This window comes from Humulus lupulus, chromosome 4 (assembly GCF_963169125.1).
Source record: "Humulus lupulus chromosome 4, drHumLupu1.1, whole genome shotgun sequence".
Lineage (NCBI taxonomy): Eukaryota > Viridiplantae > Streptophyta > Magnoliopsida > Rosales > Cannabaceae > Humulus > Humulus lupulus.
The window spans coordinates 249,976,165-250,108,429 of record NC_084796.1 but is presented as its reverse complement, the minus strand read 5'-3'; the positions used below and the strand labels follow the sequence as shown (position 1 = coordinate 250,108,429).

Sequence of the window (132,265 nt, the reverse complement as noted above, 5' to 3'; positions counted from 1 at the left end):
TAAGTGGTAGAAAACTATGAGAAGAAATGAGTTCATTAGAGCACTTACATTGGGTGCTCTACTCTATTATTTAAAATACATCATCAAAACACACTTTTTTCTATTTTACCTCTAAGTTTTACATTATACCATATATCAGCTTCTTTATATATTTCTTTACATCATTTAAATATTATATCTTTAATCATATTTTATTACTTAAAGTAAAATAAAAAAATTAAAAAAATAATAATAATAAATATATACTAAATAGAAAAAAAAAAGTTATAAAAAAAATATTAAAATATTATATAAAATATATGTAAATATTATATAATATAGGTATAAAGGAGCTGATGGAAGATGTTTTTATAAGTTTTAGCTAAATATTATAAGGAAAATGTATTATAAAATATATCACAAAAACATACATTTTTATAATTTAACTCAAAACTTTTATATTATACCATACATCTGCTTCTTTACATTATTTATATATTATATTTTTAAAAATATTTTATTCATGTTAAGAAATAAAATAATTAAACATAATAGTATCAACTCATATATATATATAAATTTATAAAAAAATAATAAAATATTTATAACTTGATAAATAATATTTTACTACATATAAAAAAATACTATTTATTTAGATAAAAAAATATAATTTTACTTCTGTCATCAGGCTACTTAATTATTTTTCAGTATATTATAAAGAATAACACAGATAAATAAAGATGTACACGAATGTAAATGGGATATTCCCGTAAATAAATAGTGAACTGACACGTGTCGCAATGGCTGGGTTTAGAACTAATAAATACTAGACTTGCCTTGCACGTTGAGCTGAGCCAAGCCAAGAATCAGACTCAGTCCGAAGAGAGATCCGAACAAGAATCCCAAGAAAGAGAGAAAGAAGATTTCGAACTCCGAAGAAGGACGGTAATGGCGCTTCAATGGATGATTCTGACCTACGTGGTGGCAGCGGAGGCCGTTTTGGCCATTCTCTTAACTCTTCCTTATCCTAAGCTCCTCAAGAACCGCTTCGTCTCTTTGATCTCTCTCATACTCCAACCTTGCCTCTTCATCGTTCCCTTCGCCGGTTTCCAGCTCCTAGGTATCTCTTTTTCATTTCTCTGGAAAACCTCTTGCACTATTTTACTCTGTTTGGCATCCGAGAAAATTTTGGAATTTGATTGGATCTATTTGCTTTAAGGCAATTGTAGGGTTAGGAATTGAGGTCTGTGTGCTTTTTTGTTTTTGAGTGCAGATATCTATTGGAAGCAAGAGCATCGCTTGATGTGCACATCTGATATCTGTACGGCTACTGAGAGAGATCGCTTCGAAAAAACTGTGAGTTTTACGACATTTCTCTGACATCCAATTTTTGTTTGAAGTTTCAATTTTAGTTTAGTAACCTTGAACTAGAGAATGTTTGTACCCAATTTTGATAGGAGAATCAAGGTAGAGGAAGTTACGAGTGGTTTAATTGATTTAGTGGAAAAGGGACTCTGAGATTGTCTAAAAGTGTTAAATAAGGGAAAAAAAAAGTTTGATGTTTTAACAACTTTATGATTTGAGCTTGTCTTAAGTTTTGTTGAAAGTTCTGTAAAAAGAAATTCATATTTATAACTCTTGTTTAATTAATTGATGCCTGTGCATGAACAAAATTATTGATGTAAAATGATTATAGAAGATCACTGTCACCTCAATTACTACAAAATACACCGATCTCTTCACTGATCAGAAAATAAAATATTTTGTTTTAAGGATCCAAAGTAATAAACAGCTAAGACACCAGAAACAGAAACATTCCATAGATTCCTCTTTCTTCCATTAGTACCATTAAATCCCAATCCTTCCTGACAAATCTCCTAGCAATTGTGAGGCCTAACCTTGGATACACCAAATTGCTTAAGCATTCAATATCAAATATGTGTAGCAAAGAGACAGTGCAAGAATAGATTCCATTATTCGAACTGGAGAGACTGTTAAATGGTTTATGCTTTTGTAGAATCATCTGACTATTCAACTTGCTCAAAACCTGCAGCCAACTAAAAAATTTTAACCTTCAAGGAGTAATTCATTTCCAAATAAAAGAATTAGATGGAAAAGGAAGAGGACCTTCAATTGCAACAAGCTTTGTAAAGACAGAGACAAGAGAACAATTCAGACCCTTCTATCTTCTTAATTCTGTTATCAACAGCTGAAATACAAAAATGAACCCAATCTGACAGCATAATGGGACCTGACACCTGCACCAGTTCCCTTGTTTAGATTCCTGAATTCTGAGAAGTCTAGGATCCCAACAAAAGCCACCATTTCTGAGGAAAGAGTTGCAATGTCTAGGATGAAAGGCTGGCATTATGGGAAGCCATCACTCTATAGGTTAAGAGGAAATCAATCAACGAGAGCAGGCTCTCTGACCCAAAATGCTTTCACAAACTATGAATCTTGCTTTAAAATTCATCAATGCAGCATGAAATAAGTCTTCTAGGAGCCTCAAGGTATCCCGACCATTTGGTTTAAGGCCAGAGGTACTTTTAGTGACCATAACCTTAGACTACTATGTTGCTTAGGTGATCTTCACAACAACTCCATAATCAAAGCCTTGTTATGATTTATTATGTGATAAACCTTTCATTAAATACACATATTAGGCATAGAAAAGAAAGTGGGTGACATGGACAGTCAGCCCTTAGTTTTTTAGAGGACTTTGTTGTGTAATTTACTTGTAGTTTTGGTGGCTGATTAGTATAAATAGGACAGACACATGTTGGGGAGGATTATTGGGGTTCGGGAAGTGAGTTGGGGAGAAAGACCAGGCTCTCGAAATCCTGGACTGTTGGAATTTAGTTGAAGGTTCTTGGACAGTTTGGGTGTTCTTGTACAGGAGCTACTATTTTTAATAAAACAGTGATTATTTACTAAGGCCCTCTTTGGTTGGGGGAAAGGAAAGTAATGGAATGGAAATGAATCCATTTTCATTCCTTTCCTTTGTTTGGTTACAAACTAAAGTGTTGGAATGGAAGGAAAGGGCATTCCAATACATCACAAAAAAAAAAAATTTATCAATTTTTTTTATTAATTTTAAATTTTATTCCATTCTCATTCTTATTTCCCTGTTTTCATTATTCCCAACCAAACGGGTCTTAAGTTTCTTTTTCTTTTTCTTATTATTCTGGTGTGTGTGTCTTGATCCTAGCACTGTGTTACTGATGTCTAAATCACCAAGCCTTTTGGTTTAGAAACAATATCCCACCCAACATGATGATCACTACTAAACTCATCACAACTCGCAAAAAATTATCATCCTCCTTTCAATTTTTTTTTTTTTTCAAGAGAGTGAATACAATTCTTCACATTTATTTTGTGAGCATCTTTACACAAAGAGCTGGTGGTCTCTATCAATTTTCTTTTTAAATTTTTTTATTTATTTTATGAAAACTAGTAGGATGTTATTTAGCTCATTTAAGGGGTTTTTTTTAATGAATAGTTTGCTTGTTTTGGCCTCTTGTATTTGCTGGTCTTTTCTTTTCTCTCATAAAATTATGTTTATTATTTGAATCATTTGCAAGAATGGTCTAATTACAACCGTGAGGTTATGATTAGAAAGTAGGATAAAATTGGATAATTTTTGTCATATGAATTGTTGACCTAATTCAACCACCTAATTAATCTACTTAACATATGATTATTTAGTTCCATTGAGAAACTTGAGATAATTCTATGATCCCATCCAAATCTCTTATCTTCGTATACATCACTGACAAGGCTAAAATTTTCCTTTTATATCCAACTTTCCCATAATTTATTGTTCACAATTGATAATTTCTCATATTTTTTCCCATTAGTTTTTTTTAATCCAATCCAATACTATCCTCCCCATCAAACGAAGCTTCAAAGTGCAATATTGGGTATTAGGAATAGGAGGCAGTAGATGGGGTTTCTTATCTTAGTATACAACCTATAACTTTTTCTTACAAGTTTTTATTTTCGATTACTCCTAACGGCGGTCCTCATAATGCACAGACCTACAAAGCTCAAAGGAACGTAATTCTCTGCGCCGCTGCAGTTATTCTTTATTGGTATGTCAAAGAGCATTCTACTGCTGCTCTCTTGAAAAACTTTGTTCACTTTGTTGTAAAATCCAATGCTTTAATGATGTTTGTTTCCGGGTGTCGTCGCAGGTGCCTTTACCGCATTTGCAAGTATAACAAAGATATTCAAGCCTTGGAGCAGGTGGAGAAGAGGTACAAGGATCAGTAAGGTTCCTGAGTTATATTATAAATTAGATGCAGTTGATTAAACTCTGTTTTTTTGGATAGAGCTGCGTAGGGTGTACTATCTACAGTCTACTTTTGTGTTTAAGCTCCTCAAAGTTTATGATTTCCTTTCTTGGTCTAGACTGTGATACAACTCCGATTGAGTAGAGATCTGCTTTTGTAATTTGATATAACTTTTATTGACATTTAAATATAAAACTACTTTTCAGAATTCTTTTTTTGATAGAATTCCATACCATAACAGATTTTCCAACAAAAACCGGGCTTCTTTTTAGAGCTCAGTATTGAAAATATGTGGATCTAGAAATTCATTTATAACAATTGAACATTTTCAAATTATTTCTTTTTAAGAACCAAAAATATTTGTGCCAAAATAATCGATGACAGGTTTTTTTTTTTTTTTTTTATTCCTGTCACTACAACTAAATTGGTAATTGTCCTATTTATTTCTAGGTTTTAACATATATGCCTTTGAATTTTACCATGTTTAACAATTTAGTTCCTAAGATTTATTTTTTATTTTTTTGGGAATGAAGTCGTTGAATTTCATAAACAGAAACAATTGAATACTTATTGTTTAATTTTTCACAAAATTATTAATTTTTTTAATACAATATAATGTCAAAAAAATTCATAAAAAATTTGAATTTTGTTAAACAATTAAACTCAAAGGACTTAATTACTTTTGTTTCTGGAATTCAAAGACTTATTTGCCATATTTTTTCCTCTAGACAAACTATTGATGCTAATTTTCTTTTCAATCTCAAATAATAATAATAATAATAAGCATTGTTTTCATGTACTAGTGATAATCTCCAATGGAGTCCAAATCTTTATACAACATGAGTAAAATACATCAATTCTCAAGCAGAAATTGATCTATCCATCCATCTTTCAATCTCTTGATTAGATGGAAAAGGAAAAATGGGCCACTCACTACCTCCTTCACATTTGCAATTTTCATCAAGAATCCTGAGAAAATTCAATTTTTCAACATTCAATTTTTTTTTTCTTTCCATTTTTGGGAGAAAACCATGAAAAAGAAAAAGGAAATAAACGTTCAACCAAAATAAATAAGTTGTCGTTTTCCAATTCTCCCGCTGGTTAGAGAAACTCCCAAACAATGTTTTTATTTTCATTTAGTTTTTTTGTTTTTTATTTAATGTTTTTTTTCTCCTCCTTCCTAACTGCACTGCCTAGAGTTTTTGAAGTCTCTGATTCAACCACTCAATTATATCCTCCATTATTTCTTGCCTCTCTGGTTCGAAAAGGAGATCGTGTAATAGGCCGTCGAACAACTTGATGTCTTTGTCTGCTGAGGCAGCTTCTTCGTACAGTTTCTGAGAAGCTTCAGGGTCGGTAATGGTGTCGGCTTTGCCATGGAGAACTAGAAAGGGCACTCTCAGTTTTCTCAGATTCTGCTGCAAGTAAGAAGTAATTTTGAGAATCTCGTAACCGGTTCGCACCCTAATGGACCCGGTGTACACCAATGGATCCGAATACTTGGCCTCTAAAGCCTCGGGATCACGAGAGACTGGCGTGCCCTTTTTGTTTGCTGCACTAACTTGGTATCTAGGTAGCAAAAATGAGACAATGGGAGCAAGAATCTGCCATATGTTTTGAATTTAAGATCAGACGAGAGACAGCATTGCAAATTTGATCTAATGACTTTTTTTTAGGTATTTGGTTTTGTAATTTGACACTGAAAAGTCTTTTAATGCAATGACTATAACTGATCATTGCGGATTCTCACCACGAAAATTGGATGGGATGGCTGTACTCCAACCGCAGGCGATGTCAGCACGACGCCAGCTACATTGGCTTCCACTTTAGGGTCAAGCATTGCCTAAAATCACACATGCAAAGTAACGTAAGTTGTTGAATAGCATAACTGAAGGTTCTATTTTTATAATTTACCAAATGATTACAAGTTGTTGGAACAAAAGCACAATCTGTTATAATAGTTTTTATCTCAGTTGAGACAGATTAACCAACTGTTATAACAGAATGTATCACAACGATAAATAAAACTGATAATCACAACCGACAACCGACTTGTGTAGTGTGAATGGTAACAACAAAATTTACCTTAAGTAGAATGGCTCCGCCAGTCGAATGTCCAAAGCAGAAACACCGTAGCCCGTGATTTTCAGCTACAACCTTCTCAATGAAAGATTTCTGCATAAAATAATAAGATATTATTAGTGAATGAAATTATACAAAAATGACATTTTTTTATTTATTTATTTTTTTTTTTTTGTAATTTTGCATTCTGGACTACTTTTTATAATTTTGTGCAAAATAACATTTATCTAAAATTCGACCAGTTGTCTAAAGTTTTCGACCAGATGTTTAAAATTTTCGACCGGCTGTTTGAATTTTTCGACCACATGTGTAAATTATGAGAGATTATATTGTAAAATATTATTAAAACTAAGCTAGAATGCAAAATGATTTTAAAAAATAGGTCATTTTGCCGAGAGACTCGTTATTAATTAGCTAGTTTATATCTCAGTGTGAACCTTGAGTAATACATACCGAATCGGCAACAGCATAGTCAAGAGAAGGAACATATGCATGAAGTCCATCACTCCCACCATGACCTACATGAGAATGTAAAGATAAATTGATTAGATGAGAAGTAATATTTTGATTGCTGACTAACAATGAAACTATTGAGTGAAATATGAATAACTGAAAGTTCACTACTTTCTTGTTGCAAGTAGCATTAGAATTTTCACTCAACCACACTCTCTTTTTCAAAACAAAACATAATCACTCATTTACATCCTTTTTCAAAGCAAAGTAAGAAAAGTATTCCTTAATGCAAACAAAACCATGCTTAGGTTTTCTATATTGTCCGAAGCCAAAAAAGCTATAATCGAAAGCCAGCTTACTTATTAACAGGAGCTTGGCAAGTTACTTTTATTTAGCACCAATGCAGCCCAAATATTGAATCCCTGCAACATCCAAATCTAGATGTTGGAGAATATTGATTTATGAACTATGTCATTACTCTAAACAAAAATAAATTCTCTCTTCTATAATAAAATCTGTGACTAAAGGAGACAATAAAGTGATTTCAACATAAAATGCAGTTACATGATATTTTATGCAGTTACATGATATTTTATGTATGCAGATTCTTGTTAAGAAACTGCAAATATTTAGCTGATTCTTTCTATCTGTGTTTTGCATGATTTTCTACTCTTTCTGGTTATTAACTCTCATACGGATCCCATTAACATACTAACCTACAAAAGCAATTCAGACTCAAAATACTTGGAATACCACATGTAATGAATTTGACCAAACAATAACTAAATATCTTGAATTCAACTTTGGCTAATAAAACATATCCCCAATCCCCCGATTTCTTCATGTCGAAACACAAAATTCATAATGAAAGCTCGATATGAAATGAATCTTGTTGTTGAGCTTTGGCTAAATGAGAAAAGTTGACTGAAGAAGTATACTTCTCTTTCTCAGCCTGCATATAATGCCAAGACAGAAAATATAGTCTCTTTTTCTTGTCTTTCCTAAATTTTCTATTTCAGTTTCTTTTGTCTTTCCTGAATTTTCTATTTGAGTTTATCTTTACTTTATAGGGTATCATCAAGACTCCATGACTCCTATTTTTGCTCCTTTGCAAAGGATTAAATAATAAAACTTCAAAGTTGAGTGAAAAGGAGACTCAAAAACTGACAAGCTATAAAGCATGATCGTAGTAGTTAATGAATCTGTGATTCCTCCTAAAATATTGGAAGTTAAATTTACAATTTAGCCCATGAAGTAGGAACAACACTAATGGTAAGCTAGTCAAAATGGCTACAACCTCAGTGGGAGCTAGATGGAAATGGAATATATAGAACTCGATGATCGATATACTAAGTAGTCTAGGGCGGTTAGCATACTCAACGGGCACATTGCACAAATAGCAGGCTAGTCAAAATGGCTACAACCTCAGTGGGAGCTAGATGGAAATGGAATATATAGAACTCGATGATCGACATGCTAAGTAGTCTAGGGCGGTTAGCATACTCAACGGGCACATTGCACAAATAGCAGGCTAGTCAAAATGGCTACAACCTCAGTGGGAGCTAGATGGAAATGGAATATATAGAACTCGATGATCGATATACTAAGTAGTCTAGGGCGGTTAGCATACTCAACGGGCACATTGCACAAATAGCAGGCTAGTCAAAATGGCTACAACCTCAGTGGGAGCTAGATGGAAATGGAATATATAGAACTCGATGATCGATATACTAAGTAGTCTAGGGCGGTTAGCATACTCAACGGGCACATTGCACAAATAGCAGGCTAGTCAAAATGGCTACAACCTCAGTGGGAGCTAGATGGAAATGGAATATATAGAACTCGATGATCGATATACTAAGTAGTCTAGGGCGGTTAGCATACTCAACAAGCACATTGCACAAATAGCAGGCTAGTCAAAATGGCTACAACCTCAGTGGGAGCTAGATGGAAATGGAATATATAGAACTCGATGATCGATATACTAAGTAGTCTAGGGCGGTTAGCATACTCAACGGGCACATTGCACAAATAGCAGGCTAGTCAAAATGGCTACAACCTCAGTGGGAGCTAGATGGAAATGGAATATATAGAACACGATGATCGATATGCTAAGTAGTCTAGGGTGGTTAGCATACTCAACGAGCACATTGCACAAATAGTAGGCTAGTCAAAATGGCTACAACCTCGGTGAGAGCTAGATGGAAATGGAATATATAGAACACGATGATCGATATGCTAAGTAGTCTAGGGCGGTTAGCATACTCAACGAGCACATTGCACAAATAGTAGGCTAGTCAAAATGGCTACAACCTCGGTGAGAGCTAGATGGAAATGGAATATATAGAACACGATGATCGATATGCTAAGTAGTCTAGGGCGGTTAGCATACTCAACCAGCACATACAGACAAGTCTGGCTTAGTAGCAACTAACAATTAGCAAGTGAAAATGATTTCAAAAACTTACCAATCCAGTCCATTCCATAGACCTTGTAGCCATGGGAATTCAGCTGCTTTGCAAAATCACTGTATCTACCACTGTTGAAGAAAATGTAGAAGACTATTAACAAACAAATCATCAAATATAAAATCAACTGAAAATATATATATGGTCAACCGACAAACCTGTGCTCATTCAGGCCGTGCAAAATAATAACCAGGCCCCTGCAAAAGGTAGATATATATATTCAGAAAAATGTTAGATGAAGAAGAATTTCCAAATTGGCGTGCCAAATGAACTAATTTATTTAAGAAGTTGAAATGCACATTAAGTTTTCTTTTAGTACTTAATGCTGGACCCAAGCATTTTAGTTATCTCTAGACTCTAGGACTGTTGTTGAACTAGATTGTACACATTAATTAAGTTCCAACCATGTCAGTGGAGACTTTACTAATAAATGCCCAACATTATCATTTTATATAAAATTTAAATGCCAACCCAGAAAATAAGATCTTGTACTCTGTAATAAAAGTAAGAGCTTTGATTGAAGCATTAAAGAAAATTAGAGCTGAAAGTATTTTTCTTTCTCCACACGTTCTTACCTTTTTTAGTTAATAAGTTTGTTCAAAAGTCAAAGTAACATAATATGCATCATAAAATAGAAATTTTTTTTTGCCTAGTCCTAGTATTTTTTTTGTTTAGACATATTTAATTTGCTCTAACAATTCAAGACAGAAGCCTAATAAAACTAGCAAAGAACAGTAGAGACTAGATAGAGGGGACCCAACCATGAAATTATGACTTAAGATATATAGCTAAGAAGAAAGAAAGAAAGAAATGGCTCAATTTACTAGTGATTTCAAAATCTTGGGGCTCGGTCCTGTAACAGGAACTTGGATATGATATGTGCCAAGTATGCACGTTGGTATCTTATGCGAATATCGTGTCATTGATGATAGAAACAAAAATCATATGTACTGATACTTTGTCTCTGATAAGACCCTAGTATATGTTAAAATATGTTTTTATATGTATATAAATATATCTGTATATATGAATATTGAGTGAATATAGACCATTTTTTAACTTTACCTTGGAATAACTTTTTGATTTTTTTTTGTTTGTAAAATAATGATATCTCTATGTAAATGTTTAGAGTGAGACAAAATTGATGAATTAGGACACAAACTTCATTGATAGATGTACATATTAATAGGTAAACTACTTAAATATACAAACGGATAATGAACTAAATATACAAATTGGTAACTATATTTGGTAGGATGGATGGAGAGTTGAAGAAGAACAAGAAGTATTATGATAATTGTTTTCTTTTATGTTGTTCGGTATTAAAGATTGAGTTCAAAAGATGGAGAACAAATTAATAGTTAAAATTAATATTTTATTTTTTTAATATAAATATTTATTATTTTTTATAAAGGACATATATATACCATTTATATAGTATTTTTTGTCTTTTTCTTTGATATTTTAAAAGTATTGGATTTTTAAGCTTGAGAGAGACTATTCTTTTCCTTGCTCTTTTCTTTATATCAAACAAAAAAAAACATACACGAGAGCAACTATCATTTTCATTCTTCTTAAACTCTCCAATCTTAATCTCTTTCTTTTTGACCAATTAATTTCTTCGCTATGAATGATTAACTCTTATATAATATGAGAAGAGATGAAGAGAGCATCAAGAATTTAAATTTATGAATGGGAAAAATTATCAAAACAAATAGTAAAGACAACCTAATCTTAGGACATGACTAAAGGTGAAGATAAACTTAAATTAAAATATTAAAATATGTCAAACCTAATATTAATCAAAACTATAAGTCCTTCTAGATATGCTTCCACAGTAGAAACTATTTTGCTTCACACTCATCTGTATATAAAAAATTATAAATAAAATTATATTAAATTGCTAAAGTCCTTTTCAGGATGGGAATATTAGTTAGCTTAAACCTTAAGAAGAAGAAATTGAGTTTGAGAAAACCTTATTCTTTAACATAAATAAAATAAAAAAAGAAAACTTTTAGGTTAAGCTTTGTCTGAAATTTCTTGATTTTTTTTGTTATTCCCAAAAAAATATCAAAGCTACGATTCTATTCCTATTTCCTACATTTCTGGACATTAAACCTAATTTAATTAACTAATTAAAACAACAATGGTGGTGGTCGGTGGTGACTAACCTGATCTTAACCGGAGCCGGCGGAGACCACGACTGAGTAAAAACTGTATCACCTCTCGCGGTGACAAAAAGCGAAAAATCCCTAATCGAAACCTCATCATCGTCCTCCTGAAGAACACGCCGAATGGATAAAGCTCTCCTGGCGGCCACCTCGTGGTCCACCGCCACCGCCGTAGCCGCCGCTCGCCTCCACGACACCATCGCCGCCGGAACCCTCACCACCGCCGTCCCCTTCCGATGCGATCCACCGCCAATCTCCTGCTTCTCGTCGTCCTTCTCCGGAGAAGACGACGTCGTTCGCCTCCGACCGCGGAACGGCAAAAGCAAGAGCAAAACAAAAGCGTTGATCAACATCAGAAGGCTCCGCAAGGCGCGTGCGGAGAATATCGCCCTGATCCTACCGCTCGCTCCCGACGTCAGGATCAACGCCGGCGGTGAGCTCGACGCGCCGCTGCCCCTGAACATCAACTCCGCCGCCATTGATTTGCTCTGCTCCTTATTACAGCTAATCCGAGAAAACAAAACAAAGCCAAATTTTCCTTTTTTTTTTTTTTTTTTGTAGTGTCTTAACTTAGCTAATTGCTCTTCTCTTTACTAAAATTAGTTCATAAATATAGAAAATCCAATACGAAAACGATTCTAATTCTAAACAAATTCTCCAACTTTCTTGAGTTTTCAGTCGCTTTCTTCTTTTTCTTTTTCGAAAAATACACACCTTTCGTTCGATTCAATCCAATGTGGTCTTGTTTTTTTCTTTTTCTTTCCAGGCAAACAAACACTAGAAAATATTACATATATATATATACACAGTAGCGTGATGTTCGAGTCTCGCGAAAGATCGGTACGGAAACTCATTTTGTGATTGACACGTGTAATTTGGAAACGATAAAAAGAATTCAGTAATTTTATGTGTGGACACGTGTCTTTTTACTGTAGTTCCACGTGGCCGTATGCGGCGACATAACGTTTTTTTCGTTTGAAAAAGTCGAATCGGATTCCCTTCCCTGATATGACGTATTGTATTATTTTTGGATATGTTTTCGTGATTTGAGGCTCTACCTGCTGCCACGTGTTCGTTGTGGGCCGTTGGATTGTGATTTGTTGACGTGTACGGCCCAACTCAAATATGGGCTGACTTCTGTAATTTGGGCTCATTATGGTCTGTTTTGAATTTTAAGACAATTTAGGAAAATTACAAAAATACCATTTATTTAAAAGAATAATTAAATATTGATATTGATTTACAAAAAATATTAAGTATACATCTTATTTTACAAAGAAATGGATTTAGGCCTTAAAATACATTACTAAAATTCTACTTTCTCTATCTTACATCAAAATTTTACTGATACCGTATATCAACTTCTCTATATATTTTTTTTACATCATTTAAATATTAATAATAAAAAACTAATAAATTGGGAAAGAGAAAGAAAAGAAAGTGAATAAAAAATATTAAAAAAAAATGTTTAAAGGAGCTCCTAAAAATGGGTAGGTGACCATTTGGTACCTTGTGTTTTTGTAAAATATCATTTTGGTACTGTATTTACAATAATGCTCATTTAGTACCTTATATATTTATAACGGATATATTTGGTACTTTGTATTTTTAAATTTGACATATTTGGTACCTTATATATTGAAATCGTACATATTTGTTACTCTACACTTGTCAACTTAAAATGTAGAACGAATAAACAATAGGAACTATGGCACAGATGAATAATATAGTCAAACAACATGAATTTTACGTGGTTCAGCAGTTAACTCTGCCTAGTCCACGAGTCAATTTTATTTAGACTTGGGAGCTTTCTGGTTTCTTCTCAGAGAATAATTGCTCAGAGATTATTTGCAGAAAATATCTTTCCATCCCCTACAAAATGATGCTTTCTTCTCTAGTTATAGAGGAGATCTCAGAATCCAATCCCACACGTTTTGGGAAGTTATTCTGTAAATTAATAAATTTAATTACATTAAATTTTGTAACTCCTATATACAAAGAAACGTCCCCTGAAGACCAGAAGGCGTATAATAGACTTGCTAATATCCCTTTAATGTTGGGATGTTACAATAATAAATATCTGTAATTGTAGGAGACACGTTACTTCAGATGACTCATCAAGCCTTCGAGGTCATCAACCAACATTCTATCAACCAAGGTCTACAGGCAAGTTGCAAAGTGACCTTCTTACTCCGAGACTTGTTTGGAGCAAACAAATTCCATCGAGGCTGTAACATTTCGAGCTCGTAGCCCTTTAAGCTCGGGTCGCCCAGTCTGAAGGCACTCGACAACGGATGTATCCCGGTGCTATGTTCCTTCGAGCTTAAAAACAATTTCGAACTTATGTGTCTTCGAGCTTGCCGTCTTGCCTCGAGGGTTTTACAATCGGACCTTGAATATGCTTTTATATTCCGAGCTCACACTTGACGAGATCAGATTTCGAGGTCATAATCTCACATCTCAAAATTTGGGAGTAACAACACTCAAATTTGATAAATTAAAATTTGCCAATTTAATAAAACCGTTCTCAATTATATGAGTTCCAAATTCAAATTTAATTATTAAATTTCATATAATTGATAGCAGTTTGGTCATATTGTGAAAATTTTATTTATCAAATCTGAGTCTAGGGTACTAAAAATATATAATTTTAAAATATAGGGTATCATATAAGCATTATTAAAAAAATAGGGTACTAAAACAATACTTTACAAAAACACGTAGTACCAAATGAGTCAATTCCCCTTAAAAATCTATAAATGTTGAGATGAAAATAAAAAATATAAATAAACTTTGTATTAGAGAATTGATTTAAATGAGCTATTGGATGACAATTTTAACTATTATCTCTATAATTATAGAGAATTCTCCATTTTAGATGAGCTATTGGGAATGCTCTTAGTTAACAAAGAAAAAAAAATTAAAGCTGCACTTTTTTTTTCTTCATGTTTTTGTAAATGACATTTTTGAAAACAATTACCTCCTAATGTTTTTGTAAATAACATTTCTATAATTAGTTTTTAACTAAGAATAATTTTTGCAAGCAAAATTTATAGAACTAAATTTCTTAATTAAAAATATATTTTAGAAACTAACATTTACAAAATATTAATTTTGAAACTTAGAAATATATTTGTAAGTAATATTTATAGATCTAATTTATAGAGTGTCGATGGCCAACATTGAACTAGGCATGGCAAAATGGGATGGGGCGGGGCCTCGACCCGACGGAGCATCTTTGCCCTGGTAAAAATGGGGCCCCGCCTCGAAAACTTTTGTTTTTATACTCTAACCAAATTATCTCATGCTACTTATATACATAGTACGTAAAATTGACATTTTATATGTGGTTTAGAATATCATTAATTATATATAAACTAAAAAAAATTATAAATATTGAAAAATATATTTTATATAATTCATCCTTATTTTTGTATTTATTTTGTAAATTTTAAAATAAAAAAATATAATATAATATTTGATGGTGTAGTTGATATGAAGTGTAAAATATAAAGATTACAATAAAAATAATAATATTTAGGCTCAGAGAAAATTCTAAAATTATAATTTAATATTTCTAAAAAAAAGTTAAATGGGGCGTGGCAGATCCGCCCCGATTAAGCCGGGGCGGAGCAGGGCAAAATGTTTACGGGGTGGGGTAGACGCCCCATTTACATGCCTGTATTGATCCTGTGATGATTGTTCATGAAAATGATTGGAAAAAAAATTGTATTATTTGTATATTTTATTTTTAAATTAATATTTCATAAATTTGATACTTGGGATTGTATTACACCTACGTGTCTTTTATTTGATTATTTATTTTAATTTTTTAACAAATTTAATATTAATTGTTTCTTTTATTAAAACATTCAAATTTTTAATGAGGTGCATATTTATAATTTTTTTTACTTTTTTAATATAAAAGAGTGTACAAATCAAACCTAATATAGAAAATATATGAAGTGGTTATAAAGAAATGTATTTTATTTATTTATGAAATATGATGCATTTAATTTGGGATGTATTTATATACTTAAGGGTGTAAAATATAATCTAGTAATATGATACTAAAATAATATATTCTTTTAAAAATTGATTAAAAAAACATTTGTTTGGTAATTTGTGAAATAAATAGATTAAATTAAAATGTTAATACTATAAAACAAACGAATATTTAATTTAACCAAAAATATATTGGACTATTGTTAAATATTCTATCTCTCTTGATATTTTATTGAGGTTGTCTTAAATAAAGCTGTAATTTAGCTGCTCTGGTACAACAATTGATGTAAACGGGATAGGAAATTAGCGAGGAGTACTCTCTTGTCCCCATTCTCGTTTACTATTTTAATCACCCTCCTCACCCATCCTTACTTATTTCCCATAGAGAGGAGGCGGGGATTCCCTATTGGGACGAGGAATCTTCACGAGGCTCAATTTAATTTTTATAAAACAAATAGAAAAAGTATATGACATAACAAATTAGTATATTAGATATTATCTAAAAAGGAATTAAAATCTTTAAAAGTTACTAATATGATACAAAAACATACATAGAATTAGAAATATGTAAATAAATAAAAAATATTATAAACTATATAAATAATTAAATGGGGCATTGTTTGGGTAGGGAGTGTTATCTTCATTCCCCGTTTAACATTCAGGGATGAGAGATGATCCCTATCTCCTCCTCGTTCCCCAATTAGACAAAGACTCTATGCCCTCACAGGAAAAATTGCCATCCCTAGGTACAGTCTATATTATCGTACATACTGTTTGGATCGTGCCCGCCCACATTTGGGAGAGGTAAGCCCAACACGGCACATTTAGGTCGTGCTTTGGGGCGTCCCGTGCCCTATTCAAGCCCACTTCCAATACTACCAAAAAAATATGTAATCCCCATATTTTTTTTTAATAGTTTTTGTACAGTGTTACATCGGGTCGTAACTTCATGCTTGATATCTAAACCCGATACGACCCACAAAATTCCTGCCTAACGGGTCATATGGAACTCGTTTTGTGTCAAAAGCCTCACTCACCGCATTTATAGCATTGATGTAAGTGGCCCCCTTGAATGGTATAGTGGAAGATATCATGTGAAAGTGTTATAGTATACATTTTATAACATTTACTTTGAATAATAATAACATGTATCAATAAATATCGAAATGACTTACATGTCCCACACGCTAGAACTTAGAACGCTACGCGTTTCTTTAGAAAATAATGATAATTTATTTTGCAAGTTGCTATTTGATGCTCTTCAAAATTAAACAATTGCCAAGAAGAATATCATGAGTAGGTGTCGAATAACTATAGCAATTATAAAATAGAAACAAAAATAATAAGAAAAATATATATTAGAGTCAGTGAGTCAACTAAATTGAAAAAGTCAAGTAAGAAAAAACCAAGTCAAGTCAAGTAAGTAATGCAAAATAAAATAAAAAGAAATAATTATTATCTTATTATTTTAGATCTTATATTTTATTAAAGGGGTTATACTTTTTTTTTGTATTTTGTATTTTGATTCATTATTAGTTTATACCGTGTATTTTGATAAATTATTTTTTAGATTATTTATTTTGTACATGGTTCAAATGAACTCCTAAAACATCATTTTGATGAAAAAAAAATTTAAATATAATAATAAAATTGTTTGTTAGAATGGTTGTGATTTTGTTCTTAGTAGTTAATTTGGTGAAATATTTGTGATTTTAGGAGTTAATTTAAACTATTTGACTAAATATAGAGCCTACAAAAATAATTTATCAAAATACAAAATCTACAAAGATAATATGATAAAATATATTGTCCAAAAAAGTATAAATCATTTATTAAATACTCCTTTAAACTCTATATGTTATAAATTGGTTCGAATAATTTTTCGAACTCAATTTCGATAAACATATTTTAAAATATCGATGTGAGGTTTATGTGTTTTTTTTTTTGCCGAAATCGGTTTCAAGGGATTATTTTGAATCAATTTACAAAATACAGGTTCAAAATATATTTTTTAAAACTTCAAATCTAAAAAAAAATTTAGCAAAAAATAAATGGTAAAAAAGTAGTATTATTATTTTTAAAAAGAAAAGAAAAGAAAAATCGTGTTTTTTCCGTTTAAAATACTTTGATCAAAATCAAGTTTATGAGTCTATTTAAACTATTTTACAAAAATTAATTTGTCAAAATATAAGATCTACAAAGATAATAGGATAAAACACAATGTCCAAAATAATATAAATCTTTTACTAAATACTCCTTTAAACTCTATATGTTATAGATTAGTTTGAATAATTTTTCGAACTCGATTTTGGTAAATATATTTTTAAATATCGATGTGAGGTCTATGTGTTTCCTTTTTGGCCGAAATCGGTTTCAAGGGATTATTTTGAATCAACTTACAAAATACAGGTTCAAAATGTATTTTTCAAAACTACAAATCTAAAAAAAATATTTAGCAAAAAATAGTATATTATTATTTAGAAAAGAAAAAAACAGTGCTCTCTCAGTTTAAAATGGAGAGTTTGCTCTGCTTTTTCTGCAATTCAAGATAAGAAGAAGAGAGTGTCTTTATTCTCAAACACAAAGAAGAAAACAGTAACCAGCAACAACGATGTCCACGCTTACCATTCCTCCAGTTCTCTCCTCACCTCGTGACGATGCTGTTCAGCTCTACCGTGCTTTTAAGGGTATTTTCTCTTTCTTTTTTTTTTTTTTTGGTTTTGGAAAATATTGAGCAAATTTTAAGTTTTTTGGTAGATCTTTCTCATGGGTTTTCTTGCAATAAAGAGTAGTTTGGATCGAACAAAAAAAAGGGTACCACTTTATGATGTAATGCAACAACTTTGTTCATATTTTCTGGTGATATATTATGTAGTTTAGAAGGGATTAGGTTGTGAATTTGGAAGTATAATATGAATAGAAGAAAGTTTGTTGTCTTTCTTTCATATTTTCTACTTAGCAAAGACACGTTTAATTGAAAACTTCACAAAGTCTCTAGCAATTCCCTTTATCAAACACTTTCTTCAAGAAGATATTTTTGGATTGAATTTGTGTTTATTGAAAAAACTGGTTGGTTTCATCAAAGTGCTATTACCACAATGAAATGCATTTTTAGTAATTCTGTGTTTTATTGGAGGCAACTTTGAATGATTAAAGCTAAGTATTATGGCTTGTGTTCATGGAGAAAATGCATAATATCTTAGTCAGTCAGTCAGTCAGTCAACCATTTGGACTAAGTACTGGCTAAAGAACATCTAATCATTGGTATTAGGAAAACCCATGTGCTTTGATGTTCTTCTCACCCGGAATAAGAGTTCTTGGTTGGTGAACTTTTAGTTCTGGCATACAATTTTAGGAGTTTACTCAAGAAAGAATATACTTCAACATGATTCCTTGAAATTGTTCATTAATTCTTTTTTTTTTTACTGTTCTTTCTTTTAACTTTTTGGCCTCTCTTTTTCTAGGTTTTGGTTGTGATTCAGCAGCAGTAATTAATGTTCTTGCTCATAGAGATCAAACACAGCGTGCTCTTATCCAACAAGAGTACAAAGCAATGTATTCTGAGGAACTTTCAAAACGCTTAACATCAGAACTTAGTGGCAAATTGGAGGTACCAATATGAAGTTTCTTCAAGATTGTGTGATTTTTAGAGATATATATATATATATATATATCTATTTCACCACTTTTAAACTAATAAACGAAAAAGAGGGTTATGTAAATCTTGTGTGTTTGAACATAATGAAATAGTCTGCAATTCATTTAGCTTTAGATTTGAGTTGACTTACAGTATTGACTTGATTCGTCACTGTTCAGACTGCAGTTCTTCTCTGGATGCATGATCCGGCTGGACGTGATGCGCTGATCGTCAAGCAGGCACTGAATCCAGACATACCTGATCTGACAGCTGCTACTGAAGTTATATGTTCACGCACCCCATCTCAGATACAGCATTTTAAACATATATACTATTCAAGATTTGGAGTGTACCTTGAAAATGATATTGAAATTTACACTTCTGGGGATCATCAAAAAGTAAGTTCTTTGCCATATGGTCCATTCCTCTTGACTTTGTGAAGTTCAGTAATCAGTAATTACATGATATCTGTTATAGATAATTGTGAACTAACTTTTCTCTTTTTGTTTCCCTTGTGTAATTTTTGCTTAACTAACTAGTATTATCTATATACATATATCTATACATATAGATATCTTGTTTCATGGTCATAGTCAGAAAAGAAAAAGGCTCAAATGTCTTTCCTAAAATGGTTGCAGCTCTTACTAGCATATGTGAGCACACAGCGATACGAAGGACTGGAAGTTGATAGAGAAATGGCAATGAAGGATGCAAAGCATTTGTACAAAGCAGGGGAGAAGAAATTAGGAACTGATGAGAAGACTTTCATCCACATATTCAGTGAACGAAGCAGATCGAATTTGCATGCTGTTGCTTCGGCTTATCGTGACATGTATGGCTCACTTAAAAAGGTACGGTTTCTGTTAGAATCGATTGTGGAATGGAAGTTTAGATAGTAAGATGAAGGTTTAGACAGTAGGAAAATAGATAGTATACATAGTATAGTGGAAAGAATGGTATGGTTTGATAAAAGGGGTTCGGTGGAATAACCCATGCTCTTATAAATAGTATAATGTTCGCACACACATTTTCCATGTGGGATACTCTAACCAGTTCTATTTTTGTTTTTTCTTCTTCTAATGTGTAACTACTGGTATTAAATAATTTCAGGCAATAAAGAGTGAAACATCTGGACATTTTGAGCAAGGTCTTTTGACAATACTCCGTTGCTCTGAGAATCCTGCAAAGTATTTTGCAAAGGTAAACTGCTACAAGCTGTAATTTAGGTGTTCAATGAAATTAAGACAGAACTTTTGTTTCTGTCAAATCTTCTTCTTCTTTTTTTTTTTTGTTTAGTTTATTTAAGTAGCAACATTTCATGGGAAAATATAGATGAGGAAAATTGTAGCAGTGTAACATGTCTCAAGAAATGTAAACATGAGTGAGCTATTCTATCAAAAGGGAAAACAGGAAAAAAAAAACATGAACTAGTCTAACAAATATGCTCGATTTCAAATATTTGGCAGATTCGATTTCATCATCTCACGACAAAGTTTTTCATCATAGTTAACATATTTGGCTTGATTAATGAATGATTATCATCTTTGTCTTCATGAAGGGTGGAACTTAATTTACATCTTTACATGTGTTTGAAAGAAAATATGCTCGATTTCAAATATTTGGCGGATTCCATTTCATCATCTCATGACAAGGTTTTTCATCATAGTTAACATAATTGGCTTGATTAATGAATGATTATCATCTTTGTCTTCATGAAAGATGGAACTTGATTTACATTTCTTTGCTACATTACAGGTTTTGTACAAGGCAATGAAAGGTCTGGGAACCAATGACTCCACACTGATTAGGGTAATTGTGACTAGGACTGAAATAGATATGCAGTACATCAAGGCTGAATATCTCAAGAAGTACAGGAAGACATTGAACGATGCTGTTCATTCTGAAACATCAAGTCATTACAGGACCTTTCTGCTCTCCCTTTTGGGTCCCAACCATTAGCCAAACTATAGGCTGGTTAGTTTGTGTGCATGGGTGAAGATCACTAAACTCTTTCAAGTTGTAGCTAAAAATAGCACAGCTTTGATTTACTATTATGTAATGTTGTATTAGCTTACAAAGCTTTGTGTTTGTTTGTTTAAGAACTTGTTAACCTGGTAGAATGGACCAATTCGCTCACTAGAACTGAAGTTTTGAAATCTAAATTTGATTGGAATCCAATACTGCTGAACAATCAAATTATATCTCTTCTATATAATAAGTGTGTAGATAACAAAATTTTTTGGTTTTTTATTTTTTTAATATTAACTTTAACGAAATATTCTTATAATTAACGTTAGTTTGTAAATACTTAAATAAAATAAATAAAAAAAAGAGATTTTTAAGATATTTTTACAATAATAATTATTTAAAAATAATAAATAATTAAATAAATTAAAATATGATATTTTTGAGATATTTTACAATGATAACTATTTAAAAATAATAAAATCATATTTTTATAATTTAAATAAAATTTAATTAAACTTAAACTCACTTATTAGAATAATATCATATTAAACATATAATATAATCTATTGTGAATTAGCAACAAATTATTTAAAAAAAAAAAATTAGAAAGAAACTTAAATTTAAAATAACGTATAATATTTAATATTACATTAAACATATAATATATAATCTATTTTTGTCACTCCCAAATTAAAAAACTAGAACAAACATAAATTTAAACAAAAATAAATAAATTATTTAATTAAAATTTATATGATATTAATATAAATTTAATAAAAATAATTAATAAATTCTATAAATAAAACTAAACAAACATGTATATTGCACGTTACTTGTATCTAGTATATATATATATAATATAAATATTTAAAAAAAATTATTAGTCATTATTGTAATATTATCAGAAAAAATATTCTAATATAATAGATTAATTGGGTTAGTTATGGGGTTTTATTGTAATTTAAAATGTATTATGATTAATGATTATGATGGAATTGTATGATTTTGAACTAATTAGGATTTTTGTTTATGTTGTTTCTAGTGTGAATTATTAATTGTTTATATAAAAATTGGGTAAAAAAATTCTTAATGATTACTAAAATGATAATAATTAACTATAATTTGATAAAATATTGATAAAATATTGATTGTCAAAACTAGAGAAAGGGAGCTAGAAAAAGCAAATTGAGCTTAAAGTTCACATCACATGCTTAAACTCAATTAAGTCCACCTAGAAAAGCTGAGGCTCTTGCTTGAAAATTGATAGGTTATTTGAAAACAACAAATTTACGAGTTACATAATGCAAAAAAAAAAAAAAAAAAAGCAAATATAAATATTTTAAGGTGTGGGCATCTCAACCTTTGGTAAGTTTATAACTAATGCTACTTAAAATAAAATTATTAGAGGTACAAATGAGATAATTAATACTAAACATGTTAATACTAATAATGGAAACCACATGGCTTATATACTCCTTAATCAACGCACAATTTTGTATAAATTTCAAATGACGCGATGCTAAACGTGATTAGGGAGAAAAAGTTGAGCTTTGATATAAAAATCATTGACTCATTTGTGTAGATTTTGAATATAATTATTTTTTTATATTAGAAATAATCAACATGTGTGTATAGATTACTCGATATCTTTATAGTGTGAAGATTAATCAAGGGATGCTAAGCTCAATGTAATTTTTTTAAAAATGAGTTAATACTATTAAGACTTACATATCTCTAATTTTTAATTAAGATCATAGTTAATATTGAACCCCATACATGACACTTAGCAATTAATAAGGACCTAAAGTAGCATTATTCCCATAAACTTACTGTAGATTATGATGATATATGAATATATTCAATGGAATAAGGGGAATTCCAACTTCTTGTACTACTGAAATTTCTTCTATTATTTTAAGAAATGTAATACTTAAAATCACCAAGATTCATTGTACTAATTTATATATCACCATGTTTGGGAGGAAATTAAACACAATTAGATCCTTCAAAAAAACCTAAAATAACATAACGAGTTGAAGCCATGTTATGGCACAAAATACAAAACATAATAAGACCAGCTCCACCTCTGACACATGAACATGTGATCTTCATCTCTTCTCGTTAGGGCTGAGAATAAAATCCGAAAAATCAAAAAAACCGTATACACCGACCTTTCGAACACTGAAAAAACCGAAACCGATTAAACCGAACACCGAAAAAACCGCCAACGGCGCAAACCGCCACTGTTCGGTCGGTTTGAAAAATTTTTCCGGACCGACCGGCGGAACCGAAACCGACCGAACAATATAATATTATATAATATAATATTATATAATTCTTAATTATTAAAATTATTAAGTAAAAATAAAAAAATATAAAATTATGTTCTATATATTTATGTTTTAAAAATGCACTAAAATGGATTCCAACAATCCAAAATTTTTAGTTTTTTAACTAAAACATTCAAAAAAAAAAAAAAAAATCGGTTTGGTCGGTTAAACCGACCAAACCGCGGTCCAAAACGGTCGGTTTTTTCTTTTAACTGGTTTGATCGGTCGGTTTTTGGATTGCACCAATCCGGACCAAAAACCGAATTCTGGATTTTATGTTATAAAAAAACCGCCCAAACCGACCGATGCTCACCCCTACTTCTCGTGTTAAATAATAATAATTAAAAAAAAAAACTCCATCCCTCGTACAAAACACATATAACATAACAAAACCAACCTCATATTTGGCACATGATATAACATAATATGACAGCCTTGGTCAGAGACTGACCCCTCTCAATAAAATTGAGAGCAGAGTAATACCGTGGTTACAAAACAAAAACAAAAAAAAAAACCACCAAAACCCCACAACAGGCACCCACCCCCAAAAATTAAAGCCAAAAATTGCCCCAATCTCTAATAAGATCGAAAAAGGAAACCCCCGCAGAACACTTGGTTCTATACACCCAAGTGGCAACCAAATAATTGTAGAAGTTTGGTTTCTATTCAACCTTGATTAGGACTACAAACTTATTCCTAAACATCTCAAAAGATCTTCAATAGGTAGAGACATAAAGTAAAAACAGACTATTTAAGTTTTGAAGAAATGCAAGAGAATATCATAATTTCTTTGTGAGAGAAGGGAAAGTACAAAATCCAATTTTCCTTTTCCTTTTTATAATATATCTGTAAATACTAGTTAAATAAAAATTGTGTAGACTTCAAATAAACAAATTGAAAACAGAACTATAGGAAAACATAGCTAAAGGATCAAACAAACTATAATGAATAGTCATACAAAAATTAGTGACTGATTAAGAGAAAAAAAAGAGGAGTTAATTAGATATGAACCTGGAATTCTCAAGCAACAGGATTGGCTGCTGTTTAGGTTGGTCAATACCCTTCTTTGTCTGATCGAATTAGTGAGCTTGGGAGGTCTGAACTTTGCAACTTTTTTCTTTTTTTCATTCATACAAACATGTAAAAATGAATTGACTAAGTTGTCACAGCTGTTCAACTTACCTGAGTGACCAAATCTCAGCCAAATTTTAAAAGGGTTTTCACAAAGTGAAAGTCCCTTTAGTTCGGCAAAACTAATAATATTTCACAAATTTTGAAATAAGATCAACAAGCATATTGAATATTAATAACGTACCTGAAGCTGAGAAAGAATCACCATCACCAGCATCACCATTTTATCCAATGGAGGAACACAATACTAATATTCAGTTGGGGAACATTGTTATACAGAATGTCAAATAATTATCTAACTCTAACAAAATATACAAGGAAAGCAAACAACCAACAAGGTCAAATATATTGCTAAGTTTTCTAGTTCAGGAAAAAGGTTCTGAAGACTCGTAGTCGTACACTAATTTTGATGTTTAGTCATGGACACAAATTGGGTGTATAGATCAAAGTCACCTTGCCATTTTGAGAATTGTTTCTTCAGTAATTTGTATGCCTTCAACTCCTTCGACTCGAACTTCATTGCAGAAGCATCATCAAACCTCAGCTTAATAGGGCAAACACTATCGAACAGTTCTAACCCAACGGTTTCCATAGTCTCAACAGAAGCATGCTCCTCACTTACTTTGGAAATCAAGGTACCATATACCTCATCCTTGTAAGCAGATTGCTCCTCTGTATGGTTGATGGCTCCGGTGTTAAATGCGCTTGGGTGGTGTAAAAAGAACGGTTTCGCTGTTTCAGAGACAAGCTCTTCCCTGTCATCAGCAAGGGATACGACGTGATCTTTGTGAAGCTCAGAAGCAAAATCTGAATTAGCCACTTCGCGTGCTACCTGCATGACCTCATCACAACAATGTCTGAGTTCTGCTTCTGCTGCAAAACTACTGGATTGCTCTTCCGAACTTCGACAACCATTATGAAACTCGTGAAGGGCAAGTAAAATAGGAAGAGGCAGCAGTGGACCCACAAGGACATCAGGAGGTTGAACTTTCTGTGACCACTTATTGCTGCGCAATGAAGGGTTCCTCAAAATGAAAGGAGGCAATTGAGGTTGGTCTGGTACAGCCAAAAATTCCAAACACATCCGGTGACGACCCACGAGCACTTCAAGGAATTCAGAATAGTTTGAAAATGCCATCTGTAAAAAATCCACAGGCAAGTCTGCCCACAATCTCCTCAAAGCAACCTCATGAATGCTTGATGGCAAGCTGATATCATTGAAAACAACAGTAACTGCAGGAGACGATCGCGATCGACTAAGCCCACACGCATTCAACTTTTCACACAATATTTCATGAAACTCTAGAGTAAAAGATTCTTTTACCTGAGAGCCTGTGTATGGAAGTTTCATTTTCGAAACTATGATTTCATCAAGATTATCATTCAAATAGCTATTAAGGTAGCCAAGATCAAGGTAATTATAAATTTTTGGAAATTTGTATTCCTCATCGAATGGTGGGAACATTAAATAATCTTTAAACTGTGACAACTTTTTGTGGGGTTCTTCTACAAGTTCTATGGATTCCCATGAGGCAGAGTATCTTTGTAATTCAAGCTTTCCAGAAGACAAAAGCCTTACCAGCATAAAACCACCAAATTCATCTGGTTTGGAAACCAAGGAAAATAAATCTTTGTTTATGATCCCAAATCCCAAAATTACTTCTTTCTTCCGTTGCCAGTCAATCCATGCAGGAAGGTCATCCTTTAAGAACTCTTCTTTCACAAGACAACTTCCACAGGGACACTCGTGACCTGACAACAAGAGATTTGACGGGTATCCCCATGCATAATAAGATTTGTCAAATTTAGCTGTTGTAGCGACTCTTGATCCATTTAGAGCTTGAGAAGGAGGTCCATAACAAAAGAGATTAAATTCACAATTCCAAAATGATCCCACTATAATACAAAACCCAGAGTCTGAAGCCCACCTATACATGTCATCCTGTAAGTTGGATCTCAAATCAGACAATCTAAATACATCAATGTAGCATGGTTTAGAAACACGATGAGCCCATTGCAAAACGGGCGTTAATGGCTTGCGCACATCACAAAGAAGTAACAAACTATTAGATGCTAGAGCAAAATGGAAACCGTCAGGCCCTGCCTTTTTCACAGCTAGAAATCGTTCATTTCCAATTGATGAATACGTACGCAACATCTCAATCTTTGCCAAGCAATTCACACTGCATTGATCAAGTCTAAAATCAACTATGTAGACCGCATCAGAACGTGCAACAATAAAAATTCTAGGATGCCAACTAAATTCACAACTCAACCACTTGTGATCTCCAAAATGACTTGAATCATCCCAGGATACTTTCAATCTAGTTCCTTTGCAATTAGCATTCATGCCATCGGTTTTCAAGGAACATTCCATATCAAACAAGAATAATGCACCATTCTCTAACAGTATTATGCTTTCTTCTGGTAAATGTGGACTCCAACATGCATGAACAATGCAACAAGTTTTAAAGACCTTAGAACCCAGATGAGTTAAAGTTGGAACCTCTGTATTTGAACCAATTTCTTTGACTTTTATAACATACCAATGAATAGAGTACAATGTACAAGCCAACAAATATCCAATAGTGCAAAATGAATTTTCCCTCAAAGTTGAAAACTCAGAACTAGAATCCAGGACAGGGTTCACTGAGATCCTCAAAATCTGATGCTTTAAGTTTAAACTGGCCACAAAAACATCACCATTGTCACAAACTTTAAAGCATGAATTTTTCACTTGCAAAAGAAGAAATCCAATTTGGTCTGAGTTTTCACCAGTAGGAAAAAAGATAATGAGGTTGTTTGTACCTGGGCAACGAAGTAACTCAAGGCGATTGTTTAAGAAATTAGAAGCAACATTAGTTTGGTGATGGTTAGGGCCAAAGACTGAAATAATGGAGGAAGAAGTGGAGGGTGGTAGAGAGGAGTCAAAAGAAGATGTGAGAAGGAATTGAGGGAAAGAGAGTTGGGGAAAAGGATGGCAAGGAGGCAAAAGAGAAGAAGAGAAGAAAAGGCAGGATATAGTATTGGGTATGGGGTTAAAGACGAGAGGACCCAAAATGGGTTTAGTGGAAGGGCTTGAGAGAAGGAGTGGAGACCTAAAGACTGCTGAGATTGGAAACAAGGACTTCCACTCCTCCGACAAGTCCATTGTTGGCAGTCAAGCAATCTAAAGCCTGTGAAATCCAAAGCAAAGTTATGAATGTAAGATTTAGGAAGAAAAGATTTGCATCACATTCAATAACAGCCGTAAAAAACATGCAGAGTAAACAGCTGCTCTACATATTATTAGCTAACCCTATCTGACTCCTACAAACTAGGAACATTCAAATTCAAAAATAAATCACAAAATCTTCTATAACCAAATCAAAGCTGCAGTAATACAGCATAAACACCCTATCCTGGATTTTCTACAATGAATCCAATAATCATACATATTTAAAGTATTCTGGGAAGGTAAGCCCAGAAGTAATAGCAATGGGCTGGTTATAATTTGAGCCAATTTCATGTATCCTATAAATGTTCTAGTTGTACATTGCACCTGACTGGATTAGATCAGTCATTTTCTTTCCAAATTTTTGGAGCAGTCAAATCTTGTAGAACTTGTTCATGAAATTAAAACAATGAAATTGCGAGTTCTTTTTAATATAATAAAATATAATAAAAGTGCCAATTAAAATTACACAAACCCATGAAAAAGTTTGAATAACAAAAAGGCAATATGAAAAGAAAACCATTAGTTTCTAATGTAACAATGTCCAAAATGACACAAATTTTAATTGACATAGTTACAAACACAGAATGATTTATAAGAACGAAATAAAAGAAATTTAAGTCACCTAAAAGTTGCAAGAGCAGAAGCTTGCTAGCGACCTCCTGCAGCTAACCATTCTCTGTCAAAGAATAAATTATAAAATCAAGCCAGCAACAATACTTCAGCTGAAAAACAAAAAACAACAAAATTAACGAAAGAGAAAGATAGAGAAAAGAGCAAAAAAGGGAATCAACGAAAGCAAAACAAAGGAAATGATCAGTTTGTAACCAAGTGACAAAAAACCAAGAAATTTATTAGAAGTGATAATTCTCAAGTTATAACCACTGCAATTGGTAGCGGAAGAGAGCTCTAGGTAATTAAGTTTTCACACCACCTTTCTTGCCATAAAATCAAAATATTAAATGGAGCAAGGAAAAGGATCTCATTTTCCTCTAGTCTATAAAGTAAATACAGCAATACAAGAATAAGAAAGAGGAGCAACAATATCCGTTTTTGATGAATTTAATTTGAAAAGCTGGCAAGGAAAGAGTATGGTATACCAAATCTACAAAATTAAGCAAAAACAACTTTAGAATCTGTCCTTAATAAATTGACAAAATTCAAATCATCTCATCGTTTACTTTACATACTCTTTTACTTGTTAAAATATCACAACATTCAAAAATAGAAAAAGAAAAAAAGTGTAGGGATGGGCCTTTACATTATATATACATGAAAAACAAACTAATGCATAATCTTGGAAGTAAACGTATAATTTTCAGCAGCAAAGGATCTGTCATATAAAAAAAGAGACCAAACGAATAATCTTATCATTCATAATGAAAGAAATCTTTGGGAAACCAATTCTACAAAAAAAATTGATTTCATTTTTCCAACCAAATATAATTTTCACTTACAAGATAAGTTAGTGTTGTGATTAAAAGGAGTTAGATCTACTGCAGAAACAACAACTGAGATTCTAATTGCAAGCAATGAAAACTGTGATTGGTGGAAATAGTAATGGCAAATTTAAAAAGATTTCCAGCCCAATCTCATGCTAAGTAACTAAATGAGATTGGTATATTTCCTGAAACAGAAATAGTTGTCTCAAAAGGTGAAAAATATAAAAGACAAAGATGAAAGTTATTCAATCTATCGACTATTGATAGGTGTTGATACATAACCTATACACTATGGTTTATTTAGAACAAAAAACCCCTGCTTATCCTACTAATGAGTCCATAGCCACTAAATTCAATCCTCTGTTTCTAATAACATTGAACAATAAACACGAAGAGCTATAACTTTCATAAAAGTAAAGAAAATTAGCTTGATCACTAGCCCTTACAATAACCAATTCTTCACACAGACATTTTATCAAACACTACACATACAACTGCGACACTATCACACAATATCAAAATTCAGAGAGCTATAAAATGGAACGAAATTCAGAACCCACGAAAAAGAAAACAGAAAGAGAAAGAAGAGATATTTACCGTGATAGCTGAGTGGAGGAGCAGAAATTGGAGGAACGATGAGTTGGTGACTGAGGCGAAGTGTTGCCGACAATCCGTTTAGGTGTAGCAGCTGCTTGGGGTGCGATGATGAACAACAATGGAGGAGTAGCGAGCTTGAGGTGTTCTCAGAGGTAAGGTCGAGTTGTTCTCAGAGGTAAGGTTGAGGTGTTCTCAGAAGAAGAAGGAGGCAACGTTGGGCGAGGTAACGGGAAGAGAATGGCCGTTTTTTTTGGGTTTATATCTTTTTCACACTATGTTTTGTCCAAACTATGTGTTTGAAAAATGTGATTTGATAAATGTATTTTTTCTGCGCTTTGTTTTAAAAAAAAAAAAAAATTAAAATAGAATCCTAATAGATTTTGTTTAAAGATTTTTGATCTAAAATTATAAATAATTCATTAAATTAATAATTTAAAATAAAAACAAAATTATTTTGTTTAACAACTGTGTAATTATATTTAATTCAATAAAAGAACAATATTTATGAATTATGATTCAACGCTGTGTTCTCGGTAATCTATGAGAAATTAGAGCGTTACACTACCCTTTGGGCTGGGGAGGAATCTATTACAATCAGCTCGGGTGTATGAACTGGGTTAAGCACGACCTCCAACTCTTGGATTAATGGAGGGGAGGGGGAATCTAAGGCTACAATCTCTGGGATCCTAGGGGGTTCAGGTCCCTCCTCGGGGCCGGATTCATTTACATATTGCCTGAACTCAGGAGCAAATGCACCCTAGAGCAGAGAGGGCCAAGTCCTACGGTTAGTCCCATATTCTTCGAAAATAGAGGATCTAAAGTTTAGCGTGTTGTCGACTACAACAGTGTTTCTAGGTAACTATGATTGTAGCGCATCACCAAATGATCCACGCACTGGAAAAGGGTTACATTTAGATCCGGATCAGTCGGATGGCGACTAACGAGCTGGTTGGTATTAAAACGTACTAACCTAAAACTAGCAGCAGCCCGATCTAACTCTCTAAATAGGTATGGGTTACCTTGGCCGGAGGGGCCGGCTGCTGCCCCTGACGCAGCTTGGACAAGGTCGGGCCCCCGATCAGCTTCGGGAGCCTGCCTTTTTCGGACAAGAGGCACCTCGGTCTCTTCCTCGTCGGTGTTCTCAGTGGCTGGCAAGGCCTTTTGAGAAGAGGGAAGCTCGAGGATAACCGGAAGCGGAGATCGGGTCCTCAGAGATAGTGTTTGACCCTCACTGATCAATTTACAGGCCAACATCGTGGCATCATTCATGAGTTGGAGATAATATTTCTCCCCGGGGGGAAGACTGGACAATGTCTCGTGCTGACCCCCGAGGGTCATAGATTTTCCTGTCCTTGCGAATATAGTTGCACGAGGAACAAACTTAGTTCGAACATATGTGAAAAAAAAATTATTTACAATGAAAGGGACAAAATTCATATGATAAGATTACAAAGAACGAGGACGGTTGAAGTACCGATATTCGCAGTTCTTGAACCCATTTGACATAAAGAATAAATCTTTATAGTCGTTCAGGTGGTTGGGCTTGCTTTAAGGCAGAAGAAGTATAAAATATTTGCTGGAGTGGGGACCTCCCACTCATGCCTCAGAAACAGATACTTTAGTCCCGCTAGAAGTCTATAGGAATTTGGGGTGAGCTGGAAGGGGGCCAATTTCACGTAGTTTAAAAAATCTACGAAATATTGGTCTAGAGGGAGGAAATAACCAGCCTCCAGGTGCTCATCACTCCAGGCCCCAATGTCATCTTAGAAGAGGGCAAAACTCTTTTCCCCTTTGAACGTAGGTCGGGCGAGCAGACTGTCGGCTCCTATCTCGATGTTGTGACTCAGCATGATTTTGTTCACCTTTCCTTGAGTCGTTATTGTTATCCAAAGAGCAGACGTGGATGACGTGACAAGCATTTTTAACACGTGGCTAACACCTGGCAGATGTTCTGTTCGATCATCGACCAGGGAGATTCCCCTGACACAGCATTTGGATTTTATATACGACCAGCTTGGTCGTGTACTCCATATATTATGAGATAATCATGTACAGTTGTAATCATATCCAAGATTATCTCCCATGATACCTGATGATCCAATTATTTAAGAAAGAATATCTGTAACTAATTCATGTAATCCTCCTTGAGCCTATAAATAAAGAAGAAATAGCTCAGGGGAGGGACTTTTGACTGATTTTTTACTTTATGCTTTAGAAGAGAATTTCAGCAATTAGCTTTCAGTTGTATTATTCATCCCTCTAAGGCTTGTGAAACTTGAAGAACCCTAGTTCTTTGATCACTCCTTTGAGAATCAAGATCAATAATAGCTTAAGTGGACGTAGGTCATTACCAATTCGTGGGGCCGAACCACTATAATTTGTTGTGTCATTTACTTTTCTTTCCATTAGATCTATTTCAATACTTTCTGTCACATCAAGCATTTGACTCCGTGTCAGTTGACCAAAACGAGGTTCAACATCCTGGTGCTTTCATTGAGAGCTTGAGACGAGGTTGTTGAAGAACTAATGGCAAAGACAACAAGGAAGACTGGGCAGGCTGCTGACGCTGCACCATCTCAACCTCCTCCTCCGAACATGGCTGAGAATGAGCCACACTTGGAGTTTGATGAGGAGGTATTGGACTCCAAAACACTAAGAACTACTCTGGGAGTAATACAAGATGAATTAGCCAATCTGAGGGCCAGTCAAGAAAGTGCTGCGGAGACCATGGCGCGGCAACAACAAGAAATAGAGCGCCAGTGCCAAGAGCTGAGTGAAAGACAGGCGGAGATGGACCTTCGTCAGAGGGATGCCATGGCAGCCCTCGAAGTAACCCTCCGATTGGCTAGGAATCAGGTTGCGCCTACCTCGCAGCCTGACCAACCCCCAAATGGGCCACCTCAAAGAGGTCCCAATCCTAGCTCTTCGCTTCAGCCAACAAGCCCTCAAAGGCCGGAGCAGCCACCAATACCTCAGGATGATGTCCCACCTAGGGACCCTGAGACGCAGTGTAATATCCAACATTTTTCATTATACATTTTTATTATAAATCAGAGTTTTAATACATAAAATGTACAAGTTTACAAATTTAAGAAATAGTAATGGAAAAATAGTGTTTAAAATATCATTTTATGTTTTTAATGAGATTAAAGAGAGAGAAACTTGAGTAGTCAAGTATTGGACCCAAATGTCATATAATTTTAATTGGGGATTTTTATAAAATTAAGAAAGTTTTGCTAAAGGGCTTATTTGAAAAGAATTTTAGTATTTTGGGTCCAAGTGTAATTTAAATAAATAAATAAATTAAAAAAAAATAAAGGCTTCAGCCTTTTAACCGAGTCTTTCTTTCTCTCTCCTCAGAAAATATCTTTCTCTCTCTCTCCTGAGAAAATCTCTTTCTCTCTCTCTCTCTCGCGTGCGTGCGTCTGCCCGACCACCAAACGTCTACCGGCGGTCACCAATTATAGCCACGCGCCGGACCGTTGGATTCAGAGGCCTCCGAACTATCGACCATGAGGGAATCTAGAGCTCACTCGCCGATTAAACTCCTCAACTGGTCGATTTAAGTTCGGCCATCCCGCGACTTCAAAGTTGCGATTCAGCCACCTCGGGCATCCGTTTGCCGATCCGTCACCACCATCGTGTTCCTCGTGTTGTGGGCTTTAAAACCCAATAACTGGTTCCTACATCTACCATAGTTGGGTGGTGGGCCCACCACGAGCCACCGCTATCCACCGTAGACCGACGGTCGAAACTTAGTGTTCGAGGTTCCGAAGTACGTTTTGAGTTTCAAAAAATCACCGTTTGACTTGTTGTGGAACTCGATCATTGTGGTATAATTTCTTTGACCTATATTGTGATTTAATTATGATTGATTAGAGTAATTGTTATTATGTGTATTTATAGTATATAATTATATATTATTGATATATGGAATATTTTCTGTAATTTATTGGCTGTCTGTGATTATATGTATTTTTTATACAGGTTTTGATTTTGGGATTGTCCACTTTATAGCCGTTGTGCTGTCCAATTTTCTAGAAAATATTAGATATTAAATAAAGTATAAAAATACATATTTAATTGATTTTATATTAATATGGAAATTTTTATGATTAAGTAATTTTAATTATTATTGTTATTATTTTGTTAAGTAAATCAAGAATATAGTTTCATATATATATATATATATGAAAAGTGTGATTTATAGTAAAACTATTATTTAACAATTATTCTTATATATTAATATTTTGTTAATATTTGAATATCAAAATAATATCAGTATTAGTTTCTTACAGTTATTGATATTTGTAAGACCAGTAAATTTTGGATAAAGTATATTTATTATATCACTGGAATTGATGTTATGACTAATTAATAATAATAATATAAATATTTATATTTATATTATTATCATTATATCGATTATTACAACTTTATGTTAAAAATATGATTTCTTTTATAAAATGACTATTTGAATATATACATTCATATATGTATTGTTATTGAAGTATTTTTGTTATTAATATTGAAGTAAGTTTATTTATAGACGATACTTATTATTCTTGTTATTATTATCATAAGAGTACATTATCTTATGAGCAAGGTTTAAAGCATGGTTTTATATGAAGAGTTATTTGCATTACGTTGATAATAATTATTATTATCATTTATATAGTTTCTGGTATTGTTAATATACACTATCAATAGTGTATATTTACGATTTTGATAGAATTTAATAAATGATGTGCCTTGAATAGGATTTGTATGGATTTGATTGATTGACTATTACTGAGCAATTTTAAAATAAGCTAAGGACCTAAGGTAAGTAAATCTCACCTTTTGTGCTTAAGTGTAAGATGCATGACTACATTGATTGTGTACATCTGATGAGTTAAGTATGGTATGATGATGATGCATATGATAAGTATGTGAAGACTGGTTATATGAACACCATAAGGGTGTTGTGTGATATGTAATTGATGAATTCCGTGATATGTGAAAGATGTCTTACTTGGTTAAGAATGATATGAATTATGTGCAAGTATGTGTTCTTATGTTGATGGATATGTGGATTACTTTATGTTCATGATTTGTTATATGTTATGATATATGAAGCGTTTAAGTTTTTAGGCTGGAAACCTTAGACCTGAGCCATAGCTCTACGTTAAGGTATAACAACGCCACCAACCCAAAGCTTCATGTATTATGACTAAAGATGTTTTGAGTTATATGAGATGTGATACAATGCCTTGATTGAATACCATCAACATGAATCATGAACATGAACATTGGCATTTCAGCATCAGCATGTATGCATGGCATGTACAGTTATGTGATACATTATTATGTGATATAAGACCATGCATATGAATATGAGAAAAGTTATGAAATGCCTTGAAAAGTCTTATGTAAAATTTAACATTTTAATGACACAAGACTTAAGCAAAGTGATAATAATATGTTTAAAAAGGGTGCCACTGTTTTGATGAAGCAATTAAGTAAGTTCAGCAAAGAAGACGGAGGTCTATAAGACTAATAGTGGCTGCCCACTAGTATGGGCTAGGTTAGAGTTGACCATTCAGACATGCTTGCCATGTTCTCGTCTTTCTCCTCCATATGTGTAATAAGTATGGCAGCTATGGCGACGATGAAATGAGTGTTATGATGAGCCTAGCTGAGATGATGGCTAGCCAGAGGAGAACCCATGGGATTCTATATGATATGTGTAACAAGCCCTGCAGGCATTGGCCGAATCAAACAGTGTGCACAAGTGATATTGGGCCCATAAAAATGTGAAACTAAAAGAAAGAGCATAAAAGTAAAGTTTGAAAGTGCATGAGCAATAAATGAAATGCATAAGTATATAAGTCAGCATATTAGTATATGTGCACTACAAACTCACGACATTCATGTGTATGTGTATGCATGAGATTTTCTTACTGAGCGTTAGCTCATTATGTTATTTTCCAACATTTTTCCAGGTGTGGCTTTAGCTGTTGAGCAACTTGTGGAGCACGGACTCAGTAGCAATGCAATAATGGTTTATAGTTTTCATATGGGTGCCTTAAATTTAAAGTATTCATACGTGTAATAATTTCTTCTAATAAGTTTATATAAAAGTTTTAAATTTTTCTGTATTTCTTCGTATCATTTTATTTAATTCTTTTGGTCAAGTGCCTTACATACTCGTAAACCCTAGAATTACGAGTATGTGACAGATGTACCCTACCTTAGGGACGTTATACGCAGTCTCCATCCCAGGCTGGTTGAGGCAATCTCCCGCATCCAAGGCAGAGTAGGGCTGGGCAGCAACCCCGCAACCCTAGATGCCCGAGAGGAGAAGAGCCGCACCCACCGAGCATGGGGTAGCGTCCTTTTGGAAACAGAAGGAACTCAGAGACAGGCTCTGCGGTCAAGGGCCCCCCACGGCATGATAATTCACGGGGACCTACCGACCAGCGCAGGCCTCCCCCTAACCCTCGGGATGTTCCAGCCCAAGGAGGCAACCGAGGAAACAGTCGGTCCCACCATAGCCAATCGAGGTTCAGAGATGGCCACGACTACAATGAGGCCGACTCGGGCAGAGGGAACGCTGGTCAAAGGAACGAGGGGAGAGGTGGAGGTAGAAGCCCTCCACCAAGAGAAAATCTTCATGAAAGACATAATGCTGGGGGGCAGCCCAGACAAAACAACGTCTTTAGCTGGCTCGGAGCCAGTGAGCAGCGGCGAAGGGATGACGATTTAAGGGATGTACTCAACGACCACCGTGAACGGCACGACGAGTACATTCCCCTGGCACCAGAAGCCCCGGCAATTCCTGAGGCCGTTCAGGCCCAAATAGATGCCAAGCAGTGCAACAGCTGGTCGGGGGAAGAACATCTCATATCGAGTACGACAGGAGAAGGGGCACTCCTTTCATACAAAGGATTGCAATGGCTGAAACCCCCAATAAGTTTAAAATGCCCACACTTCCAAAATTTGACGGGTATGGTGACCTAGTATCTCACGTCAACAAATTTGAGATACAAATAGACATTTAGAAGGTGTCCGAAGACGCTTGATGGAGGATCTTCCCTGCAACACTTTCTGATGCGGCACAAGATTGGTTCTTTAAGTTCCCTCCTGCAAGTATTGTATCTTGGGAGATGTTCGTAAAGGAGTTTTACGGACAATTCTAAGCAGGTCGTGTGCACCCAATTGAGGCAAACCAACTGGTCGAGATACGCCAGCAAGAAGGAGAACCACGGAAAGATTATGTCCAGTGCTTCATGCGAGCAGCGGCTGGGGCCAAAACAGTGGGAGACGAAGGCAAAATGATGGCCCTAACTGCAGGAGTTAGGCGACGTACGCCTCTTTGGAGTAGCCTTAGGAAGCATGAGGTTAAAACAACCCAAGAATTTTTGGATCGAGCTGATCGATACATCAAGATTGAGGATGCAATTGCCAGCTAGGGAAAGACCCAAAATAAAGATAAGGGGACTGAAGACCCTGCCAAAGCCGCCAATGGGTCAAAGCCCAACGGCAACGGCAAAGGTGATGGGAATGGCAACGACAAAAATGGGGGGAAGAGGCCCCATAACGAACCCTCTACCTCTGAGAGTAAGCACTCTAAGGGCAATCGTTATGAGCCAAGGTTCACCAACTACACTGCCCTTGTCGAGTCTCGAGCAGAGGTGTATCAGGCCACAAATTCCAGTGTGCCTTACAAAAAACCCGCTCCCATTCGAAAGGATATTTCAAAAAGGGATGCAACCAAGTTCTGTCGTTTTCACAATAATTACGGACACGATACGAATGAGTGTAACCAGCTGAAGGATGAAATCAAGTTCCTTATTAGACAAGGACACTTGAGGAGATACATGCGGGCCGCGGGAGCTTCCCAACGAGAGGCTCCAAGTGGCAACGAGCAGGCGCCAACACGCCAACGCTTGCCACCTTTACAGCCTGACCTCGTGGATGGCACCTTACTCACCATCTGCGGAGGCCCGCACCTTGCGGGAAACAGCGGAAAGGCAAGGGAACGATACGCTCGGACCCTATGCCACAACCAGGACATCGAGATGATGACTGTGGAAGATCGGGCATCAAAGAAGGCTCGGACAGTGGACGGTGCAATAACCTTCTCTGATTGTGATGCCCAGCATGTTCGGTTCCCACATTTCGATCTGCTAGTCGTGGATGTTCAGATTGCCAATATGATGGTGAAAAGAGTACTGGTCGATACAGGAAGTTCAGTTAACATCCTGTACAAATCTTCGCTTGAACGGATGAAGTTGTCCATCAAGGACTTGGAGCCTTGCAACCAAACAATTTATGGTTTCTCTGGTGAGGGACTCGCTCCAACATGGTTAATCAGGCTTCCAATAACAGCAGGTACAGCGCCGCCACCAGGACATTACTCACTACTTTTATAGTAGTTGATTGTCCTTCGGCCTACAATGCTGTAATTGGAAGGCCAATACTGGTCGACCTTCGGGCTGTCACCTCTATATGGCACTTAGCCATGAAATTCCCAACAGACGCAGGTGTAGGACGTGTATTGGGAAACCAGAGAGAAGCAAGGGAGTGCTACAATGCCTCAATCACTAAGGCCAAGAGGGGTATGTCGAGGAGTGCTCCCCCAGAAAAGTTGCAGATGGCCATTGATGTACAAGCCCAATCAGGTGATGAAGTCACCAAATAGGGTGTTGCCCAAAGTGATGATAAAGACTTAGATCCTCGCTTTGGGGATTTTAAAGAAGATATAGGACCTGTCGAGGACCTTGAGGAGGTCCAGCATGACGAAAAGTTTCTGACCAGGAATGTCAAACCCACTACTTTCCTTTGGAAAGTGGTTTAGTGCGAAACCTCTTAACCCCTAAGCTACCTGATGTTAAACCTAAAAACCATTATGTTTCTATACCTCAAATAGGCATTCTTTAAACTGATTTTCCATTCGGGCTACCCCAGATTAACCCAGAAATTTGCCCAATTTTATGAATGTCTTATTTCTAAATTACGTTTTGGGTTCACTCATGGAGCCTAAACCGAAACCTATTTCCTATTAGCATTTAGAATAGCCTAACGGTACCAAACAATGAACATTGTTGAGAACAAAAATCTCTTTGGATAATGAATAACAAAAAAAAAAAAAAAAACTTTTCAAACCAGAGGATAAAATACTTACAGGAAATATGTTCGTTTCATAAAGGATGTAAATACGGCCAAGGGAAGCTCCTAGAAAGCTTTTGAAGGTCTAGGACACGATGAAAGTTTTGGGAATTCTGAAGAAGAAGAAAGAAAATTGGAGAGTTTGAATACAAAGGTGGTGAGGTTTCAGGATCAATCACCCTATTTATACGTAAATTACGGAAATTAATTTGAGCCATCCGATTAGGTTATCTCAAGATCCAAGGGCCAAGATTAATTAGACCAGATGGCGGCAAAAATTTGATAGGACAATTATTTCAGTCCTCGAAACCTGAACAGACGCCAATCGCAGAAGGTCACGTGTCTAGTACTTGAATAGTAGGTAGGCACAATTTTGTGTGACAGAAGTCTAAAAGCCCCTATTGTGTATGTCAGAAAGTGATGACGTATAACACGAGCAAGAGCTTGGGGGGCAAATGTTGTACCCTAATTTTAGCACGAGTTCACTCACTCAGCTCGGGTACAACTGGCAGGTAAATACGTAGAAAAATAACCAAGTAGAATATCTGATTATTAACCATGCGAGCAACTCGAGATTCATAATGGTCAGATCTAATGTTAGGCGTCCTGGACTTATTACGAGCTAGGGGTCAGATAACTATCAAGCACGAGCTCGGAGTCAGATAAGCTGTCAAGCTTGAGCTCGTATGAGATATTCAACTCGTGAGGACCTAGATGTAATGCATACTGAAGGATCCCAAGAGACTCGGGGATTCTCTATACGCTCATTAATGACCATGTTGCATCGTATTTATGTCATTTATTATTCGAGATACCAAGAACGTGCTTATTATGTTTTCAAATCATATCCCAATGTAAATGAGAATAATCTGTATTAATTATACACCATATGTGTAGTTACGCGGTTTGTTTACACGGTTACCCAAACCTATCCATGGAATTCTCCTATAAATACTGTGAATATTAGATAGGAAGGGGGACCATTATTCGGTATTACTGAAACTTTGCCAAAATAGAAAGAGAAACATTAATAATATTGACTCATAGACTAGGTGAATTTTAACCACTGAACCACGTAAAAGTTCTGTGTTTTTTAGAGAGTTCTTGTTATTTCATTACGGTTTACTATTATACACTAATCTACCCATTTTATTTCTGATTATCTCGTTGGCGAAAAATCGCATCAATAATTTTTTTTTTTACTTTTTTCTCTTCAACTCCTTCTACACTGATTCATCAAAATTATTCTCTTCACCATCATCATTAGTAAACCTAGATACAATATGTACCATTCTTCAACAAAAATCACAGCTAAGAACAAAAAATCTCAAACAAAAGTCCCACAAAATATATATTAATTCATATGATATACCCAACACAATCACACATGAACATCAAGAAAAAAAATATTGCAGATCTATTGTTGACCGCTCCCTTACAAATTTGCTCAAAGGCAACCACCTCTGCTCCTCGCCCAACACCGACTGCCCTGCTCCTAGCCCAACGCCGACCACCTAGATCTATCCCACGAAGCCTCAAACCCTGCCGCTGCTCCTTTCCCACGAAGCCCTAAACCTAGCTGCTGCTCCTCACCCAACTTCCACTGCCCAACTTAGATCTCGCTGCCCCACCCCAAATCTCCATGGCTATCGACACTGTAAAAAAAAAATGGGAGGGGAGGAAAGGGGAATAATAAAAGAAGAAGCTCCAGCAGCCACCATCGACTTCAAATGTCCCAGGCGCCACCGACTTCAACTCCCAGTTGCGATCGATGTGGCCCTTGCGTCCTAGTCACCGTCAACCTTAAGCACCCAAAAAAAGAAGGAGAATACGAAGAAGAAGCAGAAATTAGGTTTTGTTTTTTTTACAATTTTGAATTTTTATAACATTTAAAAAATAAATTTAATACGTTTTAATTTATTATTTTTATTTATTTAAAATGATTTTATTTTGAATTAATTTAAATATATATTTATTTTAATTTAAAAAAATTATGACGTGACATTAGTTTAGATGGCCAGCTGGCTCTACGGTGGCAGTTAACAACCACAACAAATGGAGATCTTAGATTTACTAACATAATCGTGGATTGGGAGGTTTCACCGACGAAAAAAGAATTGGAGATTAAGTGTATAAAAATGTAAAGATGAGGGGTTTTGCCACTAATTACTAAAAAAAAAGATATATGGCTTATCTATCATCAAGTGTATTATGAATACTGTTTACTTTATCATTATATGTTCTTAATGAATATTTTGGCTGCGTTATGATTTTTAGTAGGAATCTTCATTATTTATAGAATCTATACCAAATTTTACTTAACTCATCACTATTAATTAGCTATTTTGCCAAAGAATGGTTACATCACTACAACGAGACAAACGCCTTACTATACAAATTGGTTTTTTTAAAAGGTGTGGGGATCAAATTATAAAATTCTAATATAAGAACACACAAGTTTCTCACTTTACAACTTTATTTTAAAAAAAGAATATCACAAAAAGACCGAATAGTTGAATGAACCACCCCTAATACGAGGACACATAAGAATCTCATTGTATAACTTTTTTTTAAAAATAAAATAAAAAATTCTGCGTGGAGCTAGCATGGGGTCTCCCATTCGATATGTCCAATTCAGGAACTAAAGCTTGCAACCACTACTAGAAATATAGGTTTTTACTTTGTTTTTTACATATGGAATATAAAAAAACTGAAGTAAAAGCCTTTCAATGAGTTTTTACGTCGCTTTTGGGAATTGTAGTACATAAAATTAGGCTATTATTTCAGTTTCTTAAAAAAACGAAGTTAAAATAGAAAATAGACAAGAGCCATGTTTAGTTTGCACACTATATTGAGGCTTTTCACTTTGTTTTTTATGAAAAAACCGAAGTGAAAAGTGGAGCAAACCAAACGCGGCCTTGAAGGCTTTTACTTCAGTTCTTATATAAAAACCGAAGTAGAAATTGTACTTTACTTTGGTTCTTGTTCTTAAAAACTGAAGTAAAAGTCTTTTTTTCTTGTTGTGAACACTTAAAGATTATCCAACCGCGGCTCTCCTTAAGTGGTCACAGTCAAGCCATCGAAGGCTTTCCACAAATTGAGATTTGGCCGCAAAAGCAAAAAGACAAAATAGTTGAATGAACTACCCATTATCCGAGTTTATATATATATTTAATAGATATTCGAAGATATATGTAATAGGGTAGTTTGTAGCCCAAAATAACAACATGATTTAGGTATGGAATCTGATTAAGAAGAAGCCAAATACAAATGGAATCTGCTACTGTGCTCTAATAAAGTAATGATAGCACTAAACAAGTCTATATTTAGTTAATAAACAATGTGTCTTACCTTTTATGCATGGACGAGCGCAAAAGATGCTATAAAGATATGGTTTTCATGTAAAGTAATTTGATCCCCACACCTCTTAAAAAAAAAAAAGTTGTATCTTTTTATCTTTTTATTTTCAATTTTAGCATATATCTTTTTTTATTTTGCCACACTACACATCAAATCAAATCCCATGTAGAAGAGAGGAATTTCCTTATGAAGGAAGAAAACATATGAAAGACAACAAAGTCAAGCTTTCACATGGTATAATCACTTCAAATAATAGCACTCTATATATGTGCCCACATTGATTGATATATATATATTTATTTATATATTCATATATAATATAAATGCCTATTAATAAGTCTTATTTGTTTTCGGGACTTACAGAAATTATAACTCAAATTTTTTATACGACGGTATATATTGTAATTATAGCAGATCTTTCATCAGAAACATGCAGTTTGAACAAAAAAAAAGAACACGCATACAATTGACTACTTGAATCTTACTATAATTAACTACAATATACACTATTATATAAAAAAATTTAAATTATAGTTTTTTTAAATGCCTAGACTGATATATATATATATGTCAATTTAGCCTTTACAGATAGGAGCATCTTTGTTTTCGGCATGTAGAGAAATTATAACTCAAATTTTTTTATATGACGATATACGTTGTAATTATATTAGATATCTCATCGAAAAAATATAGTATGCAAAAAGAAACACGTATTCAATTAACTACTCGAATCATACTATAATTATATTATACACCATTATATATATAAACAAAAACTTGAATTATAATTTATCTAGATATCAAAAATAGAGAAATCCCTTACTAATAAAAGCTAAACGTTCATACTACTATAAAAATTTATATATATATATATGGGGCACTCTTAATGGTTAATGTCCATAGATGATTATTTTAACATTAGCCATTAGATTAAGATCAATGATCCACATTTATAATTGTTAATTAATATTTCTAAAAATACATTTTGATTTTTTTAAATTTCTAAAAAATTTACCTGATTACATGACCGTCACATATTTATTAAATTAAAGAATTAAAAAAAATTCTTATTTAAGCATTATATATTAAAATTTGAAATTAATACAGAAAAACAAAATTTTTACCTGTTGTGATTTACTATACTAAGTCACTATGTTGTCTCATCATCATAATTATTAGTACCAATTTATGAAAAGTAAATTTTAAAGAGTGTTCCATATATATATATATATATATAATTCAATTGAAGCTCTTTTTAGTCATGTAGCAACTAGCAACTAGTGATATTACCTCACCTCACCACTAGAACCAGCTTTATCCCAAAAGGAAAAAAGTGAGGAATAATAATAATAATAATAATTAAACGTGCATGGAACTAAGTTTTTGGCTTGACATGCATGAAGATAAAGAAGATAAATTTCTTTATTATTCTCCAAACTAGTGAAAGTACTAGTGTACCTATATATATATATTTAAAAAAAAAAACATTAATGTGTACTAACTTCTTTTTCTTTTTCTTTTTCTTTTTCATTTTAGTATTATATATTAGGCAGTAGTAGTAGAAGAAGAAGAAGGTACGTAATAGTTAGAGATATTGATGATGAGTCAGTCATATTGTTCTTTTTCTCTGTGCCACAGAAGAACTACTCCAAACTCTTAGTCACGTGCTCCATATTTGACTGGGCTAAGCTTCTTGATTCAACAAAACTACTGCTCTTCCTTCTGCAAAAGTCACAGATTTTTCTTTTCTCAACTTTTTATGTTCTTACTAGTCAAACAAATCAAACTTATAAATTGATACAAATAACTTTATGCATGCCATTTTTTGTTTGATGCTAATGGGGTTGATAGTAAGAGTTAATTAATTAATAAGGAGTGAAGTAAGATATCTTTTTATATATTATTGAATGTATATACTCGAATACTTTTTATGTGAGATATTAACTTTATGCATGAGAAACTACTCGTCATTTAGTTACTTTTTTTTTTATCAGTACGTAGAAGTAGAATGTGATGCATGATACGAAGTATGAAGTTTCATCTCAAAACCAATTAGTAATAAGAAAATCACGTATGTTTTTATTTATTGTTGAATATATATATTATATATACCCGCACACACTTTATATGTGAGATATTTTTATAGGATCCAAGAAAAGAAATGCCAAAATATATATACATTTGTGATACCTGAAAATTTATCTTGTTATGTACTCTAGATTTTGTTTTATATAATTACATTAAGATTTATTATATTTTTTTTGCGCTATTGATTTGATGATTATGAGATTATTAAGAACGAAATGTATCTTAAAATTCAATTTTTAGTTGTATATTTATCACAAAAGTGCTATTAAAAGTAATACAACTTAATTATGTAAAAAATTATTGCTTATTTTTTTAAATTATAGATTTATATAAAAATAAAAATAAATCATATATATTTGAAAAAGAGAAAAAAATATTAACAAAGTGAAATTCCTAACAAAAAAAAGCATATATTGTGTAATTTCTATTTATTTTTATATGAAAATACTTAATATAAAGCACTAATCTATTCTCGGTACTTCGAGAAATTATTATTCAATTTTTTTTGAAATGATTACGTACATGATAGTTATAATAGACTTCTCGCTAATTTTTAGGAAATTTCGAATAATTTACAGCATCGAAATCAGAGTTCAAACAGTCACTTGCATGCGTGCTTGATTCTTTTTATACGCGTGAAAAACAGATTATTTGAACTCAGATTTCGTCATTGTAAATTATTCAGAATTTCTAAAAAATTGGTGGGATGTTTACTATAACTATCATATACGTAGTCATACAAATAAATTGGATTATAATTTTTCCAAGTGCCGAAAATAATAATGCCCTCACCTAATATTAGCTCCCTATATATAAAAAATAATATTTACTATTATTTTATAAAATATAATGTCTATTGTAATTAAGTTAGATGAAGCTCACATGTAGAAAGATTTTGTTCTTATTCAATATTATATATAGCTAGAATGTGAATATACGGTATTATTTTAAAAAGCTTTTATGATAAGTAGGCTATAAATATTTGCATATTAATATATTAATGATACTAAATGTAAAAATATATAATAATTAATTAATTAATATATATGATATAATAAAGAAAAAAAATTGAAAATTCGATTATAGAATAATTTTCAATTGTAATATAATTCTGCCACTTATGAATTAATTGCTAGAAGGCATCATATCAAAACATATGCTTCTCTTTGTAACAAATTTCAATTTATATGTATTTATATACACTCAAATTTTCATTTTATACATGAAAGCAAAATATAGTGGATACCACCTCTCTCTCTCTCTCTCTAGGGTAAGACTTCGGTGCAGCCAGGGCACAGTTCGGGTACTAAAATATTTTTTTTTCCAATTTTTTTATGACAGTGTACATTGTTGTCATTTAAGACATTCTGTAAATTTTAAAAAAATTTCGAATAGTTTACAGTGACGAAAACAAGGTTCAAATAGTTGAATTTTACACGCGCATACAAAAAACAGACACGAGTGCAACAACCTTGCTTTCGGCACCGTAAACTATTCGGAAATTTTTGAAAATTTACAGGATGTCTTAAATGACAACAATATGTACACGGTCATAAAAAAAAATTGAAAAAAAAATTATCTAAGTACCCGAACTATGCCCTGGCTGCACCGAACTGTTGCCCTATATATATATATATATATTTCATGACTTTAATCTAAGTTTGATAGATCAGTAGTACTCTATTTTTGTTCAGGATATGTAGATCAGTACGTACCATGATCTATTATATTGACACAAGTAGAAAAAAATGCAGATATATATATTCTTGCATTATGTATATATCTATATATATACATATATGTATGCATGTTAATAATTAAATAATAAAACTTTACATAATAACAAATCCTAGAAAGAGAGATCTGATTTCAGATATTTACCTTAATTTGTTTTGAGATATTACTTGGTTGATAAATCATGAGATGAGACAAAGGTTTAATCATCTGGCCTAGCTTTATAATCTCCTCCATTGTATATATTCATTAAAACATGGATCTCTTCGTAAAATGATCTATCTTTTTAAAGTTATTTTACATTCTAGTCTAATTTTAATAATTCTTTACAAAATGATCTCTTAAAATCTAGACAACTAGTCGAAAAATTCAAACAACTGATCGAAAAATTTAGACAATTGATCATGGTCGAATTTTAGACAGAGACCATTTTGTAAAAAAATATCAAAAGTATGTCAGAGTGCAAAATCACTTAAAAACATAAGTCATTCTCACTAATTTCTCTTAAAACACATGCCCCTCTTCTGCTCATATGATATCTTCCACATAAACAAGTATGTTTCGTCAATGATTATTTTAAGTGCAAAATCATTAATCAACTTTCACAGTAGTCGATTTATGCCACGATGATCATTACGAGCATCCCCTGCAAATAATATATATATATATATAGTGTTATAATTAGATATAGTAGTTAACCAATACATAGAATAAGATAGAAATAAGAATGATTTTGAATGAGACTAGGACAAAGATTTACATATTTTTTTTCAAATGTATATATAGGATTTGAATTTTGTTATAATTTTATGTATTTGGGTTGGTTTAATGTACTTAAGTTTCCAATAATTAATAACAGTCTGATCAATACTTACTATTGATATGACAGTTTGTGAGATAAACAAAATGCATCATAACAAAACAAAATCTAATTCTTATTTATATATATATATATATATGGTTCTCTGGCAAAATGACCTATTTTTTTGAAGTTATTTTACATTTTGGCCTAATTTCAATAATTTTTTGCAAAATAATATCCGACACTCCAGACACCTGATCAAAATTTTAGACAGAAACAAAAAAATTATCAAAACCAGGTCGGAATGCAAAATAACTAAAAAAATTTATCATTTTCACCCATTACTTATAGATATATACCCCACCTTTCCTTAACATTATCTAGTATACATGTATATATCTATTTCTTGAAATTATTAAGAACTTTATCAAAATTGTATTTTTCTCATATTTTAAAAGTTGTATTAAGGTTCATAATAATGACACTTAAAATTAGGTCTAACTAATTAAGTATAGTCTCGAGTAAATAATCTGATCGATGAAGTACTACTAGTTGTTGATATGTATTAAAACAGAATTATACTCTCTTGTTGATATTAAATGATAAATAATTCTTCACCAAGTACAAAAAGCTTATTATATATATAAATTCATAATGTATACATATCAGTATGTACTCTCTCATACATAATGTGTTTAGTGAGATATTAATTATAAGTTGTTACCTCTTTATTAATACCAAAAATACAACAAACAAGGGGTCTGATATAATATACAGCTGATATATATATCCAACCAAAACAAAAGAATAATTAAGCTTGGGATGTTTAATTTGGGGTCATTATATTTGCACCCTAAATATATATATATATGGAAGATTTCTCAATGGTTATTACCTATAGATGGGTACTAACAATTATGATGATTTGACAACATAGTGACTTGGTATAGCAAGTCACCAACAAGTAAATATTTTTTTTCTACATTAATTTCGAATTTAATTAATTTTTTTTGTTATAATTAATGGTATTTCGAACCAATGAGAAACAATAGCTATATTTTGAAATTGACATACATTTGAAAAATGAAAAGCTTACAATATTATATTTTCATAATAAATACACATTTTTCATCCGGTAATCTTTCTAAAAATTTGAAAAAAATCAAAATTTACTTTTAGAAATATTAATTAACAACTATAAATATGGATCATTGATCTTCATCCAATGATCAATATTAAAGTAACCATTAAAAGTACACCCATATATATATAAATAAAAATAAAAGTACCTCATTAATTAAAAAAAAATTAATTTTTGAAATTATTTTGAACACTTTTTGTCAGTAATTTTTTTTGACATTCTTTAATTTTTTTTTTTTTGTCAATTTCAATCATTTTATTTTATCTTATTTTTATAATTTATTTATAAATAATGTATAATTTTTTAGAAAAAATACATATTATTTATATGTATTTTTTAAAATATGAAAAATATTAGAAAAATGTAAACATAAGTTGAATAATAATATATATATATTATATATTAATTTTTAATAAAAATGAGGTGATATAATCAAATTTTAGAATGCGTAAATAATACTCTTAATTAGTGGTATCCTATATTCCAAAACTAGGGTTTGAAAAGAAACTTTCATGACTGAATATATATATATATTTATATACATATTTATATGAGAATTGCTAGGGGCTACTATTGGTGTCCAACACTACAAGGATGTGACATACCGCTATTGGTGTAATTTAATATCGAGTGCTATATATTTGAATTTGATAATTAGTATGAGATATCGCTAACCAACCATACTGTGTCACTTCATGTGGTGCTGGACAACTTAAGGTACGAAATAACATCACTCTATTTATTTAGTGGATTGGTTGAGATGATTAGGAAAAATCAACATTCAATCCGTACCAAAATTGATGAGGGAAACTGATCACTCAAGTATAATAAGAATATATATATATCCCTTCTTTTTATGTACCAAACTTGGAGTGTCAACTTAAATACTTCTGAGTAAGAAGTTGGCTTATATAATTAATATAGATGAATACAGAAGTTAGAACTTCGAGAAGAAAACCATGTAAATTATATATATATATATATTAATTGTGTAACCAGATATATATTTTATGTTTATGTAAATATATATATTTGTATTTTATTTTGAGAATTTATTTTGGTATATATATACTATTGTAAGAGCTAACTTCTCAACCTAGTGTGGAACAAGTTAAAAGAGTAATGGTACTTGCACACAAATATTACAATGACGTGATACTGCTTTTTAAGACAGCGAGTCTCAATTTTGATAAATATGATGGATATGCTAAACTGTCACATCACTGTGTGTAATGTTTATGTACAAATATCATTACCCAAGTTAAAAACACAATGATCATTTGTACTAGAAAAACACTTGAGTCACAAAATCATCTTTCATAATCCCTTTTGACTCGTGAATTAATTTTTTTTCTTAAAATGAGGCTCCTCGCGCCTAGCTCCTAGCTAGCTAACCCTAGAATATTTGAGAATCGAGAAAATATATAGGTACTCAGGAAAGACTCGAACCTCAAATCTCGTGGGACTAAATCTATGGCGCTTAAGACCATCTAAACTACCCTTCTAATTAGGTATTTTGACTAATAAATTAATGATCATTTGTTGAATTCAATATCAAATTTAGATTGTAGAACACTCAATACATCATAATTAGTATATTGTTGAGCTTAAATATATCTAAATGAACATTGAAGAGCACTACTTATATTATGACAAAATTCATTAAAGAATTCATATATAACTGAAATGCATTAATCCTGGTACTACAAGCACATATATTAATTCTTTCATATTGTAATTACACCTAAACAGTAAAATGGATGACATTCACTCCATTTTCTCTACCATTAATTAATTTATGTACTAAACAATAAATAGAGACTCAAAACTCTTACTTTGTAATGTGAAAAAGATCACAAAAAGTCAAGCACTTGTAAATTACTTTATAATTTTTCTCATACTAATAAATAGTAAAGGGTTAGAAGAATGACTTAAATAGTCTTCTAAAGTTGAATAAAGTGATTAAAGAAAAGTACTACTGTATACACTTGAATAAATTGTTAAAGATTACATGACTATTACTTTTGTTGACAAGAGAAAACCATAAGAAAAGGACCTATATATATATTAAAGATTATATCATGACTAATCTTGTTGATTATTTCCATATATATAATTAATTAATAACGTTTATATATAAATATAATTCTTCTTTGATGTTGAAGCTAAATATTAAATAAATGTGTCCATCATTTAAGCTAATTTTCCACCCAAAACATAATGTTTTGGAAGAAAAAAAAGTAAAGGTATTATATTTTGTGACCATTTGCAACTCTTATTTATATATATATAAATTTATAAATGTTGAAATTTAAGTACATCATTATAAATAACTAAAGTACTTATTTTCTTGTAAATCTTCCAAATTTGTAATATTTTAAGATAGTAGCCATAATAAAGAGCACCAGAAGTTCGATATGTATTCTTAACTCGAGTTTTGACTTGATGTACATAGACTTCTAATAATTATTAACTGTGTGAACGGAATGCTTCTCCTAACCGGATAATATCGCGTCCAAATATAGAAAAACAAAATGAAATAATCTAAAGTTAGTAGATTTTTTTAATAGAACATTTGGGGGAGAGAAACATATACTTATTACTGTTTTATTACATTAGTAAAGAAATAATAATATTGTAAAGTGATTTTCTTAAATTATATGAATTAATTTATTATTATAGCTTTTGATCATATCCATGCATGTCTCAAAGTATGAACGTACTATATAGTAGTCTTTTTTTCATTTTCTTAAAATAATATGAAATCTAATTATTACAGTGATATATTTATGCAAGAAAAGAGGCACATTCATTGATATCACCATAAAAAAAATAATAAAGAAAATTATTAAGACTAATTCAAGAAAGAAATCAAAAGTAAAAGCTGCCATATAAAAGAAGCACCATATATATATATATTATATTAGTTTTGATTTCCCCATAAACTAATTATTCAAATAAACAATTTTTCTTTTTTTAAATGAAATAAATAAACCCATTTGGAAAGCTGATTAATTAATGAGCAGAAATTAACCAGACCAAATTAAAACAAAACTTAATTAATTAGTTAGTTAATGATGTGAGAGAGATGAGTAGTGTACGTACCTAGAAGAGTTGCTCAACCGTAGATTGTTACAATTCTGGGCCAAGTTCTGTTCAAAACTTAAAGAAGCTGTATTATTATTATTATCATTACTATTTGAAGTTGTTCTAGTTTGCTGGTTCAGTAAACAGTCTGCATTATTCTGATAATGGGGTATTGGTGTTGACAATATATCATCTTCTCCAGATCCATCTAATAATATACATATATATATATATGCACATTAATATACATATATGGAAAGTAATAAATAATGAATAATATGCAGATGTAGATGATTGGACTAATGTATATATATATGGTAGATATGATCTTATAGCTTGTGTTACACTACTACATATCCCTATACTATCCTACATATATAAATGTCAATATATAGGGGAATTTTTCCATAGGTTTCACTTTAAGTCTTACCGGTAGGGCTCTCAGTGTTTACAACCCGCAAACAGTTTTCGGCGCAGTTTTTTTTTTTTATGACCGTGTATATTGTAGCTATTTAGAGCATTCTGCAAATTTTCAGAAAATTCCGAATAGTTTACAATACCGAAAACTACGTTCAAATATGTTGTTGCACGCGTGACTAATTTTTTTTATGCGCGTGGAAAACAACATGTTTGAACCTAGTTTTTGGTACTGTAAACTATTCGAAATTTTTTGAAAATTTGCAGATGCTCTAAATAGTTACAATATATACGGTCATAAAAAAAAGTCGTGCCGAAAACTGTTCACAGGTCGAGAAACACTGAGAGTCCTACTAGTAGGGCTTAAAGTGAAGCCCCTATAGAAGAATTGTCCTATATATATAAAAATGATTTTTAGTTTTGATAATTTTTTGCAAAATCTCTATCTAAATACTACTCTTGAATTTTTGTCGAAAAATTCTCATTACCAACTCGATATTCCTTATACGGAGGTCATTTTGCAAAGTAGCATTAGGGTTTATCACTTTGCACATTAATAGTACTCTTTTGATCATATTTTGTAAAGTAACCTTCAAGATATTCTCGACATTTTATCAAAAAAATTTCAATTCCCATCATAAAATTATTTTGCAAAGTAACATTAAAATAGAAGAAGGTTTGGTTTTTTGTTTTTTTTTCTCACTATAATTAGTCTTAGAGTAATGATACGTGCTCTCAAAATATACACAAAAATATTACACACAGTGATATATCAGTTTAACTTAACCGATCACATTTATTAAAATTGAGACCTATTCTTTTAAAAAAGAATGACATATCACTATATGTAATGTTTGAATGTATATTTTCGTAGCAATATCGTTACTCTGGGTGTCTTGTCCCGGAAATGGTGGGCTTAGTGAGAGTGAAAAAGTAATTAAAATAAAAATAAAACCTAATTATTTGAGAGGCTACAAATTAATTAAGCAAGCAATTTACCTGAGCAAGCCATAGGTTTGTCAGTGTTCTTAACAGTTCGATACATCTGTTCATGTGGCGACAAAATCAAGACAAAAGGAAAAGAAAAAAAGTCAATAAAAAGAAAAGACTCTCAACTAAAATAATAAATATGAGTAATAGAAAGAAAAGAAATCTTTAATAATTCTTTTTTTTTTTTGCCTAAAAAGAATAAAAATAAAAAAATCACAAAATCCCAGCTGATAGAAAATGGAGTAATTATATAATAAGATGCTTCTCTTTCTCTTTTTTTTTTCTTTCTTTTTTTGTGTGGATTTTTCTGGGATTGTTTAATAACCACGAGGTTGATGGTTTGGTAAGGTCAGTAATTGCTTCTATTATTGAGAAATGATGGCTACTTTTTCTCTCACTTTCTCACTCATTTTCTCTCATTTTCTCTCTCTCGAAAAAGTAGAAATTGTCCTGTTTCGCAAACAACACAGACTCATTATACTGTTCATTCATTTCATATCATTTCTCGTCTCCCGTGCCACACGGACTTTCTTTCAATCTTCATCATCATCATCATCATCATCATCGCAAAGACTCAGTCAAATAATTATGTAATCATTTCAAAGAAAGCTTTTTTTTTTTTTTTTTGGGTACCTGTAAATGGCTCTTGACATGAGCAAGCGTTAGGTCTTTAACATCCATTAGCTCAAGAACTGACTTTGGAGTCGCCCCTATCAAAAAAAAGAGATTGATTTAGATGAAAACAACGTAATAAAGCTGAGAAATTTATCAAAAAAAAGAGTATTGATTACTGGTAATACTTTCATGGCCGCCGAGAAGCTCAACGGCGTGGACGAAACGAGCATGGAGAGAACTCGTCCAACGCATTCTTGGGGCTCTCATGTTCCTCTTGCTCTGTAACTTTGGAATGAATCTGGGTCGAAAACTGTTTGGGAAATCCGGATTGTTATTGTTATTACCTCCGATAATCCCAAACTGAGGATTACTGTTATTGCTATGATTGTAACTATGGTGATTTAGATAGTGAAACTGTTGTTCTTGTTCTTGTTGTTGATGATGGTGATGGTGATGGTGATGAGGATTGTTACTGTAAACCCTATTGTAAAACGAAGCCGAAGAAGAAGAAGAAGATGGATATGGCGGCATTTCTTGATGAAAGCACAACCTGGAACCGTACTCCGATCTTAATCTCAACGATTCATCCAACGACGACGGCGACGGCGAAAACGAAAACGCAGCAGCAGCAGTACTAACCGGAATTCCTTTAATAATGGGTTTGTTCTTACAACTCAAATCCACCATTGACGACGATGATGAAAAACCTGATGAGTTGTTCATCGCTAACCTAGTCGCAGCAGCAGCCACGACTGACTCTTCCTCTTCCTCTTCTCGGCGGCTCGGAAAGCCGTTGATTCTTCTCAGCCAGCGGCGGGCGCTGTCGGCTTCGGCTTCGGAAGCTGTCGTCGAGAGAGAGAGCTCGGTGTCGGCTGCTCTTGCTGAGCCGCAGTAGTAGTCGCCGCCGTGTGACGACGGCGACGATCTAAGCCCTTCTACTGCGCCGCCGCGGCCAGCTGTGGCTGGTTCTCTAGTAGTGGTTTGGTGGTCTTTTCGCCATATGTCGAAGGGAGATGGTTCTGAAACGGCGTCGTTTTGGGTGTTGGGAGGGTGGATGTGAAGTGAAAGATCAGGAATGATAATCCGATTCAAACACAGTTCTTCTCCTAAAGATCTCTTGTGATGAGGCATTATTTTCTATATTTATCTCTACTTCTTCTTCTTCTTATGAATATATATATATATATGTATATGTTTATATATATATATGTATATATATTCACTTCTTTATAGATAAATTTTTCTAGTTAGAGAAAAAGAGATGACAAAGAAAGAAAATAATTGAGAGAGAGAAAGAAGAAGATAAAGAGTGTATGTACTAAGTGTGCTGTAAAGATATGGCATAATGGAAAAAGAAAGACTTTTTTTTTAAAAAAAATTATTTTTTTTTTTAATTAAAATTTTTTTTTCTCTTAATCATGAAACAGACATCCTCGGTATGTGAGAGAAAAGAGTGAGATTTGAGATGTGTTTTTAAGCAAAAAAATAAAAATAAAAAAGAATGAAATTTAATTGACAAATATAAATATTTAATATAAGAATAATAATAATAATAAAAATAATAGTGTGTGGAGGGATATTGTGATATGTGAGATATGGGCTTATGTTTACTGAATATTGTCTTGATGAGAGCATATTTAGGATAATGACACTCTAACAAAACCCTTTGTCTCTCTTTTATTAATAGATTTTTTATTTATTTTAATTTTGAGTTTATATATATATTTGTAGGGCATGTACGATTTTTATGCATCATCATGATGAATTGGACATTTTTACAGATATGTATAAGTTATAATCCAAGTTTTTCTACCTGACGTTATTTATTGTAGTCACAGCTAGCGAATCTCCTGTAAATTTTCAAGAAAATATGAATAGTTTAAGATTCTAAATTTTCAGTATTATCATGGGCATAAATATTATTTTAAACCTTATTTTCGGTACCCTAAACTGGGGTCAACGTGTGTAAAAATGTACGATTCACCATGGTACAAAAGCGTACCTCGTTGTAGTTGTGCCCTATAACACATCTACACATGCAAAAAAAACAAAAAGACAATGGCTAAACAATTTTATTATAACCCTATGCAAATTCGGGTTTAAAAAAATCACGACGGCACTTGCCAAAGAAAGTGTACTAATGGAGAATTATTTTGCTCTACCCGTCACACTCTAATTTGCAATCTAAAAAAGTTGTTCGAAGTATTTTTGGGGATCTGAAAGAGTATTGTTTGTCTTTCTTTTTATTGAATTTCATTACCCTATAATTTTAGAAAACTATTTAAAGTTTAAAACCTTTATGTTTTTCCCAAACTTGGAATTTCTATTGAAATTGTCGAACATTAATATCTAATTCTTGATAATTTTGAGATTCAACAAATTTTGGAAGATTTCTTACCAATAATAGTGTACGATTCAACAATTTGTTGTGATATTTGTTCTTTGATTTTTATAGCTTTCGGTAGATCACCATCTACCCTATCATCCCCTTCATCATGTAGTGTTCTAGAATAATAATTAAAAATATTATTAAATTATTATTATTATTATGGCTAACCTAAATTAATATTAGCAATAATGCATTAATATTCCATGTGTTAAAAATTTCATTTTTTTATCACCTAACCTAAATTACCATTTAAATTGCATAAAAAACATTTATTTCCATTTACTTTGGCTATATTAATAATGTATAAATAAACATGGTAGTATAATTTATTATTTACTTCTGTAGATATGAGCCCCTTTTGCCTAAAAGTCATAATTTATTTATTTATTTTTAGCTGTATTTCTTTATTTTACATTTTCCTTTTTCTACATTACAATTATTCCTAAAACAAAATTCTGGCTTCAGATAGTACTCGTGTCAATATTGTACTACTTATAATTAGCAAAAATAAGCCTAGTTAGAATATGAAAAAAATTGCCAAAAAAAACTTCTTACAATAATTGAAAATTATTACAATAACTCTCGTAGACTATAATTCGTACACATTCGTTAGACTAGCTAGCTCTTGACTCCTTTCATGAAAGGAATGTGTACATATAATCAATTGTATTTATATAAATATGACAATTTTTCTACAATGGCTTCACTTTAAACCCTATCGGTAGAACTCTTAGAGTTTCTCGATCCGTGAACAATTTTCGGCGCGATTTTTTTATGACCGTATATATTGTAGCTATATTTAGAGCATTATGCAAGTTTTCAGAAAATTCCAAATAGTTTACGGTGCCGAAAACTAGGTTCAAACACATGTTGTTTTCCACGCGCATAAAAAAAATTAGTCACGTGTGCAACAATATGTTTGAACTTAGTTTTCGGTTCTGTAAACTATTCGGAATTTTCTGAAAATTTGCACGATGTATATATATAGATCTTAGATTCTCTTTATCCACAAAAACATGTATATATCTATTAGCTCAAGATTAATTGACTATCACATCCTATTTTTTTTACGCATTTTGGAGTCTACACTACTACAAAAATTGGTGGATCGAACACGAGACACCGATTCTATAAGAATCTCATTTTTTTTTACAGGATATCGGTTGTCAATTGTGATATTTAAGAATCTGTATGTCGGTTAAAACCTAACATTTTTTGCAATTTTTGTTGTAGTGTTGCGATTCCTTTTATTTACTTAGTTATGAAGTTATGACAATCTTTTGGGTATTGATTTAGTGGCCTTCCAACAATTTGGCTCTTTTTCAGTCCTTTGCTTTTGTCTAACATCAATATTTGCTTATGTAAGTTAGTAGTGTTCACATCCATCAATTTGATTCTTCATGGTTCTTAACTTAAATTTACATTGTGAAGTGATTTGAATGTGGTTTTGAGCGATTATATATTATGAGTGCATTTCTAATGACTACTTTACTATCATGAACAGTAACGGGGCCAGACTTTGGAAAGAAGTGGGGCTTTCAGTAAATTTAGAATTTTAGCGAGAGCTTTCATGTTATTTTCTTTAGTTAATTATGTTAAAATATTTAATTAAAATTTGAGGTAGGGCTTGAGCCCTCACATTGACCTTACTACCTCCGTCCCTTATCATGAATAACCCTTGCAATGATGAGAGACATGTGCTTGGAATATTGTCTATTGCAATACCTTACATAATTTGACATCAATTGGATCATAATCCCTTTGATTGTCTCTTTTGCAAAAATTAAAATAATAATAATAATAATAAAAAAAACATTTTAGGACTTGCTAGGCATGTTAGGTTTTTTTTATATGTAGACATTGCATGAGGATTTTGTGTAGTGTTACTTAGTTTTTATTTTATTTGTAGTGTACCTCTTGTTTTGTGGGCTACCATATGTTTGTGATTGTACAAAAATTGAAAGCTTTGAAAGTTTCTTTATATATATATATATATATGTATATATATGAGCTTTGGAATAGGGATAATTTTTATATAATATATATTGATCATGATTTAAGAAGGTTCTTTATGAGTAGAATCTTATTTCTCTTGATACATATCTATATCTTCCCACTCATGTTTCTTTTCTTCACTAAAAATCTTGTATTAGAAGAGTTAAGAAAAAGTGACAAAACATCATCTTTATTTCAATAAAATGAAAAATGCTTTATCTATAAATTGATGGTATTCCTTTAGAGGATCTTACAATTATTAAGCATCATAGTACCTATTAAAATTAATTTTCTTATTATCTCTTTTGATTATGCTAATCATTCGTTTCTAGTACATAGAAAGTGAACATGTATAATAATTTAATTATTAGTTTGTTTACTTTTTATGAAGTCAAGTAGGCAATATTTTTTGTGGACCCAAATAGTATACCTTGTTGAATGGCAAGAAAATATATTTTTTCTCCCAATATTTTAGGTTAGAATTATTAAAAAATTCATCATTTACCGACACATTTTGCCACTAACACTAATAAAAATGTGTTGTGTAAATACATAAGGCGTCGGTGTAGACCATCTTAGCTATCGCGTAACTATGAAAGCACCAACTAAAGTTTTCAAATATTTTAGGTGTCTAATTGTCACATCTTGAGCCGTGAATAAAATATTTATAACTTAGGTGGTAAAAAATCACACTTTAATTTTTGTTGGAAAATAATGCTAATAGACCATCTTTCCCTTTAATGAAATGGCTCTTATAATTATTAGTGTAAGAGTTATATTTGAATTTATTTTGTACTGAGAATGTTGTCTATTTATTTTGGACTTTTGTTGTAAGTGAGCTTTGGGCTTGGACTTTATTCTTATTTAGACATATTTTCAAAATCCCTAGTTTGTTAGCATAATTGGATATTAGAATATTTTGAGAAGTGTTTCAAAGACAGGTGAGGATTTCTTTTTGAGCTTCTTGTTGGGTCAGTTATATAAAATTTAATACAAAGCATCTACATAAAAACAATAATATCTCCATAGTTAGGCATTCACCAAATAAATTAATTCGATAAATCATAAAACATAACATTCATAATTTTTCATAGAGGTAAACATTTGACCCGAAAAACTCGCAAACCTGACCAAACCCGACCCGATCAACCCGAATTTTTGCAAAATCCGTCAAATTTGGGTGAAATCCGATCCAAATTTAACATGGTTCAGGTCGAGTTCGGATTTTGAAATTAAGGGCACACCCGAACCCGAACATAATTAAAAAAAATAAAAAAAATTAATGCTTTTTTCCCATGTGCACCCCTAATTTCTCATTCCTAAGTAAGAAATAATAGCAAAGGTGAATACACATTTAATGTACATATCCCAAATTCAGATACATAATCTAACCTTAAAAGTTAAACACCAATGACCTTTAATTTTTAAGCAAAATATAGTATATCATTATGTATAACAATATATTATTTTTTATAATTATCAAATGATTTTTATTTTTGTCTCTTAAAAAATTGTATTTTTGAAGTAAAAAGATATTTAAAATTTTTAAGATAATAATAATAAACCAAAATAAATATGGAATTAAACAACATAAAAAAAATTGACAAACTAATTCAATCGCATTATTTTCCAAAATTAAACCTATAAGTCCCTAGTTTGCTAAAAAATTAAATCTTGACTTTTATTATTAAAATTACAAATTTATTTTAGTTATTTTAGTTATTTCTTATTTGAAATGACATCATTTTAAGGTTTATTACAGATGAATTATTATTTATTGAGAACATTTTGATCTTTCATATCTTCTTTTTTAATCAAATCATAGTCAAGTGTTATTGTGGTAAATATATTAAGTCTAGGTTTTTTTTTATAATTAAAAAAATTATAAGATTATTTGTGATATTCCAAATATAAACTATTTTAATGTCAAAATTCAACAGAACACAATTTTTTTATGGAAATTAACATCAGTTTTTCCCCCAAAAAAATTATAAATTATTCAAATTAAAATATGAATTACCATAACTTATATTTTTTTTAAAAAATATATTCAAATCAAAACATGGGTAAATTTCTTAATTATTGTTTATTATAATTTTTATTAATTATATAAACATTTGTGTAATTTTATCCACCTCTCCTGTATATATCATCACACCTTTAATTTAGAGACTATAGAAACCCTCAAGTTATAACCATTTTGTTTCATACAATATTTAAATAACCATATATATTTACACCACTTGATGAACATCATCAAATTAATAAATGCATGAAATGTATGTAGATATAAAATCAAGAAAATGAGTTGTTGTAATAGTAAGATAGATGAGAGAAAAATATTTATATATATTGATTAATTAGGTGTGGACCCATTGACCTGAATTTGTGACAGTGCTTAAAGGGTTGTTTGTTTGCTTTCATTTTCTTTCTTTGAAAGACTATTTTTTCACATATATACTAATATACAAGTTTCTTATATTTCTTTTCACCATCCCAAATATTTCCTTTTTAGTCCTCCAACTTTGTTAAGCATTTTGCTGCTTTAATGTTATGCTCACATTACCTATTCCCTACATCCACCTTCCAAAATTTGACTTGTACAAATCATAATAATGAACTACAAAACCCTAGGCCAAATCCTTAAAATAAAAAGAAAAAATAGAGGCAAAAAATATTCTTTATTATATATATGTATATATATATAAATCTTCTTCTTGAAGTTTTCATTTTTTTTCATGCTTTTCTTGAAGTTTTCATTTTTTTCATGCTCTTTAAATGCTTACATCAGATGTGGATTTAATAACCATGTGTCCCCATAAGTGAATAATATTATTGTAATATGTATATATATATATAAGGTATTTCCTAGAAAATATATTTTTTAATGGAATAATTATAAAAACCAAATTTACAACTCAATACAAGAATACAATTTGGACAATATAATTGATAAAATAAAGTTACAACTCTAATGCACAAAATACAAGTAAAATAGATATATGAAGAAGTAGAAGAGAATGAGATTACAAACTCAAAACAAATACAAATAATATAAGAATAAAGAAAAACAAGAGAATGAAATAAGAATAATAGAAAATATGAAGAACACTCTAACACTCACACCACCTCAAGTGAAGAGTAGTGAGGAACACTAGACTAACAAGATTTAAGACATTTGTCCAAAAGCTTATTTCCCCTATTCTCTTAGCACTAAGGGACTCTAAAGTTTAGATTTAGCTCTCTGGAATTATCAAGCATTTTGTTGTTCAGCCAAGTGCTAAAATAGATAAAAAAAAACTCATATTCACAAGTGACCAAATGGTCTCTATTTATTGAGTTTTGAGACACTCTCTGAATTTCAAATTTCATCAACCCATTGGTTGTTACCAATGTTAAATTGGGTGTTTATGGAATTAAAAGGAAGATTTGAGAGTTACTTGAAGTGTTCCAAACATTCAAATTGTTGAAAATGCAAAAATGGGATTTGACTGTCATGGCCCTAGGCCGTGGCCTGAGCCATTATAGGTCGCGGCCATGAGGCTCTTTCTCCCAGGCCACAACCTGGGATACTCTAGGCTGTGGCCTAAAGCTTGTGACCTCCAAATTTTCGTACTTTGCCACAAAAATGTTCAAACTCTTTTTCTTTTAATTTTATAACTTCCATACACCTAATGAGAGTCAAAATCATATCTTTAACAACCATATAACATAATGACTCATGAAATTCAATTTAGAAATATGTAACTCTCAATTTTACACATTATTGGGTGATCTTTTGGAGGTTACAAATGGTTACTGATTTTGTAAGATATGTAATTTCTAAAAGTATGTTACAAATTTGGACACACACTTATTTGTAACTCTAAAATTATGCTACAAAATGTGAAAAACTCATTTTGTCACATTTATTTAATCTAACATTATATTATTATAAACAATATATACCATTCTCTTACTATATTAAATAATATTTCTTTTGTAACACTCATTTAATCAATCAAACATTATATTAAAAATATAATATTTCCAATGTAAATTAAGTTTGACATTTCACAATTACCCTAGAGTCAAGGTGTCTCCTAATTGTTGTAGCAGCTCCCATCCTTAGAAAAACCTTAGGGTTTGCTTCACCTCTCTCGGCTGGGGCGTCGCCAATGCACACCTATATGTTGGTGGAGCTTTGTCCAAGAGGGTTTGTTTCCTTTGGTGCTCACTGAGTTTGAGTGGCTAGGTTGTCTGTTGGAAGTTGGTTGTGGGCAGTGGGGACTTAATTGCAATGGCTTAGTTTTGCGTGTTCCTTGATGGCAACATTTATGATGAGAGTGCATCAGGTTATTGAATGGGCCTGGTGCATTGGTGGGGTTGCGGAGGTGTGAATGGCAATCTCCTGGTTGAGGTGTTGTCCTAGAGTGGTTGCTTTTAACACTTTGGGTTCGGGTTGTTTATTTTTTGGTTTTGTTTTCCTTTCTCGGTTTATATTTTTAATCTAGTCAGTGTCCTTGAGTTTGTTTTGTTTGGGTTGTCTAATAATGGTGTTTGTTCCTTTCATTCTTCATGATCTATGGTGTTTTCATTATCAAATTATTTTGTGATATATTATTTTTCCTATACTTAGATAGTGTTAGGTTTAGGGATGGAACAAGACCCCAAAGTCAAGAAGGGCTAAAATGAAGAAAAAAATTGAGAGAGAATAGACTGACTTGCTTTTTTAGTATCTAGTGATTTATTTATGAAATTTTGTTTTTGAATTTGTGACTACAATTCAATAAGTTGTAACAACATATTAATGAACCAGAAATGAAAGAGTAAAAAATCAGCACAGATAATTTTTACGTGGTTTAGAAATTTTTTCGAATAACCTATCTCAATGGGCCACGCCCAGAGAAAACCCAATTAGTATAGAATTAAAAAGTACAAAAGTATTGACTTAAACAACATAAGACTCCCTCTTAAACTATTCGTTGCAATCTTATTGTACTTCTGTCTACAAATTTGGTATTGATGAAACAGTGAGTCTCTTGAAATCCCTTCAAAGATTAGTAAATACTCTTTTCCTCTCGAAGTGAGACTTTGAACAAAACTTCTCTTGAAGATTTCTTATCACGTTCACAAGTTGTGCACCTGTTTAACAAAGAACAAGATAGATACAAAATGCACACAACACTTGAACAAAGATTAAGGTGAACAACTTAATCGTTACACAATAAACTCTCCAAAGTAACACAAGTGTTTTTTAAATAATTCAAGTGAGAGAGGTGAAGTTATACAAAGGCTTTGGATTGTATTTATAGATAAAAGGACACCCAAAGCCAGCTTCACACAACCTATGCTTAGTCAGAAAAAGATTTGCAAGAATTTTAATTAATTTGGAAAAAATCTGACAACATGTTAAGTTCAGTCTCAACAAAATAGGTGTTGACCACGATTTTGGCCAACAATGAGTAGACGTCAAAACTACAATGAACCTTCAAGAGAAAAATACGACACAGATAATTTTATAGTGGTTCAGCCCCAATTTATTGGTAATAGCCTAATCCACTTGGAGTTGTGATATATATCATACACTTAAGATCAGATGAACTTGAGCCAACTGAGTTTCTTAAGTGTAAGTAGAAATAAAGAGAGTTTCTCTCTCTAAACTCTCTTAGAAAATGCCCCAAGAATGCCCCAAGTAACAGTCCCAAAGTCTCAAAACTAGAGAGTTTTTCTCAGTCGAAAAAGATCAGATCCCCCAAAATGATGCCATGAGCCATTTATTTATAGGCTCATGGATCGTACATCAGATATTTCTTTTGATCGGGTCATTTCTGTTACTCTCACAATATTTAATTAATAATAACATCTAAAATACAACAATATGCGATTCTTTTGGATGATATGAGAGATTTCCGTGCAAGTTTGACCGATTCTAGCTGAAGCCGTTACTGGGATCTCTTGCGTAGCAATGATCTGTTTAGTCGGTCCACATCACACCCAAGGAAAACTGGAGTGCCAAAACACTTCACCGGTCGGCCAAACCCTCACTGGTCGGCCAAGACAAGTGACTGGTCAGCCAAGCAGCAATCTGTCGCTAGTCTTATAGTGTGGTTACGCTTGGGCTGGCCCAATGGGCCTTGGTTAGTGCATTTTATATATTAAAATCCTTTGTATTAAGCCTCCATCAGAGAGCAAATAATGTTTATACTCTTATTGAGCCCGGATTAGTCCGGCCTAAAACCCAGTGCACTCACCTACCTATAAATATGAATAGTGGTGCACTGGGGAAGTAAATCAAATTCTTCTCTGAGAAGCATACATTCTGCTCAAATTCAGAGAGTCCATTACTTAAGCTCCTAAAAGCTCTAATACAATTGACTCGTGGACTAAGGCTCTTTAACGCCCCAACCACGTAAAATTCCTTGTGTGATAATCTTTATTCATTACTTTCTAAGCTCTCTTATCTTTCATAATTCTAGTTTCCGAAAAACTCGGTAAACATCTAGATTTGAACAAGGTTTAAGGCCTTTGTCCGAAATCTTATTTTCCCTATTCTCTTAGCACTAAGGGATCTCAAGTTAAATAGTTATCTCGAATTATCAAGTCTTTTATTTTTCATCCAATTGCTAAAATGGATAAAAAAAACTCATATTCACAAGTGACCAAATGGTCTCTATTTATTGAGTTTTGAGACACTATTTGAATTTCAAATTTCACCAACCCCCTTGGCTATTACCAATGTTAAATTGGGTGTTTATGGAATTAAAAGGAAGATTTGGGAGTTACTTGAATTGTTCCAAACATTCAAATTGTTGATAATGCAAAAATGTGATTTGACTGTCATGGCCCTAGGTCGTGGCCTGAGCCATTCTAGGTCGCGTCCATGAGGCTCTGTCTCCCAGGCCGCAACCTGGGATACTCTAGGCTGCGGCCTAGAGCTTGTGACCTCCAAATTTTCGTACTTTGCCATAAAAACGTTCAAACTCTTTCCCTTTTAATTTTATAACTTCCATACACCTAATGAGAGTCAAAATCATATCGTTAACAGCCATATAACATAATGACTCATGAAATTCAATTTAGAAATATGTAACTCTCATTTTACACATTATTGGGCAATCTTTTGAAGGATACAAATGGTTACTGATTTTTTAAGATATGTAATTTCCAAAAGTATGTTACAAATATTGACACACACGTATTTGTATCTCTCAAATTATGTTACAAAATGTGACAAACTCCTTTTGTCATATTTATTTAATCTAACATTATATTATTATAAAAAAGAGAAATTCCTCCAAGAAGTAAGTTTCAAGTATTTGTATCATGCAATGAGTATGCATAACTAATCTATGATGGACATAGGTTAGGGATATTCCTACAATCAAATACTGATTAAGGGTCAAAAGTGCACATTTATTGATTTTAATTGTCAAAATAAATTATGTTTAAATTAATATTTTCATGAAATTAATGTGATATATTTTATAAATGAAAATATTTAATTTGTTTTTATTTTGTAGGAAAATGATACAATTTTGGTTGAATAAAATAAAGCAAAAAGAAAAGGAAGTAAAAGTGGAAGAAAATAAAGAAAGTTGACGTTTTGAAGAAGTCAAGCCCAAATTGAAAATGCCCAATCCAATTTATGAAAATGTCATGTCACCAATCCATGCCATTTCTTCTCCACCAATAAGAGATGCCAATTACAACTCATTCCAACAAACATTGACAATCCATGTGCTTCATTTTCAACCAATAAAAGTGTCTTATTTTCAACAAAAATTAGCAATCCATGTGTTTCTCTTTCAACCAATGGTAGCTTGCCACATATAATTTCCACCATAATTTATTTGTATTCTACACCTATAAACAAGATTTAGTTTTCATTTGTAAAACACACTTTTTCTACACACTTCTCATCCTACCATTTTTCCTCTCTATTTCCTCTTCTCAATTTTATCTCTAAGCCTAGTCTTCTCACATTTTCAATGGAAAATGTGATAATGACTTTTAACTTAAACTAGAGTTTTCTTTTGGTGAGGATAGGGTTGAAGCTTTTTATTTTGTAATCTTTTTATTTTGAATTTATAAAAGTGTTTTAATGTTCAAATATTTGAGTTTTATTATTTCTATCGTTATTTATGCAATTAATATTTATCATTAATTTTATATAGATTTAGCCAAGCTTTTTTTATGTAATTTTACTAAAATAATTTATATTAATTTTATTATTTTGTGGGTAGTCTTTTAATGCATTGTCGTCAATATGGTGTAGTGTCGCTTTTAGATTACTCATAACAATAATATTAGCATGAGATATTAGTTTGTTATTTTGTGAGTAGTCTTTTACTGCATATTGCCAATGGTATTATGTCAATTATAGGTTTCTCATAGCAATAGCATATGCATGTACTTCAACTAAAAGATTTTATTACTCAAATACATTTGCAAATTATCAAAGTAAATAGGTGACCAAAATATATTGTGGAACCCTGATGCCTCACCAAACCCCTTTTATTATTTATTTTCCTTTCATTTCAATTCTTTAAAACCACAAAAATATAATTTATTTTACTGCTTTCACATTACTTACCTTCTTACCTCCTTGTGGAAGTCACGTTTGAGCGTTAAACAAATACCAAACTTGAAAAATATATGTTGATCCTGATTTTGGTCAACTGACACAGAGTCAAAATGCTTGATGTGGACAGATATGTTGAAATGAGAATGATGACAAAACCAATAAAACACACAGAAATTTATAGTGGTTCGGCCCCAGAATCTGATAATAACTTACGTCCACTTGAGCTGTTATTGATATAAAATTCAAAGGAGTGATCAAAGAACTAGGGTTCAATGAGTTTCACCAACCTCTAAAGAACAAAACAATATATCAGATATGATAGCTCTAATACACTCGTAAAACTCTAATCTCCAATAATTCGAAAGCCCAAAAGTCCATTCCTTGAGCTATCTTTCTATATTTATAGGCTCAAGGGGGATTACATTAATTTGTTGTAGATATTCTTTCCTAAATAATCGGATACTCAGGAAATCATGGGAGACAATCTCGGGAGTGACTAAGATCTTTATAAAATTATCCTGAAATACGCTGAATGCGCGACCATACTGGTCGCAGGGAAACCTCAACCGCCTTTGCTTGCAATATTTTACTGGTCGATACTCTAACAGAATTCCGCCAGGTGCCAGCCACGTGTCCAGAAATCACTTGCCACGTCATCCACGCCTGTTTTTTGGATAACATTTGCCCCCCAAGTTTATTTATTACGAGCAATAAATAAACTTTTGAGGAAACGACCCTTCGGTTACCCCACAGAACCTGTCAGAGCAATTCGTGCAATCTTGGAAAAAACAACCTACCCTTGTCTAATCACGGCTTTTCGCTTCCAAGTAACCTTTCGATGGCTATCACCCTTCCCCATGCTTTGAAAAAAGGGGAAACTAATGATTACTCTCTTTTAATGCTACGGACAAAATATATATATATAGTCTCTTCAAAGTCTCCTTTTTCTTTTTACGCAAGCCATTACTCTTTCAAGAAACCCTAACATCAGAGCCCCCATTTTCTTCTGGAGACCGTCTTTCGGCATTTCAAGATTCAGTCCGTGAGTTCTTCGACGCTCGAAAACTTTCTCAAATCTCCACGATCTTTTTCCTGGTAAGTTTCAGGACTCTTATGCTTTATATTTTTGTCGTGCATTCTTTTGTAGACTGACTATTGAGTTCATTCGTTTTCGGGTTGAGATGCATGTCAGTAAGGGGTTTAATGGGTGATACTGTATTGAATGATATTTCTCTGCCATTAAGGAGTTACGAGTTAGTTTGATAGTTGAGATCACGACTTTAGGACGTAAAACCGAAGTAAAAATTCGATTTTTATGCTAGCTGAAAAACCAAGTTTTTCCCGCCCTAAAAGGAGTTGAAAAAGCTTTTTCAAAAACTTTTTGCTTTCACTTTTTGATCTGTTTCTCAAACTGTTCGTGCGGAAAAAGTTAGTTTTTTGTTAGAATGCTGTAGTATAAAAGCTTAACTTTTATACTAGACCAGCGCCATTCTAAAAAACTTTCAAAATCCTTCATCCTCACCTCCCCATTCTTCTGTTCGCAGATTTTAATGCCAGATTTGTGGGGAGATGAGCGACCCATCGACGACGATCTTCTTGCCCAGTTGCTTGAAGGCGAAGAACAACCGACCGACCGAGTTCACGAGATTCCATTTTCCAGAGTCTCTTCTAGACCTCAACCATCACCACCTCAAATGGCCCGATCCAAGTCTCTAGGCAAGAAAAGACCTAACCCTGAAAACAGTCCAAATCCTCATGCCCAGCCTGATTCACAGGCTAGGGTTCCCTCGACCAGTGGTCGAGAAAATGCTGCCCCAGACTCTCGTATTCAAGTCAGGGCTCGCCCTCAGCATCAAAACCTTCCTGATGTCGAGTGGTATCTCTCCCCTACCAGCCAAGTGACTCCCCAGATGCTTGCCAATTATCGCAGGAAGTATCCTCTTACAGGGGTTAATCTCACAATCCATGTTGCTGACCAAAGAGCTAACCTGCCTGGGGGTGTCTATAGCGCTTGGTCCAGGTACCACATAGAGGCGGGGGCTATCCTCCCTCTACATCCTTTCTATCAGGGGTGGCCAACTATTTCGGTGTCGCCCCCTTTCAAATTACTCCAAACGGATATAGAATGTTGGCCGCATTCTATATCCTCTATAAACTCAAAAAATGGCCAGAACCCACCCCTCATGAGGTCAACTTCCTCTTCGACCTTAAGTCCAACCCTCAACAATACGGGACAGGTTTCTTCCATCTCTATCACCAGGAAACAAGCCGAACGTTCCTGAGTGACACTACTCACATTTCCAACGTGGGGCAGTACAATAGAGAGTACTTCCTCACGCCAATCATGACTACGAACAACCTGGCCTTCGCTCGAGGAGGTAAATGCTACTTTCATTGGTTGATACTTTTCCTTAGCAAACTCTTCTGCACTTCTCTTAAAGTATACTGTGCCTTTCAGGACGATGGTTACGCGCGAACCCAACACCAGACATGGTGTTGAGGTCCAATGCACTGGCCAGGATGGCAGACGCTGAAAAAAGAGTTAAGTCCCTGGTCACTGATGAAAATCTGAAGTTATTAGGCCTCCTGGCTCCTCGCCATGAAATAAGAGGACTCATGGTGGCAGATACCACGGCCGAGGGGAATCCTGAACAGCAACCTCCGGCGTCTCCTCCTCGAAGGAGGCCAACGGGGGTTACGATCAGGGAACCCACTGGTGTCCCTTCAGCAGAGAGGCCTTCTGCGCCCCAAGGCAAGGGGAAAAAAAAGGCAACAGAGTCTGTTATAGACCTGGATGAATCCTTCGACGAAAATGGTATTGTTATCTTGCTTTTAAATAGCTTTCCAATTCCCTGTCATTTGTTTGACGGGGAAGGAAATTTTACGTATACTCCAAATCTAGAGCCAGACTTCTTCGTGCCAGATAATGAGTGTATGACTAATAGAGTCAGTAGTATAGTGTAGAGTCCAAGAACTTTACTTAGATAATTATTTAGTAGTATTATAGTATGTATAGTATTATCTTTGTAACTGTGGATTTTGGTTCAGACCGGGAATTATTTGGACACTTATAGTAGTACTTATAGATTTTCTAAGTTTAACCTATAGTTTAAGAATATTAATTTTAACCTAAGGTTTGATTATATGACTGATATTAAGGATAATATTTATTATACTATAAGGTTTAGATGAGGACCAATAGGATTTTAAGCACATGTTATGAATGGGTGATTAAGGATTAAGTATTTTGAGGATTAAATTTAATAAGGATAAAAGTTTGAATGCTATAAGGTCAGTCAGCAGCTTTGAATACGTTGAGGGCTTAGTCAAGGCTGTTTACCCCATTCAAACTTAGCTAAAAATGTGTAATTTCGTGTTTAATTAATCAACGTGTGCCAATATATCGCAGCTATAGGGGGCGATATATCGCAGCACGTAGATACGGAAAACACGAGACGATGCACGACTGCCTCGGGCATACTGGCCCAGGCGATATATCGCCTACAGGGGGCGATATATCGCCTCCTTCAGTATGTTTTGAAAGTTTTTGAATTCTTTTTCCATTCAGCCATTCAACCTCTTGATAAGTCCAACATCTTTTTGAACGAGTCTTCAGCCTCTGCTGAACGATTATTCAAATTATTTTCACCTAAAAAGCTATTATTTTTATTCAAGTAAAATCAAGATCCTTTCATTCCTAAACTCTATAAATAGGACCTAGTACCCAGCCATTATTCATCTTTTGCTCTAAGTTCAGAGGCTGCAAGTGCTAAGTGAGTGTGAGAGTGTAAACACCTGGTTTGGGGAAATCATAAGCTTGATCCTCATAAGCTTATCAAACACTTTGGGAAGTAAGATTCTATAGTATTTTGGTTGGTGGTGTAGATTGGTCTTACAAGTCTTTAAGGTAACCCAAAACTCTAGTTCATTGGTTTTATGTTATTTTCTTTCTCATAGCCTTCTACTCAGTCTTCTAACCTCATTCTTATTTTGGTTAGGAAATCTAAGTTCTTGAGCACATAAGTTTCGGTAAGTATGTTTCTCAATGGTTTAGTCTTCCCATTCCTTTTCATCTCTTTTTCTTCATTAGACTCACACTTTTTATAATGGTTATTAAGAGTGTTCCAAAGTCCCAACGCTGTCCACATATCCCGGTAACTTTGGTAAGGAAAATAGGATATAATCTATATGTTTTATGCTTGTGTTATCTTATGTGTTATGTTATGAAATATGTTATAAGATATGTTATGAATATGTATGTTTGTAGGCTTGGGCATATGACCCATATGACTAGCAAGACCCCAAATAGATTATGGGCTTATGACCTACTTAGCTAGTAGGACCCCACTAATCTCATGGGCATATGACTTGTTTAGTCTATGGGACCCCAAGTAATAATGGCCATTATAGTATGTGTATGTAATAAGTGTTATGATATGTCTTTATGTTTATTATGAAATGTATGTATGTGAAGTATGTGTTAGATTTTTCCTTGCTGGGCATTAGGCTCATTCCTTTTTGTTTAAATGTGCAGGAAAATAGTTATTAGTGGCGGTAAGGTTCGTGGATGCTTGGAGATTGTGTATCGATGATGAATGGAGTCAAAGAGTCGAGAGTTCAATTTCGAGGATGTAGTCATTTGTTTATGGTCTTTATATGTATTTTCCGCACTTACTATGTAATCCCTTTATTTTATAAATCATGTTATGTTTTGTTTTTCAAACAATGGGATCCCATATCCTTCTTGGTATTTATGTAAGTAACTCTTATTTCTATAAGTTTTCTAATAAAATTATGGTATTTTCGCAAATGTAAGTTTTAGTAAGAATTTGTATGTATAGTTTCGTTAATGGTCCAAGAGTCTAGAATAGTTGGGTCATTACATATAGCGACCAGTAGTTTTAGTTCGGGTATTAAACTTTGTGACCTATTTTCTGATTTCTCCATGACTTTATATCTACTTCTGTCTTACTGTCTGCATGTTTTTCTTTATCTGCAGAGATGGCTACTCCCAACATTTTCGATCTGTATCAGATTCAGGAGGAAGAGGAAGTTCCCCTGGTTCGACGGAAATCAGCCAAGAGGCATAATGACGAATCAAGCCAAGGACCCCTGGCCAAAAAGCGTCGAACAGATGATCCTTCCAAGGACGGACCTACTGGTCAAGCTTCTGCTCAGCCTTCTGCTCCTGCTGAGAAGGAGGCTGCCCCTGCTGCCAATCCTTCGCCTGCGGCCTGAAGGGAGCAAATTCCGCAAGCAGAGCTTCCTGGGACCAAGCTCTCGAACCACTCCCTGCGATCAGCTAAAGATCGCCTTGCTCATATCTTGAAGCACGACCGTTGCAGGGAGGCAATGGCTGAAGCTGAGAGCATGGGGGTTGACCAGATCCTCAACAGGGCTCTTAACGAGGTGGCCAGTGTAAGTATTTTTCCTCTTGGACTTTACCTCTCCTTCTTGTAATATAGTCTAACTTTTATTTCCTTGACTGCAGGCCATGCTGACAATAACTGCCGCTCGTACCCGTGCCTTTGCTACCATCGAGCATGCTCGGGTAAAGGCCGTCGAGGAGTTTCAGGTGAAAGCCATCGAGGAGCTTCAGGCTGTAGAAGCCAGGCACGCTGGAGAGTTGGAGGTGGTCACCCAGCAGAAGGATGCTTTGGTGGCAAAGCTGGCATGGACTGAAGCTTCTCAGACAGCTTTGAAGAAGCAGAAGGACGACTTCCAAGAGTCCAGTCGGATCCAATATCGTGAAGTTAAGAGGCTTAAGGAGGAGCTCCTTGCTAAGGACAAGACCATAGCTGTTTTTGAGAGCCAGGTGGAGCAGCTGAAGCTCACCAATGCCAAAGATCTAGAAAAGTACAAGAATGAGACACTTCGGTTTTTTTATGACTTTTGGAAACACAACCGGAGTGCCAACTTCAACTACCTTCCAGAAGATGCCAGGAACGCTGAGCTAGCCTGCTGCACTGCTCGATTGGCTGCAGAAGAAGAAAGAGCAAGGGTCCTTGCTTCCCTAAGCATCCAGCCAGCTGCTAGTGCAGGGGAAGGAGGAGTTGTCGAGGATGCGGCCAACCAGAATGCTGAGCAAGACCCTCCTGCTCCTAATGCTCCTTAAACTTTTTTTATTCTTTTTTTTACTTCTTTAATTACACGATCCACGGGTCGTGATGTAAAGACTAAATTTTTATTTTTTTATTTGCTGCATGGGCAGCAAACTTTCCTTTTACTTTAAACAATTACATCCAAGCAGTACTGCTCGCAGTGTAAAAGAATGCCTTTTGATATTATAATATTTCTATCTATTATAACATCTGTTCGCATGACCGAACTTAGCATAATACTTTGGCTTGATTTAACAAAATATGAATTTTGAAAAATACTCTAAGTACCGTAGCATGCTTTCACTCATTTTGTTCATGTGTTTACATACCTTTTGGTATGCTTTGCCATCGATGTACCTTATATGCCCCCCAAGTGATCGAGGAGCTTTAGGTCCTTGGTCACTTGCCTTGACCACGACCTTGTTGGAAAAAGCTTATACAAGATCTTTATTTATTTTCATGTATATCTAATATTAAACAAATTAATACGAGATAGCCTAAAACATATTTCTAAAATTGAATTCAAAGAGAAACAAAAAAAATAGAATACTTACAGTATACGCAGCAGAATTAAAGAGTCCTTCCTTCAGTTTCTCTAACTCTTGTATCCTCTCTGTCGCAGAGTATTATCAAGAAACTGAACTAATCTTCTATTTTCTTAACGATCTTCCAATGTATCCTTAGAACCACCTAGACTAGTGTGGGAAATTCTCAACACATGAGATAGATATAGAGAGAAGAAGAGAAATAACAAAGAGGGCTTAGAAAAGGACTTGTGTTTAGAGAGAATCTAAAACTATCAGAAAATCTGACTTGAGACTTATCAAACTTCTTTTTTTTTTACTTCTCTCTAAGCACTCATTTTATAGACTCAATTAGGCCATTTAATTTAATTAAAAATCAATAAAATAATAGCTATTTTGAAGCCCTAGGTCGAAATTATCATGGGCTATAGGCCCGTGAAATTTCCCATTTGATTATAAGCCCATTGGACTTAAAATCAAGGCTTGTATTATTTTCTATTGATTTAATTAATTAAATAATTATTTAAATCCGTTATCAAATTAATTATTTATAATTTGAACCTTGATTTAAACTTATTTATTAATTTAGATACCAATTTATCTTAATTAATAAATTTGCCATAATTTCTCTTTTCTTCTCAAAATTACACAACTCAGTGAAACTATCCAAAATTGACATGATCAACTTTGATAATTCTAATTGATGATTAAATCAATTAATTGAGACTATCTAGATGATTTTATCCAAGGTACAATGGGGACCATGGGCCTATGAAATCAAGCTCCAATAAGTTATCATAAATCTAACAAATAAATTTACTAACTTATTAATTCCTCGTGACTCCACTATAGACTTGGAATTGTACTCTTGAATTCATAGAACGCTCTATAACAAATATAGATACGCTATTAATTATCCATTGTTACAACCATAATTGTCATTCAATCCTCTATAGACGGTCTACAATGAGATAGGACTAAAATACCGTTTTACCCCTCATTGTATTTTATCCTTAAAACACTTAGTTCCTTGTAAATGATATTTCAGTAAACTAATTTAATTACTGAAATGAGATCTCTATCATTTAACACCTTGAACCAAACTAAAAGGAAACCATCGTTTCACTTCTTCATCAAAAGCTATAGATGTTCATATCTATGATTAACACTCCCACTCAATTATACTACCGAGTTCCCAAGATGTAAGTATGGGCTAGTCTGTAGGGTAAGCTGGTAACGAACAAGTCAAATAACTCAAATAATACAATCAGTTAGAATACTAACCACTCAGAATTGAGATTGAATTGACCTATGGTCAACTATATGATATGACTAGAATAGATAATAACGGTATGTTTACTTATCTTATCAACTGTCAATATCGGTCCTGTCCGATGTAACAAATACATCCGATCTTATCTACTTTGCTAATGTTCTGGAAAGAACATAACACTGTAATGTGTAAGTAGATCATATCGTAGATTGGCAAGTCAGTGTAAATCCGGTGCACTGACTAATCTTAGGACTAACTTATTTTGAACATATAATCATATTTATATTCCACTGTGATTACGTCACTATAAATAAGATTAGCTATATGCTCGGGATTCAATAGAAGTTTATATTAAACAAATAATCATGAAAATAAAACATGTGAGCAAAGTGATTGACCAAGTCAAAAAATGATTTCTATTCTTTTATTGATAATAAAATGAGATTACAAAGAATTTGGGTTTTAATTAAGGTATAAAACCCCAACAAACTCCCACTTGCACTAATTGAAACTAATGCCTTAATTCTACTAATCTCATTTCCTTGATATGCTTATCAAATGTAGCTTCTGGTAGTGTCTTTGTAAACGGATCCGCAAGATTGTCTTCAGTTGCAATCTTCATAACCTTCACATCTCCCCTGGCCACATATTCTCGAATAATGTGATACTTCATTTATATATGCTTACTCCTCTTGTGACTTCGAGGTTCTTTTGAGTTGGCTATCGCTCATGTATTTTCACAAAACAACACAGGCGGTTTATCCATTTCTGGAATAACACCAAGATCCGAATAGAACTTCTTTAGCCAGACTATTTCCTTAGCTGCTTCTAACGCGGCTATGTACTCAGCCTCCATGGTGGAATCTGAGATTGCAGACTGCTTTACGCTTCTCCAAATCACAGCTCCACCCCCAAGAGTAAATACCATTCCAGAAGTAGACTTTCTGTCATCGACATCAGTTTGAAAATCTGAATCGGTGTAGCCTACAGGGTTCAGAACACCACCCTTGTAGACTAACATATAATCCCTAGTCCGTCTCAAATACTTCATGATATGCTTAACTGCTATCCAATGTTCCGGTCCTGGGTTTGACAGATACCTGCTCACTACTCCCGATGCATAGCAGATATCTGGTCTAGTACACAGCATGGCATACATCAGACTTCCAACTGCAGATGCGTAAGGAACTTTTCTCATTGCATCTTCCTCTTCAGGAGTCTGGGGAGACTGCTTCTTTGAAAGATGAATTCCATGGCGGGATGGTAGACGCCCTTTCTTGGAATTTGTCATTGAGAAACGTTCAAGCACTTTATCAATGTAAACTACTTGAGATAGAGCTAAGAGTTTGTCCTTTCTATCCCTGATGATTTGGATACCTAGAACATAACTTGCTTCACCCAAATCCTTCATCTGGAATTGAGTGCTCAGCCAATTCTTCATATCTGATAATTTCTTAACATTGTTTCCAATGAGTAACATATCATCTACATAAAGAACCAGGAATACTACTATTTGATTTGCCTTAAGTTGGTAAACACAGGGCTCATCAATATTTTGTTCAAAGCCATAGGTTTTGATTATTTCATCAAACCTAAGATTTCAGGAACAAGAAGCTTACTTAAGTCCATAGATGGACCTATTCAACTTGCAAACTTTTCCTTCTTGTCCAGATACTTTAAATCCTTCTGGCTGATCCATATAAATGACTTCGTCAAGCTTTCCATTAAGAAAAGCTGTCTTGACATCCATTTTCCATATCTCATAGTCGAGAGCGACTGCTATGGATAGGAGGATGCGAATGGATTTGAGCATGGCTACCGGACTAAAAGTTTCCTCATAGTCCACGCCTTCTCTTTGGGTATAACCCTTTGCCACTAATCAAGCTTTATAAGTCTCGATATTTCCATCAACACCTCGTTTCTTCTTGTAGATCCACTTGCACCCAATGGCCCTAAAGTCACTAGGTGCTTCCACAAGATCCCAGATGGAATTTGAGTACATGGACTCCATTTCCTGTTTCATGGCTTCGAGCCATAGTTCCTTTTCAGGGCTAGCCATTGCCTGTTTGAAAGACAACGGATCATCATCACTTGTGTCACCAACAACCATATTGGTTTCACCATCCAAACCATAGCGAACTGGGTTCCTAGAAATCCTCCCACTACGACGAGGTTCCGTGACTGTTTGCTCAGGAACAGTGGTAATTTCTTCATTTAAACCGACTTGCATCGATTGTACATGAAGAGTGGGAATTTCATCATCAACTCGTGTTGATGACGATGGAACATTGGTTGGAGTCAATTCTTTAACCATCTCCTCTAAAAATAATTTGCTGCGAGGTTTAAAGTTCTGGACATAGTCATTTTCCAGAAAAGTAGCATTTGTAGAAGTAAACACTTTCTTTTCTGAATGACTATAGAAAAGTCCACCCCGAGTACCTTTAGGATATCCAACAAACATGCAAACTTCAGTTTGCGGTTCTAGCTTTCCCTCCTTTTTCCTCAGGACGTGAGCGGGACACCCCCAGATTCTATAATGGCGTAAACTAGGTTCACGACCATTCCAGCGTTCTAAAGGTGTTTTGGGGATTGATTTTGACGACATGACATTGAGAATGTCATTCGCGGTTTCAATTGCATGTCCCCAAAATGAAGTTGGTAGAGTTAAGTAACTAAGCATGCATCTAACCATTTCCAATAAAGTTCTGTTCCGGCGTTCCGCTACACCATTTTGTTGCGGAGTACCTGGGGTAGTAAGTTGTGATAAAATCCCAAGTTCAGTTAAATGATCTTGGAACTGCATATCCAAATATTCTCCAGCCCTATCAGATCGCAAGATCTTTAACGTTTTACCTAATTGGTTCTGAGCCATTGCTAGGAATTCCTGAAACTTTGAAAATGTTTCTAATTTCTTATGCATTAGATAAAGACATGAGTATCTAGAGTAATCGTCAATGAAAGTGACGAAATACTCAAAATCACCCCTGGCTTGTACATTCAAAGGTCCACAAACATCTGAATGCACAAGACCAAGTGGTTCTTTGGCCCTATCACCCTTTGTAGAGAATGGACGCTTGGTCAGTTTGCCTTCTGGACAAGATTCACAGACAAGTAATTCACCTAAGGTGAGTTCCCTCAAAGGTCCGTCCTTTGTAAGTCTTTTAATCCTATCATAGCCAATGTGACCTAGTCTCAAGTGCCATAAATACGTCATATTATTGTTATCGGTCTTTCGACGTTTATTGGTCCTAGGTTTAGCTACTTTGAATAAATCATTGTTAAGAACGAGGGGTTCGTTAGGTCGCAGAATATAAAGCCCGTTTTCCAAACATGCAATACACAATTGTGATCCATTGAAAGAAATAGATATATTAAAACTTGTGAAAGTCATAACAAATTGTTCTAATTGCAACATGGAAACTGAAATTAAATTTCTACTAAAATTCGGAATAAAAAATACATCTTTTAAAATTAAAAATTTATTTCCAAACTTCAGACGAGCTCTTCCTCTAGCTTGGACCGCAACGAACGCTCTGTTCCCAACTCTAAGCTTTAAGCCGCCTTCGTTCACTTCCTCCCACGATTCAAGAAGCTTTTTTTTTCGCTGCTAGAAACTTAGGGCAATCTCGTTTCCAATGCCCCTTCTCTTTGCAGTGAAAGCACTTACTTTTACCTTTCTTGTTTTTCTTGTTCTTCCCCTTAGGCGTCTGTGCACTTGGTTGTGTACTCGTCTTTGCAGCCTTTGCAGGCTTGGGGTTGTTTATTTGTCCACCTTTCCTCTTGTTTCCAGCTTTCGAAGACGAAGCTTGGTTAGGTTCAGCCTTAGCTAGATGAGCAGCAACATCAGCAGTCTTATTTTCACCTCCTTTACTAGGTCCACCCATGACAGGTTCAATAATCTGAAGCTTATTCATGAGCTGCGTCAGACCATAGTTGAGTTGAGCACGAACGTGCAGACACGGTGCCATCTGAGAATTTACGATGCCATCACGAACGTGCAGAGACAGTGCTATCCAAGCATTTAAGGTACCATCACGAGCATTGACGGTGCCATCACTAACGTGCGGACACGGTGCTTGTTCTAGGGATTCCTCAATCATGACGAATTCAGAATTGTCACCAATCAACTCTATGTTGATGTTCTACTTCCAATTAAGGAAGTTTTTTCTAGTGGGTTTTTCCATTGAAAGTTGAGAAGGGATGGGAGTAGACATAGACACTACTTAACTTAAAACTACAAAATATCAATAAAATAGAAATCAATCACATTTGCTCAATAAAACTTCTATTCATACAAATTTCAAGAAATAGCACAGCATATACAAAAATATGTAAGATATGAGAAAAAATACCAAAAACAATCATATCTCTATTTCTTTAGGTTTTTAACTAATCTATGATATCCTTGTCCCGGTTGGCGAGAATAAAAAAATATCACTAGTTAAATAGAGTTGTAAACTCATTTAATAATGGACACCACTATTAACAACCTATTATTTGATCAAAATAAGAAAACAAAATCTTTTATTTTATGAGCTAGACCCACGGTTTCAATAATCATAGATTTAGATCTAGTAGTCACCGTAGGGGTGAGTCTAGTAGAATTTGACCTATAATTATCTATCTTTCGAAATCTAACCTTGTCAAAATAGCTAATGAACACCTTCCGTAGGGGGACGAATCAAAGCGCCTCGAGGCCCCATGTAACGCCCTGGCTACCCCAGAACAGTTACGGTGAACAGTGAACCGGAAATTTGACTCGCTACCCGAGTCCTTTGGTTAAAAACTTGATCTAAGTGTTATTATTAGGTTAAGGTGAAAAACCAGTAAAAGGAAAGGGTACATTTCATTAAGTAAATAAACCGCTCATGAGCCTTTCAAAATGTTTACAAGCTGTTCATAATACAAAAGGGTCGCTACTGTAGCAAATTTACAATCCCCGCCGACCTAAGCGACAAAAATAGGGTAAACCCTTAGTCCCTCTGAGAACTCCCTGACCGTGGCGGTCAAGCGGCCCAATATGTACACAACATCGCCCAAGCTCTCCACTCAAGGTTGGGTGAGCTTCTCTTTTCCTTTACCTGCACCACATAGCACCCACGAGCCAAGGCCCAGCAAGAAAACACAATAAAGCATGATATAATATCAACAATAGTCATAATAGTCGTTCAGGATCAACAGTTCAAGCAGATAGGTGACAATAGCCAAAAGTCACAATAATGGGTACAGCTCCCTCTAGCCATGTGACGATAGGGTCACCAGGGCTTAACCGATAAGTAGTTCTGTCATAAGTTTGATCAGGACAGGTGCATGGTGATTGGTCACCAACATAACCTTCCTCCCGACTCTAGAGTCGTAACTATGGACAGCGTCCCCTAGCCATGTGACTAACGGTCACCGGGGTCATATACCTTGGCTATGAACATCTGGTCTTAGACCAAGCAAGCGCTTATAAGTTCTTTGACCTTAGGGTCGGTCCCACATTAATGCCATAGAGCCATTCAATGCGTGTTCATTGACTTTAGGGTCGGTCCCGGACTAGTCAGTGCCATAAACAAGTAATCAGCGTTCACTAGCATTTAATATGCAATCCATGTCCACATATGTCAACCAACATGACTCAATATCAAACCATGCATGTCATATACCTATACAGGGTGCAACTGTATTCATACATTGTTTTCTTACCTCTGGTTCGAGTGAGAATTATTATATGAACGACCCCTGAGAACGATCAGCCTTTAAATTCCTTGACGGTCACCTGGTCATAACCAAAATATAGGATTCATCAATAAAAATGATAACTAAGGATTCCCAAACCAAAACCCAGCCTCCGAGACATCAAGCACTACCCAACCGGGTACTAGGTTCAACCCCGAGGCCTAAGGTTTGAATCCCCAAGCTAAAAACATGATTCTGGCCAAAATGACCTTAAGGGCCGCGACCCTCCCCTGTTGCGCCTCGGCGCGCCCTCCAGACAGAGAGGGCCTTCCCTGCCAGACGCCAAGGGACGCGGCGCACCACAGCCGCGCCGCGGCGCCCAGCCCAGACTAGCCATAAGGGCTGCACGCACCAGAAATTCTCCCCTGTGTTTTTCCTCTCAAACCAGTCCTTCAAACCAACCCAAAACCTCCTCCAACACACCCATTTTAATCTCTAAACACCACCCATAACTCACCCTCATCAAAACCCAAACTTATCATCAATGAAAACCTCTTCAAATCCAATCTTCCAACAAGAATCAAAACTGAAAAACTAAAGAGAAAAACAGAGCACAACCTGAATTAGTGACTAGAACTCACCTTGAAACCAGCTTTGAACCTTCCTCAATAGCTAAACCAGGCCCACTAACTCAGCCCTTGGATTTCCTAGCTTGAATCCCCACCTAGAGCTCAAGAACACCAAAGAAGAAATTGGAGAGGTGTGGTGTACGGGAAGGAGAAAGTCTCTTTGTTTTACTCTGTTTAATCCACAAGCTTCTACAGCCAGCAGCCAACTTAAGTCATATATATCCAAACCTAAATGACCAAAATACCCTTAAGTCATCAAAAGCTTCTCAAACTATTCTAAGGGTAAAATTGGTACTTTCCACCTATCCCGTTAATCATAATTAACGCTTCCCAATTCCTGCTAATCTCAATATTCTCAAACATCAATAACTCATATCCCATTACCCTAAAATCCCCGGTAACGCTCTAATCATTAAAAACACTCCGAGACTCACCCCGAGCTCAAACCTGTTATGACTAAACCGATAAATCACAATTAAAGATCGTCTCATGCTGAAATACTCGAACCAATCCACATTATAATGTGGTCTCACAATATATCATTAACTTACAAGCAAATATACAGTTATACCCTCAACGGGCCAAATTACCAACACACCCCTGTAACAAATGTGGACTCACATGCATGCATTTAACATCATATTATAATATAATTATCATAAACATGCATAAACGCATTTAATGGCATAATTACGCAGTTATGGCCCTCCCGGCCTACTAATCCAGCCGTTACACCATATTAGGGAATCCGGTTTATTACACCCCATTAAGCTATTGACTATGTTAAACCAACGATGGAGATCGAATAAAATTCTTAAAAGAAGCTCATTATAAAATTAAAAATAGTATTTTTATTATTTATTTTTAGAAAATTAATGACTATGGTTTTCCCAAAAAAATTAAACAGATTAAATTTTTTAAAACCAAAGTCCTATAATTTCCTATTAATTCTAAAGTGTCACATTGAAACAAATTCAATTAATTTAGAATTAATTTGTTGCTAATCAATATTTAGGTTTAACTAATATAATGAACCTATACAATTAAGTCCAACTTAGGTAAATGGGCCTTAACAATTGGGCTTGTATGGAGGAGGGTTGGGTCCAGTATGTCGTTCCCACTACAAAGGCCCCCTATCTTCCATACAAGGTCCAAAAGACAGGAATTTAAACCTTCGTTTTATTAATTGTTATTAATTGATTAGGCCAACCATAGTCATGCAAAGCAAATGAGTCTTCACAAGTGGAATGACCCACAAGAGAGGAATTTAAACTTTACATTTTCTAATGGGCCCAAATAAAACCTATCATTTTATGAATATTTTATATGGCAAAATACCATATATCTAACAAACATATGGGCCACTATATGCATCTAAGCCCAATTGCAAAAATACCACATATAGTGCAAACAAACATGTTATAATTGGATGGGGCTAATCATGTTACTATATGAGCAATTCTATGAATTTATGAAAAAATGCCACAATTGATTTCATTTGCAAAAATACCACAATTAATTATCTAGAATTTATCAAAAAATTCAAATTAATTAAATTTGTACAAAAAATAAGTCAATTTAAATGAAATTTATCAACAATTAACAATAGTTAATTAAAATTTCATTTATCAACAATCAACTTGTTTTTAGGTTAATTTGATAAAAAAATATTAATTTAATTTAAATAGGATTTATCAACAATTAATCAAAGTTAATTTAAATCCCATTAAAAAATATTTTATTAATTGGCTGAAAAAAAATTATATTTTTCAAAATTTAACCAATTTTAAATTTTAAAATCTATATCTAAACTATTTTCCAAAAATATCTTGTGTTGTTACAACTATTATCTAATATTTTAACCATTTAAAAATAATAAAATACAAATAGTTATAACAACCCTAAAATATCTCAAATAGTTAAACAAATTCAAATATCCATAAAAATATCTAACTAACAATGTTCAAATTTCAAATAATTTAAATATTAAAAAAAAACTATAGAATAAAAAGATATTTATATTTTCAAATAAAGATTTAATAAAAATATCAAGAATTTAAATGAAAATATCTGAAATATTTGATATCATAATTCTAATATTTTAATATATTAAAATATTTAAAATTAAGTTGTTAGTCTAATTTTAAATTTGAATGATAAAACAAAAAAGATATTTTAGGTTTTGATTATAAATAATAAATTTCCACAATTTTAATTTTATTTATTTTTCAAAAAAAAAAATTATGGATGAACAGTACCCGTATTAGGTACTGTTCACCCGAGTGTGCTCTGACTGCTGGTGGCGCGCGCGCGTGCGTGCGCACTTGTGTGTGGTGCGCGTGCGCATGGAAGCCAGTGCAAATTTTTTTCAAATTTTTTTTTTTTGAGCAATTTTTCAAACCAAAACCATTTTCTAATTAATTTTTAACATGTTTTACACAAAATAAATTATATATAAAAATTAATAGCATAGAAAACACAACAAAATAACCTAAAAATTGTTATATGCTCGGGATTTAATAGAAGTTTATATTAAACAAATAATCATGAAAATAAAACATGTGAGCAAAGTGATTGACCAAGTCAAAAAATGATTTCTATTCTTTTATTGATAATAAAATGAGATTACAAAGAATTTGGGTTTTAATTAGGGTATAAAACCCCAACAGACCTGTGCGAACATTACTGCTCGGTAGGAAACGTAACACTTATAATACAGCAAAATAACACACGTAATGAACAAATACTTATAAAAATAAATTTACAAAGGTTGGCAAGAATGACTGACTACGCACAGTCCCTTATAATCTCGTATTAAAAATGGACTAAACATGTATTTACGAGTGATCTTAAAAAGATCTTACACTTATAAGCGATTAGCCATACAACGTGGCTAACCCTTTTTCGAAACTTGTAAAAAGTAAAAATTAATACAAGCCAGTCCTTTAAAAATGACTGTTTATTGGTAATACTTGCGCAGGTGTTCGCCGTTCCAATAGCGTGGAACGAGATCTCCATTTAAGTGTGCAAGCTTGTAGGTGTCTGGATGAAGGACTTCTTCAATCTGGTAATGTCCTTCCCAGTTTGGTCCGAGCACTCCAGCAGTGGGGTCACGGGTATTTAAGAAAACTCGTCGTAGTACTAGGCCACCGACGTTGAATTTCCTTTCTTTCACTTTTGAGTACAAATACCGGGCGACCTTTTGTTGGTACACAGCAACTCAGAGTTGGGCTCTTTCTCGTTTCTCCTCAATTGAGTCTAGGGACTCCATCATCAGTTGGCTATTCTTGTCCTGGTCGTATGTAATGCGTCGGTGTGAGGGGGGATCTAACTCGACAGGTAACATAGCTTCATACTCGTATGCTAAGGAAAACGGGGTATGACTTGTCGCTGTTCGATGAGAAGTTCTATACGACCAGAGTACTTCAGGCAGCTGTTCTAGCCATGCTCCTTTAGCGTCTTCAAGTATTTTCTTCAGGGTGTCCTTAAGAGTTTTATTCAATGCTTCAACTTGCCCATTTGCTTGTGGATGCGCGACTGAAGAAAAGCTTTTGATGATCCCGCGTCTTTCGCAGAAGTCTGTGAATAAGTCACTGTCAAACTGGGTGCCGTTGTCTGAGACAATTTTTTGAGGCAAACCATATCGGCAAACAATGTTCTTGATGACGAAGTCAAGAACTTTCTTGGTCGTTATGGTAGCGAGCGGCTCAGCTTCGGCCCATTTGGTGAAGTAGTCGACTGCCACGACTGCGAACTTTACTCCACATTTTCCCGTTGGCAGGGATCCAATCAAGTCTATACCCCATACTGCGAAAGGCTAAGGACTTTGCATCTGATTTAACTCATTGGGAGTTGCGCACGAGATCTTGGAAAATCTCTCACACTTATCGCATTTTCGCACAAACTCCATTGAGTCTTCGTTCATAGTCGGCCAGAAATAGCCCTGCCTTAGAATCTTTTTCGCCAAACTTTGCCCCCTAGTGTGATCCCCGCAGAAGCCTTCATGTACTTCCCTCATCAACTCTTTAGCTTTCTCTGGTGTAATACATCTGAGCAGTGGCATGGAATATCCTCTTCGGTAAAGAACACCATCGACCAGTATGTACCTTGCAGCATGCCTTTGGAGGGATCTGGCTTTATTTCTATCTGATTGTAGTACACCATTTGTAAGATATTCCAAGTAAGGCGCCATCCATGTGTCCCCCATCCGGATTTCCATATTGGTTTCATCTGCTCGTATGCTTGGCTCGCACAATATTTCTACTGGCACAATATTCAAAGTGTCAGCATCTTTCGCGCTTGCAAGTTTGGCTAAGGCATCTGCGTTCAAATTCTGATCCCGAAGTATTTGCTGGAGGGTATACTTTTTGAACTGAGCCAACAGATCTCTAGTTTTATTCAAGTAGGCCACCATTTTGAGGCCCCGTGCTTGATATTCCCCTAGAACTTGATTCACTACCAGCTGTGAATCACTATAAATATCCAGCACCTTTATACTCGTGTCTTTTGCCAATCTCAATCTAGCGAGGAGTGCTTCATATTCGGCTTCATTATTTGACGCTGTGAAGTCGAACCTAATGGCGCAGTGAAATCGATGCCCTTCTGGCGTTATCAAAATCACTCATGCTCCTGCGTGAGATTCGTTGGACGATCCATCCGTGAATAACTTCCACGAAGGAGCTTCATCTTGGGGCCCAGGCGCACTAGGCTTTTCGCACTGCTCATTGTATGGGAGCTCAATGAACTCTGCAATAAGATCAGCCAAGACTTGTCCCTTTACTGCTGCTCGCGGTGAATATGTAATATCGAACTGCCCTAGTTCGACTGCCCATTTTAATAAACGCCCAGTCGCTTTTGGTTTTTGGAGGACCTGCCGAAGGGGCTGGTCAGTTAAGACTGTAATGGGATGGGCTTGGAAGTAAGGACGTAGTTTCCTTGAGGCCAAGATTAAACAATAGGCTAACCTCTCGATGGGAGGATACCTCAGCTCTGCTCCGATTAGCCTCTTGCTTACATCATAAATCGCCTTTTGTACGCCTTCTTCCTCTCGTACTAGTACCGCACTAGCAGCAACTTCGGTAATCGCCAGGTAGATGAACAAAGTTTCTCCTTCGATAGGTTTTGATAAAATAGGAGGCTGTGCCATATGGGCTTTTAAGGACTGAAAAGCCTGCTCGCAGTCTCCTGTCCATTCGAACTTTTTGTTGCCTCTAAGTAGATTGAAGAAAGGGACGCATTTATCCATCGACTTGGAAATGAATCTACTTAGGGCGACAATTCTTCCAGTTAAACTTTGTACATCCATGATCTTCTCTGGCGATTTCATGTCGATCGGGGCTTTTATCTTGTCGGGGTTGGCCTCGATTCCTCTTGAATTAACGATGAACCCCAAAAATTTCCCTGATCCAACTCCGAAGGAACATTTGAGAGGATTTAGTTTCATCTGGTACTTGTTCAACACATCAAAACACTCTTGTAAATCCTTCACATGTCCTTCTGCTTTTTTCGACTTTACCAGCATGTTGTCCACGTACACCTCCATGTTTACTCCGATCAACTCCTTAAACATGTGGTTAACCAATCGCTGGTAAGTCGCACCTGCGTTTTTCAGTCCGAAGGGCATTACTTTATAACAGTATAATCCTGTATCGGTCCGAAAGCTGGTGTGATCCTCGTCAGGGGGATGCATACTAATTTGATTGTATCCTGAGTATGCATCCATGAAGGAGATGATCTCATGTCCTGTAGTTGCATCGACCAGCTGGTCAATCCTTGGGAGTGGGAAGCAATCCTTTGGGCAGGCTTTATTGAGGTCTGTGAAATCCACACAGGTTCGCCATTTGCCGTTAGGCTTGGGAACCAGTACTGGATTAGAGACCCACGATGGATAAAACGCCACCCTGATGAGCCCATTCTCCTTTAATCTTGCAACTTCTTTTTTTAAGGCTTTCGATCTATCCCTATCGAGCAGCCTTGTTTTCTGTTGCACGGGTGGAAAACTCTTGTCGATGTTCAGGACATGGCTGATAACTGCAAGATCTATCCCATCCATGTCTTTGTGTGACCAGGTGAAAACTTCCTGGTTTTTTCTTAGAAATTCCACCAATGCATGCTTCGTGGTTGCTTCTAAATTTTTCCCGACCTTTACAACTCTGGTTGGGTCTTCTATGTCAAGTTGGACCTCTTCCAGGTCCTCGACGGGTCCAACATTTTCCTCAAAACCCCCAAAGCGAGGATCTAAATCCCTATCCTCACTTTGGGCAACACCCTATTTGGTGACTCCATCACCGGATTGGGCTTGTGTATCAATAGCCATCTGCAACCTATCTGGGGGAGTGCTCTTTGACGTTCCCTTCTTAGCCTTTGTGACTGAGGCGTTGTAGCACTCCCTGGCTTCCCTCTGATTTCCCAAGACGCGTCCTACCCCTGCGTCTGTCGGGAATTTCATAGCCAAGTGCCATATGGAGGTGAAGGCCCGTAGGTCAACCAGTATGGGCCTTCCAATGACAGCATTGTACGCCGAAGGACAATCGACTACTATAAAAGTAGCGAGGAATGTCCTGGTAGCAGGTGCTGTACCTGCTGTGACTGGAAGTTTGATTGACCCTGCCGGGGCGAGTCCCTCGCTTGAGAAGCCGTAGATTGTTTGGTTGCAGGGCTCCAAGTCCTTAACGGACAACTTCATGCGTTCGAGCGAAGATTTATACAGGATGTTCACTAAACTTCCTGTGCCAACTAGCACTCTCTTCACCATCATATTGGCCATTTGGATATCCACGACCAGCGGATCAGAATGTGGGAACCGGACATGCTGAGCGTCGCTATCAGAGAAGGTTATTTCACCCTCTTCTGACCGAGCCTTTTTTGGTGCACGGTCCTCCACAGTCATCATCTCGATGTCCTGGTCGTGGCGCAGAGTCCGAGCATATCGTTCCCTGACCTTTCCACTATTTCCCGCGAGCTGCGGGCCTCCATAGATGGTTAACAATGTGCCAGTTACGGGATCAGGCTGCAAAGGTGGAGAGCGTTGGCATGTGGGCGCTTGCTCGTTGCCACATGGAGCTTCTCGTTGGGAATTTCCCGAGGCCCGTACATATCTTCTCAAGTGTCCTTGTCTAATAAGGAACTCGATTTCATCCTTCAGCTGGTTGCATTCATTGGTATCATGTCCATAGTCGTTATGATAACGACAGAACTTGGTAGTGTCTCTTCTCGAAATATCCTTTCGAATGGGGGCAGGTTTCTTATAAGGCACACTGGAATTCGTGGCCTGATAAACCTCTCCCCGAGACTCAATAAGGGCAGTGTAATTAGTGAACCGAGGTTCATAACGATTACCCTTGGCTCGTTTATTGTCGGAGGTGGAAGTCTCATTGTGCGGGCGTTTCCCCCCATTCTTGCCATTGCCATTGCAGTTCCTGTTGCCTTTGCCGTTGGGTTTCAACCCATTGGCGGCTTTGGCGGGCTCAGTAGTCCCCTTATCCTTGCCTGGGGTTTTTCCTTCACTGGCAATGGCATCCTCGAGCTTAATGTACCGATCAGCTCGATCCAAAAATTCCTGGGTAGTCCTGACCCCATGCTTTCTGAGACTGTTCCAGAGAGGCGTACGACGCTTAACTCTTGCAGTTATGGCCATCATCTTGCCTTCGTCCCCCACTGTTTTCGCTCCAGCAGCTGCTCGCATAAAACACTGCATGTAATCTTTCAGTGGCCCTCCATCTTGCTGGCGTATTTCGACCAGCTGATTTGCCTCAGTTGGGTGCACACGACCCGCATAGAACTGACTGTAAAATTCCTTCACGAACATTTCCCAGGAAACTATACTTGCAGGAGGGAATTTGAAAAACCACTCCTGTGCGTCTTCGGACACTTTCTGAATGTCCATTTGTATCTCAAACTTGTTGACGTGAGATACCGGGTCACCATACCCGTCAAAGTTCGGAAGCGTAGGCATCTTAAACTTGCTAGGATTTTTTGCCATAGCTATCCTCTGGACGAAAGGAGTACCCTTTCTCCTATCGTGGTCGATATAAGATGTTCTTCCCCCAACCAGTTGCTGCACTGCTTGGTTGAGGGCATCTATCTGGGCATGCACGACGCCAGGAATCGTCGGGGCTTCTAGTGCTGGGGGAACGTACTCGTCGTGCCATTCCCGGCGATCGTTGAGTACGACTCTTAAATCCTCGTCTCTCCTCCGCTACTCGCTAGCTCCGAGCCGGTTAAAGACGTTATTTTGTCTAGGCTGCCCCCCAGCGTCCCGTCTTTCAGGTTGGTCATCCCTAGGTGGTAGGCTTCTGCCCCCACCTTTTTCATCATTTCTTCAACCGGCGTTTCCTCTGCCTAAGTCGGCCTCGTTATAATCATGGCCATCTTTGAACCTTGATTGGCTATGATGGGATCGGCTGTTCCCTCGATTGCCTTCCCGGGCTGGGACCTCCCAAACGTTAGAGGGTGGCCTGCGCTGGTCGGTAGGTCCCCGTCCATTATCATGTCGTGGGGGGCCCCGGACCGCAGAGCCTATCTTTGAGTTCCTTCTGTTGCCAGAAGGACGTTGTCCTCTGCTCGGAGGGTTTGGCTCTTCACCCCTATGGCGTCTAGGACTGCGGGGCGGCTGCCCGACCCTATTCTGCCTTGGTTGCGGGGGATTTCCGCGACCAGCCTGGGATGGAGGTTGTGCCTCAGGGTCCCTTAGCGGGACATCGTCCTGAGGCATCGGTGGCTGCTCGGGCCTTGGGGGCTCGAGGGCTGGATAGGCGGGCTAGGATTAGGACCCCTTTGGGGCGGCCCATTTGTAGGTTGATCAGGCTGTGAGGCAGGTGCAGCCTGGTTCCTAGCCAGCTGTAGGGCTGCTTCGAGGGCTGCCATGGCCTCCCTCTGGCGACGGTCCATCTCCGCCTGCCTTTCACTTAGTTCCAGGCGCTGTCGTTCAATCTATTGCTGCTGCTGCGCCATAATTTCGGCAGCACTTTCCTGGCTGGCCCTCAGATTGGCCAGTTCATCCTGCAATACCCCCAGGGTATTCCTCAGCGTCTCGGAATCCATCTCTTCCTCATCGAATTCCAAATGTGGCTCATCCTCAGTCACGTTTGGAGGAGGAGGCGGGTGAGATGGTGCAGCGCTAGCCGCCTAACCAGCCTTCTTGGTTGTTTTCACCATTGATATTTCAACGATACTGTATCAAGCTCTCAATGAAAGCACCAGAATATTGACCCTGATTTTGGTCAACTGACACGAAGTCAAAATGCTTGATGTGGACAGATATGCTGAAATGAGAATGATGACAAAAACAATAAAACACACAGAAATTTATAGTGGTTCGGCCCCAGAATCTGGTAATAACCTACGTCCACTTGAGCTGTTATTGATATAAAATTCAAATGAGTGATCAAAGAACTAGGGTTCAATGAGTTTCACCAACCTCTGAAGAACAAAACAATATATCAGATATGATAGCTCTCATACACTCGTAAAACTCTAATCTCTAATAATTCGAAAGCCCAAAAGTGTAGAGTCCAAGAACTTTACTTAGCTAATTGTTTAGTAGTATTATAGTATGTTTAGTGTTATCTTTGTTACTATGGATTTTTGGTTCAGACCGGGAGTTATTTGGACACTCATAGTAGTACTTATAGATTTTCTAAGTTTAACCTATAGTTTAAGAATATTAAGTATAACCTAAGGTTTGATTAATGTGACTGATATTAAGGATTATATTATTATATTATAAGGTTTAGACATCAACCAATAGGATTTTAAGCACATGTTTTGAATGGTAATTAAGGATTAAGTATTTTTGAGGATTAAATTAAATAAGGGTAAAAGTTTGAATGTATAGGGTCAGTCAGCAGCTTTGAGCACGTTGAGGGCTTAGTCAAGGCTGTTTACTCCATTCAAACTCAGCTAAAAATGTGTAAATTCGTGTTTAAATATTCAGCGTATGCCGATATATCGCAGCTATAGGGGGCGATATATCGCAGCACGTAGATACGGAAAACACGAATCGATGCACGGTCGCCTCGGGAACAAAGGTCCAGGCGATATATCGCCTATAGGGGGCGATATATCGCCTCCACCAGCATGTTTTCAAATACATTTGAATTCTTTTCCCTTCAGCCATTCAAACTCCTTCAACAGTCCAGCATCTTCTGAACGAGTCTTCAGCCTCTGCTGAACGATTATTCAAATGATTTTCACTTAAAAAGCCATTATTTTTATTCAAGTAAAATCAAGATATTTTCATTCCCAAACTCTATAAATAGGACCTAGTACCCAGCCATTATTCACCATTTGCTCTAAGTTCAGAGGCTGCTAGTGTTAAGTGAGTGTGAGAGTGTAAACACTTGGTTTGGGGAAAAACTATAAGCTTAAACATCATAAGCTTATCAAACACTTTGGGAAGTGAGTGCTATAGTATTTCGGTGGATGTTAGATTGATCTTGCAATCTTTGAGGTAAACCCAAAACTCTAGTTCTTTTCTGTATTTTTATGTTATTTCCTTTCTCAAAACCTTCTACTCAGTCCCCTAACCTTATTCTTATTTTGGTTAGGGAATCCAAGCTTTTAAGCATATAAGTCGGTAAGTATGTTTTCTATGGTTTAGTCTTTCCATCTCTTTCATTTCATCTCCTTTCTTTAGACTTACTCTTTCTTATGGTTTTAGGAGTGTTCCAACAAATCCCAACTCAGTCCATAATCTCGGTAACTTTGGTAAGGAAATAGGCTAGAATCAACATGTTATGTGCTTATGTTATCTATATGTTTTATGTTATTAAAAGTGTTATGATATGTATATGTGTATGTTTGTAGGCTTGGGCATATGACCCATATGACTAACAAGACCCTAAATGGGTTATGGGCATATGACCTACTTAGCTAGTAGGACCCCACTAATCCCATGGGCATATGCTTGTTTAGTCTATGGGACCCCAAGTAATAATGGCCATTATAATAAGTGTATGTTATATGTATTATGTTAAGTCTTTATGTTTTCTTATGAAATTATGTTTATGATTTTGTGTTAGATTTTCCTTGCTGGGCATTAGGCTCATTCCTTTCTGTTTTATGTGCAGGAAAATAAGCTTTAGAGGCGGTAAGATTCGTGACGCTTGGAGGATGTGTATCGATGATGAATGGAGTCAAGGGGCCGAGCGTTAATCGATTCGAGGATGTAGTTTTGGTTTTATATCTTTTTATATGTATTTTCCGCACTAATTATGTAATGTTTTATTATTTTAAATTATGTTTTTGTTTTAAAGACAATGGGATCCCATATCCGTTTTAGTATTTACTTTGTAAATAACTCTTATTTTGCAAGTTATTCAATAAATTATGGTATTTTCGTAAAAATGTAAGTTTTATGTATAGTTTCGTTAATGGTCCAAATAGTCTAGATTAGTGGGTCATTACAGTTGGTATCAGAGCAAACGGTTCCTTCGCATGAAGTTCTCCTCGATACACATGCTCAAAGCTCCGAATCGGACCGCCAAGTAAGTGTTTAAGTTACAAGTTACAAGTTACAAGTTACAAGTTACTTTGTCTATGTGTATAGCTAACAACTTTAGTGTTTATGTTTCAGTTAAAAATGAATGGAGCTTTAACCTACCAAGATATCCGAGCCATTAAGGCCTTAAAAAGAATAAGGGAGCCAAGAAACACCGTAGGAGCCCTAGAAAGGATTACTCGAAGGTTGCTTTTGTTTCACCAAGCGATAGGTGGCCTTCAAGAGGCTAAACAAATAATGCTAAGATCAACAGAACAATATGTATTAGTGATTAGGTTGTTTAAAGATTTCCATCCTGTAATAGCAGCCTTAGAAGAAATATGGGAAGAAATGAATGATGAGGATGAATCACCATTAGCAATGAGATACTATTTCCTCTAAGTTAGGTTCACCGCAAAATTTGAATTTCAATTCACCAAGGAGCAAAAGAATAGGATTCTCACAAACCTTCTTAGAGGGCATTTTGATGCTCATGATAATGATGACTATGAGGCTATAGATGATGATATGTTAGATGACGGATCGGATGTAGAAGATCCCGATTTTTAGATTAGAAGTTTTCAAATGTTTGTTTTATTTTGATTGTAATAAGTGAAATTTTTTTTTCAAATGAATAAACATGCTATTTGAATATCATGTGTGAGTTTGAATTTTTTTTTTCACAATCATAATAAATACTAAATAAAATGAATAATGACTGAGTTCGGTGAGGGTGGATACAAATCAATGAACCTGGTTTCCTTGTTGAGAGTTAGGGGGCCTTAGTAGTGGGAACGATTTTACTGATCCCAGCCCTCCCTCAATATGGTTAACTTTGGAACAAAGATAAGTTTCGAGCCTGAGAATTAAGTCATATAGGATTATTAGAAACACACTTAGAAAATAAAGATGACTTGTTTTTCTAAGTTTAGAAACTCACTCTAATAATAATAAAGACCTATATAATCTTTCATAAGAAGTCATAATAAATAGGTCCGAGATATGTTTGTTTTAGAATAAGTTTTTGCCTTAGAGCCTATTAGGAAAAAGTTCTAACATGTTTCTTTTAACTGTTAGAACTCTGCTATGATGTCTCTCCGAAGATCTGCTCGCACCAACGGGAACGCTTCCAACGATGTTCCAGCGACCAATGCGGTCCCTACCGTTCGCCGAAGGGGAGTGCGTGCTACTGCTCGCCGCAACGCGCCGACACAGCCAGCTGACAACACTGCAGCGATTGCCAGACTGCGACAACAAGTTGAGGAACTTCTGCAGCAACAACGCCAACAGGCTCAATCTCAGCCTCAGCCTCCGCCACAGCCGCAGCCGCAGCCACAGCCAATGGCCCCAGCACCCCAACAAGTTGGTCCGTATGGGGGATGGCCTATGACGAACTACGCTCCTTATCCTATACAGCATATGGAGCCGATGTACGAAAGGTTCCGCAAGCAGCACGCTCCGAACTTCGAAGGGACTACGGACCCCTTTGAAGCAGAAGAATGGCTAAGGAATGTGGAGCCGATCCTAGCCCACATGAACCTCAATAATGCTGACCGCATATCCTGCGTCTCATCTTTACTCAAGAAAGATGCCAGGATATGGTGGGATTTGGTCCAGCAATCCCACGATGCTGCCACTATGACGTGGACCCGATTTGTGGAGCTCTTCCACAAGAAGTACTACAATTCAGCGGTACTTGCTACGAGAGTTGAGGAGTTCACCAATCTGAAGCAAGGGAACTTAACAGTGGCGGAATATGCTCGTCAGTTCGATCGCTTAGCGAAGTTCGCAGTAGAGTTGGTTCCAACCGACTATCTAAGGGTGAACAAGTTTGTTAGAGGACTTCGCCCGAAGATCGAGATGGGGGTTAAACTAGCAAACCCGGGAAACACTTCATATGCCGACGTTCTTGAGACGGCAATTGAAGTAGAAAGGTTGCAAGCCAACGTGAGCAAAGAAGAAGCCAGCAAGCCGGAACCTAGGCAGCAGAGCCAACCTCAGGCCAGTCGGAACAACAATCTGTCCAGCAACAGTCAGTCCAACAACAACGGTAACGGACAGAAGAGAAGGCATCCTGACAACAAGCAAGCCGACAACAATAAAAGGGCACGACCAAGTAATGGGGGAAATAGGTCGGGCTACGTGGAATACCCGCCATGTGCCAAATGTCAGAAGAAGCATCCTGGAGAATGCCGTGCCAACACCAAGGAGTGTTTCAACTGTGGTCAAGAAGGGCATCGTAAAATAGACTGTCCTCAGCAAAAGCCGGAAGGAAAGAAGGACGAAAAGATGGTTCCTGCTCGGGTTTTTGCTTTAACCCAAGGAGAGGCAGATGCTAGCAACAAGGTGGTCACAGGTCAGGTTTCCATCCTCAATAAATTATGTCATGTATTATTTGATTCGGGAGCCACTCATTCGTATATTTCGTTAGGAATGATAGATAAACTAGACAAACCTAGTGAAAGATGTAGAACTAGGTTTGCAACCGAGTTGCCTTCGGGCAAAGTAGTTCTATCATCACGAATTGTACGAGGCGTACCAATCAAGATTGAGGACAAGGAACTAGAAGGAGACCTGATAGAGCTGGCGATCAAAGACTTCGACGTCATACTAGGCATGGATTGGCTAGCACGGCATGGCGCAACGATCGACTGCAGACGCAAGAAGGTGACATTCGATACTCCTGACGGCCAGAAACTGTGCTTCATGGGACAAGCTTCAGGACTACGCACACCGTTAGTGTCATCTCTCAAAGCTCAGAGAATGATGGAGAAAGGATGCCAAGCATTCTTAGCCAACATCACGAATGTGGAGAAGGAGACATCACTCAAAGTTGGAGATGTTCGAGTTATACAAAGAATTTCCAGAAGTTTTCCCCGATGACTTGCCAGGATTGCCGCCAACTAGAGAAATAGACTTCACGATAGAATTAGTACCGGGCACCGAGCCTATCTCTAAGGCACCATACCGGATGGCACCTACGGAACTCAAGGAGTTAAAGACACAGCTACAAGAACTCCTAGACTTGGGTTTCATTAGGCCAAGCCATTCACCATGGGGAGCTCCGGTACTATTCGTGAAGAAGAAGGACGGAAGTATGCGCATGTGCATAGACTACCGTGAGCTGAATAAAGTAACAATTAAGAACAAATACCCGTTACCTCGGATTGATGATTTGTTTGATCAACTCCGAGGCGCGACTGTATTTTCTAAGATCGATCTACGGTCCGGGTATCATCAGCTCAAGGTAAAGGGGGAAGATATTCCTAAGACAGCCTTTAGGACTCGTTATGGACATTACGAGTTCTTGGTTATGTCTTTTGGTCTTACTAACGCGCCAGCCGCGTTTATGGACTTAATGAATAGGGTCTTCAAGGACTACTTGGATAAATTCGTCGTTATGTTCATCGACGACATTCTAATTTACTCCAAGGATGAAGTAGAGCACGAGGAACACTTGAGGATGATTTTGACGCGATTAAAGGAGCACCAACTCTACGCGAAGTTCAAGAAATGCGAGTTTTGGCTCTCACAAGTGGCGTTCCTCGGGCACATCATATCGAAAGACGGAGTCGCTGTGGATCCATCGAAGGTAGAGGCCGTGAAAGATTGGCCTAGACCAAAGAACGCATCGGAAGTAAGAAGCTTCTTAGGGCTAGCAGGTTACTATAGAAAGTATGTAGAGGGCTTTTCTAAAATAGCCACTCCACTCACCAACCTGACCCGGAAGCAACAAAAGTTTAACTGGAATGATAAGTGTGAGGAAAGCTTCCAGTTGCTTAAGGATAAGCTTTGCTCAACACCAGTACTTAGTGTCCCAACACCCAACGACAAGTTCGTTGTCTACTGTGATGCATCAAAGTTAGGATTGGGATGCGTACTGATGCAAAATGACAAGGTGATAGCCTACGCGTCACGTCAGTTAAAGGAGTATGAACAACGCTATCCAACTCACGATATGGAGTTGGCAGCGGTGGTCTTTGCTTTAAAAATCTGGCGCCATTATATTTACGGAGAACGGTGCGAGATTTATACGGACCACAAAAGTTTAAAATACTTCTTTACTTAGAAGGAGCTTAACATGAGGCAGCGCCGGTGGTTGGAATTAGTAAAGGATTACGACTGCGAAATCCTATACCACCCGGGGAAGGCAAACGTAGTTGCCGATGCACTTAGCCGAAAAAGTTATGGGAACTTAGCAGCCTTATCCGGAATAGAAAAGCCACTGCAACAGGAGCTTATCAGTGCTGGAATAGAAGTGGTGGTAGGCAAGCTGGCTAACTTGTCTATCCAATCGAATCTGCTAGAAGACATACGGAATGGTCAGAGACATGATGATTCACTAGCAACGCACATGGATGCAGTCAGAGAAGGCAAGACTACAGATTTCTCAATATCCAGTCAAGGTTTATTGAGATATAAGGATCGAGTATGCGTGCCAGACAATCAGAGTATTAAGAAGACGATCCTAGAAGAAGCGCACAATACTCCGTACTCAGTTCATCCAGGGTCTACCAAGATGACTCATGACATCAAGGCAGTCTATTGGTGGCCAGGGATGAAGAAGGACATAGCGGGGTATGTATCTAAGTGTCTGGTATGCCAGCAAGTGAAGGCGGAGCATCAGCGGCCTGCAGGATTATTGCAACCGCTTAGCATACCGGAATGGAAGTGGGATGATATAACCATGGACTTCGTGACGGGTCTGCCAAAGACAAATAAGCAGCATGATTCTGCTTGGATAGTCATAGATAGACTAACCAAGTCGGCTCATTTTCTGCCTGTTAAGACTTCTTATACGGCAGACCAATATGCAGACATCTACATCCAAGAGATTGTACGATTGCATGGAATCCCCAAGACGATAGTATCAGATAGAGGATCAGTGTTTACGTCAAGATTTTGGAGAAGCTTACAGCAAGCCATGGGTACTAAGTTAAGTCTTAGTACAGCTTTCCATCCTCAGACAGATGGGCAGTCCGAGCGTACGATTCAGATTTTAGAGGATATGCTACGCGCATGTGTACTTGACTTCAGAGGATCGTGGAACAAGTTCTTACCGCTGATCGAATTCTCGTACAACAACAGCTACCAGTCGACGATCGAGATGGCACCTTATGAGTTGCTATATGGAAGAAGGTGCCGATCACCGTTGCACTGGGACGAGGTAGGAGAAAGGCAGCTTCTAGGGCCCAAAGCTGTTAGACAAGCTCAAGAAGCAGTAGCGCTTATTAGACAGCGTATGCTTGCTGCTCAAAGCCGTCAGAAGAGCTATACGGATACCAAGCGACGCGATGTGGAGTTCCAAGTTGGAGATCAAGTCTTCCTGAAGATATCTCCTATGAAGGGTGTCAAGCGGTTCGGGAAGAAAGGCAAGCTCAGTCCCCGATTCTTAGGTCCTTTTGAGATATTGGACAAAGTGGGACCAGTTGCGTATAGACTAGCCCTACCGCCAGCACTAGCCGATAGTCACAACGTCTTCCACATCTCGATGTTACGCAAATATGTGTCAGACCCATCTCACGTCCTCAATTACGATACCATAGCGCTCCAGAAAGACTTAAGTTACGAGGAACGACCGGTTAGCATCCTAGATAGGGGGATGAAGCAGTTACGGTCCAAGAGCTTTCCTCTAGTTAAAGTCCTATGGAGCAATAGTTCTGAACGCGAGGCAACGTGGGAGTTGGAAGAGGACATGCAGAGCCGGTATCCGGAGTTATTTGGTAAGTAAATTTCGAGGACGAAATTCTTTTTAGTAGGGGAGAATTGTAGAGTCCAAGAACTTTACTTAGCTAATTGTTTAGTAGTATTATAGTATGTTTAGTGTTATCTTTGTTACTATGGATTTTTGGTTCAGACCGGGAGTTATTTGGACACTCATAGTAGTACTTATAGATTTTCTAAGTTTAACCTATAGTTTAAGAATATTAAGTATAACCTAAGGTTTGATTAATGTGACTGATATTAAGGATTATATTATTATATTATAAGGTTTAGACATCAACCAATAGGATTTTAAGCACATGTTTTGAATGGTAATTAAGGATTAAGTATTTTTGAGGATTAAATTAAATAAGGGTAAAAGTTTGAATGTATAGGGTCAGTCAGCAGCTTTGAGCACGTTGAGGGCTTAGTCAAGGCTGTTTACTCCATTCAAACTCAGCTAAAAATGTGTAAATTCGTGTTTAAATATTCAGCGTATGCCGATATATCGCAGCTATAGGGGGCGATATATCGCAGCACGTAGATACGGAAAACACGAATCGATGCACGGTCGCCTCGGGAACAAAGGTCCAGGCGATATATCGCCTATAGGGGGCGATATATCGCCTCCACCAGCATGTTTTCAAATACATTTGAATTCTTTTCCCTTCAGCCATTCAAACTCCTTCAACAGTCCAGCATCTTCTGAACGAGTCTTCAGCCTCTGCTGAACGATTATTCAAATGATTTTCACTTAAAAAGCCATTATTTTTATTCAAGTAAAATCAAGATATTTTCATTCCCAAACTCTATAAATAGGACCTAGTACCCAGCCATTATTCACCATTTGCTCTAAGTTCAGAGGCTGCTAGTGTTAAGTGAGTGTGAGAGTGTAAACACTTGGTTTGGGGAAAAACTATAAGCTTAAACATCATAAGCTTATCAAACACTTTGGGAAGTGAGTGCTATAGTATTTCGGTGGATGTTAGATTGATCTTGCAATCTTTGAGGTAAACCCAAAACTCTAGTTCTTTTCTGTATTTTTATGTTATTTCCTTTCTCAAAACCTTCTACTCAGTCCCCTAACCTTATTCTTATTTTGGTTAGGGAATCCAAGCTTTTAAGCATATAAGTCGGTAAGTATGTTTTCTATGGTTTAGTCTTTCCATCTCTTTCATTTCATCTCCTTTCTTTAGACTTACTCTTTCTTATGGTTTTAGGAGTGTTCCAACAAATCCCAACTCAGTCCATAATCTCGGTAACTTTGGTAAGGAAATAGGCTAGAATCAACATGTTATGTGCTTATGTTATCTATATGTTTTATGTTATTAAAAGTGTTATGATATGTATATGTGTATGTTTGTAGGCTTGGGCATATGACCCATATGACTAACAAGACCCTAAATGGGTTATGGGCATATGACCTACTTAGCTAGTAGGACCCCACTAATCCCATGGGCATATGCTTGTTTAGTCTATGGGACCCCAAGTAATAATGGCCATTATACTAAGTGTATGTTATATGTATTATGTTAAGTCTTTATGTTTTCTTATGAAATTATGTTTATGATTTTGTGTTAGATTTTCCTTGCTGGGCATTAGGCTCATTCCTTTCTGTTTTATGTGCAGGAAAATAAGCTTTAGAGGCGGTAAGATTCGTGACGCTTGGAGGATGTGTATCGATGATGAATGGAGTCAAGGGGCCGAGCGTTAATCGATTCGAGGATGTAGTTTTGGTTTTATATCTTTTTATATGTATTTTCCGCACTAATTATGTAATGTTTTATTATTTTAAATTATGTTTTTGTTTTAAAGACAATGGGATCCCATATCCGTTTTAGTATTTACTTTGTAAATAACTCTTATTTTGCAAGTTATTCAATAAATTATGGTATTTTCGTAAAAATGTAAGTTTTATGTATAGTTTCGTTAATGGTCCAAATAGTCTAGATTAGTCGGTCATTACAAAAAGTCCCTTCCTTGAGCTATCTTTCTCTATTTATAGGCTCAAGGGGAATTAAATTAATTTGTTACAGATATTCTTTCATAAATAATCGGATACTCAGAAAATCATGGGAGACAATCTCGAGAGTGACTAAGATCTTTATAAAATTATCCTGAAATACGTGGAATGCGCGACCATACTGGTCGCAGGGGAACCTCAACCACCTTTGCTTGCAATATTTTACTGGTCGATACTCTAACAGAATTTCGCCAGGTGCCAGCCACGTGTCCAGAAATCACTTACCACGTCATCCGCACCTGTTTTGTTTTTTGGATAACAATATACATAAGATAAAAAAAAATGTTAAACTACAAGAAGAAAGCAAAAGCCCAGTATCACTAAGAATAAATGCAACAAAACTAATCATGTCCAAAAGCCTCCATCAATTCAGAATGGCAGCTAATGAATGGTAGCTAATGATTTTCTCCAACCAAACTACAAAAGATAGATAAAGTACATGAGTACACAAAGTAATAATAATATTATTAATTAATAAAAATAATAAGAAGATGACAATATGGTTTTGAGAAAGAGGGAACTCTCCTCTAATAATAATAATAAATAGCCAATAACCGATGACCAACAAACCAATTTTCAATTGTAAAAAAATAATTAGCAATGGTAAAAAAAACCAACTAAAAGATAATCTTAATTTTAAAAGAACTTGTTCTCAAATAAGTAAAATATACATTGATTCAAATAATTTATATAAAACATAAATAATTGTGAATAAAACTAATAGATATTTTATTTTTCATAGTTGTAAGTATAACTTCTTAAAAATTACAATTATTATTCAAATTATCACAGAATTGTAAGAAAATGACTGAATTAATATGATAAGCAGAATTGCCATAAGAATGTGGTAGGAGAGTTATCACATCTTTTCTTTATGGAAGGAGAATATAATATATAAACAAAACAAAACATATATAACAAAACTGAACAAGCTAATTACAACATCATCCAAATTTAAGACTCACTCATTTATGTTGTTTCGAACATTTGATCCAAATCTAATAATGAATGCATTCAAAATAAAAATAAAAACTCCGATATTACTACTACTTTCTGTCATAGAATTTGTTGGCACATCATCACCAAATTAAGTAAGTAATATATTCATAACCATTTTAAATTTGTCTTAATCTTATTTTTTACCTTATCAAGTCATATATATACATCCATATAAACTTGTCTCCTTGTATTGTTATCCATGTGGTACGCATATATAAATATTATATATATATATATGGAACAATACCAATGCATCTTTTTTCTATTTTCGGCACCTAGACATATATAATCTAAAAAATATGACGGTGTACATTGTAGGTATTTAGAATATCCTGTAAATTTTCAAGAAATTCTGAATAGTTTACAAAGCCGAAAACATGGTTCAAACTTTCAAATTTTACACGCGTACACAAAAAAACAGGCACGCGTGCAACATACAGTTTAGATCCTGTTTTTTGTATCATAATTTATTCGGAATTTCTTGAAAATTTGCAGGATATTCTAAATACCTACAGTGTACACTGTCATATAAAAAAGTTTAGAATTATATCTATCCATGTGCCGAAAATAGAAAATGGATGCACCAGTGTTATAAAAAAAGAGAATGCGTTGTAGTGGCTCCCTCTATATTATATATATATATAAATTTCTTTGCACACAGTGTAACTGCATCCATATATAAGCAGTTCATTGTTTTTCCTTCAATTTTTTATTTTTCTTTTTTATACTTAATTTGCATTACCATTTTATATGATCTTTTTATTCGACTTTACATAAGTTGCAATTTGCATAGTACAAGTATTAGGACTGGATTTCAGCCCATCTTATTTGCTTTGGGCTTTGGAGATTTTTGGATCAAACTTTGACTGTACAAAGACAGCTTGCCTGGGCCTTTAGGGTTATAGAGGTCTGTGAACTTTTTCTGGACTTGCATGCAATAATCCACCTACAGATTATGTAGACCAATTTCAATTTGAATTTTGATTTTTGCCATTATTTTTATAATTATTATATAATAAAATTTGAGTTTTTATTTTAAAACTAATTTGAATTTTGAAAGCATAACCACTCACAAGTTTTTTCGATTGATCATATCTTTCGTGACTATATCTCACTTTTGGTGACTTTTTTTTGGGCTTAAAAGTCTATAAGTTAAAGTGGACCATGAAAATAGAAAAATCATTTTTGATTTTAAGATAAATTTGGACAACATAACAAATAGAGAAACTAGATTTTTTCCTTTTAGAGATATTTTTTTGGCTTGTAAAAACCTAAGTCTAAATGAACCAGAGACAAAAAAAGAGAATTCATTAAAGGAGAAGATAGATTTAGAATGATGAGAAGAAATAGGAGCAAGCCCTAGTTCTTACTTTGAAAAAACGCTTGAAGAAGAATTTTGTTCTTAACTCTTTCTTCTTTGGTTTCTCTTCTCAATATATTTGTTTTTTCTTTTCAGAATTCCTCGTGTACCATAAGGACGTGTGCTCAAGTATCCACATTTGTGATATTGGTCATAGGGCTCAGCATAAAATCCGAAAAACTGAAAAAACCACATACATCAACCTTTCGAACACCGAAAAAACCGCCAACAGCGCAAACCGTCACTATTCGGTCAGTTTGAAAATTTTGTCCAGACCGACCGGCGGAATCGAAATCGACTGAACAATATAAATATATAATAAGATAATATTATATAATCCTTAATTATTAAAATTATTAAATAAAATATATATATATGAAATTATGTTCTATATATTTATGTTTTAAAAATGCACAAAAATGGATTCCAACAATACAAAATTTTTAGTTTTTTAACTAAAGCTTTCAAAATGTTTTTTTTAAATTTAAAAAAAATAAGAAATTCGGTTTGGTCGGTTTAACCGATCAAACCGCGGTCCAAAATGGTCGATTTTTTCTTTTAACTGGTTTGGTTGGTCGGTTTTTGGATTGCACCAATCCGGACCGAAAACCGAAGTCTGGATTTTATGTTATGAAAAAACCGCCCAAACCGACCGATGCTCACCCTTAATTGGTCATAGGTGTTTGATTGATATTTGAGTTGTCATCCTTATGTTACCAAGGAAGTGTTAAAAGTAATCTAACATCGAGACATAGTTGGATTTAGTGATGTTGGTTGGACATGTTGTATGGATTATAAAGTTCACTTCCAAGCATCCGAAATGGTAGGAGGAGCTATTTTCGTGATAAGTTGCCCAGATGAAACGCTTATAGCTTCCTTGTTCAAACAAGTAGAGTACGATAGTAGGAGTTGTTCTGCGATTAGGTATTGCATGGGAACTTATAGCATCCTTGCTCATATATTTCAAAAATATTTATTGAATTGAGAGTTTTTGTAATTTTCCAATTGTAACATCAATAATTATTCAAATTGAGAACAAAATGCAGTAGGTAATCTTCTATCCTGGCCTATACTAAACCTATAAGTATAACTCAAAATTTTCTAAACTTGAAAAAGAAAAAGAAAATACATAGAGAAAATTTAATTATATTGTGGAGTGAAGTAGCTTGGAGTTTTGCCATGTGTGCAAAACATTGCCAAAAACGTCATAGAATGCAATCTCAGCCTCATTTGATGCCAATTTCACAGACATGAAACCTTGTCCATCATAGAAGAAGTTCAAACCTTCTTTGTTTAACCCTTTAATGTCTCCCCTCCAAGCCTTTGATCCAGCTCCACTAGTCAGAAATTGTATGGGGCTGTATAAATAATTGTATATCAATATCAATTATTATCTTTACATATTATTTGATTGATTATATGCAGGGTCGGTCCTGTTTTGAGTTGTGGGGACACTATACAAAATATGATATTTAAAAAAAAATTATATATAAAATCTATGGAGCACCCTAAGCACACGCCTGACCCACCTATGCCCAAGGTCAAATATAAAATATAAAGTATAATTTTTACTATATAATAATAAATAGACATAGTATTTGTAATTTTACCTGCTTGTATCACTAACATGTTCGAGGCAATGGTCGTGCCCATTCATGTAAAAATCAACTTCGTTGGCCTGTAATTATGAATACATTATTATTATACTTTATCTTGATTAGTGTTAAAGACGAGTTACTTTTGTAGAAAAGAACAACACAAAATATTGATATAGTATTTATAAATATAGGGCGTTTGGTAAATTAGTATTTTGATAATTTTTTTCTAAAATAGCCTTTTACACATCCTTCAATACCTTATTGAAATTTTTTGATACATTGCTCGTATTACTAACACAAATAATTTTGTAAAGAAAGTATCAAAAAATTATCGCACTATTATAAAATAATCTATTTTTATCGATTACGTTTTACATATATATAATATTAGCACTAATAAATAGTGTAACTTTTAATTTATACATTATTAATTTGAATCAAATATTTAGTAACTAACAATTGATGTAGTGAATGTACCTTGAGAATTGGAAGAAGTTGGTCTATGAGTTCTTTTGTATCACCATGATGTCCAACACTTCTAATTGCATGATGACCAACCACTATCTTCCACGTGGCATGTGATCCCTTTACAGCCTTTTCAACATCCTGATAAAATTCATAATACACTTGATTACAGTGAGGTAAAAGAAAAGAAAATAAATTAGGATTGTTTAACTAAATATTATTTTTTTACGTAATTTTTGATAATTTTTAGCAAAATGATCTTTCAAACATCACTCGACACTCTAATAGAAATTCACGACACATCTTTTTGGAAATTCTCGACAAATTGTCCAGATTCCGATCGAAGATTATTTTATAGAAAATTATTAAAAAAATGCATTTTGAAAAGTGAAACTATAAAATAATTTATTTTCACTAATTACTTTGTAAATTTTGTACCATTAGTAAGCCAGAAATGTAATCCTTGCGTGAAGAAATGCCACGCCAATCATAGTTATGATCCTCTGGGTCTGAGAAGTACATATCAACCAATGGGGTTGTGTCCAAAAAGATTATATCGGCCAATTCTACACACAAAAATTTATATACATACATTAAGAGTTAAAAAATAATTAAATGATCTTCATACAAGGTGACAATTAAATCATTCAAGTGGTAATAACTAGCTTCGGAAAATACCAGTTTAGTCCTTGTGTTTATTCCAAATACGCGATCAATTTCTGTATTTTATTAAATGACAACTCGAACTATGTGTTTTATAAAATGGATCAAAATAATACTTTAAACCTAATTTTATTCAAAAAAAAAATTCAAATATAATATTTTATTCTCAGCTCATCGAGCACTTTCTCCGCTTCTCTGAACCCATCGATCCACTAACGACTCGAGAATTTATCTTATGTTTGAAAATATTTTGACCAAAATTGGGTCTAGGATACTATTTCGATTGCATCACTAACAAAACAAAAAACAGGAGCTGGTCACGTATTTAAGAAGAACACATAGATGAATTATTGACACATTTATCATTTAAATTTGTTACAAATTTGTAATATAGTATTAAATTTATGATAATTAACAATCTCATTGAACTTAATCATTGACTAACTTATGTAATTTAAGAAAAATATCAAATAATAATAGTGTTGAAGAAAATACTTACCAGCATTTACCACAAAAGATCTCAAGCAAAGCCATCTGCTATCAATTTTCTGTAGTAGTGGGCTCAATTGGGCCTCTGCATCACCTCTGTAGTCATGGTTGCCCAATACTACATAAATTGGATCATTTGTAGATGTTAGATCCTATACCCATTTTCTTGTTTAGTGTTGAAAAATGACTATTTTAAAAAATATTACAAAAATACCTAATTTTAGTTAAATATAACCTTTGTACCCATTTGATTTATAAATTTAACTGTTTTCCTTTTATTATTATTGTTTTTTTATTTTATCTGGTCCTTGTTTTTTTAAATGACAAATTATACAAGAAAGAAAATTTAATCAATTTATATAAAGAAATGGTAAAAAGTTAATTAAATTACAATGAGATATTATGTAAATGATAATTTAGTTAATATATATATATAAAAAATGCTAAAAAGCTTAATTAGCAGAATAACACTAAAATAACATTTTTACAATAAATTGAAATTCTAAGTAGATAGAAATCTTTTGTTCACATGATTTGGGTTTTTTTGTTTTTGTTCTTTTTTTTCATTAGATTTAAAATGATTATATTATCCAATTGTCTAAACAAATAAATAAACATCACTAAAATAAACAAACAAATAAAAAAACAATGTGGTAACTTAATTACCACTATACCACTGTGTTTGAAGGCTGTTCTGAGTGTAGACATTGGTAAAAGACTCTTCAAATGCAGTGTCAAACTCACTCCTCAATCCATTGTCATAAAAATTATCACCAGTCGAAACCACAAAATCAATGTCCAATTTTTCCCCAATCTTTCCCATCTATACATAACAAAACCAACACCATTATACAATCGTACGAGGAGAAAATTTCGTATACATTTCTCGGGGTATATTTTATCTACATCTATTCCAATGACCAATTTATCAAATCATTGTAATTGATGTTCGATCACGAATAGAAGGGAGAGCTCTTCGGAAAGTGAGTTTTATGATCCGTTGGCAAAATAACCTATTTTTTAAAGTTATTTTATATTTTTGTCTAGTTTTGATAATTTTTTTGTAAAATAACTTCCAACAGTCCAGACAGCTGATTGAAATTTCTAGACAGATATCATTTTGCAAAAACATTATAGAAGCAATACAATACTATATACATATACATACATAAGAAAAAAAGAGAGAAAATCTAGGATAATTCCGCGCAAAATGACCTATTTTTTAAAGTTATTTTACATTTTTGCCTAATTTTAATAATTTTTTGCAAAATGATCTTCGATAGTCCAGATAGCTGGTCGAAATTTTTCAGACAAATATTCAAAAAATTCAAATAACTAATCGAAATTTCTATACAAATGTCATTTTGCCAAAAAAAATAAAAAATTATACAATCAATGCAGTATTATATACATATACATACATAAGAATAAGACGATGAACCAGAAAAGAAACAAAGAGAGAAAATCTAACCTGAAAAGCAACTTGGGATTGGTTAAAATCACCTCTTCTGCCCCAATCTCCGATGACCAGAAAACTCAGTGAGCCATCTTCTTTGGGTGGCTGATTGAACTGTTCAAGCTCTGATGATACTAACAAAACCAGACTCAGAAGAAGAAAGAAGAACACAGACACATATGACTTTGCCATGATTGTATAAAAATGTTCGAAAACAAAATTATGTTGTTTTAATTTCCTATGTATGAGGACTAGTTGTGATTTTTGAAAGGGAAATTATTGGGTTGTTTATATAGAAAACTGAAAAGGGTCAAATTGAAAAGAAAGTTATTATGAGAGAAATACAATACGTAACCCACGACAGTTTTGAACATGGTATTGCTGTATTGGTTAGTTTTGAATGATGACAATGAAACTGAAATTTTTGTTGTTTTTCTTTACTATTTTTTTAATTTATTTTTTAATTATACGTATTCTAAAAATTATCCATTTTTTTTTGTATGAAGTTATATCTTTTAGGATAATTCGGCGCACGGAAAATATGTCTACGTAGTATGGTCATTTTCTAATTCTGTCATTTAGAAAAATTATAACTTAATTGTTTTTTATGATCGTGTATGTTATAGTTATGCCAGAGATGCTGCTAATTTTTAAAAAATTCCAACTAATTTAGAGTGCCCTATCAGAGTTCAAATAATTTTTTTTTTCACGCATATAAAAAATATCAATCACAAGTGTAATTGACTGTTTGAACTATGATTTGGACACTGTAAATTATTCGGAATTTCTCGAAAATTAGTGAGATGTTTATTATAACTATAATATACATTGTCATGAAAAAAATTTGGTTATAATTTTTCTAGATACTAGAAATAGAAAACGCTTCTATGTATCCCTACCAAAAAATCATCATATCTTTTATACGTGATATGATTATTTATTATTTTTAGAAAACTCATGATTAAACACTGACTTGGTCTTGTAAGAGCATCGGCAGTGCAAGCAACTTTATGTGTTGCCAAAAGTACATAAATTCGTATAAAATATTATTAATTTTTCAAAAACAAAATAAGCAACGTTGCCTTACAGGAGTAACTTCTCTAACCATGCTCTAATAGGTCTAGAAGTAGTCTAGATTTTAAGAAAAAAAAATCATTTTTTATTGGTGTATTTTTTCACAAAATTATGTGTGGGGCATAGCTTTTTCAATTCTGTCTAAAAATAAATTTGATTAATTAAATAAACCAATCACTTCAATTAATGTAGAATTTTAGTACACATATAATGCTAAAATATATTTGTATTATAAATAATAAATGAATTTTTTTTTCATAAAATTTGTTTTAAATTCTCATTTGAAATTTATATATAAATCTAAACAATGTGGAAGTAGTGTCCAAAGTTGTGATGATAGTGCAGAGGTAGTTGGGCAGAGACTGTGAGACCACGAGAATCGAAGCTTAGTATATGCGAATATACCAATGAGATAACTCTTTCCATGTATGGGATATTCGCTTATTCCTCGGCGCATCACATACCACTTGGAATATTCCATGGTTTCCAATTAGGATCTCTTTTACTCCCACTAGAATTTTTAATATTCAACCAAAAGGTAGAAAAAAAATAATTTATATGTATAGGTTGAAGTGGAGTGAAATTTTTAAGGGTGTGATTGGTTCGCGATTGAAAAACTGTATTTTTGAAAAGTGGATTCTGAAATGAAAATCTGAATTTAGTGATTAAAAACATGTTTTTTAAAATGTGATTGGTTCAATGTTAGTAAACTGTTTTTGAGTTTTAAAAAATTAAATCTGTGATTAGTATTAAATTTGAAAATATAACAGAAACTAAAATATGTGGGATTTTGGAAAATAATTTTACAAAACTGAGAAAACAAGTTTTTCTCGTTTTCTAAATTATAACACAATATTAAAATTCTGATTAGGATACAGTTTTCAAAAACACCATACCAATCATATATTTTAGTCGGTCCACTCATTTTGGTTATGACCAGTTTTTGGTACGAGGGTTTAGTTTGTTGGAATGAGAATGTCAGATTTAACTTATGTTTTATAAATTTATTTTTAATGATTTGAGGGTTTATATTTCTAAGTGGATCTCATTTTTTAGCTTGATTTGAGGGTAGTCTTAACATCTTTAAACACTTTAAGTTTCATATTTCCTTAATCTAAACCTCATGCTCTTTTTTTTTTTTTTTTGAGAAATGAGTAGAATTTTTATTGCCCAACAACCTCTTTACAACTCTATACAACAGCCATCAAAAAGTTCCATAACTAGAGCTCAAGGCCTCATACCAATCTCTATCTAATTTACTTGTTCTCTCTCTTTTAAAATGAGAAAACCTATTACAAACATCATATTTAATCTTTTTGACTATATTATTTACAGTATACACTTTTTGCTCCTACAAACTTACATTCCTTGCTTCCCAAATGCAATACACAGCAGCATTCAGAACAGCCACAAGAAAATCTCTCCTGAATTTTGACAATTTCCTTCTCTTAATGCTCTTCAAACAAGCTTCTAAAGTTCTTTGAGTCACCTTCATCTCCACCCAAGAAAGGATCCTTGAAACAATTTCTTTACTATAGAAGCAATCAAAGAAAATATGCTGATGAGATTCAGCAGCCTGCTCACAAAGGAGGCAATTACTTTCAGTAGTAATGCCAAAGTGATTTGCATAAAGACCCCATGAATGATTGTCTTCTTGTGATGGAAAAAGAGGCTCGGGCTGAGCATTTAAAAGCTTCTAGAGCTTATCTCTCTTTTCTTAAACAGAAGGCTAAAATGGCTTGGATAGCTGAGGGAGATGTTAATTCCAAGATGTTTCATGCTAGCCTCAAAAGGAGAAGAATGCAAAATACTGTTCATGCGATTAATGATGATAAGGGTAATTGGGTAAATGATCCAGAAGGAGTCAAGAATGCTTTCATGGATTTTTACACAACTCTTTTGGGCAATAGCTATGGGAAGAGAATACCGGTCCTTACTAATATTGTTAAGGAAGGCCCTACTTTAAGTGATTTTCACTGGCAAATTCTCTTGGCTACTTACACTGAAGAGGAAGTTAAAGGCAGTTTTCTCTATTCCTAATGATAAAGCTCCTGGCCCGGATGGATTTAGTAGTGGTTTCTTTAAAAAGACCTTGGATTTGACGGGGAGAGACTTTACAGAAGCTGTGCTTTCGGTGTTGAACTCTGGGAGACTCCTAAAAGAGGTAAATGCTACCACTTTGACTTTGGTGCCTAAGATTAAATGCCCAAATAGTGTTAGTGACTTTAGACCCATTGCTTGTTGCAATGTGGTTTATAAAACTATCACTAAAATACTTTGTGTGAGGCTTAGGAAAGTTTTGCCTGACTTGATTGCTGCCAATCAAAGTGGATTTGTTCATGGGAGATATATTGGGCATAATATTTTAATTTGTCAGGATCTTGTTAGTCATTATGGAAGGAAACAAAATAGTCCATCTTGTATGATTAAGATGGACTTAAAGAAAGCTTATGACACAGTGGAATGGGGTTTCATTAGAGAGATGTTGATTGCTCTTAATTTTCCCAATCATTTTGTTAATTTAGTGATGGAATGTATGACAACTCCGAAATTTTCTTTGATGGTGAATGGGGTTTTGCATGGATATTTTCCCTCTAAAAGAGGTCTTAGACAAGGAGATCCAATATCTCCGTTGCTGTTTGTTTTAGGGATGGAGTATCTCTCCCGTCTGATGACCAAAGTCTCCATGTTGGATCAGTTTAAGCATCATCCCAGGTGTGCTCCTCTAAAGCTAAACCACTTATGCTTCACTGATGATCTTTTACTATTTTCCAGTGGTGATGTTCCTTCTATTATGCTGCTGTTGAGAGCTTTTAAAAGATTCTCTGAAACTTCTGGGCTTCATGCGAACAACAGTAAGACTTTTATTTACTGCTCAGGTATGTCTAAAGGGGATGAGCAATTTATTTTGGATAGCTCTGGTTTTGCTAAAAGTTCTCTGCCTTTTAGATATCTTGGCATTCCTATTTGTTCAAAAAAGATTTCTGCTGCTGAATGTGATAATATAATTGAGAAAATGGTTGCTAGAATTCGGGTTTGGAGCTCTAGGAATGTCTCCTATGCAGGCCGGTGTGTGCTGATAAATTCTGTGTTGATTGCTGTCCATTCTTACTGGGCTCAGCTGATGGTGTTGCCTAAATATATTTTAGAGCCAATTAACAAAATTTGCAGGGCCTTTTTATGGAAAGGCACTCATGATACTAACTCTCCAGGATTGGTTGCTTGGAACCTCATGCTCTCTTAGGGAGTGTTTGTTTTGAGTAATTGAGTGACCTTAGAAAGTGTAGAGAAGCTTAAGATTGATGTAATATTAAATTCAAGTGTATAAAATAGTTCACTTAACTTTTAAAATACATGTGGGATCCACAAAAATTATTAACTTTACCCCTTAAAAATTTGAACCAAACATGAAAAATGTTTTAGAGTAGTCATATATTTGCAGCACTTACACTGAATTTGGTACAAAAGAAACATATAAAGAAGATAGAAATGAAAGTGGATTTTTATGTAGTGTTGAAGTGTAAGTTTCATTTAACCAGTCAAATTTATTTGAGGCGAGACTCGGTGTTTTTCTTTTTAAAAATTGTCACGTCAGTTAGTGTAATATGTTGGTGCACAATTGTAGTGCGCATATCGATATCCTATAGTATATTTTAAGATGTGTGATACTTTATGATGCGACAAATAGTAATTTTTATAACAATTTAATATTTACGTGATAATTGAAAATAAATTGCACCATACTCGTATTATAGCGAATGGGTATTAGTGTTGTCTAACACCACAAATAGTTGACATACTGGTATTAGTGCAATTCAGTATCGAGTTCTTTACATTTTAATTTAATAAGTATAGTAAACTATCACTAACTAATAATAAATTATCATCTCATGTGCTGTTGGATACTTTAAGGTGCCAATGAATATCGAAAAGGATGATTTGCTATACTTATTGTTGATGTTTTTCATTTCTTTGCAGTTTGCTTTGATTGAGAAAAACCAAATTAGTTGGCAATTTGTTTGTAGCCATGTGCACATACTTCTCAACATGAAATTGCTAGGAAACTACCAAGAACTCAATCTCTACAAACAAAAGGACATAACCCACACACATCACCATCACCTATATCCAATAATCATCTTATCTCTTGGGTCACCCACTTCTCCTTTGGGTGGCCTCTACTCAACACTCACACATAATTGGTAGAGGAAACAACCTTGGTGGGTCCCACTTACATGCACTTATTTCATTATTTTTGTTTGATATTATTATACCATGCCATATATGCCATGCAACATTATTTCCTTCCAACTTCTTTGTACACGTACAAAAACATCATATATATATATATGAAGGAAGTGAAGGAAGTAGTCATTTTCTTCCTCTTAAATCTCTTATAACTAGAGAAAGTTTGTGTATAGGAATTGAAGAAATTGATGATGGCATGCCATTTGAGGTTCTTGTTGATAAGCTTCATTGGCGTCTATGGATTTTTCTTCTTCTTCTTCTTATGTCTTCTTCCACCTGCAACCGCGGAGCTTCTGCGGTTGGAGCACCCTACAAACGCCGACGGTTCCTTAAGCTTTTTGGTCGTCGGAGATTGGGGAAGAGAAGGAGATTACAATCAAACTCAAGTTGCTCGTCAGGTTTTCGCTCTTTTTTTTATATTTTGTGTTTTATGTATGTGTGTTCTTGTTTTTCACTTTTTATATAAGAAAGTTCAAAATCCCTTGATTAGTGCAACTTCATAAGTGATTTATGTATTTTTTTTTTGGCTACACTTATTATGATTATATAAGAATTAAGATATATAAGTCACACTCTATTAACTTGATTTTTTTTCTTATGTATATTTATTTTGTAATTTTTTTTATTAGATGGGAAAAATAGGAGAGAAGCTAAGCATAAACTTTGTGGTCTCGACTGGAGATAATTTTTATGACGATGGATTGAAGAGCATTGATGACCCTGCATTTGAGAATTCTTTTACCAAAATATACACAGCTAAGAGCCTTCAGAAGCCATGGTACAATGGTAAGCGTTAATAAAATATGATAAGACGAAGGGTTATTTCTTTTTTGGAAAAATTACACATTTCACTGTAAATTTAAAAAAAAAAATCGAAAAATACGAAATTTTACAAAAATTACAAAAATACAGATAAGAATTTGTAACAGTTTTGTAATCGCCTGATACAATTTTCTATTTAGTCTATAAATGTTGTTTACAAAATTGTAATATATGGTTACAAATTTGTAAATTTTAGTTACAAATAATTTGTAAACTTTGTTTACAAAAAAAAAAAAGTTTCGCATTTACGATTATGCCACTCCATATTTTTGTAATTTTTTTTACAAATTCCATATATTTTAGTATTTGTTTTAAATCTTAAGTAAATATGTGAATTTTTCTTTTTTTTACATGAATCAATTAACATAGGTTCTTTATATATTTTACACCTATTCTCAACATAAAGTAGGTCTCATATTTTTATTTTATTTAGTCATTATATTTGGAATGCCAAACAAAATGAAGCACTAATATTAATCCTATTCAATCCAAACAAACTCTTTATTTATTGAAATCTTTCACTCTTTATTATGTTTAATCACAAAAAAAACTACAATGGATTTCAGTGTTAGGAAACCATGACTACAGGGGAGATGTTGAGGCACAATTGAGCCCTATGTTTAGAAATGTCGACAGCCGATGGCTTTGCATGAGATCATTTGTTGTTAACTCAGGTAATGAAAAAACCAATTGAACCTCAATACATTTTCATGATTTTCATTCCAATTGATAGGTATCTCAATACTGACCAAACCCAATGGCTTTGCAGAAATTGTAGAGTTGTTCTTTGTGGACACAACTCCTTTTGTGGACAAGTATTTTCTAAGGCCAAAGCACCATCGATACGATTGGAGAGGTGTACTTCCAAGAGAAGAGTACCTTTCAAACCTTCTCGAGGTTACTCATAGTTGTAGATCACTATACTTAGCTTCATTTTGTGTGTGTATAGGAAAATTCTAGAGTTCACCCCATGTTTTTGGGAGCACCGAGTGCATATCCTTCCTGTTTTCGGTCCTGGAATAATTTTTGAGGCAATAATTTTTTTTATAACCGTGTATATTGTAGTTACTTGGAGCATCCGGTAAATTTTTAAATTTTTTTGAATAATTTACAATATCGAAAATATGGTTCAAACTGGTTATCTTCCACGCGCATAAGAAAAATCAGTCACGCGTGTAACAAATTATTTGAACCTTGTTTTCGGCACTGTAAACTATTCAGAATTTATCGAAAATTTGCAGGATGCTCTATATAATTATAATATACATGGTCATAAAAAAATTCACAGAAAATCATCTTGGTATCGAAAAACAGGAGGCAGTGCACCAGTATGTTCATTTTCAGGAGTTGCACTATAGACGTACCCCTAGCTAATGTATTGGTCTTGGATTTTTGGGGACAGGATGTGGATTTAGCATTGACTAATTCGGCTGCAAAGTGGAAATTTGTCATTGGACATCATGGCATCAGAAGCGCAGGGCATCATGGTGACACCAAAGAGTTAGTGAAGCAACTCCTACCAATTCTTGAGGTAATTAGCACCAAAAAGAAATCACAAAAAATATACTAGTCTATGACGTTACTTTGTAAAATGGTAGATTTGATAGGGTGTCGAAATTTTTGAATAGGGTGTAGGGTGTTTAGAATGTCATTTAAAAAAAAAAAAAAATCAAATAAAGCTATTGTGCAAAGTGATTATAAAAAGAAAACTATTTTGCAAAAAAACCCTTTTTTAAGAGAGGTTTGGAAAAATAACATTTGTTATTGTCTATTTGCATAATAACTTTATTCCGACAAGTTTTTACAGAACTCGACACCGTGTCCAAACTTTAGACATATGTCATTTTGCCAAAATTATCAAAAGAATATCATTTCTCAAAATGACATTATAAAATATTCTATTTTCATCCCTTACTTTTTTTTCAAAAAAAAAAAGAAAGCAATTGCACTTAAATAATTAGAATATTCACCACTACTTATATAAGTAGGGTTCCTTGACAAAATGACATATTTTTTCAAGTCATTTTGCACTCTAGTTTAGTTTAGATAATTCTTTGCAAAATGGTCATTGACAATTTAGACAGCTAGTCGAAAATTTTACACAGCTGATCGAAAAATTTATATAACTGGTCAAATTTTAAACAGCTGGTCAAAAGACAACTGGTTAAATTTTTAGACAGATATCATTTTGCACAAAATTATCAAAAGCATGCCAGAGTACAAAATCACTCAAACAAAAAAAAAAAGTCATTCTCGCCAATTTCTCTATACAAGTATGGTTGAGATTTTCCATTGCTAATAATGTTGAGCACCATAATGTTTAGCACTGACTTTTAACACTACCCAATCTTGTACATAATATCTTCTTATTTCCACCTCATTTTGAATACCAAACTTTGTATGCATGCAGTGCATCTCTAATAACCTTGTTCTTATAATTTCAGGCAAACGAAGTAGATTTGTACATAAATGGTCATGACCATTGTTTGCAACACATAAGTAGCACCACAAGGTAAGTTTGTTTACTCACATTGTCAATAGCTAATAATATTAGGGTTTATACTTTTTTGGACCCTGTATTTTGTTACATTACCTGTTTGGATCTTGTGTTTTGACAAATTATTTTTTGGACCCTATAATTTGTAAAATGGTTAAAATAGAACCCTAAATCCGATTTTGGTCAATGATCTCCTAACTAAAATCACAAATAATTTACAAAACTAACAATTCAGAACAAAAATAAAATCATTCTGCTTAAAAACTATGTTGTTATATTCAATTTTTTATTTATCAAAATTGAGTTTAGGGTTCTATTTTAACTATTTTACAAAACATAGAATCCAAAAAGTAATTTGTCAAAACACAAAATTCAAACAGGTAATACACAAAAACACAAGGTCTAAAAAAGTATAAACCCATAATATTATGTAAAATATAAAGAACAAGAATTGGATTTCTCAGCACCAATAACAGTGTGATTGATATGCAGCCAAATCCAGTTCTTGACCAGTGGTGGTGGCTCAAAAGCATGGAAAGGTGACTTCACTGCAAATAGCCAAGATGGAATGAGATTTTACTATGATGGCCAAGGCTTCATATCTGTTCAACTCACACCAACCGATGCAGTTGTGGCCTTTCACAACATATTTGGCAGAGTTATGCATACTTTGAGTTTATCCAAGGGTCTCTATTCTGCCTCATAAGGATTTATGTAATCATTTCATGATCATTATTACAATGAGATTCATCTATTGGATTGGATTGAATTGATAACCACAATGTCTTCCTCATCAAAGTGTCCCACATGGAAATGAAAAGGGTGTGAGAAAATCGAATTGTTGATAAGAACATTAGTTGCACTACTTATTACTTATTGGCTTTAAGATGAAAATTAATAATTATTAACATAAAATCAAGACTCGTGCTGAAAAATGGAAACAATTATAATTATAGTATTTCAAGACTCGTATTCGAAGATGGAAAAGATGGAAAAATGGAAACAATTATAATTATAGTGTTTCAAAACTCGTATTCGAAGATGGAAAAGAAGGTTTGTGATAAATATTTGATTGATAAGAAAATTTAATCAGTACATCTTCTGTTCATTGACTGTTACAACCAATTATTTTTAAATGAAATATTCTCTCATAGAATGATTATTAATGATTCCTCAATATTCATCTAGAACCCGAGCTGAACTCATTGAAACTAGTATAAAGCATAGTCAATGAAAATTTTCGAGTTTGCAAGTGTCAAAAAAGACTTTATTCGTGTGTAAATGATAGCAAATGGTGGCGAAAAGTGATGGATCTCTCTTTTGAAAGTGACCCTTAAGAAAAATTTGTTCATAATTACTTACTAACAACCTAATTAAGAAAGTTTTGAATTCTAGTCCACTTTAGAAGAAGCTAGAACTTCATTTTGTCCCAACTTTGGAAACCTTCCTCAAATAAATCTTTAACATATATAATTAAAAAAATATGGGATTTTACAGAAAAGAAAAGTAAAATCAAGAGAGAAAAAAGATGTTGGAAACTATTAAGATGAAGGAGAGGAAGAGAGGACAAAAAAAATAGTTAGTATTATAAATTAATTGAATTAGTTTTGTAAAATATACTTTATCTATATTAGTTAGTTTATAACAATTATTTTGGATATTACAACAATAATATTTGAACATAGTCAAACTGAAAGTTAGTTTTGTTTCAGTGGGACAATTCTATGATCAATTGTAGAATTTTTCAATAAACTCAATTAAAAAAAGAAAAGAAATTCTAATAAGCTGTCCAATTGTTCACATTGATGTTCTATTAATAAAAGCAACATATCTATATTAATAAAAACATGGAAGAAAGCTTTCACACCAAAAACTCCAAAGTATATTTTATTTAATCCTTACTAAAATTTAGAAACAAATTATCTATTTACAGAATATTTTGCACCAACTAACTTGGTATCATCAATAAAATTTACACTCACTATCTTATAATAAACCAGTCAGCAGTGCCATCATTTCCAAACTAGCTATGCCAGGTATTTAGGCAGACATAATCAATTCATCACAAAATGGTACCTGGAATCCACATAGCTTTCCACATCCCAGAGAAAAGAACCAAATGTCACAGCTTCAAGAACAAGCCTCTTCAAACCACCAAAGCTAATCTTGATAACCTCATCCTTGGAAGAATCAACAGTTCCCTGAGGTGTTATAACAATCTCCGGTCTTCCAAAGAGTGCCTCGGTGTGCTTTTCAATAATGCTAACAGCCTCTTTGGATCTTATGGTTGCATATCTCTGAAGGGTATCCCCATCGAAAGACATAACATAGGTCCGCAGTCGGGAATTCTTAACACCAGAACCAAAACCCCCAGAACTGATGCCCCCAGCCCATGAAGACACTTCAGGATGAGAAGGTGCTCCTTGGAAAGTCACTTCTCCACCGAGAGGTTTAGCGTCGACATTACTTTCTTCATCCAATTTATCTGGAAGGATTTTCATTGTCTTCTCAAGTTGAAACCTCTGATCAACCCGCTTGAGGAAGTATCCATACATCACAGAAGCTGCATACACCTGCCCAACCCTGAGTTTGCTTATCTGGGCTACTGAAGCAGAGTCACTTAACCGGTTTCCTAGAATAAGAGCTAGATGATTCTGGATCATCTCATAGGCTTCCGGTGAGTGAAGCTGCTCAAGCTTCTCATCTTGACTAGGCCAGGAATCAACGCGCGAAGAAGAATCTGAAGCAGAAGCAGCAGCAGCAGCGGGAATAATGGATGGTACCAGAGAAACACTGGCATCCATGAATTTCTGAACAATCAAGGCATACAAAATTTCTTCCAAGGTCTTTTTCCTTTCATTAGCCTTAACCTCAGCAATTCTCCTGTAAATATAATATCAGAAAAAACACTGAAAGATCAATACCCTTTCTCTGCGAATTAGATTCTCTCAAATGTCCAATAAAACAAAATGAAAACAAAGTGCTTTTTGAGAGTTAAATAGGGAGAGACACAGAAAGGAAACCCTCTGTTTCAATACAAGATTTCAAACCTGACGACCAAGGAAACTTAAAACACAGATAATTGCAAAGTTCTCTGCTTTTCAGCTCTAGTAAATTCATGGCATGATTCAACCACCAAATTTAAAGATAAAACACAGACCTGTACAAAACCAACTCGGTGGTTTTTTCAGAAGATTCATCCGTTTTCTCAGCTGTTTCCTCGGCATCACGGTCAGTTTGAAGCTGTTCAAGCTGCTGCTCAACCGCGGCTGGCACAAGATGTGGATGGCTTACTAAGATTTGTGTTAAAAACTGTCCTATAGGAGACTCCAGTTGTAATGGAGCAATTGGAGAAACTGATCCTCCTGAATTTGGAGTTAAGGACGCTCTAACAACTGGGAACCTCCTATTTCCATAATTTATTCTCCTTTGCCCTAGCTTTGATTTTGAAATTGAAGTTTCGTGCTGCCATTATGCACAAAATGTTTAAGTGGTTAGAAAACAAAACATCTCCATGAAACCAGGAACTGAAAGACATTAAACACTTCAAAAATCTAACGTTAAACAATCAAAGTTCAAACTCCACAACCCCACAAAATAAAACTGCAGAATCGAAATCTCAATGCCCCCAAAATTTTCAGGATTCCAACAAATTTCGACTTTGGACAAAAATAAATTAATAATTCCACATTCAAAGTACGTTTTTGTGCCTTCAAAGCTTAAAAAAAAGTTGATAATTACATAAAAAAATAAAATAAAGAATATTAAGGCACAGTAACCACAGGAAATAAGAAGTTGAGAAATAAAAAAAAATACCCAACTAAGATCCTCAGCTGATTTCTACCCAAAACTCAATCTTTAAGTTTGGAAAACAAAATAATAAAAGAAATTGAAGAAAAATTTAGATAATGAAAATATAATACCTTGATTGAGAGACCCAAATTGGTACCGAAATTAACGAAACGAGTACAAGTAGAAGTCAAATTTAGGGATCTGGAAATGGAATTGGAAACTCTACAGACACCCAACGGAGACTGCATAAGGGTCACTGTCGCTGCTTCCATGTTCTTCTTCTGCACAACCTGTAGAAAATTCAATGACAAAACAATCACATGAGAAATTGAACCCCTTGAAATTAATATTAGTATCGAAAAAGCTACGAATTCAAAAGATAAAATCTTCACCTTGGTGGAGAAAGAGAGAAACCCTAGAATAGAATGAGAGAAAGGAATGGGTTAGGTAAGTTAGGCTCAGATGATGACGATACTAGTTTTGCCAAACACAAATTTTTCTTTTCTACTAAAACTCTACACCAAAATATTTTATTTAATTTTGACAGCCTTGAAAATGAAATATAAAAATTTATACAAGACAAGGCCTTTTTCTTTTTATATCTACAAGTGTTTATATTTTTTTTGAGGACATTTAATTAATTTAGTTGACTAAGAAAAGGCAATAATAATGTCCTAAAATTTGTGGGGACTAATTGTACACACGTAGGTTTTTTTTTAAATACAAAAATAAAAATATTATTTTTTTATTTTTTAAAAAATAAAAATATATACGATAACTATTTTGTTTTTTGTTTTTAAAAACAAAAAATAATAAAGGTCTTTCATAACTTTTATTTTTATTTTTTGTTTAATAATATGAGGTGTTTGTTTGAAGAATAAGAAAAAAAAAAAAAGTTAAAATCTATTTAAAAAAAATTTGAAAGTGAAAAAATTGTATTTTCAAAATTTAATAAATTTTAAAAAATAATAAATAAAAATAAAATTACCAAACACATTTTATATTTAATTGTCAAATTTTTAATTAATTAAATAAAAAAACTATTTTTTAAGTATTACCAAACATTACCATAGAGTTTACACACTAATTTCAACCACTTTTATTTTCCAATAAATAATTTTTTTTAAAAAAAATCATAGTACATTACTTGCATTACAAAAAAAAAACTCTTTTTTTTTCTAGTCAAAATGAGTTCTGTTAAGAGAGGATATGCACATTCAATCATAAATAACTATATATAACTTTTGTGTTTTTAAAATTCTACAATAGGCTTTATAATTATTAAAACAAACTTGACATAAACCTAATTCTTTAAAAAAAAAAGAAGTGATCAGACTTTAGAATTTTGCCAAAATATTATTTGCCATATCACAATTTTTTTTTAAAGAATAATATAAATATATTTTGAGTTAATTTGAATGAGTTTCTTGAGGTTGTTATGGGGAATGATTACAAAGAGCTCGATGAAGAGGCCGCTGAAGTTGATTGTAACTACACTTTGCCTGATTTGGCTAAATTTCAAAATCTATGGGAACGTCTATGACGTTGTCCTTATCATTTGTAGTAATGTCTTTTGCACACACTACATACTAGGCGATTCCAAATATGGTGACTAAGTTGTGCCCGATGTAGGCGATCCCAAGTGTAGCTACCCTGCCCTCACATAGGCGATATAGCCATTTCAAGTAATCTAGCCTATACATTTTTGCCATATCGTTAAGCCAAAATAGGTATAACAATATAATATTTGTATGCGAAGCATTTCCAACAACTTAAAAAAATAGATTTTTCATGATTTATTTATACTAGAAACTAAGTTTGGCAAAAAAAAGTAGTACTAGTGGTGTAAATTTGGATGTGCTTACATTCAAATTTTTGTTATATCTAAATCGTCTTATATTAGGCGAAGCATTCTATAAGGAAGAGAGTTGTTGAATAATGGCTTCTGGTGGCAAGTTAGGAGCGAGTCTACTATTTCTAACTACTTTAATAAGTTGATCCCCACACGAAGGGCTCATTGCTCCTCGTCTGGATGAGTCCTTAACAATACAACCATCGTTGCTTTTCTAAGGCTTTCTATTGGGGAGTGGAATGTGTCCTTGATCTTTCAAGCTTTTGATGAGGAAACAAGGGTGATTTTGTCTATTTTATAGTCGCACCTGAAGACGCTAAACCAACTTGTTTGGCATCATGATGACTCGAGTATGCATTTTGTTCGTAGTGGATATTGACATGCTTTTCGAGGGCAAGAATTGATTTAGGCATGTTCTTTGGATTTCTCTCGGTGGGGAGGATAGTTTGGTCATCAATATCCTTATAATATATATAGGAAAATTCTACAGTGCATACTTAAAAATTATAATTTTAGGCATGTTTTTCGACTAATAACATGTTTGAACCTAATTTTTGACAATGTAAATTATTCGGAATTTCTTGAAAATTTATAAGATATTCTAAATAACTACAATAAATATGATTATAAAAAAAATCGCACCGAAAACTATTAACGAGCTGGAAACACATAAGATATACACTAATACATACATTTTAAGATATCTAACATAAAATATATATATATATATTTGTAGAAACTCCATAATATATGTTTAAAGTTTAGGAAAATTTGTGTTAAAAATGTGTTGGAGGAACTTATCCCATATAGTAAATCTTAAATATTAATGTCGGTTACGATGAGACTTATGAAGATGAAATTATAAAGGAAGGGATAATTACGTAATTGTGTTGGTCCACATGGGAAGATTCTATTAGATTTTAGACAAAAGACAAAGTGAAGTAGTACTAGATTGGATGAAGACTTACAAAAATCTAGTAGAATAAACAAAAGATGATGGGCCACTTGAACAACTTACGTATTCGATTCATTTAGTAATTCTTTCTTATTAGCAAGTTGGGAAAGAGATAAAAAAAACACATGGATTTACTTTACTATTCTATTCCTGCTTGTGGCTCTCATGGACGCGAAAACACGGAATAAATATATAAATGAGTATATCCTAAAATATCTGTTTGACTCTAAATACGAAGTTCTGTGTTTTATTAAATGATAATGTAGATTTTGTGTTTTATAAAATAAATCAAAATAGTATTTTATATGCAATTTTGGTAAAAAAAATATTTAAATATAATATTTCATTCTCAGCTCCTCGACACATTATATCACTAATAACTTGATAATTGATTTTATAATTGAAATATTTTGACCAAAATTTGGTTGAGAGTATTTTAATCCATCTTGTAAACATACAAGATCCGATTTATTATTTAACAAAACACAAGGACTGATCGCATATTCGGAAAATACACATGGCCCAAAATAATATTTTGCCTTTTTATAATTTCACTTGTAGTTCTCTATTTTAATTCAGGGAGAATATTAGTTTAGTCTAATGTTTTTCTTAAATACGCAATCGGTCTTTGTATTTTGTTAAATGACAATTTTGATATTATTTTTTTAGCAAAATGAAACAAAATAGCACTATGTACCCAATTATGATCAAAATATTTTTAAATATAATATTTCATTCTCAATTCCTCAATGATTTTCCTCGCTTCTCTGAACTCAATGCATCACCAATGACTCAAGAATTAACCTTATAATTGAAAATATTTTGACCAAAATCAGGTCTTTAGTACTATTTTTGTGATAGTCAGAATCCCATGATCCGTAGGGGGAAATGCCGGCTAAAAGCTCTGCAATCCCACACTGCCTGGGGAAGGTCAAGTGTGATGATTCTAAGATTGTGTAAGTATGAGACTACACAATTGAAGATGACTTAAATGGATTGATGAGTACTACTTATACTAACAAGATAGGTAACCTCCAAAGTTAAGAACTCCAAAGTTAAGCATGCTTGACTTGGAGTAGTCTCATGATGAGTAACCTCCTAGGAAGTTTTCCTTGAAAGCGTGTGAGTGAGGGCAAAACATGCTGGAAAGACTCGTGTTGGTTTGCAGGATCAGTCGTCATTCCAGGAAACAGTCATAGTGATGTGAGGCGTTACAATTTCGATCCATTTTATAAACACACACATAGTCTGAATTATCATTTAACAAAAATATAGTAATCGATTGCGCATTAAGAAAAAATACAGGAACCGAAATGATATTTTCCCTTTAATTAACTATAAATATGGTTTTATTTTATAAATTAGTGAAAAAATTATACCTCAACTCAATTATTTAATTTTTTTATTTTTTTCCTATAAATTTTGTTGTCTTGAATATATGATTAATTAAATTTGAGTGAAGAGTATATATATATATACTAGATACAAATAATGTGTAATATATACGTTTGCTTAGTTTTATTTATAGAATTTAGTAATTATTTTTATTAAATTTATATTAATATCATATAAATTTCAAATAAATATCATATTTTAATTAAATAATTTATTTATTTTTGTTTATGTTTGTTCTAGTATTTGAATTTGGAAGTGACTATATTAAATATTATATATGTATTTTAAATTTAAGTTTCTTGCTAGTTTTTTTTTAAATAATTTGTTAGTAATTAACAGTAGATTATATTATATATTTAATATGATATTATTCTAATAAGTGAGTTGAAGTTTAATTAAATTTTATTTAAGTTTTTTAAATAATTTTATTATTTTTAAATAATTATCATTGTAAAATATCTAAAAAAATATCATATTTTAATTTGTTTAATTATTTATTATTTTTAAATAATTATCATTGTAAAATATCTAAAAAAATATAATATTTTAATTTGTTTAATTATTTATTATTTTTTAAAAATGATCATTGTAAAATATCTCAAAAATATCTTATTTTAATTTTTTAATTATTTATTTTATTTTATTTAAGTTTAAATATTTACAAACTATAAGAATATTCTATTAAATGTAAGAATATTCTATTAAAGTTAACATTAAAAAAATAAAAAACCATTAAAAACAAAAAAATTTATTATCTACACACTTATTATATAGAATAGATATATATATTTATATATATATTTTTACTGATAAGCAAAACAAAAAATCAACTTTATAATGGTTTAAAATTGAGAGTTCAAAATGATATTAAATAATAATAATAAAATAAAAACTTAAATTAATATAAACCTTAAATAAAATATAAAAATATTACTTTATTTTATTTATTTGTGTGTTGGGCGGACTTAATACGTTGTTGACGCGGCTCCTTCTAATTGGTTCTTTCTTTTTTTGTGGTTTGGGCAATTGCTGACTATTTGGACACTCCTTTCACCACAAACTCTCTAATTTAGTAGTCACCAGAGAATTTGAGAATGTTGAAACATCACTTTCTCATCTCAGATTTGGATTTTCATTAATGTCCAGACAAAAATGGCAAAAAATGGTCATCAACTATGACCACTTGATATTTGTGGAAGAACTACTTGGCTCACTTGAATAAATCCCAAGTTTATTTTGGAACGAATGGTTGTATATTAATTCAGATTTTTTGCCAAATAAACAGAAAAAATAGAATAAAAATTAAGTTATTATTGCGTTTATTTGCTCCCTTTAAACTTTTAATTTTTTTCCCAAATTTGATTAAAATGATGTATTTATTTGATAGCACTCACAGTGTATTAGCATGTTGAAGAAAGATAATTGATTGACTAATTAGTTAGCTTGATTCCGTTATGGCTGTTGTAACTATTTGTAACTCCTTGTTACTCTTTTGAGTTGTATTAAAAAATGTTACTTGTAACCATTTTCAATCACCAATAACAAAGAGTCTTCTTGGCCAACAACATCCACACCAGCCCTCGAGTGACTGGCTATGACTACTGCTTAGAATGTCCAATCTTTTGGCTCACACGTGGTGTGAGGGGTCTCTAATTGCTTGCAAATTAACGCTTATGCTTCCTCGAGATTTGTAATACATAAACGAGCCTTCGTTTGTAATCTCTCTTCTACTCGGGCAATATTTTCAATTTGAGATTGCTTGCATTCCTCACAAGAACACTTCCTACTTTTGGCGTAGAAGTGTATTGGTGGGTAGATTTTGTCTTAGCTTGGCTCATTTGCATCCTCCTCAATTGTTGTTGTGTCTCAAGAAGGGTCCGTTGCAATTGGGTAGTGTGGTAGAGTGACATGGGCACGGACTCTGTTGGCATATGACTTTCTTTCCCCATTGGCTACTTTCCTAGCTATTGAGGCGGTTCTAAATATGGGGGCTCGGGGGTAGCTACTGTGGTCGTTGAGCTTTCATGAGCATTATGGGTGGCTTTGTGTGGAGGCATGGATGATTTAGAAATTTCTAGTTCCAAGATATGGAAAGGCTCACAGTTCTCTAAACAAAAGTACCAAAATGTTGACTTAAAAAGTCTATAATCGGAATTACAAGAGATCTGTTGTTGATTTGAGAGAAATGGATGTGAAAAAAGAGACGAAAAACCAAGATTATAGTGATTTGACTCGAAAAAGTTAACCTACGTTTAATGCCGTTTTTTAGGGAGATTTGCGGCGAAAATAATTAAATAGTCTAAAAAATTGCACTTAAGTCACTATGTAATTTTTTTGGCGACAATAGTCAATAAGTAGGCTAAAATGTTGCACTTAAACTATTAGATAGATTTTTTGGTGGCAAAAGTTAGTAAGTAATTTAAAATATTACACTTAAGTCACTAAGTAGTTTTTTAGTTGTAAAAGTCATATTTTATACTAATTTTATCTCAATTTTAATTAATTAATAAAAAAATAAAAATATATATAATTCTAACATTTTCAATTATTTGAAATTTATTTTACAAATTTAAAAAATCAAAATTTATAACATGAAAAATTATTTTTAATTCAATTTAAGTTGTATTTATTTTTAAAAAAATAATTTAACTAATAGTGAATAATATTTTTATATTAGAAATTTTAAAATTATTGTTTATTTTTAAAAGAGTTCCATTTATTATATTAATGTTATGAATATATATTCTTAGACATTTTATGATTAATTAAAATTAAGATAAATTTTGTGTAAAATGTGACTTTTGCAACAAAAACAACTACTTAATGACTTAAGTGCAACATTTTATACTACTTACTGACTTTTGTCACTAAAAAAACTATTTTATGACTTAAGTGCAATATTTTAGACAATTTCCCGACTTTTGCCACAAAAAAAACTACTTAGTAATTTAAGTACAATCCTTTGAACTACTTAATGATTTTTGCTGCAAATTTCATATTTTTTTATTTATTATGCTAGTTATGATTTCAATAGCGTTTTGGCATGCAAAAATTATCTTGCATGTTTCATCATACCTTTCATATTTATCAGGTACATCTAACTCTCATATGATAGATGAATTTGTTACTCGATTATTTATAATTTAAGGTGTTGTTTGGTACTATTATCCCCAAAATTTCAGTTCGATGATGTGGCAATGTATGGTCAGTAAATGACACATTAATAGTCAATAAATGTATTGACACTTTGGAGTTGTGATAAAGTGATATGACCGACCTGATAGAATTTCTGTCCGACCGGTAAAGATTTTTGACTGACCAGTTAGGAGTTTTGCCGACTAGTCAGTCGTTTTGACCGACCAGTCATCTGTTTTGCCCGACCAGTCAGTCGTTTTGACTGACCAGTCATCTGTTTTGGCCGACCAGTCAGTCGTTTTGGCCGACCAGTCATTTATTTTGGTCGACCCGTCATTTATTTTGCCCGATCAATCAATCGTTTTGACCGACTAGTCATCTGTTTTGGCCGACCAGTCATTTGTTTTGCCCGACCAGTAAAGTGTTTTGCTAGACCAGAGATGTGTCATACTAGACCAGGGGTGTGCTTTGCCGACGAGAGGTGCTTACCTATGTCCTCAGTAACAGCCTCAACCCGAATCATTCTCAACTGTCGCGGGAATCTCTCAGATATCCCGAATAATAGCTATATTATTGTAATTTAAATTCATTTATATTTTATTAATTAAAGTATGTTGGAAGAACCAAGTACCAGGTCAAAGGAATATATCTGATGTACGATCCATGAGCTTATAAATAGAGGGCTCATGGCATCATTTAGGGGGAGCTGATTTTTTTGGGAGACTGAAAGAACTCTCTAGTTTTTAGACTTTGGGACTGTTACTTGGGGCATTCCGGGGGCATTTTCTGAGAGAGCTTAGAGAGAGAAAGCTTGTATTCTCTAGAGAGAGAAACTCTGTATTTTTCTACTTACACTTAAGAAACTCAGTTGGCTCAAGTTCATCTGATCTTAAGTGTAGGATCTATATATCACAATTCCAAGTGGATTAGGCTATTACCAATAAATTGGGGCTAAACCACTATAAAATTATCAGTGTCGTATTTTCTTTTGAAGGTTTATTGTAGTTTTGACGTCTACTTGTCATTGGCCAAAATCATGGCCAACATTTTGGTGCTTTCATTGAGAGCCTGAAGAGAAGAAACACACAACTATCTTGTCAAGGTGGCTCCCAAGAATACCAATGTGGCATCCAAAAAGTCAGGCACGTTAAAAGAGCCTGCTAGATCAGAAGGTCCTGGACCGCAAAACCTAGAGACTGAGCCCAGGGTCTTTCTCGAGGAGACCACTCCAGAAGTTGAACAACTCCAAGAAGCAATAGGAGCTTTCCAAGAGGAGATGATGCAATTCAATGCTCGTCAGGAGTCTTTCGCTGAAGAGATGGCCAAGCACAGAGCTACGTTAGAGCAACAAAGGCGCGATATGGAGGCCAGAAGCGCAGAGATCAGACAACAATAAGAGGAGGACGACCGAAAACATCGCGAAGCAGCACTTGCTTTAGAGGCGGCTACCCAATTGACCTAAGCCAATGCTCAAGTTGTGGCACAAGCAACCGCCCAAGGAGCATGAAAGGACAACACTAGTCGAAAGTCCCCTGCTGGAGGGACGGACTCTCGAGGACCTGATCGGAGTCGAAGCAATCAGACTAGTCAGGCACATGACGGTGTCCGCTCTAGAACTGTATCAACACAGATGGAGAACACTAGAACTCCCTCTAGGAGCCACCGATCAGAAATTTCGAGATCAAGAAGTCACCGATCGGGCAGTAAGAAAACCCCACCCAAGTAGGATTATACGAGAACTCCTCAAGATAAGGGAACTTCACAGTTCAAAGATGGACATGGTCATGATGAGGCTGATAGTCATCACACCGACCAGTCAAAGGAAAAAGAAGGCAACGACCAACAAGGAGGAAAAGACTGCCCGGCACATACCGAAAAGCCTCCACTGCACCCCGCCCAGCAGCGTAGTGGGAGAGAGCAAGTCCCGTGTAGTAAGCCCTCTGAAAAATCGAAAAGTACGGTGTTCGATCGTGCAGGAGAGCATGCTTCCCGGAATGATCTAAGGGACGTTATCACCAACAAGAGGAGGACCGTCCCGGTCGAAGGGCAAAATCTAAACCTCCCTGCTAGTCAAGTAGAAATACTTGACGACAGTGCACCATATGGTAATGCCCGACCAGGCGGTCAAGACCTTGGAACTTCGTCAGTTGCACCAGCCATCCAAGCCCAGTTTGACGTGCTAACGGCTGCAGTGCAAGGTTTGTCAAAACGGCCTTCCGAGATGGATGCGATAGACCATCGGAGTGGCAACCCATTTTGTGACCGGATTAGAGCAGCCCAGCCGCCGGCAAAATATAAAGCACCGGTTCTGCCAGTATATACAAAAAAGGCAGATCCCATCAGACATGTTGGGAAATTTGAGGACCAAATGGAATTTCTCGGAGTAAGTGACGATTATCGGTGTAGAGTTTTCTTGACTACATTGTCGGATATTGCCCATGAATGGTATTGGAAGTTTAAGCCGAATTCCATTACCTCTTGGGAAGCATTCATGAAGGAGTTTTGTAGATAGTTCAGCGCTGCCCGGACTCCACCAGTTTATGCCAACCACCTGGCATATATCAAACAAGGAAAAGATGATTCTTTAAAGAATTATATACAGATATTCATGAGAGAAGCCAATAGAGCAACTGCTGTAGGAGACGAGGGGAAGATGGTTGCCATATCCGCTGGGATAACTTATCAGAGCCCTTTGTGGGATAGTATACATAGAAATCCAATTTCAACACTTCAACAATTTCTTGACTGAGTAGACAAGTATATGAAATTGGATGATGCAATCGAGAAAAAGGAGAATGGCATAAACAATCCGAGCGGATCGATTGACCCTCCTAAGAATGGTGGAAATAGTCAGAATGGTGGAAAGAAACGTGGGAATAATGGGTCTGACCACCATGAAGAAAAGAAGGCTAAGTTGAGTACAAACGAAAAGCCAACCAAGTATGAACATCAGTTCACTAATTACACCACTCTCTCGACCAGCCGGGCAGAGATATATTTTGCTAGTCATGAAGAGGTTTCCTACAAGAAACCTCCACCCATCAGGAAAGAGATGAGTAAGAGAAACATGAATAAGTTTTGTCGTTTCCATGGAGATTATGGTCACGACACAAATGAATGCAATTACCTCAAAGACGAGATATAATTTCTTCTCCAGACGGGCCAGTTGAAAAAGTACTGGGCAGAAACACCCCAAGGAGAAGGAGGCAGCAACAATCCTGGGTTCAAACGACAGAGATCTCCACCCTTGCAACCCGGGCCTGTGGACTTTACCAAAGACACTATATGTGGAGGTCCACATTACTTGGATGAGGATAATAACAAAGCAAGGGAGAGGTATGCCCAAATACTTTGACATGAGTTGGAGTGCTAGGATCAGATTGGGGAACAGAGCTTGATCAAGAATCACTGGAACAGCGAACGTCTGTGGATATATTATTTCTAAATACCGCTTTCAGAGTGGTAGTTTAATTTCAAGTTGTTTAACTTGTTATTTAAATTTGGTTTATAAGCTGGTTATTTGTTGACCAGTCATCTATTTTTGAACAATTTTTGTTGTTTAAGACTAGTTATTAGACACGTTTTGTCCTTTTTAATTTACTAGTAATAAAAGAGACTACGCGCAGCGTGGTCGATTCTTGCTACAAATGTGCATGTGTGTTAATTATTCGAACAATGTTCAACTAGTCGGTAAAATCGGACAGTGTTCAACTGCTCGATACGTTCAAGCAGTGTTCAACTGCTCGAATATTTTTCATATATTCTATGTGTTTCACGAGTAATTAACTGCTCGAACAGATGCGGTCAAGTAGCAAGTGACTAAGGATCTTTCAACCCTCGATCACTTGGGGGGCACATGTGGTATACTGGTATATAATTTAACACAGGCAATAAGAGCACGAGTTAAGATATCTATTTTTAGGTTGACTTGTAAATTTTCGAAGTCCAAAAAGGCCATTAAGCTAACTTGTTTGACAAAGCTTAAGTAACTTGGAATTTTTAAAAATTTCAGGTTAGAAGTAGATATTCGTGTGACAATAAACATTATGCTCATAAAATATTAGAGTAATAAGAGTGTGAGAAAATATACTTAGTATGGACTTATGAAATGTCTAGAATTTCTAAGTTAGAAAACTAAGTACTCATACGAAATTATAAGGCATACATCAGAGGGACTTTACTATTCACAAAAAACTTATAACCTTTTTTAAGTCTAAAAAGACTTAGAATGCTTCAAGTTAACAAAGAAAAGTAAAGTATAAATGCATGAACCATAAAGTTTTGTACAAGGCCAAGGAGCTAGGAGGCAAGTGCATCCGAGGAGGCTGGTGCCTCCAAGGAGGCAGGTGTCCGAGGAGTAGCTGCGTGGTGTCCGAGCAACTAGGGTGGTGTCCGAGAAGTTGAGGGGCATCCGAGGAGTTGGCACATCTGGGGCTGCGTCCGAGCGTGATGGTGTTGTGTCCGATTGGATGGGGCGTGTCCGAACAGCCTGTAGGGTGCGTCCGAGCGGATGCTGGCAGCATGTCCAATCGGCTTGGAGATGGTGTGTGCATCCGAGGAGCTGATGCGTCCGAGCGGCTGGGTGGTGTCCGAGTGTTGGGGTGCATGTCCAAGGAGCTGTTGGCTGGGCATCTGAGAAGCTGCGTCCAAAGCTACATCTCCGAGTGTCCGAGCGGTTTGAAGAAATGAGTGTATGTTTCGATCGGCCAAGCTGTTTCTGAGGAGTTGAGAAGGGACTGAAGAGATAAACCTATCCTATTAGTCACACACTTATTCAAGAGGCCAAGAAAATGACCGATCGGGTAGAGGATCCAAGGCGACAACAAATCTCAAGAGCATGGGGCACAAACATGTTTTCTTACTCATGAGGTACTACAAAAAGATCAAAAAATGGAATTTGAAGAATTCAAAAGAAAAGTTCAATCGTGGGTTTACTACAAAAGTGAAGGTTACTGATCGGATGGAAGCTTTTGGATGACCTCAAAAAAATTTCGCTAGAGAAAAAATTTATCATACGAGTAAATCATATAATAAACTTGGGGGGCAAATGTTATCCCCAAAATTTCAGTTCGATGACGTGGCAATCAGAAATGACAAATGGCAATGCATGGTCAGTAAATGACACATTAATAGTCAATAAATGTATTGGCTCTTTGGAGTTGTGATAAAGTGATATGACCGACCTGATAGAATTTCTGTCCGACCGGTAAAGATGTTTGACTGACCAGTTAGGAGTTTGGCCGACCAGTCAGTCGTTTTGACCGACCGGTCATCTGTTTTGGCCGACCAGTCAGTCGTTTTGGCCGACCAGTCATTTGTTTTGCCCGACCAGTCAGTCGTTTTGACCGACCAGTCATTTGTTTTGGCCGACCAGTCAGTCATTTTGGCCGATCAGTCATTTGTTTTGCCCGACCAGTAAAGTGTTTTGCTAGACCAGAGATGTGTCATGCTAGACCAGAGGAGTGCTTTGCCGACGAGAGGTGCTTGCCTATGTCCTCAGTAACAGCCTCAACCCGAATCATTCTCAACTGTCGCGGGAATCTCTCAGATATCCCGGAATAATAGCTATATTATTGTAATTTAAATTCATTTATATTTTATTAATTAAAGTCTATTGGAAGAACCAAGGACTCGGTCAAAGGAATATATCCGATGTACGATCCATGATCCTATAGATAGAGGGCTCATGACATCATTTAGGGGGAGCTGATTTTTTTAGGAGACTGAAAGAACTCTCTAGTTTTTAGACTTTGGGACTGCTACTTGGGGCATTCTGGGGGCATTTTCTGAGAGATCTTAGAGAGAGAAAGCTTGTATTCTCTAGAGAAAGAAACTCTGTATTTTTCTACTTACACTTAAGAAACTCAGTTGGCTCAAGTTCATCTGATCTTAAGTGTAGGATCTATATATCACAACTCCAAGTAGATTAGGCTATTACCAATAAATTGGGGCTGAACCACTATAAA

General features: G+C 34.5%; 10 protein-coding genes across 14 annotated transcripts; 5 read left to right on the top strand and 5 right to left on the bottom strand.

Annotated features, from left to right (window-relative positions):
* The first annotated feature begins 817 nt into the window (after nt 1–817).
* Nucleotides 818–4,480, top strand: LOC133831709 (uncharacterized). Its single transcript, XM_062262104.1, has 4 exons — nt 818–1,099; nt 1,253–1,335; nt 4,015–4,070; nt 4,173–4,480. Exons 1-4 carry the CDS (start codon nt 928–930, stop codon nt 4,249–4,251), a joined length of 390 nt encoding a protein of 129 aa, XP_062118088.1. The 5' UTR covers nt 818–927; the 3' UTR covers nt 4,252–4,480.
* A 556-nt stretch (nt 4,481–5,036) lies between these two features.
* LOC133831708 (uncharacterized) lies at nt 5,037–12,223 on the bottom strand. Its single transcript, XM_062262103.1, has 7 exons — nt 11,446–12,223; nt 9,433–9,471; nt 9,275–9,345; nt 6,807–6,871; nt 6,357–6,446; nt 6,022–6,114; nt 5,037–5,875 (listed from the first exon to the last, which is right to left on the bottom strand). Exons 1-7 carry the CDS (start codon nt 11,922–11,924, stop codon nt 5,465–5,467), a joined length of 1,248 nt encoding a protein of 415 aa, XP_062118087.1. The 5' UTR covers nt 11,925–12,223; the 3' UTR covers nt 5,037–5,464.
* A 5,743-nt stretch (nt 12,224–17,966) lies between these two features.
* On the top strand, nt 17,967–21,265 carry LOC133831707 (annexin D5-like). Its single transcript, XM_062262102.1, has 6 exons — nt 17,967–18,137; nt 18,915–19,060; nt 19,267–19,485; nt 19,726–19,938; nt 20,198–20,287; nt 20,843–21,265. Exons 1-6 carry the CDS (start codon nt 18,062–18,064, stop codon nt 21,044–21,046), a joined length of 948 nt encoding a protein of 315 aa, XP_062118086.1. The 5' UTR covers nt 17,967–18,061; the 3' UTR covers nt 21,047–21,265.
* Nucleotides 21,266–24,664: 3,399 nt separating this feature from the next.
* Nucleotides 24,665–30,034, bottom strand: LOC133831705 (uncharacterized). Of its 2 annotated transcripts, none has more exons than XM_062262100.1 (3): nt 29,770–30,034; nt 28,356–28,455; nt 24,665–27,692 (listed from the first exon to the last, which is right to left on the bottom strand). In XM_062262100.1, exon 3 carries the CDS (start codon nt 27,665–27,667, stop codon nt 24,917–24,919), a length of 2,751 nt encoding a protein of 916 aa, XP_062118084.1. In that variant the 5' UTR covers nt 27,668–27,692; nt 28,356–28,455; nt 29,770–30,034; the 3' UTR covers nt 24,665–24,916. The 2 variants fall into 2 exon arrangements, with proteins under 2 accessions (XP_062118084.1, XP_062118085.1); XM_062262101.1 differs by having other exon boundaries at nt 28,356–28,409.
* Nucleotides 30,035–43,686: 13,652 nt separating this feature from the next.
* Nucleotides 43,687–54,480, bottom strand: LOC133831704 (transcription repressor KAN1-like). Of its 4 annotated transcripts, none has more exons than XM_062262098.1 (6): nt 53,333–54,480; nt 53,175–53,251; nt 52,551–52,596; nt 51,153–51,199; nt 46,252–46,750; nt 43,687–44,004 (listed from the first exon to the last, which is right to left on the bottom strand). In XM_062262098.1, the coding sequence occupies exons 1-4, from the start codon at nt 54,285–54,287 to the stop codon at nt 51,180–51,182; spliced, it is 1,098 nt and encodes a 365-aa protein (XP_062118082.1). In that variant the 5' UTR covers nt 54,288–54,480; the 3' UTR covers nt 43,687–44,004; nt 46,252–46,750; nt 51,153–51,179. The 4 variants fall into 4 exon arrangements, with proteins under 4 accessions (XP_062118082.1, XP_062118083.1, XP_062118080.1 ...); XM_062262099.1 differs by having other exon boundaries at nt 53,342–54,473; XM_062262096.1 differs by having other exon boundaries at nt 51,153–51,342; nt 53,333–54,472.
* A 16,627-nt stretch (nt 54,481–71,107) lies between these two features.
* LOC133833180 (uncharacterized) lies at nt 71,108–101,973 on the top strand. Its single transcript, XM_062263430.1, has 3 exons — nt 71,108–71,338; nt 71,598–72,190; nt 101,955–101,973. The coding sequence occupies exons 1-3, from the start codon at nt 71,108–71,110 to the stop codon at nt 101,971–101,973; spliced, it is 843 nt and encodes a 280-aa protein (XP_062119414.1).
* Nucleotides 101,974–102,805: 832 nt separating this feature from the next.
* Nucleotides 102,806–106,894, bottom strand: LOC133831702 (purple acid phosphatase 17-like). Its single transcript, XM_062262094.1, has 7 exons — nt 106,545–106,894; nt 105,740–105,896; nt 105,084–105,191; nt 104,360–104,487; nt 103,934–104,062; nt 103,469–103,536; nt 102,806–103,216 (listed from the first exon to the last, which is right to left on the bottom strand). The coding sequence occupies exons 1-7, from the start codon at nt 106,719–106,721 to the stop codon at nt 103,003–103,005; spliced, it is 981 nt and encodes a 326-aa protein (XP_062118078.1). The 5' UTR covers nt 106,722–106,894; the 3' UTR covers nt 102,806–103,002.
* A 1,775-nt stretch (nt 106,895–108,669) lies between these two features.
* Nucleotides 108,670–111,816, top strand: LOC133831703 (secreted RxLR effector protein 78-like). The gene is made up of 2 exons (XM_062262095.1): nt 108,670–110,482; nt 111,582–111,816. The coding sequence occupies exons 1-2, from the start codon at nt 110,026–110,028 to the stop codon at nt 111,593–111,595; spliced, it is 471 nt and encodes a 156-aa protein (XP_062118079.1). The 5' UTR covers nt 108,670–110,025; the 3' UTR covers nt 111,596–111,816.
* A 133-nt stretch (nt 111,817–111,949) lies between these two features.
* Nucleotides 111,950–115,946, top strand: LOC133831701 (purple acid phosphatase 3-like). Its single transcript, XM_062262092.1, has 7 exons — nt 111,950–112,249; nt 112,481–112,637; nt 113,240–113,347; nt 113,443–113,570; nt 114,076–114,204; nt 115,118–115,185; nt 115,663–115,946. Exons 1-7 carry the CDS (start codon nt 112,040–112,042, stop codon nt 115,874–115,876), a joined length of 1,014 nt encoding a protein of 337 aa, XP_062118076.1. The 5' UTR covers nt 111,950–112,039; the 3' UTR covers nt 115,877–115,946.
* A 1,083-nt stretch (nt 115,947–117,029) lies between these two features.
* LOC133831700 (UV-B-induced protein At3g17800, chloroplastic) lies at nt 117,030–119,512 on the bottom strand. Its single transcript, XM_062262091.1, has 4 exons — nt 119,355–119,512; nt 119,094–119,252; nt 118,331–118,635; nt 117,030–118,053 (listed from the first exon to the last, which is right to left on the bottom strand). The coding sequence occupies exons 2-4, from the start codon at nt 119,232–119,234 to the stop codon at nt 117,225–117,227; spliced, it is 1,275 nt and encodes a 424-aa protein (XP_062118075.1). The 5' UTR covers nt 119,235–119,252; nt 119,355–119,512; the 3' UTR covers nt 117,030–117,224.
* Nucleotides 119,513–132,265: the final 12,753 nt, after the last annotated feature.

Excerpts from the sequence above, each read along its gene's own strand:
- LOC133831709 (XM_062262104.1), top strand. The coding sequence starts at position 928 with ATGGCGCTTCAATGGATGATTCTGACCTACGTGGTGGCAGCGGAGGCC. Across the intron at positions 1,100-1,252 it reads CGCCGGTTTCCAGCTCCTAG|ATATCTATTGGAAGCAAGAG; the intron begins GTATCTCTTTTT and ends TTTTGAGTGCAG. Across the intron at positions 1,336-4,014 it reads GAGATCGCTTCGAAAAAACT|ACCTACAAAGCTCAAAGGAA; the intron begins GTGAGTTTTACG and ends CATAATGCACAG.
- LOC133831708 (XM_062262103.1), bottom strand. The coding sequence starts at position 11,924 with ATGGCGGCGGAGTTGATGTTCAGGGGCAGCGGCGCGTCGAGCTCACCG. Across the intron at positions 9,346-9,432 it reads CACGGCCTGAATGAGCACAG|TGGTAGATACAGTGATTTTG; the intron begins GTTTGTCGGTTG and ends TTTCTTCAACAG. Across the intron at positions 5,876-6,021 it reads CATCCCATCCAATTTTCGTG|ATTCTTGCTCCCATTGTCTC; the intron begins GTGAGAATCCGC and ends AACATATGGCAG.
- LOC133831707 (XM_062262102.1), top strand. The coding sequence starts at position 18,062 with ATGTCCACGCTTACCATTCCTCCAGTTCTCTCCTCACCTCGTGACGAT. Across the intron at positions 18,138-18,914 it reads GCTCTACCGTGCTTTTAAGG|GTTTTGGTTGTGATTCAGCA; the intron begins GTATTTTCTCTT and ends CTCTTTTTCTAG. Across the intron at positions 19,939-20,197 it reads TGTATGGCTCACTTAAAAAG|GCAATAAAGAGTGAAACATC; the intron begins GTACGGTTTCTG and ends AAATAATTTCAG.
- LOC133831705 (XM_062262100.1), bottom strand. The coding sequence starts at position 27,667 with ATGGACTTGTCGGAGGAGTGGAAGTCCTTGTTTCCAATCTCAGCAGTC.
- LOC133831704 (XM_062262096.1), bottom strand. The coding sequence starts at position 54,287 with ATGCCTCATCACAAGAGATCTTTAGGAGAAGAACTGTGTTTGAATCGG. Across the intron at positions 53,252-53,332 it reads CGGCCATGAAAGTATTACCA|GGGCGACTCCAAAGTCAGTT; the intron begins GTAATCAATACT and ends TTTTTTTGATAG. Across the intron at positions 52,597-53,174 it reads ATGTCAAGAGCCATTTACAG|ATGTATCGAACTGTTAAGAA; the intron begins GTACCCAAAAAA and ends CCACATGAACAG.
- LOC133833180 (XM_062263430.1), top strand. The coding sequence starts at position 71,108 with ATGGCTACTCCCAACATTTTCGATCTGTATCAGATTCAGGAGGAAGAG. Across the intron at positions 71,339-71,597 it reads CTGCCAATCCTTCGCCTGCG|GCCATGCTGACAATAACTGC; the intron begins GCCTGAAGGGAG and ends CCTTGACTGCAG.
- LOC133831702 (XM_062262094.1), bottom strand. The coding sequence starts at position 106,721 with ATGGCAAAGTCATATGTGTCTGTGTTCTTCTTTCTTCTTCTGAGTCTG. Across the intron at positions 105,192-105,739 it reads TCAAACACAGTGGTATAGTG|TATTGGGCAACCATGACTAC; the intron begins GTAATTAAGTTA and ends CAATTTATGTAG. Across the intron at positions 104,063-104,359 it reads ACATTTCTGGCTTACTAATG|GATGTTGAAAAGGCTGTAAA; the intron begins GTACAAAATTTA and ends GAATTTTATCAG.
- LOC133831703 (XM_062262095.1), top strand. The coding sequence starts at position 110,026 with ATGATTAAGATGGACTTAAAGAAAGCTTATGACACAGTGGAATGGGGT.
- LOC133831701 (XM_062262092.1), top strand. The coding sequence starts at position 112,040 with ATGATGGCATGCCATTTGAGGTTCTTGTTGATAAGCTTCATTGGCGTC. Across the intron at positions 113,348-113,442 it reads ATCATTTGTTGTTAACTCAG|AAATTGTAGAGTTGTTCTTT; the intron begins GTAATGAAAAAA and ends ATGGCTTTGCAG. Across the intron at positions 115,186-115,662 it reads CACATAAGTAGCACCACAAG|CCAAATCCAGTTCTTGACCA; the intron begins GTAAGTTTGTTT and ends ATTGATATGCAG.
- LOC133831700 (XM_062262091.1), bottom strand. The coding sequence starts at position 119,234 with ATGGAAGCAGCGACAGTGACCCTTATGCAGTCTCCGTTGGGTGTCTGT. Across the intron at positions 118,636-119,093 it reads ATTTGGGTCTCTCAATCAAG|CACGAAACTTCAATTTCAAA; the intron begins GTATTATATTTT and ends GCATAATGGCAG. Across the intron at positions 118,054-118,330 it reads ACCGAGTTGGTTTTGTACAG|GAGAATTGCTGAGGTTAAGG; the intron begins GTCTGTGTTTTA and ends TTATATTTACAG.